This window comes from Eucalyptus grandis, chromosome 6 (assembly GCF_016545825.1).
Source record: "Eucalyptus grandis isolate ANBG69807.140 chromosome 6, ASM1654582v1, whole genome shotgun sequence".
Classification (NCBI taxonomy): domain Eukaryota; kingdom Viridiplantae; phylum Streptophyta; class Magnoliopsida; order Myrtales; family Myrtaceae; genus Eucalyptus; species Eucalyptus grandis.
The window spans coordinates 12,066,437-12,185,688 of NC_052617.1; the positions used below are offsets into that span (position 1 = coordinate 12,066,437).

The 119,252-nt window shown below is 40.3% G+C and overlaps 13 protein-coding genes across 20 annotated transcripts; 7 read left to right on the forward strand and 6 right to left on the reverse strand.

The window, feature by feature from the left end:
• The first annotated feature begins 4,771 nt into the window (after positions 1–4,771).
• On the forward strand, positions 4,772–11,876 carry LOC104448400 (B3 domain-containing protein Os07g0563300). Of its 2 annotated transcripts, none has more exons than XM_039315181.1 (5): positions 4,772–5,225; positions 9,412–9,493; positions 9,653–9,751; positions 10,689–10,767; positions 11,197–11,414. In XM_039315181.1, the coding sequence occupies exons 1-5, from the start codon at positions 4,999–5,001 to the stop codon at positions 11,199–11,201; spliced, it is 492 nt and encodes a 163-aa protein (XP_039171115.1). In that variant the 5' UTR covers positions 4,772–4,998; the 3' UTR covers positions 11,202–11,414. The 2 variants fall into 2 exon arrangements, with proteins under 2 accessions (XP_039171115.1, XP_010060502.2); XM_010062200.3 differs by having other exon boundaries at positions 4,776–5,225; positions 11,274–11,876.
• Positions 11,877–21,566: 9,690 nt separating this feature from the next.
• On the reverse strand, positions 21,567–23,503 carry LOC104448402. Of its 2 annotated transcripts, XM_039314812.1 has the most exons (3): positions 23,109–23,503; positions 22,689–23,075; positions 21,567–22,583 (listed from the first exon to the last, which is right to left on the reverse strand). In XM_039314812.1, the coding sequence occupies exons 1-3, from the start codon at positions 23,374–23,376 to the stop codon at positions 22,183–22,185; spliced, it is 1,056 nt and encodes a 351-aa protein (XP_039170746.1). In that variant the 5' UTR covers positions 23,377–23,503; the 3' UTR covers positions 21,567–22,182. The 2 variants fall into 2 exon arrangements, with proteins under 2 accessions (XP_039170746.1, XP_010060506.2); XM_010062204.3 differs by having other exon boundaries at positions 22,689–23,503.
• Positions 23,504–30,190: 6,687 nt separating this feature from the next.
• LOC104448403 (ADP-ribosylation factor GTPase-activating protein AGD5) lies at positions 30,191–36,511 on the reverse strand. The gene is made up of 11 exons (XM_010062205.3): positions 36,210–36,511; positions 35,462–35,520; positions 35,202–35,292; positions 34,143–34,197; positions 33,972–34,062; positions 33,644–33,857; positions 33,016–33,226; positions 32,711–32,889; positions 32,183–32,428; positions 32,040–32,098; positions 30,191–30,631 (listed from the first exon to the last, which is right to left on the reverse strand). Exons 1-11 carry the CDS (start codon positions 36,258–36,260, stop codon positions 30,469–30,471), a joined length of 1,419 nt encoding a protein of 472 aa, XP_010060507.1. The 5' UTR covers positions 36,261–36,511; the 3' UTR covers positions 30,191–30,468.
• Positions 36,512–39,778: 3,267 nt separating this feature from the next.
• LOC104448404 lies at positions 39,779–42,050 on the forward strand. 2 transcript variants are annotated; one of them, XM_010062207.3, is made up of 4 exons: positions 39,779–40,012; positions 40,658–40,889; positions 41,384–41,458; positions 41,598–42,050. In XM_010062207.3, exons 1-3 carry the CDS (start codon positions 40,002–40,004, stop codon positions 41,438–41,440), a joined length of 300 nt encoding a protein of 99 aa, XP_010060509.2. In that variant the 5' UTR covers positions 39,779–40,001; the 3' UTR covers positions 41,441–41,458; positions 41,598–42,050. The 2 variants fall into 2 exon arrangements, 1 of the variants encoding a protein (XP_010060509.2); XR_726267.3 differs by having other exon boundaries at positions 39,780–40,012; positions 41,384–41,497.
• Positions 42,051–43,237: 1,187 nt separating this feature from the next.
• On the forward strand, positions 43,238–45,141 carry LOC104448405. Its single transcript, XM_010062208.3, has 4 exons — positions 43,238–43,528; positions 43,761–43,831; positions 44,451–44,540; positions 44,924–45,141. The coding sequence occupies exons 1-4, from the start codon at positions 43,258–43,260 to the stop codon at positions 44,945–44,947; spliced, it is 456 nt and encodes a 151-aa protein (XP_010060510.2). The 5' UTR covers positions 43,238–43,257; the 3' UTR covers positions 44,948–45,141.
• Positions 45,142–45,249: 108 nt separating this feature from the next.
• LOC104448407 (transmembrane protein 184C) lies at positions 45,250–48,458 on the reverse strand. Its single transcript, XM_010062211.2, has 5 exons — positions 48,306–48,458; positions 47,372–47,658; positions 47,101–47,223; positions 46,081–46,371; positions 45,250–45,723 (listed from the first exon to the last, which is right to left on the reverse strand). Exons 2-5 carry the CDS (start codon positions 47,618–47,620, stop codon positions 45,520–45,522), a joined length of 867 nt encoding a protein of 288 aa, XP_010060513.2. The 5' UTR covers positions 47,621–47,658; positions 48,306–48,458; the 3' UTR covers positions 45,250–45,519.
• Positions 48,459–50,053: 1,595 nt separating this feature from the next.
• On the reverse strand, positions 50,054–53,510 carry LOC104448408 (lysine-specific histone demethylase 1 homolog 2). 2 transcript variants are annotated; one of them, XM_039315975.1, is made up of 3 exons: positions 51,483–53,510; positions 50,542–51,279; positions 50,054–50,398 (listed from the first exon to the last, which is right to left on the reverse strand). In XM_039315975.1, the coding sequence occupies exons 1-2, from the start codon at positions 53,002–53,004 to the stop codon at positions 50,552–50,554; spliced, it is 2,250 nt and encodes a 749-aa protein (XP_039171909.1). In that variant the 5' UTR covers positions 53,005–53,510; the 3' UTR covers positions 50,054–50,398; positions 50,542–50,551. The 2 variants fall into 2 exon arrangements, with proteins under 2 accessions (XP_039171909.1, XP_010060514.2); XM_010062212.3 differs by having other exon boundaries at positions 50,054–51,279.
• Positions 53,511–55,036: 1,526 nt separating this feature from the next.
• Positions 55,037–56,473, forward strand: LOC104448409. Its single transcript, XM_010062216.3, has 2 exons — positions 55,037–55,306; positions 55,525–56,473. The coding sequence occupies exons 1-2, from the start codon at positions 55,081–55,083 to the stop codon at positions 56,316–56,318; spliced, it is 1,020 nt and encodes a 339-aa protein (XP_010060518.2). The 5' UTR covers positions 55,037–55,080; the 3' UTR covers positions 56,319–56,473.
• Positions 56,474–70,678: 14,205 nt separating this feature from the next.
• LOC120294982 lies at positions 70,679–71,810 on the reverse strand. The gene has a single exon (XM_039316189.1). It carries the CDS (start codon positions 71,575–71,577, stop codon positions 71,371–71,373), a length of 207 nt encoding a protein of 68 aa, XP_039172123.1. The 5' UTR covers positions 71,578–71,810; the 3' UTR covers positions 70,679–71,370.
• A 7,514-nt stretch (positions 71,811–79,324) lies between these two features.
• LOC104448411 lies at positions 79,325–81,741 on the forward strand. 3 transcript variants are annotated; one of them, XM_039314874.1, is made up of 4 exons: positions 79,325–79,443; positions 79,569–79,826; positions 80,010–80,677; positions 80,909–81,741. In XM_039314874.1, exons 3-4 carry the CDS (start codon positions 80,185–80,187, stop codon positions 81,286–81,288), a joined length of 873 nt encoding a protein of 290 aa, XP_039170808.1. In that variant the 5' UTR covers positions 79,325–79,443; positions 79,569–79,826; positions 80,010–80,184; the 3' UTR covers positions 81,289–81,741. The 3 variants fall into 3 exon arrangements, with proteins under 3 accessions (XP_039170808.1, XP_039170809.1, XP_010060522.2); XM_039314875.1 differs by lacking the exon at positions 79,325–79,443 and having other exon boundaries at positions 79,481–79,826; positions 79,918–80,677; XM_010062220.3 differs by lacking the exon at positions 79,325–79,443 and having other exon boundaries at positions 79,482–79,826.
• Positions 81,742–83,869: 2,128 nt separating this feature from the next.
• On the forward strand, positions 83,870–89,369 carry LOC104448412 (peptidyl-prolyl cis-trans isomerase CYP37, chloroplastic). Of its 2 annotated transcripts, none has more exons than XM_010062221.3 (12): positions 83,870–84,160; positions 84,712–84,972; positions 85,049–85,138; positions 85,447–85,542; positions 85,984–86,091; positions 86,218–86,267; positions 86,862–86,964; positions 87,655–87,708; positions 88,457–88,615; positions 88,690–88,812; positions 88,900–88,949; positions 89,055–89,369. In XM_010062221.3, exons 1-12 carry the CDS (start codon positions 83,963–83,965, stop codon positions 89,164–89,166), a joined length of 1,404 nt encoding a protein of 467 aa, XP_010060523.2. In that variant the 5' UTR covers positions 83,870–83,962; the 3' UTR covers positions 89,167–89,369. The 2 variants fall into 2 exon arrangements, with proteins under 2 accessions (XP_010060523.2, XP_010060524.2); XM_010062222.3 differs by having other exon boundaries at positions 84,023–84,160; positions 84,704–84,972.
• Positions 89,370–90,470: 1,101 nt separating this feature from the next.
• Positions 90,471–94,204, forward strand: LOC104448413. Its single transcript, XM_010062223.3, has 7 exons — positions 90,471–91,067; positions 91,926–92,066; positions 92,152–92,265; positions 92,350–92,523; positions 92,901–93,016; positions 93,702–93,786; positions 93,869–94,204. The coding sequence occupies exons 1-7, from the start codon at positions 90,585–90,587 to the stop codon at positions 93,875–93,877; spliced, it is 1,122 nt and encodes a 373-aa protein (XP_010060525.2). The 5' UTR covers positions 90,471–90,584; the 3' UTR covers positions 93,878–94,204.
• Positions 94,205–100,050: 5,846 nt separating this feature from the next.
• Positions 100,051–102,328, reverse strand: LOC104448414 (NAC transcription factor 56). The gene is made up of 3 exons (XM_010062225.3): positions 101,996–102,328; positions 101,277–101,584; positions 100,051–101,162 (listed from the first exon to the last, which is right to left on the reverse strand). The coding sequence occupies exons 1-3, from the start codon at positions 102,180–102,182 to the stop codon at positions 100,557–100,559; spliced, it is 1,101 nt and encodes a 366-aa protein (XP_010060527.2). The 5' UTR covers positions 102,183–102,328; the 3' UTR covers positions 100,051–100,556.
• Between the last annotated feature and the right edge of the window lie 16,924 nt (positions 102,329–119,252).

The following is a 119,252-nucleotide window of genomic DNA, read 5'->3' on the forward strand; positions in this document are numbered from 1 at the left end:
TACCAAGCGGCTGAGATGTATTCGGGGCAATGATGGACCCCTATAGCTTATGGAACTGTTCTCTGTGGAGCTGTAGGCAGTAAGAACTCAGCCAGGTAATGTTGTCTATTCTGCTCATTGAATCCTGAGCAAAGTGCCATTATTTTTCTTATATTTTGATACATGTATCTGCATATTTGTATAGGTAGAATTATCGCTTACAAAGTCTGCACATCCACCTTCGCCGAAGAAGATCGGTATGAACTACTGCCAACACTTTTTGTTTATCCCAATGCATTTAAGCTGCAATCAAGAGAGGGCAATTAGGACCTAAACTAGTTAAAAACCTATGTTTATTACAAAAAATTCTAATTAAACAAATATAACCTTGGAATGCCATGAAATGTCATGGATACTTGCCACCATGTTGATGTTGTTTTGAATCGTGCAATCACTTTAGCAATTACGTCAAGAAGTTCACACGATTAAGTCAATCAAACGGGATTTGGAGTCCATGCAATTTGATCGACCCCATCACCTCCCAATTCATTTAAGAGTTCATTAATTAAGGTTAACCCCAACAAGTCTTCGCTCTTGTTAACAAGGTAGTAGGCTAGTGCCATGGGTCGATCAATCGGGATCGTAACTGCGCGGTGACTCGAGCTATTTTGGATCACCCAAGCCAAGTCTTGCTTGATCGAACGCTCACTCACTCGTACACCCGGATTGTAGAGAGAGAAAGTTTAGAGAAAGGAGCTTTGAAAAGAAATGTGCTTTAATATAATTGAAACGTTGGATGGTTTATAATGAGGGGAAGACCCCTTTATATACAAGTACAAAGTAAACCGTATCCGTAGATCTCCCTTAGATCTAACGGTGGAGATTGCATCTCCTCAACTACCAGTTACCCGCATTTATTACATAACGGTACAATTACTTTATTGCCCGCTCCCAGGAGTATTCTAGAATACTCAAGAAAACCCTAGTAGACGTGATAAGCCGATGGTCAGATGTGTCATGCCCGTCCCGTAGGAACCTCTTGGACATGCTTTCTTTTGGGTTGTGACATTCTCCTCCACCTAATTAGGCGATGCCCTCGTCACGTCTTCGGCGTGAAATGCTTCAATCTCCTTCTTGAATTGCCAAGTAGGCTCCCAACTTGCTTCACTCTCCAGAAGACCTTTCCATCAAACCAAATACTCTCGCTTGGGCATGCAATATCTCTTCTGTATGACTCGATCCGCCATGATACTCTCGACTTCTCGATCATACAAGGTTTTTGCCCCGAGTGGCACCCGTTGAGACTCTCCTCAATTTGGATCTTCCTCATTAACTTGGAAAGGTTTAAGGATACTTACATGGAAAACCGGATGTACCTTGAGTTTTGCACACCCCTACTAGTCTCCTTGCACTGGCCATGAACAAACGGCGTCATCCTCGGCCGGACCATACTCGGCTTCAGCCATGTTGAACCTTCCCTGATGGGGAACTTAACCTTCCCATCCGACTGCTAGCTTCGAGTATCATCCATCAACAAGAGACCGGTGGCCAGCCAGCCACCCCGGCTCCCCCTAAATGTTGAACTAATCAAACATTTGGTGCTGGGTGTTCACAGAAAATGATCAAAGCGTAGGCTACAAAGTCAAACCAGCACAAACCCTTCCCAACGCCATAACTCCTGAGAATGAGTTTAGGGTTTTACTCCCTCGCGGACCACCAAAAAAGCGCCATGGGCATGAACACAAAATTACAACGTACAAAGCAACGATGGCAGGGTAAATCCAAGAAAACCATATTAATGACCACCAAAACAAACATCAGATGCAAGCTATACTAAAGTGCCTTCGAACATGAAAAAAAGGCGTTGCCTTATCAGACCCATCTTAGCGTTCAAAAAAGAAAACACATCTAAGAGCTAAAAGAAATCAATAATCAACAAACAACGTTCAAGACTAACGAAAACGACTCATTCCGACAGAGCACGCAAATGAACCGAAAATGGCGGGACACAGGGCAAAGCAAGAGGGAAGACTTCGGGGGAATGAGCTTTGCTCGTAAAAATCCTACCTGGAATGAGGGGGAGCTATAGGCAACCGTTTCGAGATGCAACAATGCCGGCTAGAGGTGGCCGGATAACGACGGTGGAGGCAACTGGTTGAGCGCGACCGAGGGGTGAGGGTTCGTTCGGCCGAGAGCAACAAAAAAGAGCTACCTTTTTGTTTTCCCTTCCTATTTCCTCATTCGTTTTGGCATCGCCAGCTCTGCAAATCGTCGCGCTGTGCCCCCTGGACGCACCTCCTTCTGCACTCTGTAGGCGCGTTGAATGATTCTCAAAGAGTGGGTTAGCATCTTCGATCTACATATTTGGCCACGATATAATTAAAACAAATTACTTACCCCACGTGAACACATGTTTGAATAGTTAGTAACGGACTAATATTAGATGGAATGCAAGTGAAGAGGTGGATCTTTTCTAACAATTATATCTATGGCTTTTTTTGAATACTATGTTTCTTGAGCACTTTAAACATAAATAGAAAAGCGAATCTTTTAGCATGCAATTATGGAAGATATATCTGAAAGTACGTTCATAGAAGAAACATTTGATAAAACTAAAATATGTAAATGCTTTTTTTAGTAAAAAGTTGCAATCCTGAAAAATCTTCTGACTTTTTACTTTGGGAATTTAATTTCAAGATTAATAACACGTATTCTTTTCTGTAATAACAAAGGAGTATGCTTTTTTATTCTATTCAATTTCCTTATGCTTAAAAGAAATAAATTCAATATATTGTGTTATAACTTAGCTATCATCTCTTAAAAGTTTTCTATAATTCTCAAACAAAGCAAATTTGTTTGTTCAATTACATTTGTTTAATGCAGTAGTCTATTTATCAGAGGAATATATATCTTTAGAGCTGAATATAATTAGATAGCAGCATAAGCAGCATTTTAAAATTTAGAATGTGTGTTAATTCAATAATTAGAGGAGACGCCAACGAGGTATCAATTCCGCGACCAGTGAATTGAGTAATGAACCACCAGTCAAAACCGGCTTTTTTCAACTTCATGCATTATGCAAGTGATGCTTCTGATTTTATTTTCCAACTTTACCCTTCATTTATCTCTCATTTCCCTTTTTTCAATATCATTTTATTCCAAATAGTATTTTCATTGATAAAGTTTGTGGTGAGCTTTGTTTAGGAAGTACTACTTCATTTAGATTTATAAACCATCTTATTAGATTTAGCTTATGTAGCCTCATCGAAGCCTAGGGGCACCGCGGGGAAAAAGGGAGAAAAAGAAAATTATAAATTTAATAATTATTCAAAAAAATATTATTAAATTTTTCTACATCAGTGCAAGCTTTGGCTACACAATTGCACAATGTTTAAAACTGAATTAACACAACTGCAATATTCAATTTTTTTTTACTTGATCATTCACAGTAAAGATAGCCAAGAGGCTAAAGGTAAGGACTAGAGGTGAGCCAATTGGCTAAATGTAAGGATTAGAGGTTTGCATGGTCTGGGTGGACGGTTCCCAACCTAGAATCAGGAACTACCCGCTAAGGATTAATTTCAAAAAATTAAAATCGGGAACCACCCATTAATTGTATGGATACATTCGGAAACCCGACCGTGGCGGTCCGGTTTCTTGGTGGTACCATGGAACCGGTCTCACCAGTAATAATATCATTTTCTGGACCTCGCCTTGAGTAATATTTTTCTTTAATCCGTGGAACTAGCTTAACCAATGGTACCATTTTTCTTTATTTTATTGGAAAACACTACTAAAAAAAAAAAATAAGAAGAAAAATAAATTCTCCCATTCTCAGGGTTGGGGTGTGGAAGAATTAGTTTCAGGGGTGATTTTTGACTTTCACGCCCTGCAAGTAGATAGGACAGAAGTCTAAGAGTGAGAGTTAGATTAGGAGTAGAGTATGACTGACTCAAAAGAAAAAAAAAACTCTAAACAATAACGAGGAAATCGAAAATCGAAAGTAATTCCAAAAGTAAGTTTTACTAATGGATGAGTGCACATCAGGTTGTAGGGGAAGCACTTATCATACTCATTCACTGCGGTTGAAAAAATAGTGATAAATTACATGTTCTTTTTAATGACAAGCCCAATAAAAGTCTATATGGGCTTTATTATAATAGACACAAATTGACTCTTTGTTATCATTACTCACTTATGTTTTGCGATCTGGACCAAATTGGTCAGTCATAAAAGGACAAGTCGAAGTGCTCACGTGGCAATAATCGGTGTTGGGCGAACAAAAAGTTACCGCATGGACTAGTTCTAGTGGTCCAAGAGATGGCACGTGGGGTCCACAAGATCCAATAGATGACATGTACCGAGTCTACATGATTTAATTACAACTAACAATTTTTCAAGATAATGACACAATAAATCTTTAAACTCTGATCCGATATGTAATATGTCTCTAAAATTTTTCAACTATGTGAAAATGTCTAATATCGTCATTCTATTATTTTAAGTTCAGAAATAGTATTAAACATTTTCATATATTTAAAGGACAAGATTGGACATTTATTAAAAATGTATTATATTAAAGAGATTAAAAGTTCAGGATGATATCGTACGTTAAGTTAAAATTTATATATCGTGTTAAATAAATTAGAAGTTTGGAATCAAAATTATTCCTGTGATTTTCCCAGCCCCACTTGGTCACTTGCGCAGCGCGTCACGCTACGATGCTCGTCATTATCGGAAAATTCGGCACGCCGACAGAACGCGTCCCTCCCTTCATGAGCTCGGAGAAACATCGGGCCCCCTCCGATCAAATCTCACGGCCAGGGACGGGGTCCAGACCACCCGCTTTCTTCTCATCGAGCGGCTCGCGTTCGAAACGCAGCGTGGGAGCGACCGCACGGGACGCTCTTCACTCTCCGTATCTTCTTCGATGTCCGTTATTAGGGCCCTGACGCAGACGCTCATGATTGGCGAACAGACAAAAAGCAACCACCTCTTCGTCTTCTCCTCCGCGCGCGAATGCGAATGCAATTGCTCTCTCTCTCTCTCTCTCTCTCTCTCTCTAAAATCGCATCTGCGATTCCCCTTCGAGCGTGTCCGACGGCGATGGCGTACTATCCGGTCTGCTTCCCCGGAGAGGAGGAGGGGGAGAGCGCCTGCTTCTACTGCAAGCGCGGGCCGGCGCGGCTCCGGTCCGGCTGGCGGCTCAGCAGCGGCGGCTACGCACAGCTCTGCGACGAATGCGCGTAAGATTTCCTCCGTGATTCAGTTCGCCTTGCCGTTCCTCGAATGCGCACGTGATTCTTTTGCTTAATCCGTTTCGTTTCGGGAATGCGTCTTCGTGCGCGCGCGCACATCGTGTTCTGTCGAGCGCGTGTGTTTTTGGTAATCGGAGGCTTGGGAGCCATGCTTGATTGGCGAATCGGCTGGTTGTGAGCTATTCGCTTGCGTGTCGATGATGGATGGATGGATGTCATTGCTTGCTTTACAAGCTTCTGGAATGGTGACTGCATCTCTTGATACTTGCAGTCAGCGCTTGTATAGGGAACGTGTGAAGTCATTGCTTTTTTAATCTCGCTAGTGCAGTGTGGGTCCGGCTTTTTGGGAGTTAGATAGGATTTATCATTTATGTATTCGAATCGAGCGTAGCGAAAACATCTTCTCGTATAAATTCGAGCGCATTTATTAGTAGTGCGGGAGTGTGATTCCGACATTGGGTTAACTTTCCCCCTGTTCACCGTGGATTGTTGGATTCTGTTCCGTCTACGGATAATGCTGGAGTTACTAGTTCTGGAACAGATGGAGCTGAAGATTTCCATTGTTTCCTAGAACTCATTGTGAGCGAATTAAACTGACATGCAACTGTTAACAGAAGATTGTTGACAAGAATGAGGCCCTTTTTCCATAGCGAAATTTGATCTAGCAAGCATGACGGGATAGCATTTTGGGGGCAGTTTAGCATCAAATGGGAGAAACAGAACCTGGACAACTGTTCCACAAGTGAGAGCCACCGAGGTCGAGAAATATAATATAATAATACAAAATATCCATCAATTTTAGAAAGATTGTTTTCCTCATCTGTATTTAGATGCTCCTGTTAATTAAGTGGTAGGGTACAAAATATTGCAAGTAGAATTTCTTGAATCTAAATTCATCTTTGTAAAGTGTGAAATGCTGCTTTTGCGTTGCAGGGTAAGAGATGATTGTCACATCAACCAGTTAGTAGGAGCATATGGGCTTTGTAATCTGAAATAGGAAACAGCATAGCAATGTCAATGATATAGTCTGAATTTGGCACAAGTTTAAATGATAAACATGACTCCTTGGGTTTCAAATAAGAAAGTCTTTGACTGTGTTTGATATTATATATTGCTATTCTATTTTTCATTTTTCTCTTAATTTAATGTAAAATACTTTTCTGGCATCAAAATAATGATTATTGCTCAGAAAATCTGCCAAAAAAATTGGTTCTGCCTGTTATCTTTATCTTTCAGTGGATTTTCCGGCGTGATTCATTGTTAGAAATCATCCTGAAAGGACCATAATTATATTCTGCAGAGTAAATGGCAAGAAGCAGGGGCAGGTTTTCCAGTGTCATGCTTGGATGTATTGTTTTTACTAAAATGAGTCTGTCTGAGATTTGTTGCTGGAAGTTCATTGGCATCTTGCTCTGTAGCATGACATAGCTAGGTGGGCTGTCTGCCAATCAAGGCGTTCTGTACATCTCATTCTAACAGATTTTCCATCTTTAACAAATGACATTGTTTTGCAAACTGAGAACTTGCTTTGTTCCATAAATATATTGCTTTTTAAGGATCATATCTTTTAAAATGTTATGAAGCTGAAATAAGGAGGAGCATTTCCTGAAGAGATTGCATTCAAGCAGAGCAAGAATACTCCATTCTTTGTACTTATACTGCTGCCCATCCAGAGCTTAGTTCCTTAAAAAATTTACAAGTGCTGTGACTCCAGTATGTATAGTAAACATATTCTCCCTCTCACTTTTGTTGATTGTCTTCTCTCTGAGTCACACAAGAAAGCTCTGATGGTCTCCAGAGCAGTACAAAAGCTCTGATGGTCTCCAGAGCAGTACAATGTCACTAATAAAAGGTATAGGGAAATGAAAGCCCTTATATCTTGCTTAATAAAGACTATACAAGTAATAGATAAATTGGTAACAGTACCAGGTTTCTATGTGTATGAGGGAGAGTGCTGTGCTCATTTGGTGGACAAGCTCTCGTGTGTTAAACGAAGGATAGTGTACATTCCTACCTCTCTGCCTTATGCTTTTTAGAATAGGATTAGTGAGAGAATGTTAATGCAAAAGTGAGAGGGAGAATATGATTGGATTGATCATCTCTTGGTTGGGATATACATGTTCTTGAAAAGCTTTTCTGAACCATCCATTTGTTTGATCAATGTTGAAGTGGTACTGCGAGGCCTACTATCTTCTCAAAGTGCTTGTCTCTGGGAGAAAGATTGCCTCCAGGCAGTATGCCATGGGTTATTAGTCTTCGCAAATTAATTGAATGACTAAATAAGGCATTGCCCAATTAATATGCTTTTAAGGCATCCTATTTGTGAGGTTGATTGCAAAATGCAAATGGCAATATAATTAATCTCAGAACTGACCCTGCAGTGAATTCAAATCCTAGGCTTTTGTATGAACCTTGAGTTCAGGATGGGCTCGTGTACATACAAAAACATATAGAGGACATTCACCTTTTTGTGGTCATTTTCCTCCCAGGAAAATTTTCATCAATCTGTTTATTGATGATGCTGTTGTATACACATTTGAGGTATATCTAAATACTTCTTAAATAGGGAGTAACTAGTTGTTCCTTGCCTTGTGACCAAAAATGGTTCTTAGGTATCTAGCTGATTGTTTAACATAAGATGTGAAAGGGTCTAATTCTCCAGACTACCGTGCAAATCATTTGGAAACAAGTAGCCCTGTTTTCTCCTTCAGTTTCAATGGAGGAGATAGGCAAGTTGGGGAAATATGCTATGATGGAAGAGTTATTTTTAGCTTTTCTTGAAAGATTCTTTAGAATAGCAGATTCCATCTACAGCACATCCTCTTTAAACAAGGAAGAGAAGAAAATTAATGTCCATGCGATCTCACAATGATTTGTGTAGATGTCCTTTTGTGACACAACCTGTTACAAGATTTCTTTTTACATAGAAACATGGTAAGTCTATTATGGATTTGCACTAGAATGAGATTTAAGACTTTGTATGCTTTGCTTTCCTTTTTCATCAGCTTGATGATATATACCAATGTGATTGTTCTTGTGACAAAATGTTCAGTTTCTTATCTTGCATGCAAGTTTAGACTTTGGCACCCACATCATAAAGAACGATGCTTGCTTCATTGAAACTATTTTTGGAGCTCTTTGATTGAGATGCTTCCTCTAGTGATGGCAGAGGTTGCAATTTATCCTGCTTGAAACAGAAAATTCAGGTCACCTATAAGATATCTTGACATCCTCGGATCATACAAAGGACCACGTGTTTAGATGCATTACTGTACCCAGACGAGTTGCCAGAAAAATTAACTTGGACAAAGATGCAAGTAGATTGGCTATTGAATTCCACAAGTCTAGGAGAAGTTCTAGATGTGTCTGTAGTGATTGAGGTGACAAATACTACTCTTTATTTGGGGTTCGTGGGCTTAATTCGTTCTTTTATCCTTCACTCCATATATTTATGTCCATCTGAACAAAAACTCCTGAACTTGAGGCTGATGCTGTGCTATGAGCAACACTATTTAAAGGACTTGACATCATAGCACTGAATGACATTTAAAAACATAATCACGATATGCCACGATATGCCGGTGCCTCAGGAGGCATAAACACTGGTCTTGCTTTCAAAATCTTGACATGTGCACAAAAGGAAAAGCTAAGAGCTAGGTCCTCTCAACTTCCTTTTCCGATTAGTCCTGGACAAGTATCTATGTGCTTCACGGTCGTGATTAATGCTCAAACTCAAAAGACAGATGGCCAGCCTCCTCATCATGACAGATCTATATTGAAAGGCAGTACTTTTAGGATGGAAGTGGTGATCTCCTTCGGCCTATTTCCAATACCCATGAGAAGCTTTGACTAGAAGTGGACTGAGATAAGGTTAAGCAGCTGTTGTGGGTGTTTTTTCCTTATTGGAAATGTTACTGGCCTCCTTATTTAATTAGGCAGAACGACATTAAAATATCAGGTTTCCTGGTTTGTGTTTCTTGTGCTTTACAACAATAATTTGCTTGAGAATGTTTAATCCATCTAAATATTCTTGGAGTATGGACTGGGATTTAGTAGGTTAATTTTCTTTTATGCTTCTTGCCAATCTTATATTGCCGCATTACATGAATCTGTGAATGATTTACACAATCTTACCCTTCGTTCTCATTACAAGTGACTCGACACTATCTCTTAGGTCTGCTTATGAGGATGGTACATTCTGTGAAACATATCACTCTAATGCTGATGGTTGGAGAAATTGCAATACTTGTCAGAAGGTATGCATGAGATGTTACCATTTTTGTGCCTTTGTTGTTAGCCATGTGTAGTGCCACTATCGAATGATAGATATGGAAGTATGGTAGTGCTGACAATGATGTTTGACTTGTTTTTCTAAAGAAATTTCCTATTTACCTTTATCCTGGATTCTTTCTCAGCTGCTCCATTGTGGATGCATTATGTCAGCGCATGCCTTTGTAGTATTGGATTTTGGAGGGGTTAGCTGCATGGATTGCTTGAGGAACGACTTTACTCAGGTGAGGCTTATTTTCTTGACCATGGTCCAACTAGGTGGATGCATTGTGCTCTTGGTTTAACCATATGTGAGTTGCATTAGGTCAGCGCACGCCTTTCTGTGATGATTGCATCATCCTATTTCAGAATGTGAAACTATCCTGATGTTGTGGAAACAATTATTTGACATAGATTTGAGTGAAACAAAAATGGTTGATATCACTTGATCAAATTTCTGTCTCGCTGTAAAAGCAGCACGATGAGAGATATGTGCAACAGGCTTTCTAAGTACAATTGACCCAATTAATCAGGCTTAGGGTTACATAAAACAATATGGCAGAAATTTGACGTCGGTTTATAAAATTGACGTCGAGCTCATTAATATCCACCATAGGGATCTAAGTAGTGTTTTTCCAAAATAAGTAGTAATCAGAACTACCATTTTTGTGGCATTAGCAAGTTCTGGAGTAATTCCTGTCTGTTCCTTTCTGACTTTGCTATGCACAAATTACCTCTCAAAATGAGCGCAAAGGAAAGCTACATGCTATCGCTCACCTATCTTACCAAAAATAGAAAAAACAAAGGTTCACTTTACATTCTAGTTAGTTTCTTACAGAATGTGCATATTCTGACAAATTTTATTGTCGTGGAAAAAAAAAGTAGTCAGATGCGCCATGCAAGAACCAATGACTGTCTTGGCCATTTCAAGTTGGGAAGATTTGTAGCATTTAGATGAGTTGCTGAGTTGAACCGAAAACAAGTCATGCCAGTACTAATCTTGCTGTGCTTCCTAAGCATTAACAGCTCTAAGTGCTTCTACACATCTGAGAAATTCACTGTGAAGTTGACCTGCTAGTCCATAACTAGAAAAATGCTACTGCTCCAACCATGTTCCTTATATGTTGTTGTGCCTTCATTTACTCTTAAAGATGTTTTTTTTCTAATTAATCCTAGTTGCAGAATGGCCCTGAGGCTCAGCAGATATTGGATGAATCCCAAGCGGCTGGACTGTCTGATGGTTCTGTTGAAATGACTGCTGGTAATATTTCTCGACTCTAAAGCAAGCCAATAAAACTGGAGTATATTTAACGCGTATTTCACAAGCTATAGCTCTTTATGCTATGTAGTCACAAGGAATCTCTATTTAATGTTTCAACAGCAAATGTTCTTTGCAAAGAGTACGCCTAAGAGTTTTATTCTGTGCATTTAAGAGAAAAGCAAGAAAGAGAGATAAGAGGAAGGAAATATTTCCTATTGATTCTTCATAATCCTCCTATTGAACAATAATTGCATGAGAACCCAAGAAGAATTACAACAGCCAAGTTCTATTCTGGTGCTTGGACTTGATCTGTACGCATGCATATGCCATAAAAGCACAATCTGAAAGGCTATTAAGCATCCTTTCTTCACGTGTCTCTGTTAGTTAACTAATCCAGTAAATATTTCGTTGCCATCCTATTTGTTGCAGCATAAAAGAGTAGGTCAAGATTTAGGACAAATATGCTTGAGGAGTACTAATATTATAGCATAATACCTTGGCCGCAGAAATTCAGTACGAGGTGTACCTAAGTGCAACGCATGCTCCAGCGGTGCTCCATGCCACGCTTGGTGAAACGGCCTTTCAAAATGTTATTTCCACCGTCCCATATAATGAATCGCCTCCTCTAACTGATTACGGAGTAACGATCTCTCAGAATTCCTATCATGGAGCAGAATTCAAGTCTCCCGAAAGATTTCCTCTGCATGATCAATGTCTGGCCAATGAAACGGAAAAGGAACTACAGAAGACTTCTGAAAAGCATGCTTCAGTATGTTTTCATTGATGCTGCGTCCCCATTACATTAAACAACATGTCAGGTACCATTTGCAGCTATTTTTAATCCGGATTTGGAGAAGTTGCAATGTGGTCTTCACAGAGGAGGAACTTATCATTTGACGTACGACATTGCTTTGCACAAACTAAAGTTCCAGTAACCCTTCATCGCATTTGCTTACGCAAGTTTTGGGACCCCTAGTATAATTCACCCTTTATCGATTAAGTGATCAATTCAGATATCATTTTTCAAGTTAGTTTATGTGAACCTCAGGAATCTTTACATGTGGAAAACTTTCAGATGATATTTCATTGTCGTTTGATTTTTGCCCATACTTTCACGTATAGTCTGTCTTTAAATAATTAGATTAAGTTACTTTGACTTTGATTTCGCTATGAATCATTCACTTTAAAAGAAGCTATTCCGTTGATTACTTGGTCAGAACTCGCCACGTAGCACTTGATTCGATATTCTTCCTTGCTTGCGCGGCAGTCAGTTTGTTGTAGTGAGGTGCATGAGCCCTTGAATTGGTGAAATAAGGTAACACCTCATCTAGCCCTGCGTCATAGTCAACGCATCGCTATCTTTGTTAGAAAATTCACAGAAGCACAGAGGAGCTGCAATGCAGTGACTGACACGAAAATGAATTCCTGACCTCTGAAGAACTAGGAATGACGAGAAGAGCGGGCATCCTAGTGAAGATGTAATAATGGGGAGAAGCCCTTCCTTGTTTAGTACAACTACCTTAAAAAGGCTCTGAAATGTAGGAACCGAATTTGCTTTTCAATCGACCGACTTGTTAAGAACTAAATGGGATTGAAAACTGAATGGACACCCGCACGAAAGACGCAGCAATTGAACCCATCGACGTGGTAAAAGAGGGCATTTGGATATGAAAATTCGAGTGAAAAGTCGAGAGAACTTTAAAAGTTGTTCGTGAAAGGGAGGAGGGACATTCAAGATTTGCGGAGATCCTCCTCTACTTTATGCAACGGCTCGAGATATAAATTATGATGGTCGCTTCCTTTTGTCACGATCCACCGTCCCATGCCCGATGCGCTAGAATCGCTGATGAACAAAAGAGGCGGCTCCCGATGGATAAAGATCAACCCGAGTGGATAAACTCTCCATGAACGAACCGCTTCGACACGAATCTCAAAAGGAAGACGATCATCCGTCAGCATGAGGAGCCCAGACATTGCTCAGGCTTCCAGAACACTCTGCTCAGACTCCCATGCATCTTGGTGAAAAACACTGGGTGGGGGGTCGACTCCCGTCCGCTACCGACTTGCCGCCTCGGATTCAGAAATGTCAAAAGAAAAGGAAAAAAAAAAAACTCCTGAACTTACACATCCCATTTTCGGGAATATTAATATTAGAATATAGGAAGAACGATGCAAAATAATAATTGCCAATTTTACCTTTTGTTGATCGTCTTTTCTCCGAGTCACGCAAGAAAGATCTGATGGTCTGCGGAGCGGTACAATTTCACTTATAAAAGGTAGGGATATGTTCAGTAGAAGTCAAAACTTGTGCAGAAAGTGCGATTGAGTCCAAAAACTTACAAAGAGTTGATTAAGTCCTAAAACTTGTCAGAAAGGGCAATTGAGTCCTAAAACTTACAAAGAGTTCAATCAAGTCTAAAACTTGTCCAGGAAAGTGCAATTGAGTCCTAAAGTTAACAGTTAAGAAAGTTAACGGAAATTCTTGACGCGTGGCGGCGTCATATTTTAAATGATTTTTTTATTTTTCAAATGGCTTTTTAAAATTATTTTTTATTCAAAATCTTTAAAAATTAGATTAAAAAATAAAAAGGAAAATCTAAATTTATTTTAAAAAGAAAAATCTAAATTTATTTAGAAAAAAAAAAAATTGTTCAAAAAAAAAAAAAAGGGCGGTGGACTTCCGCCGCCGCCCATCACCGGAGGGGCCGGCCCTCGGGGCCGGCGAGGCTCGCCCGCCCAGGCGAGGCCTCGTCGGCCCCTCGCTCGGGTCGGCGAGCCTCGCCGGATCCGGGCGAGGCTCCCAGGCTCTGGCGAGCCTCGCCGGCCCGAGCGAGGGCCGACGAGGCCGCGCCCGGGCGGGCGACGGTCGCCGTCCTCGCCTGGGGCCGAGCGACCGTCGCCCGCCCGGGCGAGGCCTCGTCGGCCCTCGCTCGGGGCCGGCGAGGCTCGCTCCCCAGATCGGGCGAGCCTCGCCGGCCCGAGCGAGGGCCGACGAGGCCTCGCCGGGCGGGCGACGGCCGCTCGGCCCCGGGCGAGGATGGCGACCGTCGCCCGCCCGGGCGCGGCCTCGTCGGCCCTCGCTCGGGGCCGGCGAGGGCCGACGAGGCCTCGCCCAGGGCGGGCGACGGTCGCCGGCCCCCGGTGAGGGCCGGCCACCCCGCCCAGGGCCGGCGACGGTCGCCGACCCCTCCGGCGATGGGCGGCGGCGGAAGTCCACCGCCCTTTTTTTTTTTGAACAATTTTTTTTTTCTAAATAAATTTAGATTTTTCTTTTTTAAATAAATTTAGATTTTCCTTTTATTTTTTAATCTAATTTTTAAAGATTTTGAATAAAAATAATTTTAAAAAGCCATTTGAAAAAAAAAAAATCATTTAAAATATGACGTCGCGCACGTCGCAATTTCCGTTAACTTTCTTAACGGTGTTAACTTTAGGACTCAATTGCACTTTCTCGGATAAGTTTTAGGACTTGATTGAACTCTTTGTAAGTTTTAGGACTCAATTGCCCTTTCTGGACAAGTTTTAGGACTTAATTGAACTCTTTGTAAGTTTTAGACTCAATTGCACTTTCTGCACAAGTTTTAGGACTTCTACTACACATATCCCTAAAAGGTATAACGAAATAAAAGCCGTTACGGCTTGCTTAAAAAAGGCCATACAAGTAATAGATAAATTGGTATTGGTACCAGGTTTCTATGTGTATGGTACGATTAGAGGGAGAGTACCGTGCTTATCCGGTAGACAACTTCTCGTGTGTTAAACAAAGGATAGTATGCACTCCTATTTCCCTGCCTTATGCTTCGCAGAATAGGATTTGTCATAGAATGTTAATGCAAAAGTGAGGAAAAATATGATTGGATTTATCATCTCTAGGTTGTGACGTACATGTTCTGGGAAAGCTTTTATGAACCATCCGTTTGTGTAATCAATGTTGAAGTGGTACTGCGAGGCCTACTATCTTCTCAAAGTGCTTGTCTCTGGGAGAAGGATTGCCAACAGGCAGTATGCCTTGGGTTATTAGTCTTCGTAAATTAATCGAATAACTAAACAGGGCATTGTCAATTAATATGCATTCAAGGCAATGCCACGTGACTCTACTTCTAGTACTCTTTGTTTTAACTCATAGTTGTGAGGTTGATTGCTGAATGCAAATGGCAATACCATTAATCTCAGAACTGACCCTGCAGTGAATTCAAATAACAGGCTTTTGTATGAACCTGGAGTTCCGGATGGGCTATACATACAATAAAATAGACAGAGGACATTCATCTAGTGTGTTCATTAGTCATCCCTGGAAAATTTTCATCATTCTGTTCATTGATGACGCTATTGTATACACATTTGAGGTATATCTAAATACTTCTTAAATAGGGAGTAACTAGTTATTCTTTATCTTGTGAATAAAATGGTTATTAGGTGTCTATCTGTTGGTTTAACATAGGATTTGAAAGGGTCTAATTCTCCAGACTACCATGCAAATCATTTGGACAAAAGTAGCCCTGTTTTCTCCTTCAATTTCAATGGAGGAGATAAGCAAGCAGGGTGAATAAGCTATGATGGAAGAGTTATTTTTAGCTTATCTTGAAAAATTCTTTAGAATACCAGATTCCATCTATAGCACGTTCTCTTTAAACAGTGAAGAGAAGAAAATTAATGTCCATGTGATCTCACATTGATTTGCATAGATGTCCTTTTGTGACACACCCTATTACAAGATTTTTTTTTTTTTTTTTTTACATAGAAATATGGTAAGTCTACTACGGATATGTGCAAGAATGAGATTCATGACTTTGTATGCCTTTGTTTTCCTATTTCATCAGCTTGACGATATAGACTGACGTGATTGTTCTTGTGACGAATTGTTCAGTTTCTTATCCTGCACGCAAGTTTAGAGTTTGGCACCACATCATAAAGAATAATGCTTGCTTCATTAAAACCATTTTTGGAGTTCTTTGATGAGATGCTTCCTCTAGTGATGGCAGAAGTTGTAATTTATCCTGCTCGAAACAGAAAGTTCAGGTCAACGATAAGATATATTGACATCCACAGATCATACAGATCTGAAAGGACCACGTGTTTAGAAGCACGATTATACCCTGACGAGTTGCCAAAAAATTAACTTGAACAAAGATGGGAAGTAGATTGGCTATTGAAGTCCACAAGTCTAGGAGAAGTTCTAGATGTGTCTGTAGTGATTGAGGTGACAAATACCACTCTTTATTTGGGGTTCGTGGGCTTAATTCAATTTTTTATCCTTCACTCCATATATTTATGTCTGTTGGGAATGACTGATCCCCGAAAACCGGATTCGACACTCAATCGAACCCCTAAATCAATGCGGAAGACGAAGCCCGGGAAAACACGTATCACCGATCGTAAAGCACACCACAGAGTCGAGCGTACCTTGTTAGCCACAGATTAGACACCAACGCTGAAGAAGAGGAAGAAATTCTGATCCAATGATGTCAATTGAAGGGAAGACAGTGCCGTTTGCTTACTGTTCGTTTTGTCTTTTGGAGAGAAAGCGAGGGAGAGAACGTACGTACGTTTTTGCCAAAAAACATTGTCTTCTCTCTCTCTCTCCTCCCTTTTATACCTTCCCCTTCCACGGGCCCTATTCCTGTGGGCCGGGCCTTTTGGGCCCAGCATGGGCGGACGGGCCAACTTAGGCCCATCACTCATTAAAACCATCAATGTCCATCTGAACAAAAATTCCTGAGGGATTCAAAGGCTTAATACAATTTTTTATCCTTTACTCCATACATTTATGTCCATCTGAATAAAAACTCCTGAACTTGAGGCTGATGCTGTGCTATGAGCAACACTATTTAAAGGACTTCATGTCATATTGCTGAATGACATATAAAAACATAATCAACTGAGAAGTGAGCTGTGGTGGACGGACAAAAATAGAAAGATATGTGTCTCAGGAGGCATAATAAACACCCGTGTTGCTTTAATATCTTGACATGTGGACAAAAGGAAAAGGTAAGAGCTAGGTCCTCTCAATTTCCTTTTCCGATTAGTCCTGGACAAGTATCTATGTGCTTCACGGTCGTGACTCATGCTCAAACTCAAAAGACAGATGGCCAGCCTCCTTAATCATGACAGGTCTGTATTAAAAGGCAAGAACTTTTAGGATGGAAGTGGTGATCTCCTTCGGCCTGCTTCCAATACCCATGAGAAGCTTTGACTAGAAGTGGACAGAAGATAAGGTTAAGCTTTACTAAGCAGCCGATGTGGATGTTTCTTCCTTATTGGAAATGTTACTGGCCTTCTTATTTAATTATGCAGAGCAACATCAAAATAACAGGTTTCCTGGTTCGTGTTTCTCGTGCTTTACAAATAATTTGCTTGAGAATGTTAAATTAACTAGTATCCATCTAAATATTCTCACAGTATGGACTGGGATTAGTAGTTTAATTTTCTTTTATGCTTCTTGCCAAACTTACATCGGCACATTACTGAATCTGTGAATAATCAATAGTTACCAGGTTTCACAGTCTTGCCCTTTGTTCTCATTACAAGTGACTTGACACTATCTCTTAGGTCTGCTTATGAGGATGGTACATTCTGCACTCTAATGCTGATGGTTGGAGAAATTGCAATACTTGTCAGAAGGTACGCATAAGATGTTACCAGTTTTGTGCCTTTGTTGTTAGCCATGTGTAGCGCCAATATCATAGATATGGAAGTATAGTAGTGCTGACAAATTGACAATGATGTTTGACTTGTTTTTCATAGAAATTTCCTTTTTACCTTTATCCCGGATTCTTTCTCAGCTGCTCCATTGTGGATGCATTATGTCAGCGTATGCCTTTGTAGTATTGGATTTGGAGGGGTTAGCTGCATGGATTGCTCGAGGAATGACTTTATTCAGGTGAAGCTTATTATCTTGACCATGGTCCAACTAGGTGGATGCATTGCGCTCTTGGTATAACCATATGTGAGTCGCATGAAACATCAAGGAACTCAGGAATTGCTATTGCTACTCTCCATCTCATGCTCATTTTCTTTCTATTGATGTTTCTGTGATGATTGCATCATCCTATTTCAAAATGTGAAACAATCCTGATGTTGTGGAAACAATTATTTGACATAGATTTGAGTGAAACAACAATGCTTGATATCACTTGATCGAATTTTGTTCTCATTGTAGAAGCAGCACAATGAGAGATACGTGCAACGGGCTATCCAAGTACAGTTGACCCAATTAATCAGGCTTACAGTTTCATAAATTGATAAGGCAGAAATTTAACGTGGGTTTCTAAAATTGACGTCGGGCTCATTTATATCTACCATAGGGATCTAGGTAGTGTTTTTCCAAAATAAGTAGTAATCAGAACTACCATTTTTGTGGCGTTTGCAACTGCTGAAGCAAATCCAGTCTGTTCCTTTCTAATTTTGAAGTACATAATTTACCTCTCAAAATGAGAGCGAAGAAATATCTTACCAAAAATAGAACAAACAAGGGTTGGCTTTACATTCTAGTTAGTTTCTTACAGAATGTGCATATTCTGACAAATTTATTGCTGTGGAAAAAAAAAGAAAAGAAAAAGGTAGTCGGATGCACCATGTAAGAACCGACAACTGGCTTGGCCATTTCAAGTTGGGAAGATTTGTAGCATTTAGATGACTTGCTGAGTTGAACCGAAAACAAGCATGCTAGTATTAACCTCTTCGTGCTTCATAAGCATTAAGAGCTCTAAGTGCTTCTACACATTTGAGAAATTGACCTGCTAGATCATAACTAGAAAAATGCTACTGCTCCAACCATATTCCTTAAATGTTGTTGTGGCTTCATTTACTCATAAAAATGTTTTCTAATTATTTTTAGTTGCAGAATATCCCTGAGGATCAGCAGAAATTGGACGAATCCCAAGCGGTTGGACTGTCTGATGGTTCTGTTGAAATGACTGATGGTGATATTTCTCTTGACCCTCAACCAAGCCTTTAAAACTAGAGAATATTTAATGCGTATTTCACAAGCTGTAGCTCTTTATGCTATGTAGTCGCAAGCAATCTCTATTTAATGTTACAATATGTTCTTTGCAAAGAGTACGCCTAAGAGTTTTATTCTGTGCATTTAAGAGAAAAGCAAGAAAGAGAGTAACGAGGAAGGAAATATTTCCTATCGATTCTTCGTAATCCTCTTATTGAACAATAATTGCATGAGAACCCAAGAAGAATTACAACAGCCAAGTTCTATTCTGGTGCTTGGACTAGATCTGTACGCATGCATATGCCATAAAAGCACAATCTGAAAGGCTATTAAGCATCCTTTCTTCACGTGTCTCTGTTAGTTAACTAATTCAGTAAATATTTTGTCACCGTCCTAGGACGAATATGGGTTGAGGAGTACTAATCATATAGCATAACATCTTTGTCGCAGAAATTCAGTATGAGGTGTATCTAAGTGCAACGCATGATCCAGCGGTGCTCCATGCTACTCTTGGTGAAATGACTTTTCAAATTGTTATTTCCAGTGCCCCATATAGTGAATCATCTCCTCTAACTGATTATGGAGTAACGATCTCTCAGAATTCCTATCATGGAGCAGAATTCAAGTCCCCTGAAAGATTTTCTGCATGATCAATGTCTGGCCAACGAAACCGAAAAGGAACCACAGAAATTTCTGAAAAGCATGCTTTAGTATGTTTTCATGGAAAAAGTGCCAAAAAAGTTCTAAACATTTTGCCATTATGCTGATTTAGTCCTAAACATTTTTACGTTATGTCAATTCAGTCATTTTCGGCCATTTTTGGCCGGATTTTGCTAACTAGACGCTGGCTGGCCGACGTGGCATTATCAGCGTTGACGTGAACAACTTTTAATAATTTTTTAATTTTTTAATTTTTGTCTTTTTCCTCTAGCTGGTTGCCGAGGTCCTCGCCCTCACCGGCCACCTCATGGGCGAGGCTGGCAAGGGCCGCCGAGGCTCGTCTATGGCTGACGAGGGCCGGCAAGGCTCGACCTCGCCAAATCCGACGAGGGTGAGCTTCGCCCGCGAGGTGGCAGCGAGGTCGGCCTCGCCCTCGCCGGCCATCGCCTCTGGCCGATTGTCGGACCTTGGAGACCAAGCGGAGGAAAAAGACAAAAATAAAAATAATAATAAAATTAAAAAATATTAAAATATTAAAATATTATTAAAATTTATCCACATCAACGCCGATGAGGGCATGTTAACCGATCGGCGTCCAGTCAGCAAAATCCGACCAAAATTGATCGAAAAGGACTAAATTGGCACAACGTAAAAAGATTTAAAATTAAATCGGCACCAAAAAAATATTTAGGACTAAATCGGCACAATGACAAAAGGTTTAAGATTTTTTTGGCACTTTTCCCTGTTTTCATTGATGCGGCGTCCCCATTACATTAAACAACATGTCAAGTACCATCTGCAGCTATTTTTAATCCGGATCTGGAGAAGTTGCAATGTGGTCTTCACAGAGGAGGAACTTATCATTTGATGTACGACATTGCTTTGCACAAACTAAAGGGTCCAGCAGCCCTTCATCGCGTTTGCTTACGCAAGTTTTGGGACCACTAGCATAATTCACCCCTTATCGATTAAGTGACTAATTCAGATATAATTTTTCGAGTTAGTTCATGTGAACCTCAGGAATCTTTACATGTGGAAAACTTTCAGATGATCTTTCATTGTCGTTTAATTTTGCCCATACTTTCACATATAATTTGTCTTTAAATAATTAGATTAAGTTACTTTGACTTTGATTTCGCTATGAATTATTCACTTTGAATGAAGCTATGGCGTTGTATACTTGGTCAGAACTCGCCACGTAGCATTTGATTGGATATTCTTCTTTGCTTGCACGGCAGTCAGTTTGTTGTAGTGAGGTGCATGAGCCCTTGAATTGGTGAAATAAGGTAACACCTCATCTAGCCCTGCGTCATGGTCAACGCATCGCTATTTTTTTTAGAAAATTCACAGAAGCACAGAGAAGCAGCAATGCAGTGACTGACACGAAAATAAATTCCTGATCTCTGTAGAACCAGGAGCGACGAGAACAGCGGGCATCCTAGTGAAGATGTAATAATGGGGAGAAGCCCTTCCCTGTTTAGTACAATTACCTTAAAAGGCTCTGAAATGTAGGAACCGAATTTGCTTTTCAATCGACCGACTTGTTAAGAACTAAATGGGATTGAAAACCGCATGGACACCCGCACGAAAGACGCAGCAATTCGAGCCATCGATGTGGTAAACGACTGGCATTTGGAAATGAAATTTCGAGCGAAAAGTTGAGAGAACTTTATAAAAGTTGTTCGTAAAAGGGAGGAGGGAATTCAAAATTCGCGGATACCCTTCCCTGCTTTACGCAAAGGCTCGAGATATAAATTATGATGGTCGCTTCATTTTGTCACGATCCACCGTCCCATGCCCGAATCGCTAGAATCGCTGACGAACAGACAAAGGAGGGAGGCGGCTCTCGATGGATAAAGATCCAACCCCAGTGGATAAACTCTCCATGAACGAACCGCTTCGACGCGAATCTCAAAAGGAAGACGATCTTTTGAGACGATCATCCGTCGGCATGAGGAGCCCAGACATTGCTCAGGCTTCCAGAACACTCTGCTCAGACTCCCATGCATTTTGGTGAAAAACACTGGGGGGGATCGACTCCCGTCCGCCACCGACTTGCTGCCGGTCGGGAGACAGCAGATTTTTTACTGTGCAAACAAGTGCGAAACCCAAACCTCGGATCCAGAAATGTCAAAAGAACCAAAAAAAAAGAAAAAAATACTTCTGCACTTGCACATCCCATTTCTGGGAATATTATTATTAGAATATAGCAAGAACGATGCAAAATAATAATTATCCCACTTGGAAAACTTACATAACAATCTAAGCAGCAGTCAAAATGAAATGATTCCACAAAAGGGTGATGATTGAAGGGGACAAGTGAAGAAGAAAAGGAAACTTCACATGACAGGGACAAGACGCTCTCCCTCCCACCACCATCAGAAACCGCCCAATCCCTCGCTTCCACTGCCGTCCTTTTTTTCCCCTGGCAATGGGGCGTCTCCAATCCCACTAATCCCCAAGTTCATTCCTCGATCCAGCCGAAGGTTGTCCTCATCATCATTGCCCATTAACACCAACCGGATGTGGACGACTGAGAAGACGAACCAACGACGGGGAAAAAATCTGTGTCGTTTTCATTTCGCTTTCTCAGACATTTCTATAACCAAAAACCCAAATAGAGAAAAAAGAAGAAGAAAAAAAAGACAGGACCTTTTCACAGACATAATATAAACTCACGCCTAACTACATATCTTCCCAGCTTCAATTCTCTATTCATTTTCTACTAATTTCTTTCCCAAGAAAGTTGTCCACGGAAATTTTCCTTTTCCCGGAAAGGAAAATGAGTCCGACTCCACCGAGAAGCGTGGGATTCAGCCGGCCCCACGGTTGATCATCTCCTGGAACTGGTTCAGGGACTCCTGCCGCTGCAGCCACATCTGCTCGTTGAACTTCCGGATGAAGGCCTCCACGCGCCGGTTCAGGTCGTCCTGCCCCAGCGACGGCTCCCTCCTCAGCTTCCCCGAGCCCGGCGACGGGCTCGCCGGCCGGTCGCTGGAGGCGGCGGCGGGGCGGGTGCCGAAGGTCTCCGACTTCTTCATCTTCGCCGGGGACGCGGGGCTACTCTCGTCGTCACGCCGGGCGTGGGAGTCCCACGTGTCGGACTTCCTCAGGTGCCTCGCCAGCGGGACCGCGCGGCCGTCGGTTATCGTCCGCCACGTGCTCTCCAGCGTGTCGTTCCGCTTCGGCCTCGAGACCCGCAACTGCCTCCCGACTGCATCGAAACGCGAGAAAGTCGTCGTCAGCCACCGTCGTCAATGGAGTTTCGCAATTAGCCGTAGAACAGAACAGAACAGACGAGAGAGAGAGAGAAAAGTACCTTCGGGACTTGATTTGGCCGACTTCCGATGACCGAACCTCGTCGAAACGGGCGGCTTCTCTCCCCGATCCTCGTTCGGATTGAAGAACGAGAAATCCAAAGAGTCGTTCCTCAGCAGCGGACTCGCCGGCTCCGGAACCGCCAGCTCGTAACCGCCGTCCGCGGCCACCGCCGCCTCATCAACCGTTTTCTCCACTTCCGCCACCAAACCCCCACCGCCGTCTCCGCCGTACGCGTCGTCATCCACGGCCTTCACCGACCTCGGATCGTAGACGCCGCCGTAGACGCCGTACTCCGCGCTCACCACGGGCACCTTCAGATCCCCCGCCGGATCCCGAACCACCACCGCCTCGGCCGGGGGAGCCGCGTACGCAGCCGCCGCGACGTACTCGGCGCCGGCGACCTCCGGCGCCGAGTGGTGTTCGTCGTCCGCCTTGTGGTGGAGCTTGGAGGAGGCGACGATGGAGATGATGATGCAGTTGATGAGGATGTAGAGGTAGGGGGGGCGGAGGCAGGCGAGGAGGAGGGCGTAGAGGGAAGGGAGGTCGGAGGTGAGGAAGGCGGAGATGGCCGGGAGGGAGAGCTTGAGGAGGAGGGCGGCGGAGAGGGCGAGGGTGGAGGCGAGGAGGACCTTGAGGGACAGCACCCACGAGGCGCTCGAGCCCTTGGAGGAGAAGAAGATGGCCATCTCCTGCACCCGATTTCGAAGAGCCAAAGGATGGAATGGAAAGGAGGAGCCTTTGTACACGCAGAGAGAGAAGGATAGAGAGAGAGAGAGAGAGAGAGGAGGATTTAAAGAGGAGAGAGAAGAGGGAGGGAGCGTGTGTTGGGAGTTGTGTGTGGAGGTATAAATACGTGGAGAGAGAAAGCGACAGTGGCATGGCCAACTTGTTTTCTCTTTTATTTTTCCAGCTGTGAGCGCCACTTATTCTTTTGGAAAAACAACGGCCAAACACTCTAAATTTATATTCACGCTATACATTCACTTCAAATTATTTTTCTATCACATAAAGTAAAAATTTACTTATGTGATGCGTTTATTCCAAATTTTAAATTTGTATCCATGTGATAGATTTGTATAAATGTGTCACATGAGTATTTGAATAAATATGACGAGTGAATACAAATTTAGAGCTTTTTGTATTACCAAAAAAATTCGGAATGAATGTGTTATACGGTTATAGTTTGGAGTTTTTAATGCCATAAAAAGATTATATGGGTAAAAATTTGAGATTTTTTATATTCATAAAAATAAGTTTGAGATGAATATGTGAGTGGACATAATTTAGAGTTATATTCACTCGGGAGATATTAAGTTTTAGGCAAGCCGATGAAAAATGAGTCTGGGATGACAAGCACGTAAGATGGGCGACATGAATAGCCGGTTACATGCCTCGGTTGTGTCATACGATGTCGAGTCTCTCTATTGCATCGTCTTTACTGGCCATTGTGCATTGAAGCTATAGATTGTTTCTGGAGAGGTCTTCCCGGATCGGGCCAGTCCATCGAGCGAACCTTCATTTTGTTTTTTTCCGTGCAGGGATCTACTTGCAAATTGCAATAGGAAGCGCCCAAAATTTCGGGTCCTAACCACGTGAAGAGAAACCAATTTAGAGCCACGGCTTTAATCCAAGCGGAGTTATCATCCAGACAGCAACTAGCCATGCGCATGTCAATATCATCCAGACAGAAATTAGCCATCAACATGTCAATTTCATAACGATGGAAAAACACACAAATAATACAAAATGGTCGGTCCCATGAAATTGATTCGCGCTTGCCATTGTGAATTGTCAGCTTCTTCTTCTTCTTCTTCTTCTTCTTCTTCTTCTTCTTCTTCTTCTCTATGACAACTCATTTGCATACTGTAAACCGGCGTCCGATTTCGCTCGCCATGTCATTAATGGGAGGCGTGTGACCAATCTGGCCGTTGGACCGGTGGAACTCAAGGGAAAAGGGCGAGCGTGGAGGCTCAAGGCGGATTCAACTTGAGGCGAACGTGGCAGAAATTCGACGATGAATAACATGACGCGTAACAAGAGAAGCCTCGACCGCCGCTGCCCATGTGGTGGCGGCGCCACGCGCCGCTGTGCCGAGGCCGCCATGTGGAGGTCCACGGAGGAGGGAGGCTGTACGCATCGTGCTTTGGCGTTGGCCGGCTTTGGGTTCCCCTCTGTTCTCAAGTGGTCACCGCAAACTCCAAACAGTCCTTACTTCCATCAATTTTTTTTAAATGAATATTATAAAAAAAAAAATTGCTTCAAATTAATTTTTTAATCATTAAAATATATGTAATATATTTACAATAAATTTATTCCCCATTAAATCACAAGGGAAGGTAAAATTTTAAAAGTGATACACCCATTAACTATCATATGTTATTTAACTTAATAATTTGACTATAAAATTTAACGAAAATTAATGAATAAACTGTATTGATTTGTGATTTTTTTAATGATAGTAACTCATTTAAAAATTAGAGTCAAACTCCATTATCAACTAAATTTCTTCCCCTGCTTATTATAAAGGAGGAAGCAGGGGTGGCGCGGTGGTGTGTCAGAGAGATGCACGACGATAATCGAAGGTCGGAGGTGGGGGGCAGGGACAAGACGATCCGACCGTCAACTCCGGAGACATTTCAGGATCCGGTCACGGCATGTTCTCGTCACCTCACTGGGCCTCCTCCCCCACCGACCACGCTTTTCGGAAGAACGACGGTTGTTTACTATTTATTATAATGGTGCCGAGCAGTGTGAAATCTGCACTGAAGAGAGCGTTGCTGCCCGTCAAACTAAGCCCCGACTTAGATTCCTCGCTTGCGATGCAAGGCGATCGAGGAGCGCGCCTTTTGGTGAACGATCTATGTTCGGACGAGATCCGCCTCGAGTTTTAGCTCGCACCTTGCTTAGCCAGTAAGGTCGGCGGAGTGACATGTTCGAGAGAGCACGACTTGGATATTCTTTGGTGATCCGGCCACATTTCGGTGGTTACTGAAGGGTGTAGTTAGATCTTCTATCGTCCTTTGAGATATGGATGTGGAAATTTACGTCACTTCCTTAGGAAAAGGACATTATCGAGCTAGTGGGTTTTTTGAGGTGAACGTCATAGGACAGGTTTAGCCCTTGGACTTAGGTCGAACACGAGAATTGAATAGCAGAGGAGATAATTATGTTTTCGAAGGTGGACATCAAATGTGGATCCCCACTTCGTGTAATAGTCACGTTTTCAATAATTGTTGACAAGACCCTTTTCTGTATTGTTCAAGAACCCTACGACATTTTAAGAGAAATAAACCATAAAACTCTCTAAATAAAAATGGAAAAAATAATCTATATTTATGTAGAGAGCACAATTAAAAGATGGGTTGGAAAATTCGCCGACCTAAATTTTGAGAAAAGCATACGGTCATGTAGGTTGCTCGAAAGCAAGTTGTGTGAAAGATAGATTACGCAAATTGTGTATCATATATAAATTCATGAGACTTGTCGCTGGTTTGTCATAAATAACTGTACGAGTGTACATTATTGATGAAGTGAAAAATGAGCTTAGCTTTTTCGCATGATTTCGATCCTCAAAGGGAAAACATATATAGCATCACTACCTTAAGCAACCGGGTTTGCTTGCTCCCTCCATGGGAATCTAGTGCTTTATGGATCCAACTCTTTTTGATGTCGAATTCGAATTCATCCTTGCGTGTTCACTTCGGACATAGCTGATGCAGTGGAGGAGATTCTACTGCACTCTTTCGGAAAGAGTTCACTCATCGCAACCGATGCAAGTAAAGACGACAAGCATTCTCCTCACAAGTCATTTAAAAATTAAAAAGAAGAAGCCCGATGATTGGCGTTTCTAAAGGTGAAGACAGAGTGGTACGAATGAAAATAGACAATTTTAAGAACTTCTCATCACAGGTACTATCGAATAGGATTGATTTGTAACTTAGCGGGGAAGATGCTTTTGGGAAACGGTACGACGTGAAATTAGGAAAAAGTAAGGAAATTGTCCAGTGGGGCTTAGAGCGTTGACATGCATTCCCTTGGACATGGCCTAACATATCCTGCATGTGCCTCGCCGCATTGGGCCTTAACAATCTTATTTTTGTCATGAAACATGGAATCAATCGAAGAACCAAAACATGTGTTCGGTGAATCAACAAATCAATCTAGCATAGTCACTAACGTGGTAAAAATCCCCGAAAAGATCTTATTAGTGAATATTCTAGAGTTTATTTTTAGTTAATGCAGGGCTGAGCAAAACGAGAGGATCAGCTAATTCGATGTCTGTCTGACGTGCCATGATATCGACATGAGGCCGTGCAATTCTAGTATAGTGACCTAACTCCGGACCGTCCTAGGCACGGGGTTTTGACATGCATACACGACCAGCCAAAAGCTTTCTGTATTCAGTACGCAAGTGATGCGAATTCAATAGGGTCGGTTTTGTTTCAGCCATTTTCTTGCTACACAAGCCAGAAATGGCTTCCGAAAGTCAATTGGCAAGCCAGTCTCGCTCTCCTTTGGAGGCTTGTCATCATAAATTTCTCTCCTGCGAAATCAGTTTGCGTTGCTAAACGTCATCAGCATAACCAATTACATTACGTGATTCTTGCGAATAAGCTATAGCATGATTGGTATCCTCTATTTAAAGTCAAATTCAGATTGGGACGGCGTGATGGTGAGGTCGTTTTCGTTTTCGTTTTCCTTTTTGCCATGTACCCGTATTCTTCCCTACCACGATTTTTGTTGTGATTCTACGGCTAGATTTGATTAGGAGGTGGGATTTATGCCCAATTTGTGAGCTCATGGTAGCTGAGATATTATGGCTAACGTAAAAGACTGCGACTAGTCAGAGTCGAAGTACGTGATGGTCTTTGCTTGAAGGAGAAGATGGACAAAATCAAATAGGTGATGTACCACAAAAAATAAGGGAGGAATAGAATTGGACTTCCGTCTAGTTGAAATTGCCGAAAACTTTTGGTCCACCCCTGCCTACCAAGTTTTGGAAGTGCAATCGAGCCCTTCCTCTTCCCCATGGCCCGTACAAAGGCAAACCACTTTTTTATTTTTTTTAACATGACGAATTTACTGAAGAAGATAATTATTCCGTTAATGATATGACACATAAAATCTATACAATTAATGGCTCTAATAGACTGTATCCGGATGAATTCGGGTCCAGACAAGTCTAAACTAGCGTACATGGACCGTATTTGGACCATGGTTGCTCTCGACCTTCTGCAAATTACTTACTTTTAGTCGGGAACTGGAGGATTTACACTGGCTAGGACTACTTGGTTCCTTAAAACAAGACACGCCGTATGCCTAAAAATGTCAGTACGTCGGCATGCCATGCTTACGCGAACATTGCGCACCTGTCATAACGAGAGCTATCGTCCACTGTCTTTTCAAAAGGGTCACTCACTACCCGCAATTTCTGACCATTTCGCCCGACCCATATAATACTTTCTCACGTATCCAAGCACAGTAATCGCACTCACAATTTCAATATCTAAGCACTGCATGACGTGAATTGCCCGCGTTTCAAAGGTGGGCAAAGCTCAATGAACGGGGGCGGCTTGACCTCACAAGTACAAAGGCCCTAATCATCATATAAAATCTGTCCGTACCCGCGGCCGTCTAGCCTCTGGCGAACCGACGCGTGTGCGCCGTGGGGGCAACATCCCTGTCGCGTCGTCAGTACTAATAATCCCAAACGTGACAAACTGGCGGTCTGGGTTTTCCCTTGTTTCGAAAGGCCGCAATTCAGCATATTTTTATGCCCAAAGTCTCGAGTTGTTGCGCCTAATTTAACGTTGAAACGTTCATATTCCCACGAGCCTGGCTAGCTGACCGGAGGGCACCAAACCAGTGGTGACAAATAGGCTGCACAACGGGGGCACGTGGCCTGGGCGATTCTTCTGGTTTAGCTTCCTTCCGTGGTGAGGCCTGTTTGGGTAGACTGTCACATTACTTTAATTGCACGTCCTAATTGATGTTTCTAAATTGACTAACCACATTAGAGAAAGATGATGAGAGTTCATGCCTAGACCGTCACGAAACTTGGATTTGAACAATCTTTGTGGTGAGTCCTATACGAAATCATTATGTTACCGATTTCATCATCTCCCATTCAAAAAATTTGTCTAAAAAGCCTTAAATTTATTATACAGTAATCAATTCAATCATAAACTATTCAATTGTGTCAATTTAGTACTAAATCTTTTATTAATTTGTCAATATAATCTTTCGATTAATTTTGTTAAGAAATCGCCAACCTGATGATTTAATCAACACCAATACTCTTATATGGAATGACCAATTTTGAGGTTTTTTTCCTTCTTTTTTTTTCCTTTCCTTTTCTTTTCCACCCTTTCTCTCTATCAACGATCACTAGGCCTCATCCATGGCTAATGGAAGTCTTTTTTCTTTTCATCTTCCCATGAAAGTCTTTTTTCTTTTCATTTTCCTTTCCTTTTCTTTTCCACTCTTTCTCTCCATCAACGATCACTAGGCCTCATCCATGGCTGATGGAAGTCATTGGCCACTGGCAAGAGCTCGCTGACCTCAAGCAATAGTCACCTAGGATCTAGCAAGGGCAACTATCACTTGAGGGGGCGAAGGAAAAAGATATGTTGAAAAAAAATGTTCACTTAAAATTATGCAATATAAAATCGTCATCATTAACTAGACCACTATGTTAGCAATTCTAAATCAAAATTGGCTGGAATAATTAAATTGATAAATTATCAAAAAATTTGAGACTAAATTAACACAATTAAAATATTTATAACTAAATTAACAAATCATTAAAAAATTTGAATTAAATTTGCAAAATTAAGATGTTTATGGCTAAATGAAATATTTTACCATAGATTTAGGATATTCTTTTACAATTATCACTCTTACCACCTACAAGGGCCGCCTAAGTGACCGTTCCCTAAGGCTGACGACCCAATGATGCCAACAGAGGGAAAAGGATAAAAAAAAATGAAAAAATCATCCACATTAACACCACCCATATCAACCCATACCATGTAGGACGGTCAACATTAACTAAACCACCACATTGGTAATCTGACTAGACCGTCACATTAATGATTTCCAACCAAAATCGATCAAGAAGATTAATTTGAAAGACCATCAAAAGTTTTAATTAAGAATAATTAAAATGTTTAAAATCAAATGAGCTATCGTACGATAAGTTGAGGACTTTTGGGACAATTTTTCCCCTCCCATCCACATCGAACCCAAATTTAGTCTTGACCTTGTTATGGACAGCCCAACCTAAACGACAGCGATACTATCACAGCTCCTTCAGCATATCAATCTTTTCAATCAATAATGCAGCATGATCTTCTATGCCGATTCTCCTGAGTCCCAACCAAGGAAGTATTCTGGACCCAAGCAATAAAGACAAGGAACAGATTATATATCAAACAATCCAGAAGAGGAGGCTTCCATGGAGATTCCCTTTCTAATGCAAGACGTTAGGAACCAGAGGCCAACATAGAACCACACCACATTATCAGACCTATGCGTTCATCAAACGACAATGATACATGTAACATGTTAGTCTTGAGGATGAGATTCAAATCAATATGACCTACCTTTTTATTACTCAAAAGGGCTTACCCATACAAATCACCACCCAATACATGAACGGAAAAACCAACCCTTAACAAATTGCTTGTGACCAATGCTTACAAAAGAAGTTCCAAGCACCGTTCCCCTATAAAAATTTGCCCTCTCCTGATTGTATAATATTTGTATTCGCAACCTACTCACTGTTTTGAGAACATCCCTTGGGTTAATGAAGAGAAGTCATGCTCTTTCCCAGTTTGTGTTGAAGGAGAAGCAGATGCAACAGTTGGAGTAGATTGATGGTTGGTAACCCTGGCAGACATGAGACCATTGACGGTGGTAGTTTGCCCCACGGTATGCATACTGCTTGAGGCCAACAGGAGAAGAAACTAACCATAACCATACAGTTTAAACTCTTCGATATAGTCGAGAAAAGCATCAAAAGATACATACATTGACATGAAAGCAACATTAAAACAAAATATAACAAGAACACTAATGCCACGGTAGAAACTGAGTAAGCACCAGAATGTGAAGAACTGCCAAATTCCATCACGAACGATTATTTACACAAGATAATTCATTGTCACTTGGACATTCTAATAAGTCCAAAAACAGCAAGATCCAGCTTTATTGTGCAGACCGCAACACCAATCATATCAAATTGTCCAAAGATGATTATTTTGTGATTAAGCATTTAAGTTTCAACTCTTTGTCTGTGTGTGTGTCAAGGGATCAATCATCACCGTCTAGCCTCTGGCAAGCTCTCTTTGTTACTTGAATAACCAAAATTGAGCATGGTATTCTAGGTAGCAATTAGGTTGCATAAGATGTGCGGTTATACGATACTCAAGGAAAAGGTTGCAGGTTATTTTCCAACTATTTCCTACTTTTGTATCAGATATGATCCGTGTGAATACACCCCTAACCTAGTCTACCTTTTGACCAAAAAACCCAGAATGTAGGCACAATCACTTTCCCAATTTTTACTTTCTACAAAAGATGGAATCCAACAGTTCTGACAAGAGGAAGAAGTTCATTGAAATCTAAATACCGTATATGCCCCTTAGACCCAATGAAGATAGATGAATTATCATCAGGTCATGTTAAAGAGTACTCTCAAGCACTTGTTGGCCACACCATCAAAAAAAGATTTGGTTTTCATAACACTACATATTGAAGAAAAAGGTTAGTTTTTTGAAAATTGAATACTTTCTTACCAAGTGCCCTAAGGGCAGTCATCATTCAGATCCTTATAAATAAGTCCCGTGTAAACTTTCTTCCATCCGTATTAATCATGCTCCGGAGAGAAAAAAATTTAATATATCTTTTATGATTACTTGGTAGGAAAAAAATTAATTTTTCCTGGAGAGAAAAGGTTAGGGGTTTGTGCGGCAGTTCAAGAAAAAGAGCAACAATTGAGACTGAGCTAACAAGGGTAAAAAAATATATAAGTTGAAGTATTGACTCAATTTGGTATAATCATTTAGTTGAATCCTACATGAAGCACTCTCAAGGACGTGCCTGTTTCTAAACTCTAGTAATAAAGAACCACTAATCAGCCCCAGGGAAGACATTTTCACCCTGCCAAACATGAGAAGATCATGTACCAGTAGGGTCAAAGAGTCACGTGGAAAGATTTGCATCTAGACTCATTTAACCATGACTAAGATACACAAAAGCAGAGTATTCAGGCCAGGATTCATTCCCATGTGCAATCCCTTAATGTATCAGTCTAGTTTTCGCAATCATGTTAAGTTTAATAGCATACCTTGATGTTAAACTGTTTGAGAAGTTTCCCAACAGATGTGGAGTTGTTTGGTTGCTCATCTAATGATGAAAAAGATATCATGATCAGAAAAAAAAAAACTCCGAAAAGCTCAAGCAATTAGAGTAAGCCTCATTAAATCATACCTGCATGAGTGCCTGTAAATCTGCTTGTCCGCCAATTGGATATGTGGTTCCTGGGACTTGGTGACCCATGTTGGGCCAGTTCATCATGGAGTAATTAGTACCATTTGAACCAGGTTGCTGCATAGTACCAAGAACTTTTGGATCTACATGACCAGATTTCGCAGCAGCAGCCATGAGAAGGGACTGCTGCTGTGCCAGCATTGCAAGTTGCTGTTGATGCATCGCAAATGGTGAAACCATGTTGGACTGCAAATAAAACAAACCATTTCACTGTCATATATACTGTTTCAATACAAACATAATAACAATTTTAAGGAATTACAGGACATAAGTTCCTATAAAGGGGCTGGTCAACAATTCCAAATTACGATTGGCAAGTGTTTTGCACTGTTCATAATACACATAAGAACACCAGCATATGTAGCAGGAGTATAAACATGAAGTTCACATAAAATTGAACTGATAAGTCAAGATTGGAGAGCATAATGTTTAAAGAATTCATTGAAAAGAAAATGATCGAGCATATGCCTTCTCAAAAAGACTCATTATGTCATTCTTCACATCTTTCTGAGGTTTCTCTGAAACTGAAGGCACAAGAGTGACATCCTTAAAAAGGTCCTCAATGACAGAAGTGGACTGAGTGCTACTTTCAACAGGTTTTGAATGATTGGACTTTTCTGTCTCAGTTCCAGCTGCTGCTCCACCAGCTGGACATCAAAGCTAGGAAATCAGTGTCACTTAAATTAACATAAGGATTGCTACTATAAAACAAATAAAAGAACAAACTACAACACTCCTGGGGTGTGTCTCAGAGAGAGAGAGAGAGAGAGTACTTTGAAAACCAGCCCAATCATCAGTAGAAGCTGCCTCTGAACCCTTTTCATTTGGACCATCCATGGATAGCAGGTTAAAAAGGTCAGTAGCATAATCAACTTTCGGAGGAGACACAGCCGGAGCAGCATCTACAGTTTCTTTTATCGCTTCAACTGGCGCCACAGCCATCTCCGTCTTTGCAGTGTCTTGCAGTTTGGGAGCAGCAGTGACCTATTCATTTATGAACATCATTACATGATTTAAGTTTCAAGTGGACCAAGTAAACTTGAATTGCCATAAGAATTATTGTATACTGCGCTTCCTTAAAACTCACTCCACAAAATGTATACAGAATTTTCTCAAGTTAACAGAGACAAACAGCACCTTATGATGCACTTTTCAATTTAGCACAACCTCTTGTATTAGAAACATTAAAAATTGCTACAGTAGAAAACAGGTTCCTTAGGACATCCAGTAATCAAGATAACTTCCAGAGGAATATAACATGGGATTTAGCCATGTGTCACATCAGTCCTGAGCTTCCACAATCTTAAAATCTGTATTTAACTCTGATCAATAGTGATTTCAGAAGTAATGATTGTTGAACATGACGAAATTGGTCGATGCTATGGGCTTACAAGTCGATACCTGGTCAGGTCCTTTAAGGGGAACAGGATTACTGTGTTTTATAAAAGAGGCTTGATTGGTCCTCCTTTGTTCAAATGAACTCTCAGGCCTGCCTGAAATTCTCTGCACACTTCTTTCTCCAGGTCTCTGCCACTGTACAGTATCCTTTTCTTCTTGTCCTCTAGAAGGTGACTTGGGTTTTCCATCCCTGGAGACCCACCTTTTCTCCTCATATCTGCAAGAATGACCAATAATCAGCAGCGGATGAAGCAATGGATAATGTCTCGATCTACAGAGCAATTACAAACACCAGAAAAATGACAGCAAGAGATCAAAGTATGTCACGTACTTTGCACGAATAAAATTCTCAATTCCCACTCTGTCATAATTTGGGGGTAGCTCTGCTTCCCAATAACTATTTGCCTTCTCATTGCCCATTGCTGCACAGCGGCAGGTATTAGCATACTTCTTCTCAATCTTAGACCAAATTGACATCAATCAGGGGAAAGATCTGCCTTACATTGTATGAACGCAACCTGCTCTGGAAGCCATGTGTCCAAAGTAGCTGATCGGACCTGCAGCAAAAGCCTGACTATCACAAGTACATCTATTTTTTTATTTTTATTTTTTTGTATGTGCTACCATTTGCATTCTAAATATCAACAAGGCAATCGCAGCAGAGATGGGTTAAATGACGGTAAGGTACACCAAGGACTGTTAACTCGTTTACATAACTGATAAATGATGTTCAAATTGCTTTTTCACAAACAATGAGAAACAACTCAAGAACTCTTAAAGGTTATCTAACAAAGAATATGTGTGTGTGTGTGTGTGTGTGTAAACTTAATATGGATCTCACAGCAGGGAATAACTTCAGTTGAAAAAAGCAACTGTCCTTCAAATTATACAGAAGGGCATTAACTTCATGAACAGCATTGTATTATCTCTTTCAAAGCATCTTTGCTGTATGCCAGCATTCGGTGAGTAGATATAACTAATAGCATGGATCTGTTATGACACACATAAATTCAACACACAAATTCAACAGGCAGAATTACTTCCGATGATTAATCATTCTAGCTTTTCTAAAAGCTGACAAGCTTGGAGAAAAGAACTTTTACACTTAAAAGAATCATGAAGGGATCATTCCCTATCAAATCACCAAATTAACCCTGTCAGATCTGAACTTAAAGGGTGAAAATTTCGACCATCACTACAGTCGTCAGCATTTCTTGTCCCATAGTTTTGAAACCAGTCAAGGACATGAAGCTTACGAATGAAGATACACTCAAATGGGATGTCACTGCCAACTATAGCAGGAGAAGAATGTGTCAATTTTTACTGGAGAGAGTGTCAAGAAAATAGAGACACAAGCTTCTTGGATTTCTCTACAGAGAAATAACTCCCCCAAAACATAAGTCTATTTGCTATAGGGATTTCTGATGGTATTTTTTCTATTCAACCTAAGCATCACAACTGTTCAGCACAAGAACTAAGTATCAAAACTTAAACTCTCAATCAATCTCATAAATCATACAATAAACGTGAAACATCAGATGGTCAAATGTTAAAATGGTACCTTCGATATGTGTACCCCAAGACTTCTATGGATTCCTGAACATTGCATGCATATAAATATCCCTAAATTGACACTAGCCCATCTTGGACCTCTGCACGAAAAGCAATAGCATTAGCTTTAGTGAGAAATAATCGGAGCTCGGAGGAGACAGGTAGCAGTATGGCTAAACCACCAACTGCCAAATCGAACGAACCCAAATGTTTTGTGCTTTCCCTACTTAGATCAATTTTCTATAATCACTCCTTAGGACCGATACTTACTTGGCCTTACAATCAGCACACTCCCTGTTCTCAGGCAATTTGAGAAGCCCTTCGAGAATCTGCACAGATGTTTAAAGCACATGAAAATTGGATGGGAAAAAGGAATACCATTAAAGGACAAAACAATGATGCTCGCTTTCCACAGCATTTAAGGGGTAAAGCAAGCATGAAGAGAGATTCAATCTCCACAAATCACATGCTTCTTTTGGTGGTGAAGCTCTTCTCTGTCTTTTCTCGCCAGAGAAGTCTAAAGACATGTTCTGCAAATAGTTTCTGGCTTATCCCATCCAAGGCTTCAAGCCTAAATGCTTGTTCATATTAAAAGTAAAGACGGAATCCGACAGTTCATACTGAAGACTAGAACAACACTACTTGCGTTCCCAAGACGCACAAAAAAGGATAAAAAATCTGATTTAATAAGGAAAAAAGAGAACATCTTTGCTCGAAGCGGAACTGGTCTAATCGATGGGAAAAGCCGCGCGGATCAATCTGCGGCTGCAGACATGCTGATGACTCCATCTGACTGATCGCGATTCGCAAGTCGCGAGATCAAAGCCTCCATTTCCGCGGACCGAGAATCGGGAGCCAAATCGAGAGAGGCATAAGATCAAACACAAGGCGGACGACCGATAGAACAGCACCAATCATTTCCGGTCGACGCAAGACAAGTTTTTTCCCCAAGACCCACCAAGAGAGCGGGGTCAAAGCGACGAAAAAAGGAGCGGAACAAGGCCAGGCCGAACCGAACCTTTCTGTGGTGCGCATTGAGCTCCTTGGAGACGTTGGCCTTCCCGTTCATGCCGAACCGGAGACGACGAAAGACGCCGGCTTTCGGTTCTCTAGAGAGAGAGGATGAGGTGGAGAAGATGAAGAGCACCACCGGTCGCCGGTCAGATACGAGATTGATCTTCTTCCACCCCTCTCTCTCTCTCTCTCTCTTCTCTCTGCGTTGGACCAACAAGAGGAAAAGCAAGCAGAGAGAGATCGGAGCGGAGTCCAAGTCTTTCACAGTCTTCTCGGCTTTTTCTCCTTGGCTTTTTTCATGTCGTTTTGGTTTGTTCGAGTCTGCACTATTTCCATTTCGGATTGTTCTTTCTCTATGATTCTGTTTTTTTCCATCACCAATCCGCAAAATGTCTGTAATTCCTTTCATTTTGAGAATTTTTTCTCAATTTTTATTTGTGACTCAATTAACTTATCTTGACAAATAAAACAAATCCACAACCGACTTTGAGAATATTTTTTTAACTAATTTGAGATGTCAACTTTGAAAAGGCTAGTATGATATCGTTGCCTCTTTTGACCTAGTCTTCATGCTGACCCTGTCGTTCTTCACTCCGTAAGCTTGTTCATTTGGATTTGTCGAAATTAAAAATATTTTTTTGTTTTCTTCTTAAAATTTAAAATTTTAACATAAATTTTTTTTTTTTGGGTAAATCGGTGTGTGGATTCTTATATATTATGAAAAGTCTCAAGTGTTCGAGATTTAAAGAAAGCCAAAATGTGTGTGCTGGAATTGAAAAATTCAAAAACTAAAAGGGGAAAATTCCACCAAAATCCTAAAGTGATAAATACTTCACAACTCCAGTCTTATATTGGCGCAACAAAGGTACCCTATCTACCACAAAAAAATCACAAACCTTATCTATGGCAACATCAATACACTCAAACTTCTTTCTTGTGTCGCTGATACCCAAAATTTATATCAATATGACAAAAATTTAGGATTTTTTGTCACATTATAATGTGGGTACAAGTTTCGGAATTGGTATTTAGCATGCAATGAACATAATTTATGATTTTTATGGTTTGAATCCAAACTAAATGTAAAAATTACTCCAAACTGACCCATAGCTTATGAATTGCGTGCGGAAACTCAACAGTTACTTCTAACTCTCTCAGATTTTATCTATAACGTGTCTTCCAAAAATTGACACATATAAAGATTGCTCAAATTCCAAAAATTGCAATAAAATCCCGTACAATTTTACACGTGGATATTTGGGTATATCGAAAAGTTTTAACCGTTAAAGGTTGAATGAAATTCACGGCATGCATCCCCCACAAACGAACGACTTCGATTTGAATACGATTGAAGGGGACAGATTTGAAATCGTGGCTTCGTAGGTGGCAAAGAAAGTGGGCCGAGTGGATAGTGGAGAGAGAACCCACCCCACTTTTTTTCAGTGCTTTGAGTCAATTCATCCCTCTCTGCACAAACGAGACGTGGATTGGATGGAGAGAAAAAAGCAAAGACATTTTATGGGGTTGGCCATGTGATGTCCACGTGATGAATACTCGTCGATTAGACCAAAAAAGAAATCCCAAAGATTTTCCCCTTGCTTAATCATTGAGTAAATAATGTCAAAACGGCATTATGAGATCGTGTTGCACTATGAGATCGTGTTGGTTGCTCTAGCACAATGCTCCTCATTTCCATTCTCACTCTTCCTATATCTTGTGTCTTTCCAAACCTTCTATAATTTTGGACAATCCCAAATTTCCACCAACCAGTGATTTCTATTAGAGATGTGCAATGAGAACCACTGGAAATTGCTCAAAATCGCTCGGTTCGGATAGATTTTTTTTTTTAGTAAAGACCAGTTTTGGATAGTTTCGAGAGGCGTTGGTCCGGTTCCTATTTCCATGGAACCGGGGATACGCGATCCGGTTCCTGATCTCAAAGTAGGAAATAGACAAATTGGACTAGATCAATTTCTTTCTAAAGAAATAAAAATAAACATCTCTTCTTCATCTTCTTCACCTGCACACGTACTATTATTCCCCTGCCAAAAGCAAGGTCACATGCTTCTGCACTTGGACCTCAACTGCCAGCTCTCCCTATATAGACTCGCCCTCACCGTGTTGGTCACTCCCAAGAACCTCCCCCTCCTTTAACCCTCTCCTCTCTGCCTACCTGTCTGTCAAGCCCTCATCCTTCCTTTCCCTCCCCCACACCAAACTCCTGTTGGGCGTCAAGAACAACTGCAACACCGGTCAATTTGGCAACATCCCTATCATCTTAACTCTCCCCCCTCCTCTCTATGGCCATTCTCTCTTTACTTCTTCCATGGCTGGACCATTGACTTGGCCGACAAGTTTGACATCCACTAGGAAATCGTACTGAAGCGGTTGATGTGGTTATTGATTCGAGAAATAAAGAATCGACCCTCCTGGTTTGATTCTTGATTCATGGGTGGGATTGGACCAAATCAAAAATCGATCATCTCTAATTTTTATTGAACGATATATGTTGATAACTTGGCCGACAAGTTTGGCATCCACTAGGAAACCGTACTAAATCGATTGATCTGGTTCCTGATTCTAGAAATAGAGAATCGATCCTCCTGGTTTGATTCCTAATTCATGGGTGGGATTGGACCAAATCAAAAATCGATCATCTTTAATTTTTATTGAACAATATATGTCGATAATTTTATTTGTGATGTTCGGTTAAAATTACTATTTTCTATATAAAAAAATGGTTGTTCTTTTGGAATGAGACATATATATATATAGAAGACAAAAACGTGTGGTAAACCAAATAAAAACCTTTTGCTTGGCAAACCCATTTACCATCTCATTAAATCAAATAATTGCACATCATATCATGTATCGTTTGTGAGCACAACAAGGTTTGAATGCAATTATGTCGACTTGGTACATATAACAGATTAGATAGCAAAGCATAAAATAAAATCTGACCAATTGAATACCAGTGCTTTTTCCATTTATGTGGTAGTGGTCAAATATGCGAGTTTTATGTTGTGAAGATATATATTTGAAGTAACTTAAAGATAATTTATCATTTAGGATTTCGTGGAGAGGTTGGCTTTCATGCTGCGAAGAGATAATATATTGCATATATTCTATCACATTTACACCAAAAATTTTATGCTGTATTTTGGACAAGATGACACTGCGCATTCGTTTGTATCCTATACTGTACTATTCTGGAGGTTGGGGCTCGTAGCACATCCACATGATTGTCAATCGAGCCTGTCCATCTTTCTAAAATTTCAATTACAGTACAAAGGGCTCGAAGCATTTGACCACGCTATTGATGAGATTAAACTTGTTTAACAATTTCCTAACTAGAATCTTTTTATTTTATTATCAAGACCTATCAATTATGATCATAGATATATATTTGTTCCATTTTCAACTATCGTCAAATAATCAGTTATTTTTATTTTCGACGCTTAAATTTTAATTCTTAATTTGGTCACATCTTTTTCTTCTTTTTTTCCAATCAATCTGGCCTTCACTTTTACTATAGTATAGTTAAATATAATTTACTTGATAAGATATCATCGTTTTGTTGGGCAGAGACGACCCCTGAAATAGCGCGAAATCAGACGCAGACGCCGTGTCGTATTGGTGCTCGACGGTAGCGGTGGATTCTTCACTTTTCTAGGTTCTTCTCCTCCTGCTTCTCTCTCCTGACTCCGAGGTTGAGAAGAATCGCTGGTTCTTGTTACAGCAGGTTTCCCAAGAACGAATCTTTAAGACGCTTTGTGTCTTCCCATCCTCATCTGCGATGGATTACAGGTGGGTTTCGATTCGATCTGCATCCTCTGTTTTTCTTCGAATTGAAAAAAGGCTGATGATTTTATTCGCGATCCTAGGTAGGAATAAGGAAAGAAATTTCAAATCCGTTGGGTTTCGCCGTCGTTGGATGCTTAGATGGTTAAGGAGGGCTTGTGTCTCGATTATGCTTGTGAAAATGCCAGTTTAGCTCCATATATTGAATGGGTTTCCTTCTGTTGGAAGATGTTGTTGCCTGGAAAGTCTTCCTCCGCGTCTTCTTTTTGTCCCCAATGCTGTTAGGCTTGTCTAGTGTCTTGAGATGGATGTGTTGTAGCCTTACCCAATAAGTCCATCTCCTTGCCTACTATTATTCAGTCACCTTTGCGTCTAAAGATTGGTTTTTGAGTCCCCATGGCTTTATTAGGGGTGGAAGTTTGAAAGTTAGAATGAGGGAAGAAGAAGAGTTTTTTTGTGTCATGTCGATTACAGATTTAAATTAGGATCGATGAAAATGGTAGAAGTTCTATACATCACGAGATTTAATTCTCGGAAATTTGTTCAGAGAATACTGACTGTCATTCTCTCATCCTAATTGAAGAACTTTAAGAGTCTTGGCCTCATGCTGCTTTCTTGTGTCTTTCTCTGATTGTATATTGGAATGCTTAGTGGAGAGCGGAATCTGCCAAATCAGTTTGCAAACAAAACTCCTCAAAATCAGGCCATGGAAAATAGAGAGAGTTATCAGACTGTTGATACCTGGAACCAGCTTGGGTTTGATGAGAAGAAGGCTGCAGTTCACAAGGAGATGAAGAGAATGAATCAATTGCCTGCAAACAGCTCATATGCAACCCATCGCCTGAAGGTTCTCAATAAGGTTTTGCAACTATTGACAATACAGGTGCCTGCACTTTGACTCACAGCTGCGTGTGGAATATGCTTTGCCTTTCTAGGTGGTTTTGGCTTTCATACATGAGGATCATAAGCAGCATAGTTTCCAGCACTTGGTTTAGCGATGCCCTTGGTGTACATTGATATTGTTTGTGTTCGTCATCGTTGGGTTGTTAGTCTTTTCCTTCTTTTTTCTTATTTCCTAATATATTTTTCAGTCTAACATAGGAAGCTGTATATTTCCATTCTGTGGAATTTTGTTTCATCCGCTTTCTTTTTGCTGAATACAAAAAATTTTCTTTCAATATTGCGAATGAAGTGAATTGTTTAGTCTCAGTGTTTTACATAATCTCTTTGCTTGATAGCCTGCTTTTGTCTCTTTCTTTTCAATACATACACTTCATGGAATGCCTTGTCTAGGTGTACAGTCCTATTTACCATGTCTTGATTTTAACAATGTGTGGAGTGGTTGCTGATCTACTGATTCTTTATTTTGTTTGTCAGAGAACGGTATCACAAGATGAGGAGCTGGAATTGCTTTTTGCTAGCCTGTCTCTGTGATGGAATTTCCTGGAACTAGTTAGTGCCAATCAGTTTGACGCTACACTCTCAGATTTGGTGATTGATAAATTAATATATGCTACCTGCTTCCTGAGCTACATTCACTTCTCATTGCTCTACCTGCATTCTCACCTAATTCAGCCAATCTTTTTTGCAGATTTGGAACAGGTGCTGAGTTCCTACGGTCCCACATGATCAACACTGTAAATATGTTAAATAGGCATGTCTAGAAGTGTCATTAAGCTGGTAGCAGCATGTACACTGAGTTATTGAGGAATTACATTGCCTTCTTTTCTCCATGTATCCATTGGCAAAACTAATCATCTGGCAACAAAATGGGAAATGTTACATTATCTCTTAACCATGTTGGAAGCGATGCTTTTCTCTGCATTTGGGTTTGACTCTTTTGGAGTTTGTCCGCTGCTTGTTGTACTGTTTGGAGTCGAGCATTTTGGGCAATAGGCATGGTGTTCGGGTTATCCATGACATGTATTTTAGATTATTCCTCAGACATTTTGATTCCTATACAACCTGTCTGCTGCTGTCTTTGCGGTGTATTTCATCTCATGCCTCATGGAGCTATCATTAACAACAGGCGGGTTTTCTGAAATGAGATTTATTGTGTTAATATCTGATATCAGTATGGTTTGTTTTTCTTGACAATCGGTCATTTGTATGATTCGAGTTTACTTTTGACTGGACAAGGACTTAAGTCTAGAGAAATTAATCAACTGCAGTCCTTGGGGTTTGATGAATGAATAGGCTCTCCTACAAACGAAATATACCTTGTGAGCAAATTCCAGGAGTGACTGAGTCCCATGATCAAGTCTAGACTGACCATGCAAAACACCAATGATAGAAAGAACATAGAAATTTTTGGAAAGGTATTGCATGGTCTATAAACTTCATGGAACAATAACATCTTGATTATTAATTCCGTCGGTGTTGTGCTTGTCATGGTGTTTGTACAACATGATCAGCTATTGAGATGAGTTTGATCAATAGTTAGTGTTAGGGTGAGCAAGTTCCATATGAAATCTGGAATCTATTTATTTATAGGTTCTGAGGTCGGTTTCAAGATATGCCACCTATATTATTAATTGAAAGATTGTAGTGAATTAAATCTCTTAATGACTATTATTTGTTATTACAATTTATTGACCATAAAGGTATAAAATATGAATATTAATAAAATAAAAATCATAATCATAAAATGGAAGTTCAAACTAATGCTTTTAGATTATACTTTCATAATCGATTTAGATTATACTTTCATAATCGAACAATGTAAAATATCGCAAGATCGCGTAAAAACATGAACCAAGAAAAACATTAAAATTTACTTTAGATTTTAGATTTCAAGTTTTAGGTTTCTTCAAGTTCAAAAACCTAAAACATACATGTAAAAACATGAAATATATTTATCGTTTTTTGGAACATGTCGAAATACATTTATCACATTCTATCTTGGAACCATACTCATCTCTATTTCCTATGGTTTCTTTTCCTTATGAAAGAATCTCCCGGTAATGTTGACACTTTTATGCTGCAATATATCCAACAAAGGGGGCGATATTGAAAAGCATCAGACATAGCTAAAATCGAGCAAGGTTTAATGTCAACTGTTGATGGGAAAAATTAGCATTCTTGTTTGGCCAGAAATAAAGTAATCACCGAATTGAAATTCACAAAATTTTCATCATGTGATTACAGTAAAGTTGATATTGGACCGACTCATTACGTCATATGGTGACCACGAATCTAAGTTTCAAAAAAATAAAAAAAATTATAATAATCCGTCATCTCTCGAAGCGTCCATGTTTGCTGCACCACCCTGCTTCGTTCCTGGAGTTTCTCAGAGCTTCTTCGACGTGCTCGCGGTGCGATCCTCGTACCTTGTCTCCCTCCACCGTCGTTTCCCCGCGTTACGCATCAAGCGGAAGCGGCCTCGAACGATGGCGGCTTGGGCTGCTGCTGCTCGCCAAGCCGCGGCTTCGGCTCGGCTTCCTTCTCTGAAACCATCTGCTCCTCGTTCGACGCCCGGAGCTGCCACTCTTGTTCATCGGCGCGGTCTGGCCGGCGGTGGCGGTTGACCCTCCCTCTCTCGTGCTTGTTTTAGTTGAAAGCTTGAATCTTTCGCGAGAGTTTGTGTTGAACGTCTTTTGAGGAAGTGAGAAATGATTCTGTTCGTCAGCATATTATGTTCTTGTACATTCGATGGTTGCTCATTTGCGAGCGACTTGACGCGATGAGAAAATTTATAGGGAAGCCATTCAAGTCGGTTTAGATCCTAACATCTTCTGGGGTTCTCTTGATGCAGAACACCATGGACCGCCAAAGGTGAACTTTTGGGAGGACCCGCTGAGTCCTTCTAAATGGAAAGAGGAACATGTAACAGTTCCAGCTTCGTGTTTGCTTCTGTATACCATGATAGATATCTGCTAATTCTGGAATATGACGATCTTATTGGCAGTATGTCAGCAACTCTGATATCGTAGTATTAGAATTGAGAATTAGAGTTGGACCTTAACGTGTTTGGTAAAGGACTTCTGTTGTGCATATACCATCAGGGGTAAGATTTGTTTCCACAAGCATTAGTTAGAGCTAGATAATGACATGTCCCTTTGAACTTAAAGAAACACTCTCCCTACCAAGATCATTACTCAAATTAACGCCTTTTAGCTTTTTGCTGTTGCTTATGTAAGCCAAAGTTCATGAATTCGAAGTTGAAAATTGCCTATGATGCGGGCTGCCAATGATTTCTAAACTTATGTCCGTTGCTTGGATGATGGTTGAGAAGAACTGATTGACCATCTATTTCACGTAGTCTATGTCTGGCTTCATTGATTAAAAAAAAAAAAAAATCTCCTTTATCTGTGGAGCTGCTGTTGATGAAATCTTTGACATAGCCCAACTTTGTTCAGTCTTTCGTTGCAATATGACTCTTCCTGTACTACTTATGCTTCCTTCTCTGATGGCATGCTTCATCGGGCTTGGCGTGCATTTGCAGTTTGTAATTGTCTCCTTAACTGGCTGGGGGTTACTCTTCTATGGGGGCTACAAGTATTTTACAAGAGGAAAGAATGACAAGAAGGAAGAGGTATTTAATTTTTGCATGTTAGGATGACAAGTCTTAAATTTCCTGGCTGTTCACCTACTTTCTTCAAATTTCACTGAGCACCCGATGTTGGGTTCACCATTTATCATGCGTGTGAAAGCATCCGATTGTGTTATTTCTCGATCCGATGTTAGAAAAACTTGTGTTCATACGCACAATATTAAGTTTCATCATTGTTACACCTGTGTCATTGTACGAGCAGTATCATACAATTCTTAGCTGAGTTGCAACAAAATTGAAACCGAGTGTGATCAGAGGGCAGTCGGAGAAGTCCTAGATTCGTCTCATATACTCCTCTCATGTACACATAACTAGGAGGATTTTTCTCTGTTCGCTCTCTTTCAAGCTTTTCCCTTCCTTTGCAGAAGGCTAAAGAATCTTCGCACTGAGGACGGAGTTGTTGCACAGAGAACGTGATCGCAGTGAATGTACGTCTATAAGCTCCAATAAGTAGAGAGATGCCTGTACTTTCATGTGGTGATGAACTTTCAATTCGGGGTGTTCTAACTTGTACATGACTGGGATAAGACGAGGATGAATTGATTATGAATCTTAGTGTCAATCTCTTTTGCTGTTTTCCATCTATCCAGTGACTTCATTCTTCTATGAAGTGAGAGTGAGATTGGCTAATTTTTCGCTGCATCAGAATTTTGAGGTACATGCACCATTAACGAAGTCAAGAAAAGCAAAATGACAAAAATGGGAACCGATGCTTTCGATAGGCAAAACATCTAAAAGATGGCCAAGAAAAGGAACCATTACACCCAGGTGACCTGGCATCTAAAATTTCAGTTCTCGTCTTTCGGTGCAATAAGTTCCTCCATTGGGACACTCAAACAAGCTCAGCTATATTTTATTTAGAGACATACACTCAATGAACTGGTATCAACGTTTCTCATGCAGCAGGTACAATATATTACAGTATGCAATTGTTATTTCCCTGCCAGAGATGTATCCGAAGTCACTCTCTCTTTTTGCTGGCACCTGTTGTCGAATCGTCTTTGTAAGGTTCCACACTGTATGCATACTGCTGAAATGCAGAAAAGAAAACCATCTCTATGCACACCAATGCATTCTGAAGTGCTTCCTCAATGTGCTCCACATCCAGCCAGAAATGATGAGACCGAATTATACCAACGGCTGCAAGAATATCAAGTGCCATTCCCTGCAGGATCGATAGCAACAACTATCATTGAATTGATGCCCAACACACACGATTGCATGCAGATAATGTAAAATTCACTTAGAATCTGTAGCTTTGCAATTGGTCATTATAATAAAAAGTAGAGTTTTTGGGAAAGCAAAGCATACAGGTTTTTGGAAGTTCTCTGGGACCTGAGCATATAGCCTTACGAAAAAAGTTTCCTAAAAATAAATATCAAAGGAAATTTCGAAATACTGGGGAGAAATTTAAAAGAAAACAAAGCAAGAGGCGGTGGTAGAAAAAGCAGAACTTGCATCCATTTGGCTCGTGCCTCATTCACCAACATAACTGGATAACTGTATGGCTATTTAAGCTTACCTGCCAAAAGCAGAAAAATACTATCCCTTTGATGCACAAGAACTTGGCAAGAGGATTGTGTGGTTCCAACTCCTTAGAGAAGACATGGTAGAAAAGCACAAGAGAATACAAAGCAAGCGAGACTGAAATGTTCAGAACAATGGTAAATGTCCAGCTGAGCCAGCTTGGATATATTCCAAAGAGTTGAAGAGTGATCATTAGGATGGAGCACAAAGGCCGAATCACCACAAACTGCCAGGTCCAGTACTTAAGAAGCTTTAATGTGCTGTGATTCAAACGAACCGTCTTGGGCTGCAATAGATAGATTGGCCATGGGTTAAACTCAAGTTTTTTTAAACATATTTCAAAGACTCAAACTGTAGAGAAATAGAAAGCAGTATTATTGCCTGAATTAGTGTATTATGCAAATGGAGACCAATGAATCAAGACTTTAATCTTTGCATAACAAACCTTCCTACTATCAATGTTAAAGGTGATTCCATAATAGTAAGGAAAGAATGTATAATACGCTCAATCTTTAAAGGGCCTCATCAGTGGTATCGTGAAATACTTTGCTATTTATAGTGTAATTATATGTAAGGAAATTTTCTCATTCTCATTACATCGACATGTCATACATGCTATTCGAGAGCATTTAGGTTGATAAATTAACCCCTCAAGAGCTGCACCTACAGAAAAAGAAGGCTGCCACACTCATCTTCTTAAGTGTTCAGAAGTTTATAACATCTAATCATGTAGGTTGGATATCACAGGTAATTTTCACACTATTAATTGAAGACCTGAGCTCATGGGACCCATTCCGAGAATTAGGGGTTTAGAAAAACGTTATAGATTTCCAACAAATTTCTCAGGACAGATACATAGACATCCAAATTATTGGAATGACAATTGAAGGACACGCGTGTGCCACTTGACTGATCTTATTTCCCCAGCCACACTGAATGTTACCGAAAGTGCAACACATGGCTGTGCAGATATTCATAAAGTAACCCAAGAAGAGAACATATGCACAAACTCTACCTGGAAGAGTGTCATTGGGAATGAATGGTGAATCTCTCTCCCTTTAATTTCATCTGGGACTATGTTTTTGCTAATGGATATGTTCAAGTAGCCATATAATAGTGCCAAGAACTTTGCAATCACCTGCACATGATAGTTAGAAAAGCTCAACCCATCTAGATGACTTTCACCACCTGCATGAGTCTTTCTCTAGTAATGCAAAACATTGTGATGGAGTAATAAACATCAACAAATGAATTGGAGTATGTGGCTTCAAATATCATGTCCTTACCAGAGCTTCATAACACTCCTTTATTGAATCCAAGAATGTGAAAAACACTTTGCTTCCTTGATAGTCTAACAAACCAACATATGAGTCTAGAGCATATACAGGGGCCATAAGGATGATGATGATTATTGCCTTCTGCTCCTTTGGCTTCTTCCAATAGAAGAAATGCTCAGAAAGAAGCTGTACAGAAAAGTGGGTCGTGAGCATCACACAGATTGTGGAACCGAGAAGAGTAAGCTGTCCGGGATTCATTGTCGCGGTTGTTTGCTTCACTTCAGTAGAGTTGATACCTGCAAAACGGCATAGAATTCTTTAAGAAATTAGGCCAACTTACCAATGTATCGGATATCAGCCCAAGTTTTCCAATGCATTGATACTCTTATTCCAAACTACACTAAAAGGAACTAAAGCACGGATTTTACAACCTCAATACGATAAGAAGATTCATCCGAATGCTACATACTAAGAGACAATGTCAATAGCCACTCAATTTCCGCGGAACTGGGGACTCTTTCTTCTCTTTCGCGATCAAATTAGATCCACTCGAGACACGAGTGGTCGCAAATTCGAAGAACAGATGCAAGTAGCATTCCTCAAGTTACCCACTCCCACAATCAACTGAACGAAGAGGAAAAAAACAAAAAAAAATGCAAACTTTGAGCTTTCAAGCTTTCTCATGTCCACAAAAGTAGCTCTTGTCAACGACTGAAGATAAGCCCCCCTCCCGCAGCCACGCGATGGACGAATGTCTCAATATATTCAGCTAGTCTTTCCGACAAAAACCAGGAAACTGGAATCGGACATGGGCAACATCGACCCAGTTCGTGAGACTACCGACATATCGTCAAACCAACCGGGGGGCGGTCAGCAGCGGAGGAAAGAATCGAAAAGCAGAGAAATTTCGGAAGTCTTCGCTGATCAAATGGAGAACACTTGCCGGGAGCGGAGAGACGGTCGCGCCTCGAGTGAGACAGCGCTTCAGCCTGCGATCATGGACTTGAAGGGGACGCGAAAAGACGGAAGCGAGAATGCCAATCTGTGTCCATACATGCTTTAGATTTCCTTCATTTTCTTCTCTTTGGGATATTTTCCATAACAAGATGACCATGCGTTTGTTTTCGAAAAATAATTTCATTTTGGTTCATTTAAAAAATTTTCCTCATTTTTTTCCGTTTTGTTCATTTTAAAGGGCGTGGAATCAAAAGAAAATGCTCGGAAGGTTTTCTTCCTTCTTATGTGTTTGAATTCGGAAAACGATTTTCCTTTAAAAGATCGGAAAAACGTTTTCCAAAATATTTTAAGATCCTTGCTTAATGAAAAATTTATTATTAAAAAGAATTTCTAATTAAAAATTTTGAATTTTTTATTATTATATCTTTTCTTTTATTTCTTCGTTCTTTTTTTTTCTTGTTTTTTTTTCTTTCTTTGTCTGTGAACATAAACTCTAACTCCTCCTCCCATCTCTCCTTCTCCTTCACCCCTCCCTTTCGTCACTGCCACCTCCTCCAACCCTAGCTCCTCCTACGCTCCCATTGGCTTCGCTCCCTCCTCTTCCTTTACGTCGACGTCTTTTATACCTTCAATCATTTTTCAAATGCAATCCAAACACTAAAAATATTTTCGGTCACATATTACCAAAAAAAAAAAAACTAACCGTTTTCTTGGAAAATAATTTTCCGAAAAACATTTTCTAGAAACATTACGTTTTCCGTTAAACAAACACACTCCAAATTTGCTTTCTAACTCCAATGTTTTGCGAGATATGAATTATCAATAATTTAATGATAACTTATATTACTTAAAATAATTAATTAATGATATTTAAATACTTTCCTAAATAATAAAAATATTTTTCGTATATTTATTAGGCTATCATTTTTAATCATATTCAGAAAAATATTTTTAAAATTATTTATTTTACGCATAACAAGCATCGAAAATTAATCCTCCTACATTTGTGTTTCATGCGATATAATTGTATTATAAATGTTGATAAATAAAGAAGGTAAAACATGGTTACCAAATGGAAATCACACCCATGATAGATAATCGCTAGAATAATAACCATCAATAAATCGAATAATGGTTTTACCTAGCATTATGTAACTAAATATTAGTTACATTGAAATTAATAGGATTTAGGGAAGTTAAAATTTATAAATATGTTCTCCAACATCGGGACACATGAAAAGATGCTATTGAAGGGTCGTATCGTGACTAGTGAGATACATAACATATAAAACGTATTATGGATGTACTTGTCATCTCATTATAGAATATTTCTAAAAGACATTTGATGCGCATAGTATCTTTAGGATAATTTCTCCCAATCGTTTGCTTTAATGGGTTTTCCTAATTTAGTCATCTCATTGCACAGGGACATGATCAGAGATACATCGAGGAACACCGCCATAACTTGTATCAAAACTTCATTACAAGGATACCTTCGATTTTCAAGAGACCAGTTACCTATTCCATAAGAAAAGATTATGCTTTGAAATTAATGATACTTTCTCGCTTAATTGTTCAGCAAGTGTCTTCAGCACATTCAGTTATTGAATATAGTAAGGCAAAGTGTCTTCTTAGGAATGCTTTAGAGGCATACCCTCTCACAAACAAACGCTGCTGCCATTTCAATGGAAGTCTAGTCTCCTTCAACACAGTTATCACTTAGAAAGTATGCAATTCAGTAGAAACAGAGAGACATTCAATGGACATTAACAAGTCATGAAGAAAGAGCCTTCTGTAATGGAGATTTCTCTCACCAAATCATAAAAATTGTGAGAAATCAACCGTCTCTTAAACATCAGCCATCGACACTTTTACAAACAAAATACAAAAGTGTACACACAACTGCATTTTGCAGAGACAAAAAAGGCTAGATAAAAGCACAAAAGCACCTACTGTGAAGCTCGACCAGGATGAACAGGTGCCCCAAGAGTCCAGCAAGATTCTCCTCTGCAAATGCGAGTAATACATCGTCTGAGCTACTCCAAAACACATCACAGGCACGTTTTTCAGTGATTACATCTTCGAAATCAGACGCAAAAAATCGATTAGCAGACCTAATCAGTGTTCTTCAGACTGCAAACAAATTTTGGTGTCTCCTAAAATCGATAAATAAAATCCTTGCCAAATCTCTATGTAAGGAAAAAAATTGGCAGGGTACCTACCAAGGGCTAGCTAAGTATGTACATTGTTCTTATATCCACAGGAAAGACGACCCTTGCCCATAATTCTCCGGGCACTGGCAATGTTACTAATCAAGTAGCTAGCAAAATTTACCGCTGCACTAAGGCCCATTAACTTCAAACAGAGTGTCTTAGTCAAGTACGATAATCTGCTGTCATCCCCTCCACTCATTAAATGTAGATCCTGAGCCTGTTCGCATGTTAGTACTGTGTAAAGTGGCGACGGTCCATTAGCAGAGTGCTCATGGAAGCTATTTAAATTGCCAGGCAAACTGATTTTATTATTGTCAAAGTTAACTCTCAGTATGGCCATTGACTTTGGGTCATCATTTAGAGGATCGAAAATGACCATGAAATTCCCAAATGCTAAATCAGGCTTCAGGAACAGATCCACCAGCAAATCACTGCTTGCCCCGATATTTCTCTGCACAAACTTTCTCGAAGTGGTTTCCCAATCCCTGGCAGCATGAGAAATGTGCGAAGCTTCTTTCAAGCCACTCAAGAAGGCACCATGCATGCTGGCTGGGTACTGCCTACTTGTGGCTTCCCCAGCAAAAAAAAGCCGGTTCCCCACGCTCTCTCCAAGTATGTCATAATCTCTACCAGACGAGTTCACTCTTACATGGGAATATGAACCATAAGAGAGAGGATCGCTTCCCCATCTTGTACATATCGATTGTATGGGGTGAGGCACGTCAATGCCTTTCGGACGATATATACCTGTAAGAACCAAAAATAACATCTAAAACAAGAACTGGCCACAAAAAACAATCTAAAACAACAGAATGGACATTGACCATTCTTAACGAACGGATTGAAAAGAAAAAAACAAAACAAAACAAAACAAAAAGGAAGCCCTATAAATTTTAATGGCATAAAAATTATCTAGGCAAGTCAAAAGCCCTTGAAGATACTTAAAGTACCTTTGAGTATACTCAACACACGACTGAGTGAAGTGCATGGGTCCATGTATTCAAATGCTTGGGCAGCTTCTCCGGCCACAAGTGCAATAAGTACGGGACCACCTGACACTGTGTGATAACTATAGAACAGAAAGAACTCTCCTCGGTTTTGGCCCTCTTCACTGAGACAACCAAATGTATCCAGATCTTCTCCCCAGAAAACATAAGGAAAAACCATCGCCACTTTATTTAATAATCCAAAGCCCAACCTTTCAATTGCTTCAAGCTTCCTTGGAGGTAATTCTGGCTCAAATGTTATGGTTCGTTTCTTCAAAACACCAAGCGGTACGGTGCATAAGACTGCATCTGCTTGGAAAACTTGATTCCCAGCAATTACCTCAACCCCATCATCGTTGTATCTTATCATATTGACAATCTTGTTATAGAATATAGGAACTCCATCACTCAAAGCTTTTACCAATCTCCCATTCCCTCCAGCAAGAAAGCAATGATCCCCGCTCATTTCATAAGGATCATCCTGATCCCAGTATGCTGCCGACAAATTTGAAAGACATCCAGCATTGGCATATTCCAAGTTTGCAAAGTGCCAATCAAGAAGTTGCATTTCCTCTTTGCTTTTCGCCACGCCATACAATTGCCTCAGTGTCTCCAAGACAGTGCCCAAAGAGATATCATGCCCAAAACCATGCTTTATTTGTCTCAATTCCATGACCTTGTCCAGCAATCTGTTAAAGATGAACTCAACCTCGGAATCGGTTTTCTCATTGACAGGTGTGCCATCAGGTCTATACAAAGGGCATTTTTCTCTGACCTTATGAAGAGGAATAGAGAGTTGCCTAGCAAGAACCCCAAGAGGATTAGCATGAATGCCTGTAATCACACTGCCACCAAGATCCACAGCTGCGAAATCACCATTCTGACTCATCTTTTGAGTATAGACTCTGCCCCCGGGCCTATTTCTACCCTCTAGAACAAGCACCTTGAAACCAAAAGACAGGAGCTGTCTCGCTGCTGCAAGCCCAGCAAGTCCTGCACCCACGATTATAACAGACCCTTCAACAACTTCTTCAGGCATTGTAGGCAAGATACCATAGTTAATATACCCATTGTTTAAAAGGAAATCATAGGCTGAACAAATCAAGTGCTCGCATTCACTACTGACGGTCTCTCTTATCCTATCTTTCGTCAACCACATCCGTACATTATTCCTCCACTTAGCCAGTATATGGTTTCTTACAACGATGTAGTCATTTTGCTCTTTGCCACCCAACTGCCTCACCACTCCAGCCCGAATCTCTTCTTCGAGCAACGCATCAATTGGGAAGCCAAGAGATATAGCCATCATGGCCTCAGTTTCGGTCTCTTTCTCCAAATCCTGCGTCGTCCTGTTCCTTTTCCTCGACGCACCACCCAAGTGTGAATCTATGACCTCATCAATCAAGTTCTCATTGTAATTCTTCATAGCTGCTTTCTTTCTCAAAGACCGCTTGGGAACTAAGCCACCAGATAATAATCCATCCATCTTTGCCACCAGTTAACCTCAATCTCCCCCACACTTAGTCAAGAAAAGTCCTTTTTGGAATCCCGCTCATTATCTCCATTGCACAAGCATTGAACAGAAACTCTTTTCCAAATAGACAGCAAAGAGGCACCAAAAGAACCACTCCACAGCCTCTCCATTACAAAAGGCAGTTCTATTGCTAAATGAGCAATCCGACGTTAAGTAAAAGCATGTCATGTACAGATTAAAACGCAATATACTCCATAAATCATCAAATACTCAACGCCGCATTGCAAGAATGGGGAAAACGCACTCCAAATGCGCCTCAACAAGCCTCCATTCTTCAAAATTTTGAGATTTATTGAAACCGCAATGCGAAGCGAGAAAGACCGGAATGAAAACAATTGGCGAATCGCTCACCTTGGTCCGAATTCAGTTGGAAGTTAAAAGAAGAATTTTGGTCCGAACTGCCGGGATGCGAATTAGGGTTTATCGGGAGCGTCTTTCAAGATAGGGGAAACGAGTTGACTCAGTTAAATTGGAAATTGGCTTGGAGGGAACTGAAGGACCCTTGTGGGCCGCCTACTATCCCTGAAGTGGGCCTCAAACGAATGGGAATACACACAATACAGTTTTTTTCCTGGGTCAATTCTGGAAACTATCCGACCCAAAAAAAAAAAAAAAAAAAAACTAAATCCAAATATAAATCATTGCCATTTTTTTTTCCTATTTTACTATCCAAACCAAGCAAGATTAATTTTTTACTCAATAAATTATTGTATTAAATACGATTTGGTAAAATATGAAAGAAGGGAAATTGGTGTGCTTGTCATTTCAAATTGAACACAAACCCACGAATCAAATCATTTCTCAAGTCTCGATGTGTAGCCCACAAGATAATTGGAGTATTTATTATATCATATGACAATGACTCATGGAGAAAGTGAAAGGCAAACTATTTCAAATTCAAATGTAAAATTGGTTGGGAGACATATCACAAGGATAATATGATTTGTCTATTATTTACGCTACACCATTTATGTAATTAATAGATAAAAGATCTCTATTCGAACCATGCAATTAATTGAATTTTCAATTTGCCGATAATACTAACATGGGGTTTCTAAGCTAGTAATGTAGCATTGAGATGACGGAATTTGATCAGTTAACTTATTTCTCGCCTCTTTGAATACCAAATTCATATTATCCAAGTTTTAGCATTGATAGGCCTCTAGCTTTGATCCAATTAAAAATCATCGCCCGTCATATTAATAAATTTACATGAGACGATCTGGGTGCATGAGATAGAGATAAATTTGTCGAATAATGATATGGTAATGCATTAAGTGGACCATTATTCTATCATTTCGTTTTGGGATTTTGGAAAGCTTGATCTGAATTTTGATGCCACATGTGATGTACGACTTGTGGAAGTCAACTACAGCTAGGACAGGTGACTAATCACGGTCGTAAAGCTCGTGATTCTAATTTCAAAGAGAGAGAGAGTAAAATTCAGTCATGTGTTCAACTTTGAATGGAGCGGTGATGGACGCGATCCGTTTTGGAGGGTCGGTCCATCACGGAAGATTAGAAACCGTACGCCCTTAGAACGCATCAGCTTAAAAAACGAGTTGGCCTTTGAGTACACCGCAAGGTGTGTGTTTCTCCCGGCGATGGCCTGGCCTCAACGCGGTGTTTTGCTCCGTCGCTGCTCGGTCAGAGCAGCCCCGAAGCATGTGACCGCCCCTCCGTGCCGCTCCTCTTACACTGTAAGCCACCGTCAGACACCGGAATTTTGTAATAGTGTGAGAGATGAGCAGTATGCAAGCCCCAAGGCATTGACCCAGATTTTAAAATGCACCACCATCCCAAAAGAATTCAAGCGCACCGACACAGCCCACGTTCCTGAATTCCAAACCACGTACGATGCTATCTCCAGCTTGGATTCACCATGGTTAGGCAAGACAGATCCAAATCAGTTCCATTTGCGAGTCGTCAAGACCCTATAAAAGGCGCGGAGCAGAACTCAGTACAGGCAACGCGGAGTTGAGTTCGGACCGAAGCATCTTCCTCTTTCCTTAATTAAGGCAAAGAGGGATGAAGTTGTCTAGAAGTCATGGCTTTCTTGTCATTGTGCTGCTGAGTGTGTGTGGTTTGGCACAAGTCCAAGGGGCTGCCATTTCATGCTTTTACAGAAGCAGTCCGTGCTTCCTCAAGAAGATGACTTGTCCTGATGAATGTCCCTCCACTTCACCCAGCGATTCTAAGGCCAAGGTCTGCTACGTCAACTGCAATTCGCCGATCTGCACGCCCGAGTGCAAGAGTAATGTCGCTTTCCTAGACCTCTCTCGATCCTCCGTCCTTCACATTAGTCTAATGCTGTTCTAGATTTGTACTCTAGTTTTAAATGTGTGCAAAGGACGATAAAAGTGACCGATGCATCTTGAGTCCATTGCATTGAAAGTTTCTTTTAGCACTTGCCAAGATCATTTACTTATATATATGGTAACTTTACAATGTTTTTTGCGTTAATTGTTGCAGACAAGAAACCAAACTGCAATGCTCCTGGTGCTGCATGCTTGGACCCCAGGTTCATCGGTGGAGACGGCATCGTCTTCTACTTCCATGGCAAAAGCGACGAGCAGTTCAGCTTAGTCTCTGATCCGCATATTCAGATCAATGCCCGTTTCATTGGCCTCCGGCCTGCTGGCCGGATCCGAGACTACACGTGGATCCAAGCCCTCGGAGTTCTCTCAGGCTCTGAGAGCTTCTCTATCGAGGCCACCCGAGCTGCTAAATGGGACTCCGAGATGGATCATCTAAGATTCTCTTACAATGGAAATGAACTCACCGTGCCAGAGGGAACTCCCTCCACATGGCATTCCCTCAACGGTGACTTCAAGGTGGAGAGATCGGCAAGCAAGAACAGCGCCGCGATCACTATCAGAGGGGTCGCGGAGATTTCGGTCAATGTCGTGCCTGTGACGAAAGAAGACAGCCTGATCCACAACTATCAAATTCCTTCCGATGACTGCTTTGCTCACTTGGAAGTGCAATTCAGGTTTCTCAGCCTCTCTCCGAGGGTGGAGGGAGTGCTCGGCAGGACGTACCAGCCCGATTTCGAGAACCCAGCGAAGCTTGGGGTCGCGATGCCAGTAGTGGGCGGAGAGGACAAGTACAGGACTTCGTCGCTCCTCTCAGCTGATTGCGCAGCTTGCATCTTCTCCCCAATCATGCACCCTGATCAAAAGCAGGACTCAATGGCGATGGAGTATGGTACTCTGGAGTGCACCGGGGGTGCTACTAGTGGGAATGGCATTGTGTGCAGGAGATGATTGTGAAACTTTTGAGCGTGCTTGGTCAAGAAATCAATTAAGAAAAGTTTCAATAAGCTTAGAGAATAATAAGGTGGTTTCTTGCTGCTCCTGCCATAATCTCAATGTTCTTTTTATGTAGTTCCAATGCACTTATGAGTCCGACAAGAGTTTTGATTTCAATGTGCCATTGATTAACTGAATTGAAAGTATTGATTCATCTCCCAACAACAGTAGACCCAACTTGCAAAATTAAGTATAGTCCACTTTCCCGCAGATCGTTTCGATTTCGTCGTGCATCGTCTATTGACATCGTTTGAAGTTGCAAAAGATTCCTAATTTAGTGCGTGCCAAGGAAAAAACAACCTATTGTACGTGTCTTTCGAAGGTCGGCGGCTCAAGCACCCATTCATCCTCATTTTGATAAATACCATTATAGTGAGAAATCTTACTAATTAATGTGACGAGTTTTTTTTTAGTGATCGTTGATCTCATTTGATACATGAGTTTCATATACCATAACCCCTAATGAAAGAGTATATATTGCAAATACATGTGAGCTCACTCTATTTTAAATAATGTGAATTCCATGTTGGGCTTTTTAATATTTAATGGCTATGATGAATTGAGCTTATGTGATGTAAGCGACATAAGAATTTTTCCTGATAAATAATGACCAAGTGATCTAGTAAGAGGGCTTTAGTAAGATTTCTTAATATCTCAGTGACATTTATTGTAATTTTTCTAGACGTCTATAGTTATGTGGTGTTGACACCTAATATTTGTTTTTCAATACATTAAAAAAATTAGAGAAAAAGAGAAAAAAAGTAAAAGAAAAATAACAAAACAAGTAAAAAAAAAAAAAGAAAACAAAAGCAAAAAAAAAAAAAAAAAAATTGTGGAAAGGGCCGGGCCGGATCTCGCCTTGGCCCGGCCCATGCCACCTTCTCCTTCCTCCATCTTCGTCCGTGAACGGCGAGAGGAAAGCATCGGAACAGAGGAGAGGACGGCAACAGGGGAGGCAGAACAGGGGGAGCGAGGAGAGAAAACAGAGAGCGGAGAGAGAGAGAGAGGGCTTGAGGAAAAACGGGGACATCGCCGCCGCCGCCGATCGACCGACGTCGACCCCGCCGCTGCTCAACCCACAACCCAGATCTGAAGGCGCCGTGTAGAGAGGAGAAAAACCGGAGGAAACGTCGTCGACGCCGTCCGAGCCGCCGCCCTTCGAGCGACCCCGGGAGCTTCACCACCGTAGCTGCTGTTTCGGGGTCGTCGGAGCTCTGGACGCCGTTGCCGTTGCAGCCTTCAGCCAAGCCGACGCCCTGCCCGTCGCCGTGCTTCTGCCCGACGCCTACAACCCGCGTCGCCGTACCTCCGCCCGTCTGCGCAGCTCCCCGTCGCCGCACCTCCGAGCCACCGCTGCTACTATCGCCCAGCTCGAAGCCGCGAGCGCCACTGCTGTGCCGCTGCCATTCCGCCATCCCTGACGACCGCCTCCGTGTCTGGGTCCCCTCCGAGCGCCGACCCACAGTACCCGCCGCCGCTGCTCCCGATGTCGGACCCGCGCACCGTCGCGCCAGCCGCCCGACCCCTCTGCCGCCGTCGCAGTACCAGTCCGGCCCCTTCGCAGCACCAGAACCGCACCGTTGCCGCCCGTGCCGCCGCATCGCCGTCGCCGTCAGCGCCGCCAGCAAACCCTAGGGAGAGGAGGTACGAGTCGGGTCGCGGCCGCCGAGCTGGGTCGGGCGTTCGGTCGCGAACCGGGTAGGGTTTTGAACATGTGGGCTTGTGGGCTTTTGAGACCTTGTGGGCTTATAGGCCTAGTTTGTTTTAAAAGAGACGAGAGGACCTCTTGGGCTGGGCCCATGCTTCGGGCGCACTCGCCCCCAGCCGGACCGAACCTCCGACCGGACCCGATCCGTGCCGACCGGGCCGAACCCGGGTCGGGTTGGATCGGACCGGACTCGGTCCAGTCCCAAAAAAATTATTATTTTTTAAAAATAATTTCGAAAATCCAAAAATATTAAATTAAAAAAAAATAAAAATAAAAATTTTATTTATTATTTATAAAAAATTTTAAAAATAAAATAAAAATTTTGAAAATCCAAAAATGATGGAGTTTGGTTAGGAATTGTTACGTTTTGCATTCTTAGTGTAATTTGGTATTTACTTACTTATATTTTGATTATATCGTGTTTAATTTGCATATCTAATTATGTTTAATTGTACGTGTTTGATTTTATTGCAATTAGAATCTTGGTAGTTATAATTGCCACTTTAATGATTATGCATCCTCATATATTAGTGGATAAGTATAAAATCAGTCTAAATTGTCTGCTAAAAATTATTTTATTAAAATAAACAAGAAATGGCACTAATTGATCTATTAATATAATTAAATCCTCAACCCTAAACTCTCTAATTGCGTAGGAAGTGAGGTACCGCCTCACTTGATTTTTAGTCGACCAACTCATTTTGTAAAAAATTCCTAAAAAATATTTCAATGTCACACGGGGTATAGATTTGGGAGAGCTTCTACCTAATAACGGACCATAGGCCCGAGGCCGACTTCAAAGTCTACCATGGTGTGGCCATTTTCGAGATTGATTTTTTTTTGTTGTTCAAATTTTCAAAGGTTTGAATTAGTGTCTAATGTCCGGAAAAAATCATGTTGGAAAATGGGTATATCTTAGCAATCGCCTTGAGTTATATGGATAGGATATTCGAGAGCCCCTAAGCTGTTGATTGAAGTAGTAGTTTCAAATTAGATCGTATCAATTAGTAAGATACAAATGACAATCAATTTGAAAGTGCACATATTTCTTTAAAATGAACTCACATATTTCTTTAAAATGAACTCACCCATGCTTGAAAATTGTTCGGCTTTTATAAGAGATGAGGTTTTGCTATGCTAGTGGTTATCTTCTTTCTTTTCTAGATTCGCTATTAGTCACTCCACTATCAAATTGATCACGTGCTCAATTCATCATATAAAACTTAGCAAAGAAGCATGTTTTCTATGCACGATATTCATGTTAACGGTATGATATGCATTCATTCTAACTTGAGGATGTATCCACTTCTGTAATATGTACTCAAGTTAGTAAGTTTTTTTTTTTCCTATAAATAAGTTTTGAAAAAAGGTTATCAACGTACCGTTAGCCTTCGCGACCGACAGCTCGAGGTGAATAAACATGTCGACATTTTCACGTTTAAAGACTCGATAAAAAAATCATTTAAACCTGTTTCTATTAGAGTCTGTTGCAGATTAGATGCAATAGAATGAAATGGAACTTGCTGTGCTTCAAGTAAATCGAATGGATAGCTTTTTTTATAAATAAATTTCAAAAAAAAGTTTACCAACTTACCGCTAGCTTGAGTGAGCGACTGACACCGTTAGTCAATGAGCAAGATATGCAATATTATTTGATTGAGTTCTCATTACCTGCGACTCTATAGAGAAGGGTTTCACAGATGTAAATGGTCTATTCCTTGCCTCGAATACATCTTAGTCGCTTGGACCCCATACCCTGCATCCATAGCAACAGGTTCCACCAGCTTATTCTAGTGAGCCGTCAGTTGCTCAGATGTATTCAGGGCATGGGATGGACTCCCTACAGCCTGTGGAACCATTCTCTATGGAGTCGCAGTGAGTGAGAATTCAGCCAAGTAATATTGTATATTCTGCTTATTGATTGATTGGTGTCGTCGGTCGCTCAAGCTAGAGGTAAATTGTTAATTTTTAAAAAAAAATTATTTATAAAAAAAGTTATGAACTTCCCACCGATTTACTTTAGGAGCACAACAAATTCTATTTCATTTTATTGCATCCGATATGTAGCTCTCGTAAATATGTTCGAGATAGTTTTTTTTATCGAGTCTTTAAATGTGGAAATATCTGACATATTTCTTTACCTCGAGCCGTCAGTCGCGGAAGCTAGCGGTACGTTGGTAGCCTTTTTTCGAAACTTATTTATATATAAAAAAAAAGGTTTTTAATTTCCCCATGATTTAGTTTAAGAACACAACGATTCTATTTCAACCTATTACATCGATCAAAGCAAGCTCTAATGGAAACAAGTTTAGATGATTTTTCATTTTGGTCTTCAGGCATGGAAGCCATTGGCACGTTTGGTCTTGATGAGCCATTAGTCATGCAAGCTAGTAGTACATTGCTAATATTTTTTTCAAAATTTATTTATAGAAGAAAGTAACTAACTTTCCACATATGCTGGAACCTATTAGGTTCAGGAGTACCGATTACATCTTTGCAGCGGCTTGCTTGGGCTCTAGCAGACAATACTCTCTATGCTCTTTCAGCTTTGCCAACAAACAAGCTAGTGGTACGTTGGTTCTGCAAAATTAATGTATAAAAAGAATTATGAACTTTCCACTCAAGTTTGAACCTGTTATGTCCAGGAATGTAGCTGATGGATCCACTCCATTTGCTAAAACAAACAATGAAAGGAATCATCATGAGAGGCAAACCAAAAGCAGAGAACTTTAAACACAATTGGGACAAAGATGCTCGAGGAGTACTAGACAATGGAGAAGGCGTTAGCAACCAATGAATCTCTCCCACTAGAGAAGTTAGCGGAGCTGCAAGGGTTGAGCCAAGAAGTTAAAGAGTTCCTTAGGCTTTAGAATTAGGCATTAGCCTGTTTGTTTTTGGGTAGATAAGGAAGGAAACAACTTACTGACATTTTTTTAGAACTTGAGTACATATTATAGAAGTGAATACATCCTCAAGTTAGAATCAATGCATATCATACATTTAACATGAATATCATGCATGGGAATTCACAACTCTCAACGTTGCTTATTTGCTAAGTTTTATTTGATGAATTGAGCTTACATGATCAGTTTGATGGTGGAGAGAGTGACTAAACACCTAGTGAATCTAGAAAAAAAAAAAGAAGATAACCACTAGCATAGCGAAATTTAGTCAGAAGGTTGTCAATCTAAGAGAATAGATATAAGCTTGATTTAAGCCAAATCATTATAAATTTTGTGTTCAATTTCCTCTTTCCGTAACTCCTTTAATTTGTTTGTTGCGATATCTTTCTAAATTCTGTGAATTTCCAAAATATCTTATGAGTCTGAATTTTTAATCAAACATTATTTGAGAAAATAATTTTTATTGGCCAAATTTATCTTTACATCTATTAATCGCCCTTCTAGGTGATAATACTAGCATTTTTAGGACAATCCAATTTATGCCGAGGTATAGGTTGTCATACTCCATTTTGTTAGGATTTGACTTGGAGAGGTCGATTGGTTTGGTGATGCTGTTTGCATCGACGGGCGACACCTCCTCAACAACGTCCGTGATTGAGCTTAGGTATTGATCGACAAGCCACCGATTGAAAGCAAGAACACCCAGTTTGCCCTCACCTTTGAACATTGGCAGCAACATCGTTGGTCATGATGGTGGCGTTGAGGATGAGAAGCAGCGTCAGTCAAGTTGTCGAGGGGGCATTGTAGAGAGGAGAGAGCTAAGAGGAAAGTATCAAGAGAGAGAATAGAAAAGAGCTAAAGACCAAAGAAATTAGGGATTTTAGGTTTAGAAATCCCGATTCCAGTTTGGTTTTGGTTCGTAATCAGGAATTGCAGGTTCCAAAAAAAAAAGTAGAATTGAGAACCGAAACCTTCCTCTCTAAAATCGGGAATCGTGCTCACCCCTACTCTTGAGTCTACTGTGAGTTTGCTTATCTTTCCTTGTCGCGACCTACCCTCGAGGGGAAGGAATAGGTTTAGGGGTATTACTTAAAGGATGAGCCTATGGCCCATCATTAGGCACGAACTCTCCCAAGTCCATACCACGCATAACATTGAGATATTCTTAAGAATTTCGCAAAAAGGAGTCGTCACTAGCCTATTAAGGTCGGCTAGAAACCAAGTGAGACATGAGAGTGTATCTTACTTCCTACGCAACCAAAAGATCTAGGGTCGAGGACTTAATTACACTAATTGATCAATTAGCTCTCTTTCAGTATCTAGTCTTGTTTATTTTAACATAAAAAAATTTTGTCAAGCGGTTTAAATCGATTTTATACATATCCACTAATATGTGAGGTAATTATGCGGGTGCGCAATCACTAAAGTAGCAATTAGTAGTCAAGAAAATCATTTAAATAAATAGTATGGGAGAGCACGCATTTAACATTAAGGATCAGATAAATGCTAATAATAATTAGACTAAATGGAAGCCAAAATCAACATATCAAAATTGCATAATCAAAGATATTCATCTTTAAGGACAACTATAGCCTCTAAGATGAAACCCTAAAGGCTTACTCAGTTTTTTGTAGCATAGCTCTAGAGTTAAGAAACTTCCATTTTTTCCCTTTTTTAGAAAACAACTCATAAAATCCTTTTGTAAAATCTTTCACAAGGAAATTTGAATTTCTGACATTTTTCATTTTTACATTTTTTTTTTTTTTTATTTATAATTAATTTTTTAGAAAAAGGTCAAATTTTTAATATTTTTAGAAATATTTTGAATTTTTTAATGTTCTCCTAAAGTTGTTTGAATTTTCGGAATTTTTTTTTGAATTTTTACTAGTTTCCAAATTTTTAAAAAATTTATAACTTTTTTTCGAAAATTTTTGATATATTTAATATTAAGGAAAACAGGTTCGGACCAGTAAACCCAATCCAGCCCGTAGACCCAACCCAAACCCGGATCCAACACTTTTGGATTATTATTATTTTTTTAAAACGTTTTCATTTTTTTTTCTATTTTTTTAAAAATAAATAAATAATTATTTTTGTTTTGTCTTTTCTCAATGCACCCCTTTTCCCTGCACCATCTGCTTCTGCGACTCCTCTTTCCCGAAGCCACTTTTATCCTCTTTTCCATATTTTGTTTTACTTTTCACTTTTCTATTCTTTTCTTTTTCTTTTTTTTTTTCTTTTTTTTTTTCCTTTTTGGTCTTCTTCTCCTTCGTGTTTGCCCCCCTGCACGCCTTCAACCCTCTCGAAGGCGGTCTTCTCCTTCCTCGCGACACTCCTTGCCGAAGCCCCTTTTATCTTCTTTTTTTTTTTTTTTTTTTTTTTGCTTTCTGCATTTGTTCTTTTCATCATTTAAAAAAAAAAAAAACTACCTTCTTCCCCAATAAACTCTCACGCCCAACTCTTCACCGAAGCCATACTTCAACCCGGACTTCGCCCACACGATCGATTAGCGTAACCATTGTCCCTTCTGAGTTAGAAAACACAAACTATATTTCGGCTCTCTTTGAAGCATTTTGTCAAACATTGGGTATGCAGCAGCTAAAAAGGCCTTACGGGCTCACTCGAGGCTTGGATTCGGGGAAAGATCAACACAACATGCACAAGCAACACTCAAGATCCGCTCATGGGCAGGTTAATCATAGTCGGAACAGGTATGAACGAAGAACAACTATCTCCAAGCTTCAACAAACTTGCAAAACTTCGATATTGTTTAGGCATTCCCACAAACATTTGGTGTGCGTTACTAACACGAGGAATTTTTTACTTTGTAGAGACGCGAGACAAATCTAAACCTCTACGACGACCCCTACGACGCGTAATAAAGTAGCTAGCAGCTTTCAAGGAGGATTGGCTTGGGCCGAAACTTACGCAAACTAGTCGACACAAGCTCCGGCCCGACGCCTCCCAAGAAACAAGGGACACATGGTCAAAACAAAACCTACTTGGTTCGAGAGGAGGACTGTGGCGAATGGCGACGGACGAACAGACCTTCGGCAACGACCAACCACTCTCTTGAGCTTGCGTTCTCTCTTTAAGTCGCTCTCTCCTAGCCGAAGGCCTCTCCCTCTAGCTCGACTTCCGTTCTCTCAAGCTCTTTGGTCTCACTCTTTGTTTCTCCGTTGAACTCCCGAACTAGTCGAGAAAAAAAAACCCCGTCTTCTATTTGCTCTCTTCCTTTTAAGCTCGGCCAACGACAAGCGTGCGTGGCTTCTGCCACTGCCAGCCCGTTGAGGCCACTTGATCTCCGACCCTGGGATCACGCCGTCCTCTACTAATCCTCTGACCTCGCGATCCTCTGTCTTGCCCCTGGTTTGTACGTTTCTCTTTTCTTCTTCTTTTGCAGGAGCGTGGTTGGCGTGAAGGAGGAAGAAGACTCACACATGGGCTGGGTTGAAAGGGAAAAAGGGGTTGGGTCGAGCTCAGTGCGAAGGAAAGAGAAAATGAAAGAAAGGAAGTAGCCAACCTAAGGCTTGTCCGGACCTAGCCCGATTGCTCCTATTTTTTTTTCTTCTTTTGAATTTTTTTATTTTAATTTATTTTGTAAATAATTTTTTTTGATAAATTTTAAAACTAGTGACGCAAATGCTCCTAATATCTATATGTGATGCAATTTTAATGAAATTTTTTTGTTAAAGGGTTAGAATTTAATCCTAATTTTCCGATGCAATTAATAAACATTTAAACAAATCGCCAAAATTTTGGTGTCAACATTCCTTTGTCCAAGAAAAGAAAGAGAAAATTTTCTAGTTGTAACAAACGCATTGCAAAGTGTAGAGAGAGGGGGTAAGGGATAGTGTGCTTAGGTTAGTGAGATAGAGGGAAGACGACTTTTATGCAAAAATCCTCTTAGACCTCTAGCGGACCCCACACCTCTGCATGGCGCTCCATTAGTGGGTGGAGATCATGTTGATTTGGTAGTTTAGGACTGTCACGACCTCTTTTTTTCCGTCCGGGGGAAAAGAAAGAGAGGTTTAAGGGTATTTGCCTAAAGAGGTGGACCAATGGCCCTAGATTAGGCGCGAGCTCTCCCAAGCCCATACCTCGCGCGACGTTAGATTCATTTTTTAGTTCTTAACAACCTATGTAATTCTAGGAGTCGCCACTAGCCTATTAGGGTCGGCTAAAAACCAATCAAGACACGGGAGTGTTGTCTCGATTCATACGCAACCAGAGATTTCTAGGAACGGGGACTCGTTTACGCCAATGTTTCTATTAGCGCCCTTGCGGTATCACTAACTTGGAATGTTGTTTATCTAAATGGCCATACAATCTTGATTACCAATTATAATCTTTATGAAACCACTAAGTGTTCATGCAAATATTTTTGTATTTTTTTTTTAATGTCTAGACTAATCTTAACATAATTTAGAAGAGAAATTTACACTCAAATTAATGAAAAGCGGTGCGTAAATAAACATCCAAGAAATTGAAATGACTTGAAAATAAACACGGAAAAGGTAAACCCGATACAAGTCGGGCAAATAATATTACATGGCCTTGTTATCATGCCCTAGGACAGGACCCCTGTGAGCGAAATGGAAATTTAAATATGCATGAAATTACTCTAGATGCATGAAATTACTCTAGATAATTTTAATCTATGCAAAATTGATTATTTACAATGATCATAAAATACCAAAATAGCATTAAATTAGGAAAATGACATTTTAAAAATAGGAAAATTTCATAGATGCCATTTTTGCCTTAATTTGATACATCTATCACCTTTATATTTTTTTTGAAATTTTTGGATTTTGGATTTTTATATTTTTTTATTTAAATAAAAATAATAATTTCCTAAACCGATATATGCTAACATTGAACAACACAGCACATGAATATCACAATAACCGGGCTCAAATCGACCGTTTCAAAATCGAAACTTGGTTTGCGCATTTCGTTGAACACTTGGCGTGCATGAAATCACCCCAAATCAGCTTCCTTGGGCCATGTTTGCGGCCTTTAATCTCAACGCATGAGCAATATTATGTGGAACTAAAACATCAAGGTTAAACTACCACATGCAAGAAGTAAGATTAGATAGAAATCACAGCTTAAAACACACAAAAACCAAGCTGGAATCGGCCTCAAATATGTGGGTTGAGCTAATTTTGAAATTTGGGTTTGAACCAAAGTCAAGCAAACAGGTTGCATACCCATATTCAAGCCTCAACACTCATCGCATACGAGATTTAAAGGAAACATTACTTGATCCGAGTGAAAGTAGGTAACATGAGCTTTCAAATGCAATAAAAATCACAGAGAATGACCCACCGAACAACATTAAAACGACCTCTCCAAGAAGCACACATGCAACACTCTTGAAGATATTTCAAACACTTAGAAAAATTTCAACCTCAGAAATCAGTTTTCCGGGCTGGTTTCCCTCTTGATTTTCATTATCAAAACATGCTCAAACTCGAAAATACGTACATCTAGGATGCTTACCTTACTTCCTAGTTTCCTTTTCAAGTGGTTCTTGGCCAAGGAAACTGAGAAATTGTCCTCTGGAAGCACGTGGAAGTTGGCTTCTTCAACTAGAAATGAGATCTGCAGAAAAGAAGAACTGACAACGAAGGTTTTCGTTGACCTCTAAAATTAGACTTTAAGACGTCTTTTGTTGGAAAAATTGACACCAAGCCAAACTATATGTATTCTAGTTTGGGTTAGAATTCAATATTTTCCTCATTTGTTTCTCAACTTTCTCAAAAACACTGCATTTTCCCCACTCATGACCAATTGGGCTCAACACTTAGAAAAATTTTCAGTGTTTCCTGGCCCGCCTGGGGGGTGTATTTCGAGGGGCTTTAGGAGGCCTTCCCGATCTCCATTTAAGACGTGCGACCTATGGATGGAAAGATATTTGAGTGAAGTTTCACTCTCTACTTGAAGATTTTGGCTAATTTTGGCCGAAGGGTTGTGAAAATCTCACTTTTCTCTCAAAAGGTTGATCTGGAATTTCTGGGTTTGCTCTTCTGGAATTGCTTCTGAGGGCCTCTTTGGGGAACGATTCCAAGCTCTCCTCTCCTCTCTCTTGTCCCTTTCTCTCATCCCTTTAAATACCTTGCTTTAGTGATCTTATCCCCTGAATTAAGGGATTTTTGGTCAGCCTTTTGTCCACCTACCAAGCCTGTCAACAGGGCTACTTCACCTACTCTTCTGATTTAGCCAATTTTTTTAACTTCTGCAGCTATTGAGTGTGCGGACTTTGCTGCGACTTTCCCGTGCTTTTAGCAGCTTATCCCTGGCAAATTTTCGTCCACTTGCACTACTATATACGGTCTTTCAGCACGTGCAAAGATCGAGCTAAATGGGCGGCTGAGTGGGATATGATGGGGCCACCAATATGGCTACTTAACAACTCCGAATTAAGACTTAATCGTGGACTGAGATTTGGCAGCTGGTTTGGATGCTTTAATCCATCACTTTGGCTGTGGTTTTTGATCAATTAGCAAGTTCATGTATAGTAGTTTAAGATCTCGACCAAATTTCGCAATTGTGCCACCTAATTTTGCAAAAGTCCCTCAAAATTGGCAATTTTCTTATTCGAAAATACCCAATTCAATACAAATGTGGTCTTTTTGGCTTAATTTGATTGATTCTACTTGGCCCAAATTCAATTCCAACTTAATTGATGACCAAGATGATGATTTAAGGGCTCGGGCGCAAATTTTGCAAAATTTGCGAATTGGTCCATCGACTTTTGGAAATTGCATTTTGGCCCCAACTTGTCATTTGAATTCCAATCTGACCTCCTAGGCTTGGCTATTCACATTTAGATCATTGGCCCCAACTTGCTCTTTTTTTTTTTTTTTTCGATTTCTTCTTTTTTTAAAAAAATTATTTTTTTATAGGAAAAACATCTTTCATTTAAAACACGATATTAAACACCTAAATAATCTATATGCCAGAATGAAATATTTTTGGGCAAAAATTAGGTGTCAACAAGGACCACCCAATATTTTATCCTTGGAGTTTCCTCAGGTCATGAGAGCTTCTAGTTGAGGCCACTTGAGCCACCAAATGGGACTTCGAGATGGAATCTCTTACAATGGATATGAACTAACTATGCCAAAGGCAACTACCTCTACGTGGCATTCCCCTAAAGGCGACTTCAAGGTGGAGAGATTGGCAAGCAAGAATAGCATTGCGATCACTATCTGAAGGATAGCAAAGATTTCAATCAATGTCATTCCCGTGACAAAAGAAGACAACCAAGTACGCTACTACCAAATTCTTTCGGATGATTGCTTTGCTCACTTGGAAGTTTAATTCAATTTTTTAGGTGTTAAAAATTTAACTACGCAAAAGCATGGTTTTGATGTCGATGATAATTTGTGTTTTAATCTGTGCGAGTGTATATGTGTATGGGATAGTTGATGTAGGAATGAACAAGGAGCGAGGTATATGAGACAAGGATAGTTTCACTAGTTTAGAGAAGTGATTTTACAATAATTGGAGAAAAAATGGTGGAGGAGCTTAGGGATAAGGAGTTTATTGTAATCATTAAAAATATATCTCGAGTTTGAGCCCATAAACGAAAGTCCAAAATTACATGGGAAACTCCCTACTTGAGATATTTGGTATTTATCTAATGGATATCTAAACTAGAATATTAAAAACATAGGAAAGGGAATATATGGAATAGAGTTGGATTTGGCAAGGGGCTTCACAACTTATGCGTGTTTATATATATATTTCCTTGGATCATTAGTCTGCGTATATGCGATAGTTAATGTGCAAAGTGGACTTCTTCAAGAGTTGTGTGTTGCATGCGATGCATGCTGGTGACTGTTTGATAGCTTATTAACTTTGAATTATTCTTTTGTGAGATTGAGATATTATTTCGTGAGAAATTATAAGGTTAAACATTTTGTGAATCATTGGGTGTAATCGGGGGTTGGAAATATTTAAAGTATTTAAATAATTTAAGTGTGGTTGTAATCTCGATTATATCACTTAATCTATAGTGAAATTCGTTATTACTCTTTCCATGGACGTACGTCACAACAATCAAATCACATATATTTTATGTTCAATTTATTTCTTTATTTTATCTATTTTATTATACGATTACTTGTGCACAACATTAATGCCCTCTAGTCACTCACTGGAGGGCAAAACGCTACACACATGGTGTTGGTGGAGGTCTCAACCTCATACGCAACTACCACATGAAAACCCATATTTACAGGACTCTATCCACCAACTCTTGTACAAAATTCTTTACTCCATTAGAGATCTTTTCTTTTTGCTTTAGCAATGTCCACCGCCATACTCTATTTAATGAGATACATCTGGAGTTTTCTACAAATTTCTATCCCACAAATATCTAGTCCATGCTATATATTTCTAGAAATTGGATCACAAATTCCAACATTCGGCCCCTCTCCAAGAGTCGAGGGAGTGGTCGGCAGGAAGAAGCAGCCCAATTTCGAGAACCCAGCAAAGCGGGGGGTTCAGGAAGCTGGTCGGCGACGGAGAGGACTAATGCAGGACCCCGTCACTCCTCTTGACGGGTTGCGCAGCTTGCATCTTCTCGCCCAATCACGGAGTCTTGATCACAAACAAGATTCAATGGGAATATAGAATGGTTCTCCGAAATGCACCGGAGGTGCTGCTAGTGGGAACCGCGAGATGATTGCGAGACTTCGTGTTGCTCCTGACAAAAAAAATTCAACGTTGCTTAACTAGTTACCAAGGTTCTTTCGAGTCCGACAAGAGTTTTTCATCTCGTTGTCCCAGTCAATAATTGAAGTGAAAGTGTAGACTTTATCTTCTGACAATGATAGACCCAGCTTGCAAAATTGAGTATACTCCGTTGTAATGTTCACTCTAGATCCTAGATTTAACTCTCTGAACTCTAGTGTTACTTAGATTCTAGATCTGTTGTACTGCCTGACGAACTCAAGTAATAGTTCAATATTCAAGCAGCGCGATTTGCTGAGGCTTAGATGCTGAACAATATATTCAACGAAAGCCCATGTGTTGTGCCCAAAAAGTCAACATACATAAGCCTCCAAATGCAAATTTTTTTTTCCCGCCGATTTGTTCTGACTTTGTCGAGCATCATTTATTGAAATGGTTAGAAGTTGCAAGAGATTCCTAGATTAGTACCTGCCAGGCTGCTGCCCAAAAACAACCTAGGACAATCTCACAGCCTTTCGAAGGGCGGCCGCCCATGCACCCGTTCATCTCCTCTTTGTTAAAAAAAAACCATGTTTATCAAGAAATCTGACGAATTTTTATTCATCACGGTTATTTGATGCGTACGGCCCACTTATTTCTAACCCTCGGAGCAAGTCTTGTATGTACTTAATGTATGTAAATTTATTCTATCTTAGACTGTGTGATCCTTTTATGACTTTCAACATTTAATGATTAAAATGAACTTTCGACATTTAATGATTAAAATGAAGTGAGTTCACATGATTCGTCACATATAAGAAACTTCCATAAAGAAAACAATAACCGCATGGTTTAACAAGAGTGCTCTGATAGGATTTCCTAATATGTTGAACATCGACTATGTACGGTTCGTCTTCATCGCATCTCCATGCGTGTGCTTGGGACAACGTACTGTTGAGGCGGCGATGCAAACAAAGTTCCGCGCACCAGAATGTCTGTAAGTTCAAATGCATGAATTGGTTGCGCAAGGGCTATTCTCATTAATATCATGGGTTATATAGGACCGGCACCAATGCATCAAAAACACGCAGGAATCAATCTCTGGTCGGTGGCCAAAGAAAACATCACTCTCTGTCGGCAATGGTGATGGCGCGGAATGCTCTGTGGAGGAGGGTACGTCACTCTTCCGCATGATGTGCACCCCAAAGCTCCACTTTCACAAGATAGACACGACTCTCTACCTTCTCTCATGGCAATTTTCACGGCGGTATCTGCCGCGAAGAACAGAAAATAATGTGCAGCTCACGGGGTTAAAAGATGGAAGAGAAAGAACACACGGGCTCGGAGAAAAAAAAGGGAAAGGCCTGCGCCACCATAGGAGAAAGAGTCTCGACGGAGGAGGAGGAGGAGGAGGAGAAAAAACATCATAAAATGTTCATTATCATATAAGGATCTGTTCATAACTTAGTCTATTTGCAAAGTCAGCTAAAAACAGCAGAAGAACCTCATCAGCACACCTTCACTTATCCAAACCCCTCCCTCTGTTACTGATCGATATTTGAAACAACCAATCCCCACCCAATTTCCTAAAAACGCGCATGTTAAATCTGTCTTGCTTATATGAGAGGAACAAACACATTATTTTCGTCAATAAAAGAAAAGAAAACGAAACACGAAAAAAAGAGCCACAAGATCATGCGCGCAGAAGTCATCTATAAGACTTGAGAACCGCACCGCAGAAGGTGCAGATGACGGCCTTCCAGGACTTCCAGTAGAACGGGACGTAACAGAACCGCGTCGCCGTCTTCATGTCAGCCACGCTGGCCCCGCGGCCGCACCGCGAGCACGTCCCCGCCACCGGTTTGCTCCGCCTCACCTTCCTCTCCTGGTCCACCAGGAAGCAGAAACACACCATCGAAGTTCCTCCGGCGCACTCGGGTCCCGATTCAACCGCGAGGTCTCATTCGATCTGCAAAAAATCACTCCAGCTTCGGCCCCATATATCTACCAGGCGAGAAGAAACCCTGGAGCCCTTTGAGTGGTTGAGCGGTAGGGGCTCGGTCTTTTAAAGATCAAGCAGGACGGGCCGTCGGATGACCGACGCGTGGAGACGCCAGGTTTGGTTCCAGGACATCGATCCTGTTCCTAGTCACGTTTTTGGGGAGGTGAAACTGCTCGGCCATCATGGATTCACAGTGACCATGACGTCCAGTCGTTGTGGGGCAAAATCGCGACGTTAAATATTGGAAGAAAGGGAAGAGACGCTATGGTTGCGGAAATGCATTTAATGCCTTTGTCTGTCCTTTGAGCAGTGCCCGACGCGAAATCCAAACCAAGTTTGTCTACTGAGAGCCACTCGTTCTGTAGCCTCCACACACGAAATCCCCCCTATTCATGCATGCAACGTAGGCCGCACGTTTCCTTGTAGTTTCATCGGAGGAAGCAAGAGGGCTACATTTTACAAAGGCTTTTACATAATCATTGGATGGGTAAAGCGATTGCGATGTAAGAACATTGGCAAATTCGGGGTAAATTTCACCCGTTTTTTTATATTTGATTGGCCCAGTCATGATATTTCAGGAAACAAGAATATTTCAGCGGGTTTTCTTGACATGATTAAATAAGTCTAGGAGAAAATTTCGTAGGGAGAAGACTAGTCGTCGGCCGTCCTTTTGTTCTAGCTAGAATTTTCAATGAATGTGATAAATATTGGTTTAGAGTTAAGTATCCTTCTCTTTCATTATTTATTGCGCGAATCGTAGTTGCGAATGTGACCTATGCTTAGGTACCATCGGTGGGAAGCCTTGTCATGTCACCAATTGTCGGGAGGCTGGAGTAGCTTGCGATGATGGGAAAAGGGTTTTGAGAATTTTCGATAGATATTTGTGATTCTAGAACATGAGAAGTGGAGAGCGGCTAACAATCAAAATTTAATGGATATTTCTAAAGAAAATTACGCATGGACCAATTATCCGGTTTGAAGTCTTCTTTTTCGCACTGTTTTTCACAATTTTTCACTTATTTGAAAGCAATTTTCACTTTTTGGAAGCAATTTTTAATTCAAGTAATTCATTATGAAAAGAGATATAAGCCCATATTTTCTCGTGATTCTTTCCAAATATCATTAAAAGTGCTGCTAGGTTCCCCCAAGTGGCTACGACTTCCAATAGCAACATTGAATTATATTTAGAACTATCAAATATAGGGTTATGGCTCTATTGGAATAAGTTAAAGAAATTCATAGATCAACCCAAATTTAGGCATAATGAACGTGGTGAATTTGCATTTTACGTGATAATGATAGAATGAGGTATCATGAACAAATCTTACTAGTTCGAAAAAATTCAAAAGAGATAACCTCTTTTGTGGTCCATGGGCGGAAACACCAACAATGCTCGAAGGAGCAATAAATACGAGGTTTCTTAGTTCAAAAGGTATTGCAAGTCCACGTCGATTTCATTGAAAATCAAATACATCTCATGTCGGTCCCTAACCAAAAGCATAGCCAAAAAATAAATTTTTGGTTATTTGAAACCAATTTTCATTGAAAATCAATGAGCCGGTTCGAAGTTTTCTTTTGCGTATTAACTTTTGACAATTTTCACTTATTTGAAAGCAATTTTCACTTTTTTGAAGCACTTTCCTTTTAATTCAAGTAATTCACTATGAAAAGAGATATCCGCCCATATTTTCTCGTGATTCTTTCCAAATATCGTTAAAAATGTTGCTAGGTTCCCCAAGTGGCTATAACTTCCAATAATTTTTGTAACATCGAAATATATTTAAAACTATTAAATATAGGGTTATTGCTCTATTGGAATGAATTAAGAAATTCGTAGAGTAGCCCGAATTTAGGCATATTGCACGTGGTGAATTTACATTCTACGTGAGCTTGATAAAAAGAGGTATCATTAACAACTGTGACTAGTTTAACGGAAAAATTCAAAAGAGATAACCTCTTTTTGTGGTCCATGGGCGGATACAGGACAATGCTCGAAGTAGCTATAAATACGAGGTTCCTTAGTTTGAAAGTAATTGAAAATCCATGTCGATTTCATTGAAAATCAAGTACATATCATGCTGTTCCCTAACGAAAACTGAAAAAGGGAAGTATGCATATGCTGGTAAAGGATTGTGCAGTTAGATTTGGCGTTCATATGAGATTTGATTCTTCATCATCTAGGATGGAAAAGTGCATTGGCGCATAAGGGTATACTGTGAATTCGATATTTCGACTATCTCCATTAACAAAGCAATAGATTGGAGGAGGATTACCTTCTTTTTTTCTTCTTTTTTTGTGCCAGAGGAGGATTACTTGAGATGATCTAATTTTGCACGATATATCAGGTTAGTTAGTCGCGTTGCGCATGACGATCGTTTACTATCTCCGCTTTGCATCTCACTAAACTCTGGAGCAATGTGAAATGTCGATGTCTAAGTTCTTCAAACCTTCCCATGTGCAACGATCGAGGGAAAACTAGATCCAGCTCTTGTGACGGGCTGGAAACAATCTAACGGCCCATTAGTTCGCATGGATTAGGATTTCGCAAATATCTAACATGGTCCAAGCCCAACGAACTCCTCTGCAATGGGCAAACCTGTCTGAGCCCATTTAAGTCCAAGTCTCTCTCTTTTTAATTTTTTTAATCACTTCGCCTTCTTATCTGAAGTTTATTTTGAATCAATTTTTCTTCCCATAGTTTGAAAATATGCGCCAATCGAAACTGACTTCTCAATCGAAATGGGCGATGCACAACTTTTGAAACGAATGGCCAAAATCTGTTCGGTGAACTCGTTGCGCCTCAGTTTCCTCCTATTTTCATCCTTATTTTCTATGTCACGAGCATTGAGACAACGTAAACCCGACTCATTTGTTGTGATTGAATATGAATGTCACATACGGAGCAGATTAGTCCATCCATTACCGTATGTATTTAATAATAATTGACCGTTAGTGCTCTGTTAGGCTCTAATCACGCAAGAGGTTGAGCAAACCTGGGGGTGCATCTTTCCCTGAATTTGACCTTTTCGTTTCCACTAAGTCTGCGTCGAGACAATGCCCGTGCAGGCATTCTCGTTAGGTTGGTGATGAATCAACTTGACGTGTCTGCTTTGACTAATCCCGGAATGCTCAAAGATAAGTTATAGACAGTACGGTGCTTATACACTAAAAAAGAAGAAGGAAAGCGGCCTATAATTGTAAAACCCTAGCTTGAGAAGACGTCGTGAAAGTCAATGTTAGGTCGGATTTCTCTAATGGGATTCTTGGCACTTAGCTCGTAAGGACCAGGCACATGTTCCTGTGATTTCCCCCAACAGGTTTTGACCTGACGCCTGCGGTCATCATTAAAATAAGCATGTGTGTGAGAGAGATAGAGAGAGAGATAAAATAGTCGAGGGACGAATTCAATCCTCAGAACATGATAACGCAGTTTTAAGGGGGGGGTGTCTTCTTGACACTTGTAGATTCGTTAAATCTTGACGAGGAAGATCCATTTTATTTGTTTTAAAGCGGGGGCACGTTGCTTCATTCGTCTCGCTCGAACGGGGGGCCATTAATGAACGAGGCAGGCCGACCTGGTGATTAACATGTGATGATTGTGTCCCGTGTCTTGAGAAGAGCTTGCGTCATTTGCAGAGTCCGTGCATTTAAGAGGCCCTCGTCTTTCCTTCTCGATGAAGTGTCGGCAAGGGACTTTCCGGACGTTGGGAAAGCATCCGGGCGGAACAGCGAAGAACAAAGAAGATGGGAACTGGGAAGTACCGAAGGGAAAACCATCAAAATGGTTTCGCAGCAGTTCGCCCTTTTATCTTCATTTTCCCTTTTAAAATCTAAGCCGGTGCATTTTAAGACGACCATTTGCCAAGCAGTTTAATCTCTTCAAAGAGAATTATTCAAAAATTCCTAAATCTATCATATTTATGTTGATTTAGTCTTCAAACAATAATTGAGTTTACTTTGTCAATTTTGACGGAAATTGCAGGCATAAATGTCAATTATCTTATGCGGTATGTAATTTGTCACAGCCCTCACTTGACCTCTCCCAAATTTGCGTTAGGGCCCAATGACCCTAGGCAGCCATCATCTAAAAAAAAAGTAAAAAAAGAAAAATTAATTAATTAATAGAAAAATAAAATAAATAAAATAAAATAGTCCATATTAGCACCAAGCGTACAATGATTAGCGTCCACAACAGTAATTTCCTTTCTTTTCTTTTTTCTGTTCCTTTTTTGTTTCCTTTATAATGGCTGGCGATGGCTCAGCAACCCTCGCTGGCCATTAAGCGATAGCCTACAAGCCCTCACCAATTGCAAGCAAGGTGATCCTCGCCTAAATCTAGCGAGGGTGGGGCTCATCTATGGCCAATGAGGACAACCCTACCCCAACCCTCTTCGACCACCTATGAAAAGGAAAGAAAAAAACATAAAGAGAGAGAGAAAAAAATTTTAAAATTATTCACATTAATACTAGCCACATATAAGATGGTCAATGCCGATTGGATTGCCACGTCATTGTTTTCTAGTCAAAATTGACTAGAAATACTACATTAACAAATTGTTAAAAGGTTTATAATGAAATTGGCATAATTGAAATACTTATGACTAAATTGATATAAGTACAATAGATAAATTTTTTTTCTTTTTGATAATTTCTTCTTTTGTTATCAGTGATTGCATTTTGCCGTGCAATATGGATGTCAGTATCCGCATTACTACATTGGCTGACTTTCTTTCGACGATATTCAATCCCCCTCCTCTCTCCCTACCTTGCGTACAATTAGGTATGTGCCCCCCCCTCTTCACGGCGTGTTGTTTATTGAAGCAATGCGGAAGATTAAGTCAAATTTATACGGGGTTATTCTAAGTGCATGACGTCCCACTAAATTCCAGAAAAAAAAAATACATGAGAAAAAAATATATAAAGAATCGTTGCATTATCTGAAATTCAGCTGACGGAGCTTCGGGCACATCGTCAAAAGCGGCAGGCAGAATTCGTGCTTCCCGCACCAATACAACCATCCACTACCTCCACATCCCCGCGTTTTCCTTCGTTTGGTTGGACTCTCTTTTTAATCTCGATTAGTTTAATGTTATCATAGTCGAACATATTACGTTTTTCCATGTCCATACGTGTGTGGAATTTGGCGCAGACCGACTGCAAATGTCCATTGCAAAATGGCTTTTGGTTTTCAATCTTGGAAGCCCCCACTTTTTCAAACCCCGTAAAGCAAGACACTTCCAGGAGAGTATGGACAAGCGAGAGCATGAAAAACACTTCGGGTGGGACCATGAGATAGAAAAATGGCGAGTCTAAATTTAGTGATAAAAACTTAGACTATTCAAACGAATGGATCAAATCAAGTTTAGACTATGTCGAAAATGACCTAACCTAAATTGACTCAAGTAACCTAATTTAAACCAATATTCGACCATATTATTCATACACTTAAATATTTAATCTTATTTACAAATTGAGATGAGTGCACCGAGTGAGCGAGTGCAACATCAATTGAGGATAAAAGAGAGTGAAGAGAAAGTTATAAAGATGAGTTAAGTTTATATAAATCGTGAACACATTTTATACTCACGTTATTTTGAGATATATAATTCTAAATTCATTGGCTAAATAAATAATTTATATAATAACGGATTCATCAAATATAAAATGAATGTTGGCAGGTCAATTGAACCTGCTAATTTTTTTTTTCTTTGGCGAGAGTCAGTGTCTTTGGCCAAAAATTATAGACATATAAAAGTGAAGCTATCGAATCGGTCAATTCATAGATGATCCCTTTGTACGACATGGTCTTGGCCTAATTTCCTTGATTTGCGGTGAACAATTAAAGGCGGAAAGACAAGAAAGAAGCGGTCAAATCCGACAGTGTTCTTCAAGACGTGACCTCTTTTTTCTCGATGCTACGTTCTAGCTTGAAATTTACGGCATATGCCTCGATTTTTATGCTCCCTCTCTATTGTAATTTAAAGGAAAGACAACCCTAGGGGACCAAAAAAAGGTATAGAAAGAATCGAATCTTCATATGGTGAAATTTTGGCGAAGGTGGGGTGTTTACATCATTTTCAATGGCACATGGGGGGATGGTCATTCATTCAAGATGCTACCTAATAGCAAGGGCTCATTACTTGCCATAAATTTCATGGATCCAAATATCTTTCCAATTTCGTGAAGCTAAATCTAGTAGGATGGTCCACGAGAGTTTTTGTCTTGGGAATTGATTGGTCTCCAATGCACTCTGGATAGAATATTTTTAAAAAATGAATGTTTGACCTAAGTAGCCAAACAAAAATATTGCAATTACTCCCGAAGTACAACCCAATCCACAAATCCAAAGAGCAAGTCCTCGAAAACATTTATGTAAAGATTCGCCTGTCTATCGAAATGCCTAACTCCAACACCCGTCTAACTTAAAAGATTTAATAAATGAACGAGCAACCACTGGTTTAGTAAATGAATTCTCAAGACTTATAATAAAAAACAAATTCTCCTATCTTATCATATCAATAAATCATGATTTTTAATGTGCAATTGGTCATAAATAGGCATGACTCCGCTTAGCTTCAATTCAATTCAATTCTAACAATAGCTCAAAGATCACTAATCAACGTCACATCATTCCGGTTCAATTGGTATAGGCACTAAACAGTCTTAAGCAAATGATATAATGACACAAACACATAGAGCGTGTATCTTATGAATGCAACGAATACCGCATAATACCATTATATACACAGACGGGGTCTAACAATTTACTTTTCTACTGGCAACAAATTCATTCGTGTGGTCTCATGGTTCCATATCACTCACTATTTGGAGGCTATAGGATCTTATTGTCACTCACAATAAAACACAACATTATTTGCGAGCGTTTTTATTGATGAAAATATCATGCGATAAAAAAAGCCATATGTTTCAATTTCTATTCGATATTCCACTCGCGCAATTTAATGGCTTTGGATCCGTACCGATTCCACGGAACAAATGATCAAATATCCCATCGATGTTAACTTGGGCATTAAAGCACAGTATCTCAGAAAAAGCAAGCGCTTGCAGGGTTCATCTCGAGGCTCTAATACGTTCTAGTGGGGCCAATTAGCGCACGTTAATTTCATTAAACGAGGCAGATTTTAAGGCATGGATATGGGCAGACAGTAACCGATGCCTTCAATTCCGCTGCTTTGATTAGCAAGGATTTCAAAATCTATGCCAAACTCATGTAAATCTTCGGGATAATGATGTAAATAGCATCTAAATTTTAATTTAATGTGCAATGTGATCATTAAATTTTAGCTGGACATGCAATGTAATTCCTTGACTTTTGATTTATATTATGTGATCTTTGAACTTTATGTATATATTCATTTTATTCCCTGAACTATATAAAAAAAAATTCATATAGTCTCTGAACTCGAATTAATTGAAGGACTACATAAAACATTTTTATATAGTTTATACACTAAATTGAATATGTATAAAAATTCATAGATCATGTTGACTAAATTTGAAATTTAAAAGTTATATTTTATATTGAGTCAAAGTTTAAATATTGGATTTTTTCCTAGATCTTTGTAAGAAAAAATGGAAGAAAAATTCCACAAGACCGCGTTGGATCGGCTTAGCGGCGACCGGGTGAAACCGGCATCGGCGTAACCAATTCTTGTGTTCTTTCATGTTGTCATTCCATTTGCCGCCGTACCTAAAAATCAGCCACTGCTACTCTGAGAGAGAGAGAGAGAGAGAGAGAGAGAGAGAATTTCAGCAAGGGTATGAAAATTTAAAGCCCCGCTCAGAAAAAGTTGGATTCTTTATCACGATTTTATCATTTTAAGCCCTGACACTTGCAGGCCCTCTTTCTCTTTCTCTCTTATATATGAGTATCTCATTTGCAGAGAAGAGGCTTTCCTTTAGCAGTACTTTGCTGCAACTGGGTTCTCTCGTTGCGATCTTCTCCAGCTTTTTCGTGTTGGGATCTCCAGAAAAGAGATCAATCTCGGTTCTTGGATGGATGCGCGGCTCTGTTTCACCGTTTCCAAGATCTGTACATCACTGTGAATAGCGGGAGTCCGGGAAGGAACTCCACACTCTCTGGATTGGCCGCTGTTCGTCTCCCCTCCCATAGGAGTTTCAAGCATCGTCTGCTTAGTCTGGTCAGTCTCCCTCCCTCGTTTGTAGAATGCATCTGATGTTGGCCTGCCGCACCGAATCTGAACTCTCTCTGTTTTGGCAATTTCATTTCAGTTTAGCAAGCACACTTTTCACTTTCCAACGGGGTAGATCACTCCCAAATCGGTAACTGTCGCTTTCTGAACTTAAAGTCCATAAATTTGCAGGTTGAATTGGAAGAACCAAAACCCAAAGTCCTTCCTTTTTCGACCCCCCATCAGTCACTCACAATTTACACAAAATCTCGCTCAAAAGATCCTAACTTTGGCCAAATCTCACCTCCCTCTTGTATATCGATCCCTACCCAGTAATCAAAATTACCCAGAGTATATAAAAATAAGAATGGGGAAGCCATCGACGAAGAGGGATTGGTCGCAGATCTACGTGATATACGGCATGGAACAGTGGCAGACCCTGCTCTTCCTCCTGCTCCACGCCGTCTTCTTCTCCTCCATGTCCGTCATCTTCCTCCTCTACTTCGACCCCATCTGCGCCTACATCGAAGCGACCCTCCTGTCCTCCGCCGCGTGGGCCCGGTTCGCCGCCGGCTTCGCGGGGTGCGTGACGGCGCTGTCGGCGGTCTGCCTGTTCTACGCCGCCGGGAACTTCTTCTACTCGGCGCTGCCGCTGCACCACGACATGGCCCAGCGGATCGTCGGCGCGGTCAGCGACTGGTCGACGGTGAAGAACGCGCTCGACCTCGGGTGCGGCCGGGGGATCCTGCTGAATGCGGTGGCGACGCAGCTCAAGAAGACCGGCAGCTCGGGACGCGTCGTGGGGCTGGCCCAGTGCAAGCGGACCGCTCTCTCTACGTTGAGGACCGCAAACATGGAAGGTAATCTCTGTTCCATCGTCTTTCAGATTTCCATATGGAAAAAGTCGAACAACTTCACGTTTGATCGTCCAATGGAGGATGAATCCGCACGTTTGCTTCTTATCCGATTTACGGAGTAACACTAATAATAGGATAAGCCATGAAATTTTAAGTCTACAACAGACTTCAGAAAAGGAAATCTGGATTCATTACTTCCCTCACGTGAGAACATTCTCATGTGAAAACCGGCAGGCGTGCAAGAGTACGTGACGTGCCGGGAGGGCGACGCCCGGAGGCTGCCGTTCCCGGACAACTACTTCGACGTGGTGGTGTCGGCGGGGTTCGTGCACACGGTGGGGAGGGAGCACGGCCACCGGACGGCGGAGGCGGCGGGGGAGAGGATGAGGGTGGTGGGGGAGCTGGTGCGGGTGGTGAAGCCCGGCGGGGTCGGGGTGGTGTGGGACATGGGGCACGCGGCGGAGTACGTGCGGCGGCTGCAGGAGCTGAGGATGGAGGACATCCGGGTGTCGGAGCGGGTCACGGCCTTCATGATGAGCAGTCACATCGTGTCGTTCGCCAAGCCCAGCGAGCACGTTGTGGGCCTCGGCGAGGTCCGTTTGGACTGGAGATGAAGGAAGGAAAGGTTTATACTCTATACCGTATATTTTCCCATATTTAATTACGGTTATATAAATGTATAATCGTTCTTTTGGAGAGACAAAAAAAAAGATATGTATTGAGAGAGTGAAAATGAGAATATTTAGGGGAATGGACAAATAAAAAAAAAACTTTTTCTATTTTGGGTATGTTTTTTTTTTTTTTTTTTTGGAATCTAGTCAAATGTCTGGAGAGGCGAAGTCAAACTAGGTGCATTTGATTGGATCACCAGATAAGTTAAAGAAAGAGAGTAGGTAAATTATGGCCATCAAGAAAATTATTGTTTGATGGCAAGGAAACTCTGATGAAGACTTGATATTGTACATATTCATTATCTTGCACGGGTTTGATTGTTTCACGAAATTTCAATTTCTAAATGTTTTTGCGGATTCAAAGTACTACAATACAAGATTACTGCCAATTCCCCATGATTAAGCTAATTTGCTCGGTCTACATGAAAAAGCTTATGATATTGTACTTGTCAACGCTTTTCGAGTGATTTTTTGTTTGGTAAAGAATGGTCAATAGTAGCTGAATCCAATAGTTGTTGCTTACGTGGGTTGTCGTCCAATCGGTATTGCGAAACTATAGTTGCGTAGCAGCTATTTTCTATTGCGAAATGTGGGATGTTTGAGTTATCATGATATCGATCATTCCGTCCTTTATTTTTCCTTTCTTTTTGAGGGAAAGTATTGCCATTGGGAATAAAATTAGACAAGTCGGTGCAAGCTAGAGTGGTTGATAAATCATAGGTTTTTGTATAACAATAGGCCACGCCCATTCATTTGAATAAAGTGATCCAAAGCAAGCAATCATAGGCATTATTCATATCCCTTCATTCATATTGCTTTCTCGTCCCCACAAGGAGTGGAACAGAAAGTGAAGTGCTTAAAAAGATGGGTGGACAAACGTAAAGTCTCGAGCGCGTAGCGAAAAAGGTTAAAAAGCAAAGCGAAGGGAAAAAGAAAAGAAAAGGACATTCCATTCGACTTTTTCTAAAGTTGAAATTGAAGCTCCTTTTTTCCCCCTTTTCCTTTCTTGTGGGTATATTCAGTTTTGAATTACTTTCCCAGTTGCTTTTTAGTATTTTACTGCCCTTTCCACGTAAAGTGAAATGAAAGGTGTGAATTTGTGCAAGTAGCGGCTCTATTATTTAGTGGGTGCAAAAGGGGATTGCAAATCCTTCATTTTCCCCCCCTTTCTCCACCAGCCGGGCTTGACTAGTGCCCAATCGGGTCGGGGTCGGGCTTCGTGATTTAGCGTTTTTATTCAGACCCGTCCGGATTGCTCTTCGGATCCACTCCATCTTTTCGTCTTTGCCGGGGATAGAAGATCATTTCCTCCCCTTCAATTCCCCCTGATTGTTAAAATTAGTCCCCATCTTTTCCTTTTATTTTGTTTGCGCCCTTTCAGTAGTATCAAGGACAGTTGATCATTTGGGCCTAAATTTCTAACTAAGTCCACCATCCGCAGACAAGATTTCATGTACCAATTTGTTGGACCGAGCTGGCCGGCTCAAGCCCAGCAGGGCCGGTCTGGATTTTCTTAAGCTTAATCCAGCCCCCTCCTAAAAAATAACACCTCGAGCCTTCTGCAAATCATGATGACTTCTCACTCGGACCGGCTAGATCATTCAAAATTTTGCTTCTTGAAAAGGAAAGGCAAACGGTGGAAACTCCAAATAAGAGTAGGAAGTGATCAAACTAGCTTAAATAAGGGGCTCGAGTTCACCTGAACGGCCAAATCTTTGCTAACCGGTGACTAGAGTAGGGGCAATCTTAATCGAAAATTTCTAGCTTTGACCCAAACTGAAGGAGCCCCGAATTGTAGTAGGTAGGGTTCGTGCTCTAGATTCCCAATTTCGTTTATTCCCAAATCGAAGCTAAGGTTGCAGCTCACTCCAAGTTCTCTTAAAGATCACTCGCCGGTAAAGCCCATATCGTGGATAGGGTGGACTTCATCTCGACCAGCTTCCACTGGGCATTGTCAACGGCCTCATGGTCAGGGAGTCGTCGAGGGTCATGAGGACAAATCGAGTTTGGGTGATGTTGGTGATTGTTGGCCATGGAGGCGAAGAGAGTGGGGGCGGGCAAGGCAAAGAACTCTAGCTTCCATTCGAAACTTCATCAATTTAGGTTAAACAAAACATTTCGGACAAAATTGCCTCTCCTCTGGATATTAGCCAAATCTCGGGTTCCTATCTGAAACTAAATTAGTCACTTTAACCTTTTATTTAAGATAAAATCTATAATGAACTGTCTTTGAATAAGACGGCCCCTCATTTCATGCTTTTTTCTAAGATTTTTCCAAACAGATATGTTGATTAAATGGGCAAGGAGTTTAAAGATTTCTTGAAACTGATCTAAAGGGATGTGGGTCGCAAGTGTCATAGTAATTCGGATCATTGAAAGGAAAAAAGAAAGTCATGAATTTTACTGGAGCCCTGAGACGGTTGAACGAGCAAACACCTTAGCATTTATCAGCAAACAGCCATGTTCCATCACGAAAAAAACATTCGAAAAACTAAATATTAAAAGGAAAGAAAGAAAAGAAGGAAACAAACCGAAACCGAATGAAATTGCTGGAAAGATAGAGATAGGATTCCGGCGCGCCAAAAGGCCCCTCTCCTCCAACTACCAACGCCCATTCATGGCTTCCCCTCTATCCTCATCTCCGTTCTTCTCTCACACTTTCAAACCCTCTCCCAACTTCCTCTCCAATTCTCCAAAGCGAAAGTGGGTCAACACCCATTTCGCGTTTCCGATAATCAATGAGGAGCGCAGCAAAAACGGTGCCCATACGGGCAGTTTCAAGATCTACTGTGGTCCTCCTTACGAGGGTGTACAGGTCGGTTTTGAATTATTTATTTTTCTTCCACGATGGAAACCGCTTGATGGGTTTCGTAATCTCACTGTCTTGGTGGTACATGCTCATCGAGTAGCAAATTCTTCTTCTTGATGGCTCTGTACTTTAATGGACATTGCGAGCTCAATTCGCCAAATTTCGCGTAATGGCCTAATCTGGGAGAGAAATCACCTAAAACGAGCATGTTGATTTTCTTGAATGTGGACGGTGTTATCAATGAGATAAGTACAGTTTTGATATTGTGGATGAAGTGTTTTGAGGAAATGTATGGATTAAAGAAGAGTTGTATCACTGGTTGTAGCTATGACTTTGTTTTCCATTGTAATTTGGGAACGAAGATTACATTTCTTTGGAGCTGCAATTTTGCTCCTGATGATTAAGTCAAGGAAAATAAGCTGCGATCGACCTGTTTTTAGTGAATGCTAGCCATCTTACTGAGTAATGATATAGTTCTTAAGTTGCTGCACAAGATTACGTGCACATTCTTTCTCTTGTAAGTTCCTGCTCTATGGAATGGGGTTTCAGTGATGCAGGGTAAATTGGAGCATAAAGGCTCTCCTTTCAACTTCTTCCTAACAAATCATGGACATGCGGTAAAGAAACTCGAAAGTCTCGTCGCTACAGCCCTTATTTTCGTTCATATCGCTTCTCCAATTACTTCGTTGGGTTGGGATCATTGGTCTATTGCCCCAGCCAATGCTGTTCTCTACTCTCCTGACACCAAAGTTCCCAGAACCGGGGAACTTGCTTTGAGGAGAGCTATCCCTGCGAACACAAATATGAAGGCTATACAGGTCATTAGTCACGGTTCTGTCATTCTTTAGATCCTCTCTCACCAGATAAGTGAAGCCTGTCTTAATTTGCTTATAGGAATCATTGGAGGACATCTCGTACTTACTGAGAATACCACAGAGAAAGCCATACGGAACCATGGAGGGTAATGTCAAGAAAGCTCTTAAGGTACCGGTATTTTTCCTTTTTTATTTGATGCGGTGCACAGTGTAGGAGTCGGGTGTCCAAAGCATTCTCATTGTTGAAAATTATGTTATCGAGAAACACCCATCTCTTCCCAAACCTGGCCTATTTTGTTCAAAAATTTACTAGAGAGTTTCATGAACTATTTGAACTTGGTAATTCTACTATACTGTTCAGGTCTTGTGTGTTTTCTCATTTACCATCAGTTTCTATTACTTTTACTTCTGGATCTTTTCCTTGTGACCTCATATGATAGTCTCTCCAAAACCTAATTTAATGTTCCCCTATTTTAGATAGCAAAGGATGAGAGAGATTCTATTTTGGCCAGTATCCCAGCAGAGCTGAGAGACAAAGGTTCATCGCTGTATGCATCTCTCATTGATGGGAAGGTATGGTAAGGTACTTGAGAATATGTAAGCTCTGTTATTCTTTAACCTGATGTGGATTGCATGAATACCAAAATAGGGAGAGGACATATTGATTCTGGACTCCCCTAAATGATAAACCCAGTGGATTAGCAGAACAGAAAAGAGACTCCTAAATTGTGCCAAATCCTCTCAAAATTCTTTCCTGTCCTCTTTGCTACTACTTTACTACATAACCACTGTCAAAAACCGTTGTGCAATGATAACTCAATCTAGTGTGGATGGTAGAGGAGAGGGCAAACTTTTTATTTCTGGCACCCAAGAAATTCTATATGATCTCAGCCTAGGTACCTGTCAGCAATATCATTACGGTGCTTCATCAAATTTTTCTTGATCGTACTTGGCTGTGCCATTTTTCCTTTACCAGATCTACCCAAATGATCCAAAGTTTCTTCCTTTTCTCAGGGTGGATTGCAGGACCTCCTTCAGGGTATCAATGATAAGGACCCCGATAAAGTATCTGTAGGCCTTGCATCATCATTGGATGCTGTTGCAGAAATTGAACTGTTGCAGGTGGTAGTTACGCTTTATATTGCTAGCTCCTTCTTGCATCTGCAGACTTTCAACTGCACTTCCTTACCCTTCATCTTACAAGATAATATAACAATGGCTAGATTCTGAACTCCTACTTTGCAACAGGCCCCTGGATTGTCCTTTCTTTTGCCAGAGCAATACTTGAAATATCCTAGGTCAGTCCTTTTGAGAAACGGTGAATGACTATTTTGTTTTCTTACAATTTAGATTCTTATTTGAATAAAATACAAACAGATATTATCAAGTAATAGAATTTGCCCATTTCAAGAATACTTGTTGACGGTAATGGCCTTATGGGTGGTAATATAGATCTGGTATGAGAATGACTCATGAGTCATGAAATATGAACAGGTCGGTAGGGAAGTAGCAATGCCTGCCATGATATCTTTTTAAATTGAACTTTTTGGCTGCATTAGGATTTTTTATGCAGTTCTTTTCCTGTCTTAATTGGTATATTAATATAATGGGCAAGATAACATCTTTTCCAAAAATTTTGTTGCAGGTCAATTTCATCGTAACTCGACAATGATACAATGGTCTTTCTACTCAACCTAACTTCATATACTAGTTAGGGTTGCATAATTTCAAGATGACAAATGCATACCATTATCTAGTTCCTATTTCAAGAACGCTCTCTGATGTGAAAACTATCCAATTGACATGCTGTACTTCCTATGTATAACTATCTGCTGTTCTCATTGATATTTATTACTACAATAAACTGCACATCTGAGTTCTACCACTTGTAGACTAACGGGAAGAGCAACTGTTGAACTTACAATCGAGAAAGGGGATGGAACAGCATTTTCACCTGAAGCTGGAGGTGAACCGAGAAAGACCGCCACGATTCAGGTATCCACAGTTCAACATAAATTAGTTGATAGAGTAATGCCCTTTGTGTGTGAACAGAATCTAACATGGAGAAACTGCAATCAAATCGCTTTCACTACTAAAATAATTGAGGATATCTATTTTCTTTTAAGTTGTGATCCCAAAATTCTCAGAGCAGTTTGGACTCTTCCCAATATTCCAAACAAATTAGTGTGAAAAAGTTTGGCGGTTAACATTTTTCATCATGCTATAGAGCTAGAGGAAAACTGAAGAATTCAGGTCACAGATACTATTAATTCTCACTTCTCAGTATGGAAGAATGTTCAGAGCCATCCATCTAAGTGTTCACCATGAACGACAGCATGCTTTGTGATGGTCAGACTGAGACTAACCAAGCAATGTGGGGATACTGGGTCTAGTAGGAAGTCTTTCTGACTATATAAGTACAGACGTAACCACTATCTGAAAGCAATACATAGATATTCAAGAAGGAGGACTGTAAGAAGAATGCATCCGTCGGTTCTTGTGCCCTTGGACTGTCATGTGCTTGGCTAGCCAGCTGTATCACTATTGGGTTGATTTTATGAACCCATGGAATTATCGATTTGCAGAGCCCTGCACATTTATTTTCAGGCGCTAACTAGTGTAGCTAGTGTCAAGTTAGTCCACATGGTATGGCTCTGACTGCTGTACATGAAACGGTTTATGCAGATGGTTATTGATGGATTCTCAGCACCGTTGACTGCAGGAAATTTTGCAAAAATGGTGAGGTACTCGAACTCCTCTTTTAGCCTCTGGAAACAATTGTCTAGTTCAGTTGATGTTTGGCATGCTATGTGTCGATCAGGATGTGGGATACAAATGAGTAAAAGTTCATATATGTACTTTACTTGTTTTAGTGTTCAATCAGTTTTATTTTGTCTCAACATACGGTTGCTTAGTTTTATATGGGATAAATGAAATGAAATATGGTTAAACGAAAAAAAGAAAAAGAAGTGAAGAAAGCAGCATGCCGAAGATGTTTCCTCTCATTTAACGGTGAAAGCATGGTTAAAATTAGCTTGATGGAAAAAAATGCTGCATAGGACAATACTTAAAGTTAGGTGAAGTAAACTGGCATACTGCTAAAATGTGATAGCTCTTTATTCTTGGATTTCCCACCGGAAATAGGGAAAAGAAGAAGTTAGTGGTCAGCCATTTGGGTATTTTATCCATTGTTTCAGCTTTTGAGGCAGAATCCAGACGGCTTATATGAGTTTGCTTTTCCCATGGCCTTCAGTTTGGAGTTTTACAAGTCAACGCTTCTATAATGGCATCGGGATGGCTGATTCAAAATCAATGATATGCACAGAATTCTCATTTGTTATTCATAAGTGCTGAAGTTTGTAATATGTTCAATAAGCCATATTTTTCTTTCCATAGGGAGTATTAGTGTTTCATATTTGCGATCAAACTCTCGACAGTAAGCACCAACATCCTGTTGGAACATTCACAATTGCATCAAAATCTGTAGGTAATTGATGGAGCATATGATGGGGCGAAGCTCAGTTGTGCCAACCAAGCTGTCCTCACAGATAGTGGCATTGATAAGAGCACTGGCTTTAGAATTCCTTTAGAGATAATGCCATCTGGGCAATTTGAACCATTGTACAGGACAACATTAAGTATACAGGTAATAACATCTCTTCTTCCTCCTTATTTTAAGTCTGTTAAAACTGACAAGAATATTTCTTGGTGGTATTGAAGGATGGTGAGTTGCCAGTTCTTCCCATGTCTGTTTACGGGGCGGTAGCAATGGCGCACAGCGCTGACTCTGATGAATACTCTTCGCCTTCCCAGTTTTTCTTCTATTTGTATGATAAAAGAAATGTGAGTAGAGTTGAGCTATATTCAATTGGAACTCAATGATTATAAAATGATTAGGTGTCCTTATGTGTTCACATTTTGGTGGTGTAGTCGGGCCTTGGAGGTATATCTTTTGACGAAGGGCAATTTTCTGTTTTCGGGTAGGTATTTAATCCTTTGAGCTTTTTCCTTGTAATGCAGACCTGAAGATTTTTAATTTGGACAAACATTTATATCCTTGTCTAACAAGGCTCTCTGTTTGGCAGCTACGCAACTACAGGGAGAGATATCCTTTCACAGATTAAAACAGGAGACGTTATTCGATCTGCAAAGCTAGTGGAAGGCCAAGATCGCCTCGTAGTCCCTAGTGAAAGCTAACCTGCTTGTTTTTTTAACCAAGGAATGGAATTGTTCACATACGAGGATTCATACCTTTGCCCTGTTTTATATCAGATGTCTTGTTGGAACCCTTTTGGCTGTAAAATGCAAGAAGTCATTGTTTGTCGTGTTAGCCATCATGCTTTGGGGCAATTGCTTTGATCGAATTTTGTCGTAATTCTAGAACAGTCTCCATTCATCTAGATTTCATTATCACTCTTCATTGTATAAGTTGTGGCCATCTCACAACCTCATATTTTCAAAGTTTCAGATCTCATGTTACGAAAAACCAGTTATGAAAAAGAATATTCCGTGCTCATCCTAAATTTTGCTATTCGCTGGATGTAATCCACCTACAAGAAGACAAGTCTTCTTGAGCTGACCTCTCCTTTGAATTCTTAGTACCTGGAAGAAAGCAACGTGGATGTAGTTACAGATCACATATTTTTTGGAAAAGTTTAGGGTTTTCTCTGTTGAACTTGTACAAGATAGAACAGAACACATCCACAGTTTGGCTCTTTGTGGTGATTAGATAGTGACATGAAGCAGGTCGAGCTTCAGCTGAAACCGGAAGAGAGATGATACCCAAGTCTTCCAATGCCCTCTAAACAAATGATCCATGTGTGCCCAATCTAGCCTCAGAAATTTGAATGGCTAACATAAAAAAAAGAAGGGGGGAAAAATAGCAGAAAATCCGCAGGATGAGGAGATTTTTGGGATGCAATCTTTCTCGCCCACATAAATTTGTGGGAGCAAATTTCTTTTCATGTGGGTCTACATATGACAAGGGACCTTGTGGGGGACGATGGAGATGTCAGGCTCTCATTGGTTTGAATCTTGGATTTTGCAAGCCATGGTTGGTTCTTCCTCTCAAGTTGGAGAAGAATCTCTCTGTGCAGCATCACTGCCCCACCAAAATTATAAGTCGGTCAATCTTAATTGTTTCTGAATTTCCTGGTTCCACCCCATCATGGTAATCGGCTAAATTACATAGGATCAGGTTCCAGTTCTTTTTTTATTGTTCTGCTCATTGTCTGAATCTCAGAATCTACTCATCTGCTGAGGTGGACATCGTCGACCACGTAGCAGAAAGCTGCTCTGCATCCCAGCCTAACTCCAGCTCCATACACCAGCACCTCAAAACCCAATCACCCTTCAAATCAAAACTTTGACTTTCCTTGATTTCACCAAGTCAACTCATCCCATGGCTCATCTCATCAGGAGCCATCGCAAAGCACTTTAGACCTGCCCACAGTAAAACCAAACCCACTGCATGCAAAAAAAAAAATTTGACCACATATATAATCCCACCCTATCTCCTTCTCCAGAACTTGGAGAAAATCGCAGAACTGAGTCGAGAATTTACTTCCAACTCGGGTCTCTCTCTATCTCCCAAACTCAGAGATCCGCCATCATCCATGGCGTCCATCTCCCCGCGAAGCCTCCTCCCTCTCCCGAAAATGGGCCCGAACCCACTTCACCCTCCGTCTCTTTCCCCCGCCAAGCTCGCAAAGCTCCCGCCTTTCCCGCGGAACAGGCCGAGGCTCGGCGGATTGAGGCTCGTCGCCAACTCGGTCGTCGAGGAGCTCGACGTCATCCCGGTGCAGAGCGGGGACAGCACGGACCAGCAGGAGGGCTTGTCGGTGAGCCTGGAGAGGGCAGGGGAGGCGGCCGAGCTGGTGAGTCAGGTGGGTGGGTTCGCGACGAGCGAAGGGCAGTTCCCGTTCGATGGGTTCTCTTCGGCGTCTTCGGGCGCTTCGTCGTCTTCGAGCGGAGTTGAGAAGGACGGAAGCGAAGGGATGGCGAGGTTGATCGATCGGAGTATCAATGGGATGATCGTGTTGGCCGCCGGTACTTATGCCATCACCAAGTTGCTCACGATTGACAGCGATTATTGGCATGTGAGTGGATTCGCATTTGTTCGTCATTCTTTTTGTTATGTAATTTGGGTGATTAATTGCCGTGAATTTGAGTTAAATTTGAATCTTTCTGCCAGTTATAGGATAGACGGAAGGATGCAGAGCAATTTTTTGGTTCTGTGAATGATTTTAGTGCATTTCTTGTTGAGGTATCGTTGATTTGCGGATTGAGTTGTTTGGTAGAGCTATCTTTTATGGGGGTTCTGTGAATGATGTTAACTCATTGTTATGATCATGATTTTGTAAGAATTGTCTGAGCCGAAAAGCATGGAATTGGAAATTGACTTTGATGTGGAAGCATACGAGTAAATGGAGCCTCGAACAGAAGAACTCCTAGTATGATGTTAATGTAAAAATTGCAGGATCATTGCCGATTCATCTAAAACTTAAGCTGGGAATTGGTAGCATCCTTAACATGTGGTTTGAATGGATTTGTGCTCTATATAAAAATATTGTTGAGTAGTGCTCTATGTAGAAATTGGTTGCCCTCAAGTTGACACTTGATGAGGATAAAAGAAATGACAGCCAAACTGGAGTTATCTGGATGATGAGAAGTCTATGGTTTCATGATATAGCTTTATCAAGCGCCTTTCTTCGTCATAGCTTGATCCAGTGTGAGGCATGTGAAATTAGTGATCAGTTGTCTTTTCATTTAATTCTTTAAAGGTGCTTGGAAAAATCTCTCTTTTCTTGACCTTTGTGCATTGCCTACTAAATACCGAGAGAGGATCTCAGATTTGAGAACGAATCTCATTTATCACTATGTTGGGTTATAATTGTCTGTTCATGCAACTTATCATGATGATGCGTCTTGTTGAATTGCTTTTGGTGTGCTTCTAGGGATGGACTATTTATGAGATAGTGCGGTATGCACCTCTACACAACTGGAGTGCTTATGAGGAAGCTCTTAAGACAAACCCTGTTTTAGCCAAGATGGTTATTAGTGGAGTGGTATACTCCGTTGGGGACTGGATTGCACAGGTTTGTTGCCATCAGACAAACTTGAGAGTTTCAAGCTTAAGATACCGGGCTTCATTCTACAATTGCTGACTTGTAACTTTTGCAGTGCTTTGAAGGAAAACCACTCTTTGAGTTTGATAGAACACGGATGTTCAGATCGGGCCTTGTTGGATTCACACTTCATGGGTCTCTTTCTCACTATTACTATGAATTCTGCGAGGTAATTGAAATTTTCCCATTTTACGTTAAAAGAGTATTTCTTTCCACCGTTGTGTGAGCTCCACTTTTTTTTTTTTTTTAACAGGAGCTTTTTCCTTTCCAAGACTGGTGGGTGGTACCTGTCAAAGTAGCGTTTGATCAAACAGTGTGGGCAGCGATTTGGAACAGCATATACTACACTGCTTTGGGTTTCTTACGTCTAGAATCCCCAATCAACATATTTACTGAGCTGAAAGCAACTTTCTGGCCTATGTTAACAGTGAGTAATCCTATCCTTGGTTGTTTGTTCTTTTTTCCTCAAGTTGGTGGCACAGTTGTAGAAAGATGAATCTGATCCAACCTACTCTCATTCTGCTGAGAGGAGTTGAACACTTGAGATAATGAATCTTTTAATTTGTTGAAGCTACTGTCTTGTTCATCTAGTGAACTCATCAAAAATCCAAATAAGCGGTTGAAGTTTGAGAAAAGGAAAACAGAGACATTTTCCTATTCCTTAATCTTATGAGAAAAGCTTGCCTGCTTACAGTTTTTTTTTCTCATTAGCAATCTGGGCTATAATTGAATTTCCTTGACTGAGACCTGCAGCTGTTGTGCCTTGCCCAGTATGCTTACTTGTTTCATGCCTTTTCTCCACAGGCTGGGTGGAAGCTTTGGCCATTTGCTCATCTGATTACCTACGGTGTGGTCCCAGTGGAACAAAGGCTTCTTTGGGTGGACTGTGTTGAGCTCATATGGGTGACAATCCTCTCAACGTGAGTTTTAATTATATAGACTCTGACTCGATTAAGGCTGGATCATCATAGTCCTGTGATAAGAATTATTTAGTTTGTAAATTACGTCCTGCATAGGGTGTAGTGTTGGAAGTAGCGCTCTATTTTATAGCTTAAAAACGTGGGTCTGATAGGGAGACATGCCTATAGCACGTAGTGAATCGTAGGGTTGGTTTGTTTGAAGTAAAACTATTTCCAAGAAATTGTTTTCTAACTTTTTGGTTTTTGGATAACGGAAAACTAATCAGTCTAAGGAAAACGTTTTCTATGGACTCAAAACAACAAGTTTAGATTGGGGGAAAACAACTTCCCATTTTGGCAAAAAGGAAATCAATTTTCTTAAACCACCAAATGAATGAAAAGTAACCATATTCCTTGAATTTGATTTTCATGGAAAAGATTTTCATTTATCATGAAGTTTTTAGTGAAACAAATATCACCGTAAGTTTGGTTTGAAGAGTGTCCATCTGCATTGCCAATTTGCTCGAATGGTCATTATTTAACTGGTACTTGTTCTTGAAGTGGTGACTCCGATGAATTTTGATTGCTCAGTTGTGACGCTTTAGCAGACTTGTCGAGACTTTACAGCCTAGGTCATTGCCCTATTTGCTGCTTATATGTTACCCCAGTTCTATACCAATCTTTGTTGGTCTCTCTCTCTCTGTAGCTATTCAAACGAAAAATCAGAAGCAAGAATCGCTGAGGTTCCAGCTGAAGCCAATCCCGGCGCACAGTCGCTAAATCCTCCCGAGGTAAAAAGAATCACCATGGTGCATTTGTTTTAGTGGACAGGAAAAGGCCATCTCACACTCTGGAAAATTTCCTCGTTTACAGGAGCGATAGGTGTTGTAACAAGCAGAAACAGTAGTCTTGAGGACGCATCTATTTTTCGAACTTGGCCACAGTGGGAGAGAGAGGAATCTACCTTAGCAATGGAACGCACTCGTCGACAGAGCAATGGAAATGCGGGTCTAGAGTTATCAGATTATCGATGATGTACATGGGTGTCAGAGATCTTAAGTATATAGTTCCTATACCACCATCCTCCTTTCTTATGCTCGTGTATAAAATTTATCATTACGTAATTATCTCTAACTTCACATTGCATTATTCTTACATAGAGAGAAAAAGGAAATAAATAGAAACCCATCCCGATGAGTATTGTAGGAATTTCTGCTTGCAGAGCCACATTTTTCTCTCTGTGTCTCTGGTTTTTCTTACCCCATCTGCTTGTCCTACCACATAACTGCACGAATGTGCAGATTATCAGTAAATATTCAATCGAGCGCTTTCGACACAAAGATCTTGCAATGGATCAAGTGGTTGTGATGTGGTCGTATTCAAGTGTCCGACAGGAACAGGAATTTGTCATCAGAGCGAGTCTGTGCAATCACATGTGCTTCTATGGGCCACTTATGTATTTGTGGCAACGTACCCACTGTAGCATGTTCATCGTTTCTTTTGCAGGCGCTGCCTTTTAGATTTCTATCTTATTTTGAGGCTTGTGTTGGGGTAACTAGCCTGTGTTACTAAAGGCTTTTCCATCTGAACGAAGTAAAGAAAACCGACCATTGGCTGACTATTAAACCTGTCAAAGAGGTGGGTCCGAAAATGGTCTGACCCAGATTGGTCATATTAAAATCTATTTTGATCCATTTCAATACAATACAAATCTAGTTACTCATACTAGATCCAATCCATATCTAACCAATATTATTAAAATGCTTTCATATGAAAAATGAGGTGAGAATGTGATTTATCTTTAATAATTCAACTTATTAAGCATGGATTAAGAAATAGGTTTATGTCTCATTTTAATAGGTCTGGTCGACTTCTAGTGAGGGAGAATTTTTCGCTTGGATGCAAGTCCAATGGATTGGATCAACCATGTCCATTATGGGGATGCCACGTGGGCCATATTCCGTGGGCTCCATAAGATCATCTTGATTGCACTTGGAATCATTCGCTGGTGGTCAGGAATGACTGATTTTCTTTATCAGCCTTTTCGACCTTGGTTTGTAGGAGCGAGTCACTAAAATTGAAATATATAACCACTCGTTTTCAGTAGCCATAAGATGTTCATCTTAGGGCAATCATTTGGTTGACGGATGTTCTTATTACATTCGTAGTCTAGCCTCTAAAGAATGAAAATCACTTGTGTAGCATCCACATTGAGTATTTAAGTATTGTATATGTCATTAGAACCTATTAACTAACATGGGTCCATATGCCGCGATTGGGTGGAGGTGAGGTTGGCATATTGAAAAAAAAAAGATATATGAAGATTTTCTTTTTACACGAGCAAACTGGTCAATTTGACAACTATCCATTATTAGTACTTGAAATGGCTAAAACATAATGAGATTATGTGCTCACCATTCTTACACACTTTTTTTTTACTCGAAAAATTACCAAAATAAGTCATGAATCAATTGTGTGGATACAAATTCAATTATAAACATTTTAATGTAGCCAATTGAATTAATTTGTTAACATAGTCATTTTGATCAATTTTAGTTGGCAATCACTGATATGGATGTTAGACACTGATGTAGAAAAAATTTACATTTTTTTTTTTGAATCTTTCATTTCTTTTTTAATTTCTTTCTTTTTATTTTTGTGGCGCTAACGTGGACAATTTTCTTTTTTATATTATTTTCTATTGGGCAAAGGTGACTCACCCAATATAATTTAGAATATTTTTTAAAGATGCGAAAAAAAAATTGTCCATGTTAATGCTAATTGGAACCATATCACCCAACTAAAGAATCACATTGATAAGGCGTTAAAAGGTTTAAAATTAAATGAATTAAATTAAAAATTTTAAGATCAAATTAATAGATGTACAATAAGAAGTTTGAGGATTTCTTCTCTCTCTCTCTCTCTCTCTCTCTCTCTCTCTCTCGGGCACCCGTTTTTTATGGCGTTTTTCAACCCAAAACTAAATTTATTAAGCAATAATAACATTATAATTTATGAATTTGACTCAATATGCAATATAGCATTTTAATTTTTTTATTGGTTCAATGCGATCCCCAAAAATTTTGCTCAATGTCTAGTATCGTCCATGAATTTTTTATTTATTTAATGTGATCCATTAATTTTTTATACATGTTCAAGCTAGTTTATAGACTATATGAAAGTATCGAATATTATTTTTCCATTAACTCAAGTTCAATGACAACATTGAAAAGTTTTATATGATTCAATGGCTAAATTGAACATGTATGTAAAGTTTAAGAATCACGTTAAACACAATGAAAATTCATAAATGACCTGCATAATGGACTAAAGTTCATAAACTACATTAAATAAATTAAAAGTTCAAAGATCACATTGCACATTGAGTCAAAGTTTGAGAATCATGTATATTATCTTTCCATTTAAAAAAATGCAAATTGTTCAAATCAAAGATCGACTGACTTCCACACCATTAGTTTCAGCCCAATACTTGCCAAAAGAACCATATTGGCAAATTGTCGAAAAAGTTTGAGACTAAATTGGCTAAATTGAAAATTTTAGAACTAAGTTGATATCTGCAAAATAATGTTAGGTTTTTTTTTTTTCTTATTATTATTATTATTATTATTATTATTATTATTATTATTATTATTATTATTATTATTATTATTATTATTATTATTATGTTGATGTTGTAATTAACTCACTTTCAATCCGAATCTTACTTTTGATCTCATTCTTTGTTTCCATTACAACGTTCTCTTTAGGGTTGAGTATAGTTCAAAATTAGAACCGGGAACCTAAAAACTGAAGCAGTTGCGGGTTCCAGGATATGCGGAGTAAGTTTCAAGTTTTAAAAATCGGGGAACTTATTATGATGAATAAGTTCCAGTTCAAAGTGGAACTAATAACCAGGAACTTAGAAAAAGTGTTTATGTTTTTCTTATTTTATTTTTTCGCGTAAATCATGACGAATGATTAGTATGTAATCTAAAACCATTAATTTGAGCTTCCGTTTTCGATAATATCTAAGACTTGGACTTTTATTTTGTTAATATTTTATAATCTTCATGTATTGTAATTAGTGGATTGTAGCAAATGGTAGTCAATAGAAGTGATAATTCACTGCAATTATCCAATTAAAATTACAAGCGGAAATTGAGTAAATCTTTGGACTTGTAATAGAGTAGATTCCAGATTTTAAAATTAGGGAAATTATGCCGAATAGGTAGATTTCAAATTTCAAATGAAATCTAACCTGAACCCTAGAACTGTTGGCCCCTAATTCTCTTTCTCGGCTCTTTGGGCACAAATCTGGCCATTCCTTCCCAAAAGTAAATTTTTTTAAGTCTCATGGTTTATCCCCTAATTGCTTTTGACTTGTAAAGTCCGCAATCCTTTGCCCTTCATAGATTGCGTCACCCTTTACGTCATACGACATTAATTGCCGTATCACGTTGCGCCCGACTGACGAGATTCAAACGTGGGCCTGAGACTTGAATAACGAGATTCTCGAAAAATCCACGATCTCTCCCGATCGAGCCCCTAAGCACTTATTGATCCAAGTTGTCATAATTCCTCGAAATTATTAGGTGTTTAGGTGTTCTTGAGATACTCTCTTCCTCTCACGTGCATGGACGGTGCAAGGGTTAAATCGAATTCTGATGCCGTTCAAAAACGCTATAGCTGAGACTAGGGCTTGATGGTCCATAAGCCGGTCCATGTATAGTTTATAGATTGCATTACTCTTCTTCTGGCTTCAAGAATCATCATGCCTTGCCAACTCTCTTGTACTCTAACCGATCGACAAAAGATTGAAAAAAAAAAGAGAAGGGAAAGAAGGAGAAAAAATCTAACACAGCACACAGCGACTTTATGATGTCAGTTACTACGTCATTAGGGGCATTCTTCGATAAGATCTACTAATTTAGAGTGCCATTTAAGAATCCAATTTCCCTCCCTTTTGTGTATTAACGTAAACAGGATTTACGTCTAGATCTGAACCACTGAAGACGTGCGCGAATTCGATAGCCATCCTCTCGAATCAGCGATCGACAGGGCCGTCTCCTCGAATCAGCGATCGATAGGGCTGTACATCCCGACTCGCGAAAGTCATGTGAGGATCACGACTTTCGACTCCTACACGATAGTTACGTGCAATTCCAGTAGAGTAACCTTGATAGGTTGAATTACGGCCTCGCGATACGTATACAATGGCCATGTCTAGTGTCCTTGAATGGGAATTGTTGAAAACGTAGTGCATTCCTTTTCTATTTTGTGCACGAATAAAGGCCAATTTTTTTTTCTTTTTAAAAATCTTTCGCATTATAAAGGGAAAATTCAGATCTGGGTGGGGGTGGAGTGGCTTGTAGGGTTTGATGGGAAAGCATCCTTTCAAGAGGGAGAGAGATCGAGAAAGATAATGTGGCACATAGCGACGCTATCTACATACCAAAACTAAGTAATTATGATAAGGGAAAACTTGTAAAGTTATTTTGTACTCATGCCCTAGAAAGGGTAATGGGATTTAATTAAAGGGGTCAGATTAGTGTGTGGTGTTAAGATAATGATTCCCTTCTGGTGATGCCCAGATGGACCCCAGCCCTCGGTCAGCAGCACACAAGAGGAAACCCACTTAATTGTATTGAGGCTAACACCACCCCCTCCCCCTCCATCTTGTCAATTCATGCGAAGTGTGCGACATCTACTAGGTCGTGGAATATACTTAACCATGTCTTATCAGAGTCCATGAGCGACAATGACTCCCAAAAATCCAATATCTCCCCGTTTCTATTTTCCTCTTTTCCTCTTTTCGTTTTGAGGATTTTTCTTTTGGGGCGTGATGAGATCGAGGAGAGATGATTCGATAACGTAGCTGAAATCGAGGTTCTCTGCTTCTAGGGCGTGAAGCGGTAGGTGGGATCGAGTTCGTACGTTCTCGTTCAAAGTCTCGGGACCCTTTCGGTTTAAATAATATTTCTGCTGGAATAATGTAGGCTGCTAAATCTGCCAGATGATCATTGCGCTGTTCATCGTTTGGTCAGCGAAGCAGCTCGGTCGTTGAAGACCTAAGGACGTCTGATCTAAGGAGATGCTCAAAAGATCTTCCCAGAATCGCTTTTCCTTTTCACCTTTGGAACGTGCTTCGTGTCTGTTTAGCTTTCTAGTAAAAAGTCAGTTGATCATCCTCCTTTCTAATTGAAAGAAAAATGCAGGGAGGAGTAGGTAGGGTTTAACTTTACATATATGAAACGGGAAGAGAGGAAAAAAATAATGAAAAGAAAGGTTACGGAAACCTTCGATTAGACCTTAGACCTTACAATAGAGACATTGTACGGTATGACATATTCTAAGATCAAATAAGAAAATGGGTATTCGTTCTTCCATGTCAAATCTTGCAGGTTTCATCAGGATGACCGGATGATGAAGATTACTATGGCATAAACACGTCACGCGTGTATTGTATATTGGCCCACAGCATTCACGTTGTGAATAATACTTCTTTTTGTATTCAATCCCACGTTGCTATCAATCCAGGAGTCACATCCAACCATACCGATGATTCTCATCGATAATCATCTTAATTGACATCATTATCAGTCTAATATCCACCTTTTGATATCGAGCCGGGAAAACCTATAGTTCCATATATCCTAGGAGTCAATCGATGTAACTTAGCAGCCTTTGCAATCCTCGAATGAGATTTGATGGTTTGAACATTAGCTGTCGAGATGCGATTAGCTGCTTGTGAGAAGAAATGGAATGCACTCTTAGGTGTTAACTACGCAGCTGCAGCTCTTCGAGGCCCCCCTTGGCTCTTCCCCAAATATCCTTTGCTTGGTCAAACTAAAGTTTCTTTTCAATGATTATAGCAGAAAGAACGTGCGACGTATAAGATAATCATCTCTTGACTTACTAGTTACAAGCGTCTTCTAGGGTTTATTTGAAAGATAACAAAAGGCACCCTTAAATTGTAACATGTCGCTTAGACTCGAGGATGATAAATATCTCGATGATGCCTTTGTCACTTGATAATCTAACAGCACATAAATACGCAAGTAAAATCATGTATAGGGATTTTAAATATAAAGGATCATCCATTGCAATAAACGACGCTCAAATATATTATAGGGCTCTATACAATCATTTCTGGCGGTGCAGTATCCTAGAGCAAAAATACTAATGATTCATCTACTTTATTTTTCTACATGAGGATCAGCTATGTCCTTGTTTCGTATGAATCACCGTCCTATTTGAATTCAATGCCTCTATACACATAGAAGAAACCCTAAAATGTGAAAATATACATTCATGTATATGACCCTAATTGTAATATGCTTCTATTGGCCTCGCCTGAAATTGGAAGCTCCTCTTATACCCTCTTCCTCCTAGAGGAATTTCTCTGGGGGCCACTCACTTAGTCTCTACACATGCACCAATCCATACCTTCACAGTTTTGTCAAACTGTAGCACCATCTTGTTAATGTGGCGAAGAAACTTTCACCTTAACATAGCTATGGTGAAATGCCCACCGTCAAATTCAAGGTATACGCTGGATTAATTAGGCATACCAATTCAGTCCTGGCATGTGGAACTGTGGTCGGAAACCGCCGTCACCGAGAGGCCCATAAGCCGTTTGCTGGTGCAGCGGTGGGGTTTGAGGAATCTGGCCGAGCAGAGACGCGATGGAACTAGTCCCTCCGTTGTTATTCCTCTCGACGCTCCCCGGATCGTTCCTGTCCGCACTGAACTGTCTCTTGACCGACGAAGGGTCGCTTGTCTCGGCGGCGACGTCCTTGTCGTTCCAATAGAGGGAGTGAAGAGTCCGCTTCAGGGGAAGAGGGCTCGAAATGTTGGGCGCTTGGACCATGGCCAATTCTGGCTTTAAGCCCGAGGATGATGCAAGGTGAGACATCACGTTGCCGGGGATGCCGCCGCCGCCGTTAGCCCCCATCATCCCTTCGAAAAGGCTCTGCTCGTGCTCGAACAATACCCCATAACTCGTCGTGGACGGCTTAGAGAGGTGTAGCTTCATGCTGTGAGGGTTCATCGTCAACGAAGGAGGGATGGATTCGAGCATGTCCTCCATCGAGTCGTCCCTCTCGTGGTCCATCGGCCGGTGCACGTTGCTCTTCTTGTAGATTCGGCATAACACCCAGTCATCCAGCTACGGAAAACCAAATTAAATTTCGACACGCTCTCGTTCAGTCGCACGCTCCTTAAATCTCACAATCAAACCAACCAAAGCAAACGAAACGAAGCAGATAGGCTCGATCATTACCCTCAGGGAATTTTTCTTGTTGCCCACGTCACATCCCGGCGGTCTGTTGCTGACTTTGTTCTCGATGAGACGGTACTCGTGCATGATCCAGTTCGTCTTGACGCCCTTCGGGGGTTTCCCACCGTAGAAGACGAGGGCCTTCTTCACGCCGACCTTCTGATGCCCGACCGCAGACAGCACCGGTTTATCGGTCCCCGTGGCCTTCCAGTACCCGGACGTCGCCGCCCTGTTCGGCCTCGCCCCGTTCGGGTACTTCCGGTCCCTCGGGGTGAAGAAGTACCATTCTTGCTCGCCATACGTCGCCTTCGCTGAGAAATGAAGAAAAAGCGAAAGAAGAATAAAAAAGAAAAGAAGAATAAACCCAAGTGAGCGACGATGATCTTTTCCTCTGCTCCGTATAAACTGCAAACATCTTCTGTTCCTTTCTCGTACGTAGAAAGGGGGCTAAAAGAATTCACGAGGCTCAGACTCGATCACCACCGACGGTATATCTCGTCGACATGTAGTCTCTCACGAACAACTGCACTGTCGACGCGGAAGACTGTATCGAACAGCCTCCTCGTTTATGACGAGAAGCCCGTGCTCGGGTCCATCGAAAATATCTTCATAGATTTAATGTCTCGACACCGAACGATTCGACAGTAGAAAAGGAAAGGAAAGGAAAGGAAAAGCAAAAGAAAAGAAAGAAAAGGATATGCTCCCCTCACTGGGTATTTTACCTGGAAGCTCCCAGGGATCGAACTTGTAGATATCGACCTCGGCGATGACGGAAACGGGGAGCGGCGACGAGGCCGCCTTCTTCTTGAGGTAGTGGACGACGAGCTCCTCGTCGGTCGGGTGGAACCGGAACCCCGGCGGCAGGTGGGGCTGCGCCGCCGACCCCGCCGATGAGTCCGTGCTCTCCATGAACGAACCCCCGATAAAGCCCCCTCCCCCCGCTGCTACGAACTCCGATCACCCAAAACCCACTCAGAATTCACGAAGCGAATGATCAACGAGAGAACACACGAGAGAGAGAGAGAGAGAGAGAGAGAGAGGAAATGAGAATGTGAGCGTGAAGGTCTTTGGCTCGGCTCGTCGAATAAATGGGAGGTGAGGAGGATGGCGTGGGGAGGCGCTCGAGCCGAAGGGCGCTGGGGCGGGCTGCGATCCCGTACGCCCCCGCCTACGTGGAGCCCGCTTTGAGGAGGCCAATGGGTGCCCGACACGCCGACACCCCGCTAGATGGTCGGTCAATTCCGCGCGCGGATTTTACGGAAATGGCCCTGCAGCGGCTTTTGCCCAAACCATGCAGCGGCCGACGTGGACGTGGGGCGGCCGGATCAGTGAAACCGAGGCCGCGCGGGTCGCTGACGTCAACCGGGGGCGAGGGCCTCCGGAGGGTCGACACGTGTCCTAGGGAACGGGCGCCAGGGGTCGACACGTGTGGGGGGGGCGAGGGGGTGGGGCCCGCGCGGGGACCAGCGCCCCCGCCCCCGCACAAGGCAACAAGATCAGCAGGATAATAAAGCGGGGCGGGCGGGGGGGAGGGGTGGGGTGGGGCCCGCCGATGTCATGCCTTTGGTGTGCAAAAAGGAAAAGCACCCAAAATGTCAAAGGCGGTAAGCATGTGTTAACGGCTAATATCGATTGGCCGCTTTTCAGTTTCTTTGCCCCTCGGTGTCGCTAATTTTCTCCTCCGAGAATAATGACATTATTTTTCTGTCGAGTTCTTACATGCTTACGTATATTTAATTCGCACATATTATATGCATATCCATATGTAAAATGACCACTTGCGGCTCCAAAATCAAGCGTGACTACACCTTTTTGCATATCTAATAAATATATATCGCCCTTTCATTATTAGGTTCTTGACTAAGACAAAGATGAGCATATGGGCTCGTGATTTTTTTTTGAGGAATCTGTCGTTTAGCTCAAAATTATATTCAGCACTTGTGTTGATTTATGATTTGCCCGATTTTATATTCAATGGAGTTGACGACTGATGATGGGATGATGATGGCTAGAATTAAAGTTATTGAATGACGAAGAAATTAGGGTTTCTATTTGTTTCTTTTTTCCTCTTTAGTCTTACGAAAAAAGGAATGGTAAAGGTCAACAAAAACTTTAAACTATACCCGTTATAATATATTTATCCTAACAAATTTGCTAGGACACTAAAAATCCCAAACTTATATCAATGTAACACATTTACCCGTCATCAAACTTATAAAACTGTTAAGAATTACCTACATGAATGCTTAAAAGTAAACAATATTGATATGGCGCTCACGTGGCTAAAAAATCAGTTAATAGAACTTTGATGGAGAATAAATATGACAAATGTGTAAAAACTTTGGGATTTTTTATGTCATAAGAAAAAGTTTAAGGTAAATGTGTCACAATGAGTATAGTTTAGAGTTGTTAATGTCAAAAAAAAATTCTGGGTATATGTAACACGGTGGATATAGTTTAGATTTTCTGTAACTTTTTCCGAAAAGAAATAGAGTAATATTGCCTAGTTTCTAGAGAACCAGTCTTCCAAGTACATGCATATTTTCTCATAACGCAATAATTTTGAGCTCTAAGATAGGAATGTCAGACAACTCATCTAAAAAAAAATTCTTATGCGTCACTTCTCTTTCAGGGTACATATTCTGTAGCAAATCGAACCATATTTTTTATCCTTTACCCGAAACTCCAATTGATTCAAATGTTCTTGTTTCATGTTTCTTGAGAATTTTTCCCCACCTTTTGTAAACAGAGTTTTAAAACTTTTTTGGGACAATTCTAAATGACCGCCACACACGCACACGCATATATATTTTGTGGACATAAAATGTCATCCTCGGAAAATATTTACAAAAACATTTTAAAAAAAATATGGCATGTTTATTCGATATTTCGATTCAGATAACATCCACAAACCTACACAATCCACCCTACTTTGGTAGGCTTAGTAGCCTGGGAAGTTACTTTCATTAGGAGCTGATATGATTCGAACACAAGACATGCCGCATTTAAATCGGGATTTGATCACTCAACTAGACCTTTTTTAGATTATTAAGTACGCACTCCTCAACAATTTTGCTCGCGTAAAACATGGAATGGGTGGAAATCCATCCTCATAAGTGTTTACATACCACTAATATGGTACCTAGCATGGATGACTGTGTCTTGCATCGTTTTCATTTGCTTTGTTCATAACCATAATGATAAATATGTTTACACATATACATACCCATAATGCTCTCTCTTTAAAAAGAGCAGAAGAAAAAGTCACTTTAAAACCCTAGAAACATCGATATGGCAAAGGAAAGGAAGGGTGCATGCATTTGACATCGAAAGTCGAATACGTTGAATTCTCACGTGCCTGGTCGAGAAATTCTCATTTGGGTGGATTCATGATTTAATAAACGTTGAAATTCCCTCTCGGAGAGTGAATGGAGAATGATATTACTCCAAGTTGCCCTCTTAATTAATTGTCTAATCACCTAATTAACGTTGTGGACCAAAAAGGATTAACCTACAACCTAATCATGGTTAAGAAAAGGGTGATTCTCATCTTCATTATTCCAATCTAGATCACAGTGGTACTTTGTGAGATAGAGTCATCTCATCATCCCATTTCTGAAAAATTTAAATCTCTTCTTTGAATCAACTTAACATCGTGTGTCTCATGGGAGAGATATGACATTTAGAAGACCGGATAACATTCTACTTTTTTTGAAAGAAAGAAGATATTCTAATATTTTTTTGAAGTGAATAAAGTTCTTTAACCATCATACAGAACATTAAGGAGAAAATTACCAAAAAAGTCCTAAATCTATTGTCGAATGTCAATTTAGTCATAAATTTTTCAATTTAATCAATTTAATTTAAAAACTTTTGACGATTTTTCAATACAGCAATTTTGGTCAATATTGTTAGGGAATTGCTAAGCAACAATCCAATTGACGTTGGCACTAACATAGACAATTTTTGCAATTTCTTTAACATTTTCTAATTTTTTCCCTTTCTTTTCTTTTTTTTTTCTTGTTTTCCTATTTCCCTCTGCCAATTGCTAGGGTCTCAATGATGGCCGGTGGAGATTACCAGGCGACGGTTGACGAGGGCTTGGGAATAAAGCTACAAGTTCACATCTTCTAATTTATGTACAAGTTAAGTGACTCGACTTGTGAAGTTAAGATAACATAAAAGTTATTGAGGATTGCAAACTTTAAAAAGGCCTATGGATGAGCATGGTACGATTTTAGAAGAAACTAAAACCTAAATCAAACCCTCGATATATATAGAATATATATTTACTCATTGAACTCAATTCCAAATTGAATATTCGAGATTGTATTCACAGCATCATCAATATAATCATATATTGAATTGATGCATTCATTATATGCAATTAAATTTCTATTCATTTCACGGGACTTTTCACTGATTACGTTCAAATTTATCGCTCCACTTCGATCTGTATAATTACTTCCGTAAAAACTCTATAAAGTGATGTCCAAATCAACGATTTCGAATCAAACCAAGACAATGATGAAAATCCTCCTTTTACCGTTTATGCTCCTATTACCCGCCCTACTCATTGGATCGTGACAAGGGAGAATCTTTTCCCGTCCTCAACACGTGTTGCGATGCCATAAGAAGACGAGTGATATTCGCCCCGCAAGAAAGAGCAATAAAATGTGCAATATAAGGATCATGGACCAAAATCAAATTATTGAAAGTTTAGGAATCGAGCTTAAAAGATTAATAAAGTTGATGATTCAATTGTCAGTTGACGCGGTGGAAATAATTGATGATACGAATTCTAGAAAATAATAAACTCATAAACATGAGTCGCAACTTGCAAGCACATAAACTTGCACAATAATAAAGAAAACTCTCTCAAACTTGTTAATTCATCAAAAGAGGAAAAAGTTGTCCAAAAAATCCTAAACCATTGTATCGATCAATTCAGTCATAAACATTTCAATTGTGTTAATTTAACTCTAAACATTTTAACAATTTGCCAATTTAGTCATTTCGATCAATTTTGATTAGAAATTGCTAATGTGATCATCTGGTCAGTGTTGGCTGGCCTACATGGCGTGGCCAATGCTAACATAGAAATTTTTTAATTTTTTTTTTTTATGAATTTTTTAATTATGTTTTGGTTCTCCTTTCCGTTTTTTTTTTTTTTTTGCAATATTGGGCTAGCAAGGGTTTTTTTTTTTTTTTTTTGGTCAAAAGCTAGCAAGGGTTAGCTTGTGACTTTCCTAGCCTAGAGTTGCAAATTGGGGAAAGAAAGAAAAGAAAAGAAAATAAAAATTTGAAAATTTGAAAATAATGTAAAAATTATTCACGTGAGTGCCAATTATAACATGTAGACAACCAATGCTAACTAAACTATCACGTTAGTGATTTTTGACAAAAATTAACCGAAATGACTAAATTAATAAATTGTAAAAAAAGGTTCGGACTACATTGACAAATTATTAAAATGCATAGGACTAAGTTGATATGATTATAATGTTTATGACTAAATTAGCAAGTTATCAAAAGATTTAGAACTAACGCTGCATTTGGTCGTCGGAATCTGTAACCATGGTAGGATCGAATAAGGTAGAAATGAAATTTAGGGATTTTGCTATATCCTATCATTGTTTGGTGATTGCAATAATAGTGTTGAATTTATTCACCCATATCATGTACATTATTTTGTATAAAAGGCATATTAGTATAAATAAGCCAAAAATTTTACAAACAAAGATGATAGAGATCTCTCGCGACACTCTTACCTACTTTAATTTTATTTTTTTATTAAATTTCCTCTCTTTTTTAATCAATTTATTTGTTATTCCTTTCTTTCCATTCTATCATTCTCTAATAAAATTTTATTAAATAGTAAATTGTGCTAATATACCTAAAATACTAAAATGCCTAAAATATGTATTAAATATACCTAAAATATGTATTTATATATTAATTTTATATTATAAAATAGAATTTAATTCGAATATATAAATAAAAATAAGATTAAAATAAAATAAATAAATTGTCATTTTTTGTTATTTTGAATTTCTTATATTAGAATTCAAATATTATTTATATTTAAATATAATATTAACTTTGTTCATTTAAGAAGTTTATTATTTGAGAAAAATAACTTTCCTATCATGGATGTTAAAAATCACATTCACATTTATTTCACATCTTTCATGGGATAATTTTATCTTGTATATATGACCCTTATATTTGACTTTATCTTGTCATGAGCAAGCATCAAACACAAGATAAGATAAATTTTATCATATCTCGAGTTTTATCATAACTGTTAAACGTAGTCTAAATCAACACAATTGAAAGGTTTAAAACTAACAACAAATCTAGATTTTTTCGGACAATTATTCCAATCGAAAGAGGCAAGTTCTTTCTTTACATAAGATAATAATACGAATTTATACAACCTAATGTCCTAAAGAAATCCCAATAAACCATAACTAGAAACATATTACAAAGAGTGAATAAGAAAAAATTATTAGATATAAATTCAAATCAGATAAGTAATAAAACTAAACAAATTCACCTAAGATTCTAGATGCAATGTAACAATCAAATATTTATCTAAATAAAAGAAATTAAAATTAGAAATTAGTTGGCCCCCGTCGCTAAAACCTCAAAATTTAGTATTGTGGATGATTTTTTTTTTTTTACAATATGGAAAAAAAAAAAACTATGCTTAAATTAATGAAAATGACTCTTTTTAATAAATTATTTTTTTTTCAAAATATGACCTAAGTCCTAAGATTCAAGCCCAAGTTTGCTAAAATGGGGCTAAGCACCCTCGCACCTAGGGCTAGAACCCTAGCACTTGCTCAAAGGACATCTGAGGTCAAGCCTAGGTCCTCCGCTCCCATGACTAGGATCCGGTGGCTAGACCAAGATACCTTGCTACCATGCTTGAGTCATTGGTGCTGATGACTGGGTCCTCGAGGCCAAGAACGGGCACTAACTCCCATGCTTGGGTTTATGGCAGCCTAGATTGAACCCCTTGAGATCGAGCTCGAGACCCCAGCCTAGGTCCAAGATAGCACCCATGCCCAAGTCCTCGACAGCTTAGCACTCCCCATGAACATGCCCTGGTCTCTAGCGGCCATGGCAGAGTCTTTCGAGGATGGGTTGGTGTCCCCTGAGCTTGTGCTCAGGCCTAGGTCCTTGGCTTTGGAACTTGAGACTTTAAAATCATACTCAAAAACTTTTTTCTCAAATGCATATTTCACAGCTTTCTAACCTAATATTAGGAAAAGAAGAAGAAGAAGAAGAAGAGAAGGCTTCCACATTATTTGCAAAATACAATAAAGGAAAAATTAGGAAAATGAAGTCCTCGAAAGTAATTCCACCAAAAAAAGACAAAAGTGCTTGAGAATAAGAGTATTATCGGGAGACGAATGGAGTCAAAAATCGAAGTTGCATCGAAATGACTTTTGCACCACGATCCCAGCAAAGGATAATGCGTCCAGGAAAGACAAGGAGGTGGGCTTGGTGCGCAAAAATCTAGAGATGGAGGGGGCGGGGGAGGAAGGGAACAATGCGGGAGCGGGTCCCGCTGCTGGCTACGGGAAGGAAAGACCGGGCGGGCCCCACCGGGTTGTCATATCCTGTAGTCCATTTCTTATCGGCGGGCCCCACCTTACCCCACCATCTCTCCCCTCTCGCTCTCGTACTATGGGGATGGGGGGGGGGGGGGTGGTAATGATGCAATTTAACAAAATCAAACACTCTCTAATGGCGCACCTAACCTTTGCGTCTCCTCGCTGCGCCTCTTTAATTAAATCGCAACAACCGCATTCGACGTCGACCCGTCGGGGGGCGGGTGGTGGGGATCGCTTCACGGGTTTGTCCGTGACGCACCCACGACGCGACCGTGTTCTCCATTTTGTACATTCCTCCTTGCCCCAAACCCTAGACACTCCCCCACTTTGTTTGGCTAGCCGTTCCGCTCCAAGTCGCTAATTGGCCCGGAGGTGCCCTTCCCTTCAGTCTGTAGAGGTTCTAACTCCTTGTGCTCGATCGCTGAGCATGAATCCAAGGGCCTCCCAGCTAGCTTTTCCTTTTCGATGTGACATTATAACACCGCCTATGCATAAATAATTAGTTATATCATAATTCAGGCCGACTTGTTTAATAGTATATCCTGAATTCGGCATTACACGAACAAAGGCTTGTGAACACTAATTGGCACTCATATCTTAAGCCCCTCTTTGTCACAAAGATGTCACGATTTGTTAAGACTATTTATATTGGGTATCAATTTCCATCCATGTGTGACGAATCTTTACTCATCTAACAAAATGAGATGTTATTCGAAAGCTATCTTGTAAAAAGTTCATATTGTACCAAAGTCAAGTAAATTTGTGTATGCTAATGGGCATGTAGACAGAGGGCAAATTTCCCTAAATCTAGGAGCACGTCAATCGATTTGGGGTCACTATGTCTCATTCTGTTTTTTTTTTTTCTAGCAATGGAAGATCCCTATCCTTCATTCTAATTCTTTATATACTCCGTCCGACACGGTGATTCCGCCAAAAGCTCCTCCATTATCGCCAGCATCGATCTCCAACTTTCACTGTTCGAAACTCCTAACCCTAAAACCTTTCCACTTCCAAATGGCAAAGCCGGGGGTCAAGTCTTTCCCAATATCCTCCAACGTGGTTGGCATGGTACGTGGGCATCGCTTAGAGGGATCAAAGGGCGACCCAATCCCGATGATGTCGTCGCGAATTGCCAACGCACGAAAACATGTCTGCCGCATCCTCAAGCCGTGCGCGATAATACCGCAGGTCGGATAATGCCCTTTTACGTTCGATGCCGGTCTTTCTCGGGGCGTTATTGCGCTAAACATGCAAATGAGAAAAGACAAGAATGTCGCTGCCCTAAAGAATTAAAGTTAGCGATTAGAAAAATGCCTCCCACCCATCGGTACTACACAGGCCCCATGCAAGATCTCATGCTGTGCCCTACGCGATCTTCTTCGCGTCTTTCCGATTCTGTGGATCCCGCGCGACATCCCCGCCTTCATTTTAGTAATTGTAGGGGATTAAGCACATGGATGGACGTTCTTCGAACGGCAAAGTTGCTGGACTTATTCGAAGTTTATCTATATCTCTCCCTTGATATTTGTATGTATGTATGTATGGAGAAACAATTCTAAAACAGCTGGTCTGTTGTCGCTAAATCCAAATGACAAGTTGTTTATGTATTTAGACTATTGATTGATAACATTGCAATTTTGAAGCTCACGTTTTAATGCTTGAATTGTTAAAGAGCGACGCGCTTTGTATTTTTATATCTTTTCTAGTTGTCTGATTGGATGTATAATTGTACGGCAATCAATTCATTTTATCTGCCCCAAAATCTTTTGTGAGACTAATAACAGTCTTATAGAGACAGGTCACTGGCCTCATCGATGACTTTTTGTTGGAGCGCGCGATAGGATGTGGAACATTTGACTTTCCCACACATATCTTCGACTGTTATACGGGACAAGCTTACTCGGCCATCATTTGTCCTCTTGGTTGCCCACATTTGAACATTATAAAAATTAATGCAAAAAGACAAAAAGACCCTCCTAAGCCTCGAGAAAATTACTAAAAAAATCCATGACCTATTGCATGAATGTCAATTTAGTTATAAACCTTTCAATTTAGCCAATATATTCCTAAATATGTTAATAATTTATTAATATAAGATTTTTGGCCAATTTTAACTAACAATCACTAATGTAGACATCAGTTGTCGTGCGGGACACAACCAACGCTGACGAGAACAATTTTTGCAATTTTTTAAATTTTTATTATTTTATTATTATTTTTCTTTCTTTCTCTTTTCTTGTTTTTCCTTCTTTCTTTGTTCATCGATGGCTAGCAACTTGCCATAGGCAAGGGTGGGCCAATGAGGCTCAAATCTTGTCAAGCAGGCAAAGCCTCGCTAGTCTTGCCAAATTTGGTGAGGGTTGACCTCGCCGACCCTGACCCTTGCCTATGGCTGCTAGCTAGCCATAGTGACCAACGAAGGAAGAATGAAAAAAGATAAGATAAGGTAAGATAAAAAAAAATGGAAAATTATATAAAAGTTCTATAAATAAAAAAAAATTGTAAAAAATTATCCATATCAATATCATCATTGCCATACTAGTATCCACGTCAATGATTGTCAGCCGAAAATATTACATTGGCATATCGTTAAAGATTAAATTTACCATAGTGAAATGTTTATAATTGAATTGGTATTTGCATAATAGATGTAGAATTTTTTTAATAATTATTCCCGTAAACCTCCCTCTCTCTCACTCCCTCCCCCCACGCGCTGGCGTACCAAGTGAGGAAGGAGATACGAGAGAATGGGCGGGAGAGGGAAGTTGATTGGGATTTTAAGTAGCATGAATTAATTTTTTTCTCATGACCACCAACCAGAGTCGAATAGTCGACACATAACGCAGCCTCATCAATGAACGATTCGACGTTTCGTTACAAGATCAATCACAGGCATGTAAGAGAAGGAATCTACTTATATATGTTTATACGTGCAGTTTCCCATATGGCTATATTTTCCTCCAACCACGTCACTAGTTGGTGACTAAGCAATTTATGAACCTTGGTACATACAAAATTAATTAAATCAAAATTAAAAGTGAATGATGTTCATGTTTATAACTCACTAATAATCGTACGAAGGGTCAAATTGAGGAAACCATATGGTCCTTCCCGATTGGGCCTTGTAGTCTCACCAAGTCTATAACCGGAATGATGCTGGACAACTTTTGGGCATCCATCTCCCTTCATAGAAAACGTCATCTTCTGTCGTACAAAGATATGAATGCATAGGTCGGACTGAGATAAAAACGAACATGTTGAGCGGCCATCTCTTCTGGCCGTCCATGTGAGTTGCATGCTAAATTAAGTCAAATGGGAGATGCGAAACCTACGTCGTATAAAATAAGGTACCGGTTGGATTTCATACCCTCATGGTAAGCCTAACTTGATCTTTATCGCTCCATCTCTCGTCCAAGATAAAAGCGCAAAGAAAGCGTGCATGTGCGAGGTCATCCTATGCTTCTTGCGACATCTCGTGATCTCTAAATGCTAAAGCTACAAGAACGACTTGGTAAATCATTCTCAGAAAATCTAAGCAACCCGTTTTCTGGAGCGGCCCCTCTTGGATGGTTATGATATTGATTACTGAGAGCAAGTTATGTCATCACCATCGAAATTAGGGTTTCCCTTGTCGAATAGTTTCTATGGACTCTGTTGTTCTCGTCCGTTCTTTTCCCGAAGTATCGGTGGTCCTTAATCGTTCCCAGTAAATCCTCCTCTCTTCTCAGCACCGCGAGCAAACTAAGAGCTTTTTGAAATTTAGCAAGCTTTATTTAGTGTGCATATTCCACCTTAAACCACGCTTCAAGTGCCATCTGGCTTTTGAAGCATAGCTGAGAAAGCTAGTGGGTTGCTACTTATAGACATGCTTATCCCAAGATTAGAAGTTATGGATCAGCACTTGTTTTTGCAGAATATTTAGATGCACATCGATCGACGTCCGCTGGATGTGGGGTGGTCACGAAAGCAATCTTTTGACGAGCACGTTGATATAGTTAGGTAGCATTTCTTCAATATGTTGTTTTCTGTAGTTAGGGATTATGTCGTTCATGCAATGTTTCGGGCAAATCCGATTCTCTCTTTCTCCTACCTCGTGAATTTCTTGAAGCTAGAAACAAGGTTGAGACAAAAGCCCTAGCTTTCTGCCACGAGGCCGGCCTAATTTCCTCGCCCCCGTAACAGATTCCGGCCAAGTCCTAATCGCATGACAGAGACTTTGGTTTAGTCAGTTAGCATAAAATATCATTTGTGTTTTTTTCCCTTCAGCTCGATACGGAATCATCAGCTTTTCCTGCACTTCACCTAATTCGTCGACCCGAAATAATCACGCCCTTTGAAAATGCACAGCGCAACACGTGCAGAAACCCTGACCTGGCAACCCTATTTTCTTCTTTTTGGCTTAGACCAATTGCTCTGATATCCATCACTTTCGATCCATCAGCAGCACAATGTCAAACCATTCCATTACCATTGCGTTCACAAGGTGGACATTGTCTGCATGATATGAAAGGATCTTGTATGATGTGTTTGCCTGTTCTTTGAAAGTGAAGCTCTTTGCGTTCACACGATCCTTTTCCCCGGATTAAATTACTTGCGGCGACCATATCTTTTAGATTCAAAAGGGAAACAAACACAGGCTTATGTAATTCGGTCGACGTTCCTTTGACAAACTTAGGAAATATGATTTCACACGAAAAGCTCTTTCAACGTAGATATAATAAGAGTAAATAAAATCCTGACGTCTTGTGACTCCAACAATGAAGTGTGTTTTTACAAGGAGTGTAAATTTAGTGTTGATATCGTTAAAAGTATTTATCATGCGCATTAACTAACCTGAAAATATATATGGTCGAAGTGATGCATCTATATATGGATCCACTGGGGTGATATATCGAGAGGAAAATTTAATTCCAACATGGAAGATTTCCTTATCCTCAAGACCTTTGTGAAGCACAATTAACTATATTTAAAAAAACTTATAATCCCAAGTCAACTTTTTGTCGTAATTCAAGAGATCGAAAACAAGAAAATAAAACCTATAATAGTTAATTTTCATACTTCGTAAAAAGAAAATATTACTAGATCAAGTGAATGATATATAAGAACTTTTTTGGCCAATTCTCTATAAACTTATCGAAGGAGAGAAATTCATAACTTTTCAGGTGTTATAGAGTCGGAAGCATCAATGTCAATGGTCAAGTTATGGATAATATAGTTGATGTCAATTTTCTTTTCCTCAAGACTATCCCCACGAGCATGCACTCCTTTTGCTTGATCAGCGATCATTGCCTTGAATAGGAAGTTACACAATTTTTGCACGTTGTGCTCGAGATTAAAAGCCACAGTTTCACATTTATACGCCATACCAAAATACGTATACGAATTTAGAGTTAACACAAATACACGTAAGTATGGTTTATTCACGAGTTAGGTATGTACCGATATGCCGAATAAAAGGGGTTGCGTGAATCCGATTGTTTGTGATCGAGCTGATATCGAATTTGAGAAAAAACTCAAGTCTGGAGTTTTGTTTGGGAGATTCAGCGTCATTACTGGGGACTAGGGTTTTTAGAGTGCTTTCATACATGTATTTCTTTATCTTTTTCTTTTTTTTGGTTGACGGCTGACTGTCCAAGGTATCTGCCTTACCTCTACCCAGTTGCTTGATCTTGAATTTATTTCATACCTGCGGGTAAAGAAAAGGGGATTTTGCACCTCTGAAATACACTTAGCATTGATCTGGCTACATTTTCCATAATATCACACATATAATAAGTTTTCATTATAGGAATAATACCCATTAACGATTTTCATATATGATTAAGGTGCGGACCTTTTCTATGAAGATCAATCAATTGGACATTTAATGTCTATAAGTAAGGTCCTTCATCATATGAACAAAGTAATTGACCGACGACTGTCCAAGGTTCTGCCCCAGCTCTTGCTCCATGCTTAACAGCGAAATTATATCTCAGGGTCAAGAAGAAAGGAAGCTTGTATATATGAAATACACTTAGCATTAATCAACAATCTACAATCACGAAATATGAAGGTCTCGAGTGTGTAACTTGAAATCCCGTATGGAAAATATGAGATGTTGACATATATTATTATACAATAGGTCATATTTTCTAACAACCATGTTTTTGATTAGTAGGTTATAAGTTTTGAATATCATCCGCATGCAAAATTAATTAGAATCAAAAGTGAGCAATGTCTATATTTGTCACCCATCAATCAAATGTAACGACGGATGAAATTCCTCTAACTAGGGATGGAGGAAAGCTTCACCCCTTACGTGACATAGACAACAAAGCTATGAGTCATTGTGTGACTGCGTGATATGTGTATCACTGGTGTTTTGGTTTTGTCTATCATCCAAAAGGTCTTTCTGACTAAGAACTATTATTTCTTGCTATTTCACCTATTCTTTTAATATAAATTTGGCATCTTTTTGGACAAAATATCTTTTGAACCTTAAACATTTTCTTCCTCCATGAAACTTCGGGAAGAAAACAATAGATTTCATTCCAGTGGAGCTGGAGCTTTCACCTTTTGATAAGCTTAGTGGGGAGGCTTGCATGGGCATACGGATCTTTCGAGACTACCAATGTTAATCAAGTCAAGAGGGCCCATTAAGACTTAGACTTGCACAAACGCTTATCTCTTATTTGCGGAGTTCCTCCAGGAGGGTCCTCCAATTCAATAAAATAGACAACTACCGATTGAATATTCTTCTCCCGCGTGACATCTGCACATGTTTCCTTCTCCACAAAGGACAGCGATTCGAGAAGCAAAACATGACATCTGGGCGGCCGACCGTATGGTGGAAGCTTGCGCACTTACCTTAATCCACAGCGATTCGCCCTTTCTCCGCGATTGGACTCGACGAAAGAATGGGTCTCTCGCTCGGCCAACAGAAGCATTAAAGAGTAGACCAAGGTTTTGTTTCGCAAACCATGCTTAGATTCGGCTAAGATTTGATCCTTAGTTGTCAATGACATGGACACTACGGAAGTACGTACATTGACGCGTAGTTCCAAGAGGTTGACCCTTTTGTCTTTATCGCCAAGGCGTTCAAAGGAGGATCTTCAGGAAGCAGCCTCGGATGATGTGCCACCATACTTTTTTTCTTGAGACTCTTTGTTAACGTGACATTTTAGATTAACTCATCAAGATACTGTCCACTTTGATCCGAGCCTCGTAGTTTTGTTCTTTAGCGTATAAGCGAGTTTCTTCTCGAGAGGTCACCTATTCTAAGGGTGTTCTCACTTGAACAAGCTTAAATTTAAAGTTCCAAACATAAGCATTGTCGCAATGTTAAAAGGCATCTCTGTAAGTCAATTTCATTTTTCACATATAAATCTCAAATTACACTTCTCTTTTTCAGTGCACAACTTAATTCATTCCTGCCTACTCCGTCATCTTAAAAAGCATGTTAGGAACCGCTCATTGTTTAGGTCCTCTAAGCCTGACAACCATTCCCAGTCCTCGTCATAATAAATCTTTACAGTTAAACAACACGGCGTCACCACATGAGCATAAAACCTTGGTGCTTTGGCTACAAGCTGACACGAGACGTGCCGGCATGGCATCGTCTGTCAGGTCGATGCGTTAGTGGCTAGACGATGCACGATAGAAAAATCTCTTAAAACTGATCCTGGTACGTGCGAGCCCCGAGCCCTTGAATTTGGCAGGTCCGACGTGGAATCCACCCGATCCAGGGGCTTGGCACACACGCTTCTTGAGCAACGTCGCCACGGTGTATGGGCTTAGGCAATGAGCCTGGGCCGACCCATTTTTCGTCCCTCAACTGAGGAAATGAATACCGGCCCATCCATTCACGTCATCATGGGCCAACGACACCGCCAGCCCAACGTACGACTAAGCCCCCATCGCAAAGGATTTCGGGCAACGCCATCTTCGGGAAATGGCCAGAGATTCTTCTCATCCATCCTCAACGTCTTGACCATAAGTCGTCCCCGGTTCGCACATCGGCCGATTTCCACGGTGGTTTGAAAAATCGAAACTCCGCTCAACATCCCCGCCAGCCAAAACCCGCAAAAAAGGAGAGGAAAAGTAAAGGGCATGCGATGCTTATCCATTCCCCTAATCTATATCTGTAACTTTTGTCTTCTTTCCCTTTCCCTGTTTCGACGAGATCGAGAATTTGTTCTGGCCCGGGAGAGAGACGGAATTCGGCACGTTTCCCTGTTCCAGACGGCCACGTTCTTCAAAAGCATCGAAAAGAAAGGAAAAGAAAGATAGGAGAGGAACCGGGGCGCACCTCGCAGATATTTTTGACGCAGAATTCATTGCATGGAACCTCGGCCAGAGCGAACAGCAATGGAGTGATGTAAGCGCACACGTCGGCATTAGGTGGGTCTCGGTCGTGGGTCGTGGCCAAATCGCATTTTTTTCTTTCCTTTCCTTTTTGTTCCTGCGGTGGAACAGTAAAGTCCAAATAGCCACCACCGAAAACGGACGTGGAATTATAGGGATAAGTACTAGGTTCTAAAGTCGGTCCCTATCTAAGAAACGTGGAAAATGCTGGTGCTTCGATCCGCCTCGCGCGTGGGATTGTTGTTTAATTTTTACAACGTGGTTGAAATGCCGCAATAACTACTTGTGGTCCATATCCGCCGACGTCTTGCTTCCCCCCCAAAACTAAGGAATGAAAAGCTGACCTGGCCTTGAAGTAAAGATTTTTTTACTATTAGGAGGGGTTATTAGGATAAGCATTCCCATTTAAAATAACGTTGGTGCGGTCAATTTCTAACACGATCATTACTTTTTGATGTAATTTTTGTATGTTGTTCATAGGAATATGTGTTTTTTTTTTTTGTTGACTGAGGAACTGCCGAAAATCCCTTACGGGGTCACACCACCCTCCGATGCCTTGTGGTACCGTCGGACGTCTTTGCAAGCCACTATTTAAACATAGAAAAAAAATATTACTACTTAAACACAAGGAAAAATGACATATATACAATTTGTATTTTGGCTCAGTATGTAATCTCAACTCCGGACTTTAATTTTTTTCACTATAATCCCTCAACTTTAAATCCATCGCTATTTGATGACATGGATTATTATATGCCGAGTTAGATTTAATAGAAAAGAGGAATAAACATATTCGTCTTTTTATTCATTTACTTTAGAAAAGGGGGAGAAAAGACTAGGGCATTGACATGTCCATTGTTATTTGATGACGCATGTGAAATTTTTTTAGACTACTACCAACTATTATAAAAATTTAAACTATTAGATAAAAGTATTTTTTAATATTTAATTATTCTATCATTTCTCCTCACGCTTAGTCGGGTTTTTTATTAATACTAAATGTTTACATATTTAATTAAAGAGACAAATAGAGTTTGGAAATATTTGAACTTAAAACATCCGGTTTTGATATTATGTGAGATTCACTACCAACTATATTAAAATTTTAAAATGTTAAATGAATGCGATATGCAATGTTAATTATTCTATCGACATGAATTATTATATCCTAATTTAAGATAAATATCTTGCATGAATAATTTACAAGTACTTCTTTTTTTTTGTTCCATCGTTTAAACTTAACGAAATGGAAGCCATTGGCAAAAGGACCATAATTCAAGATTTTCCATATATTTTATGATATAAATTGAAAAGTCACTAATAATTTAGAAATCAAATCAAACTAATTAACGATCTAAAAATGATGTTGCACACTAAATTAAAGTTGAAGAATTATTTATGTCATCTTTTATATCAGAGTTGGTGGAAGTGGACATTCGCCTCTGACTCCATACACATGGATCGAGTGAATTATAAGTTTGCTGATGAGATGACGGTGAAAAGATTGTCCAAGACACACACAACCGCCAAGTTTCGTCCTACGTTGGATTCATGTCGCGTACGTGTGTCGGCAATCGTTACCTTACACGGTTGAAACTGTGATGCCCGAGCGCATTCCCGGTCAAAAGTCAACATTTGGAAAAAAAAAGAAATTGCAACAAAGATCTGCCTTTCAGCAGCCGAATTAACCACACGTGCGAGAATCAAGAAAAAAAGTCGAAAGGTCAATGCTCATCCTCAATAGTATATGGCATAAAAAAGGGTATGATTCCAAAGGCATCGTAGCTTTTTCCATAGGGAGAGAAAACCAAAGATGCAAACAAAAGAGGGTGGGGTTTTTCTCATTTCGGTCATTAAATCGTTAGCCATGACTCACGTTTAGAAATGTTTGATGGGGTTGTAATGTTGGGTTTCCGCCCGGTGGTATGTGGACAAAGGTTTATTCAATACAAGTTAACGAGACGGCTTTCGTGTATCCTCAAAAAGATCTCAATGCAGATTAGAATATTCA

Coding starts and splice junctions, on each gene's coding strand:
- LOC104448412 (XM_010062221.3), top strand. CDS start 83,963: ATGGCTTCCCCTCTATCCTCATCTCCGTTCTTCTCTCACACTTTCAAA. Junction 84,161..84,711: donor CTCCTTACGAGGGTGTACAG/GTCGGTTTTGAA, acceptor TCAGTGATGCAG/GGTAAATTGGAGCATAAAGG. Junction 88,616..88,689: donor GGACAACATTAAGTATACAG/GTAATAACATCT, acceptor GTGGTATTGAAG/GATGGTGAGTTGCCAGTTCT.
- LOC104448413 (XM_010062223.3), top strand. CDS start 90,585: ATGGCGTCCATCTCCCCGCGAAGCCTCCTCCCTCTCCCGAAAATGGGC. Junction 92,067..92,151: donor TTGGGGACTGGATTGCACAG/GTTTGTTGCCAT, acceptor TAACTTTTGCAG/TGCTTTGAAGGAAAACCACT. Junction 93,017..93,701: donor TGGGTGACAATCCTCTCAAC/GTGAGTTTTAAT, acceptor CTCTCTCTGTAG/CTATTCAAACGAAAAATCAG.
- LOC104448403 (XM_010062205.3), bottom strand. CDS start 36,260: ATGAACGGGAAGGCCAACGTCTCCAAGGAGCTCAATGCGCACCACAGA. Junction 32,890..33,015: donor TGATTGGGCTGGTTTTCAAA/GTACTCTCTCTC, acceptor TTTGATGTCCAG/CTGGTGGAGCAGCAGCTGGA. Junction 32,429..32,710: donor TAATGAGTCTTTTTGAGAAG/GCATATGCTCGA, acceptor TTTTATTTGCAG/TCCAACATGGTTTCACCATT.
- LOC104448408 (XM_039315975.1), bottom strand. CDS start 53,004: ATGGATGGATTATTATCTGGTGGCTTAGTTCCCAAGCGGTCTTTGAGA. Junction 51,280..51,482: donor TGTGTTGAGTATACTCAAAG/GTACTTTAAGTA, acceptor TGGTTCTTACAG/GTATATATCGTCCGAAAGGC.
- LOC104448404 (XM_010062207.3), top strand. Junction 40,890..41,383: donor TGCAACTATTGACAATACAG/GTGCCTGCACTT, acceptor TTTGTTTGTCAG/AGAACGGTATCACAAGATGA.
- LOC104448400 (XM_010062200.3), top strand. CDS start 4,999: ATGCGAATGCAATTGCTCTCTCTCTCTCTCTCTCTCTCTCTCTCTAAA. Junction 5,226..9,411: donor CAGCTCTGCGACGAATGCGC/GTAAGATTTCCT, acceptor ACTATCTCTTAG/GTCTGCTTATGAGGATGGTA. Junction 10,768..11,273: donor TTCTGTTGAAATGACTGCTG/GTAATATTTCTC, acceptor CCTTGGCCGCAG/AAATTCAGTACGAGGTGTAC.
- LOC104448405 (XM_010062208.3), top strand. CDS start 43,258: ATGTTTGCTGCACCACCCTGCTTCGTTCCTGGAGTTTCTCAGAGCTTC. Junction 43,832..44,450: donor CTAAATGGAAAGAGGAACAT/GTAACAGTTCCA, acceptor GTGCATTTGCAG/TTTGTAATTGTCTCCTTAAC. Junction 44,541..44,923: donor AGAATGACAAGAAGGAAGAG/GTATTTAATTTT, acceptor CTTCCTTTGCAG/AAGGCTAAAGAATCTTCGCA.
- LOC104448407 (XM_010062211.2), bottom strand. CDS start 47,620: ATGAATCCCGGACAGCTTACTCTTCTCGGTTCCACAATCTGTGTGATG. Junction 47,224..47,371: donor AGGAGTGTTATGAAGCTCTG/GTAAGGACATGA, acceptor TATCATGTGCAG/GTGATTGCAAAGTTCTTGGC. Junction 46,372..47,100: donor TCCCAATGACACTCTTCCAG/GTAGAGTTTGTG, acceptor TATCTATTGCAG/CCCAAGACGGTTCGTTTGAA.
- LOC120294982 (XM_039316189.1), bottom strand. CDS start 71,577: ATGGTGTGTTTCTGCTTCCTGGTGGACCAGGAGAGGAAGGTGAGGCGG.
- LOC104448402 (XM_010062204.3), bottom strand. CDS start 23,376: ATGGCCATCTTCTTCTCCTCCAAGGGCTCGAGCGCCTCGTGGGTGCTG. Junction 22,584..22,688: donor GGCCAAATCAAGTCCCGAAG/GTACTTTTCTCT, acceptor GTTTCGATGCAG/TCGGGAGGCAGTTGCGGGTC.
- LOC104448411 (XM_039314874.1), top strand. CDS start 80,185: ATGGGGAAGCCATCGACGAAGAGGGATTGGTCGCAGATCTACGTGATA. Junction 80,678..80,908: donor GAGGACCGCAAACATGGAAG/GTAATCTCTGTT, acceptor GAAAACCGGCAG/GCGTGCAAGAGTACGTGACG.
- LOC104448409 (XM_010062216.3), top strand. CDS start 55,081: ATGAAGTTGTCTAGAAGTCATGGCTTTCTTGTCATTGTGCTGCTGAGT. Junction 55,307..55,524: donor CTGCACGCCCGAGTGCAAGA/GTAATGTCGCTT, acceptor TAATTGTTGCAG/ACAAGAAACCAAACTGCAAT.
- LOC104448414 (XM_010062225.3), bottom strand. CDS start 102,182: ATGGAGAGCACGGACTCATCGGCGGGGTCGGCGGCGCAGCCCCACCTG. Junction 101,585..101,995: donor CGATCCCTGGGAGCTTCCAG/GTAAAATACCCA, acceptor TTCATTTCTCAG/CGAAGGCGACGTATGGCGAG. Junction 101,163..101,276: donor ACAAGAAAAATTCCCTGAGG/GTAATGATCGAG, acceptor GGTTTTCCGTAG/CTGGATGACTGGGTGTTATG.